This window comes from Triturus cristatus, chromosome 7, assembly GCF_964204655.1.
Source record: "Triturus cristatus chromosome 7, aTriCri1.1, whole genome shotgun sequence".
In the NCBI taxonomy this organism is placed as follows: Eukaryota; Metazoa; Chordata; class Amphibia; order Caudata; family Salamandridae; genus Triturus; species Triturus cristatus.
In genome coordinates, this window is record NC_140590.1 from 152,755,329 (window position 1) to 152,899,507 (window position 144,179).

At 44.2% G+C, this 144,179-nt stretch overlaps 2 long non-coding RNA genes across 2 annotated transcripts; one reads left to right on the top strand and one right to left on the bottom strand.

Annotated features, from left to right (window-relative positions):
* The first annotated feature begins 6,560 nt into the window (after positions 1–6,560).
* Positions 6,561–31,927, top strand: LOC146809080 (uncharacterized). The gene is made up of 2 exons (XR_014966321.1): positions 6,561–6,687; positions 24,208–31,927. It is a non-coding gene; the product is annotated as an uncharacterized LOC146809080 (long non-coding RNA).
* Positions 31,928–33,519: 1,592 nt separating this feature from the next.
* On the bottom strand, positions 33,520–71,562 carry LOC146809081 (uncharacterized). Its single transcript, XR_014965524.1, has 2 exons — positions 71,084–71,562; positions 33,520–33,880 (listed from the first exon to the last, which is right to left on the bottom strand). It is a non-coding gene; the product is annotated as an uncharacterized LOC146809081 (long non-coding RNA).
* Positions 71,563–144,179: the final 72,617 nt, after the last annotated feature.

Here is a 144,179-nt window from a genome sequence, read left to right on the forward strand (position 1 = left end):
CTGACTGTCATGGTGCTGGAGTAACCACCAGTAATAAACTCCTGCATGCAAAGTAGGATCAGAGGGTGTATGGCATCAACTGCATGGGGCAACTGAAAAGCTGTCTATGGCTCTCCGTGCCTCTACAGCACCTCAAACCCGGGGCTGTGGCGGCTTTCTGTGCTACTGATCCAAGCTCAGTCGCTGGGGGAAGGCTCCAGCTCCCCTTATTTGACCTGCAAATTCTGCGACAGCTCTGCAGAGCGAGATACTCTGATATCCAACAGTCCCATTGCTGGGTAGCTCGGACGGAGAAGCCGGTGAGCGCACTACACCCAAGCAGCAAAATATTCAGCGACTACGTGGAGCGCTCCCTCGGAACCGATAGTGTGGCCTAACAAGGAACTGGGGAAGACAGATACTAGACAAACCAAGCTTCCCTTCGAAAATAAAAGACATACCAGAACCGCGAAATCAGAGACTGAACCTGAAATTGAACATGGATCGGGTGCAGCGGGGGGAAGTGAAGATATGCGCTCTATCCTTCTTGAGGTGTGTTCCAGCCTCAAAACTATCAATACTAAAATTGATAAGCTCACGGATCGATTGGATCAAGTTAAGAAACAAGTGGATTTGCACAAACTCTGGATAGCTCAACTTGAGAACCGGGTCTCCAATGCACATGAGTTCTCCACGGAGTCCCGAGAACAATAATTGAATATGGGGAAAGTACTGGAAGTTATCAAGGCCACGAATGAGGACTTAGAGGATAGATCCCACCATAATAATGTTCACATAACTGGAATCCCTGAGACAACAGCCATGGGCAAGGTGCAGGACTTTGTTGAAAATCTCCTTTGCGATCTTTTTGTGACTTCTCTCTCACTGATGTTCGTAGTGGAAAAGGCCCATAGATCCCTGGCCCCCAAACTACCTGTGGGAGGTACGCCAAGACCTATCCTGGCCCGTATTTTGAACTACCGGGACAGAGACACCACATTGCGGGTGGCTAGAGTAATGGGCCAGATCACGCACCAGGGAAACCAGATCTCCATTTTCCCGGACTTCACTGAAGCAGTACAATCGGTGAGACGTGAATTCATCCCAGCCAAACGTCTTCTCAGATAGGCAGGTGTCACATATGCCCAGCTAAACCTGGCCAAGCTGAGAGTTAATCATGAAGGAAACCAGCATTTTTTCACAGACGCGAAATCAGCTTTAAAATTTGCCAAACACGCCGTGGGAAACAAACAGCAGACGAAAACCACAGAGCGCACGGAGGGAACACTTAGCTGATTAATTTGAGCTCACTCTGTATTGATCTGCATTTATTGTGCTGGGGGGGAAGGAATACCTCATTTCCACTGTACCTTATGTTAGACTCTGCTGTCTTGCTAGCCTTAGTCCTCCTGGACTGGATGGAGTGTTGGCACACTAAGGTCCTGTTCATTTGAGTCACGTTCTCATGGAGGCTCTCAGCCACCTGGTTTTTGACCAGAGTGTTAGCCGGCGACATCTCGCCCCAAGGGAGATCTCCCATTCTTATTCAGTATATACATGTTGTTGGTTTGTTTGAAGTTGGGGGGAGGGTGGGATAATGTGACACAACCTATTTGGGGGGTTGGTGTGGGCGAGGGGGTAGGGCAGGGGGTGCAACACAGTAATGTTTGATTTTCTTGTCACACATCACCTGCTTTGTTGGTAATGGGAGGAATGAGACACACCCAGCATGCACCGCAATGACGTAAAATGACATCCCCGAGGCTCTTAACCTGGAATATAAGAGGTCTGAATGACCACAGGAAGACTAGATTAATACACGCATACTTCATTCGCCACAAGATAGGCTGCTGCTTCTGGATGCTCCAAGTGCTAAGCTGCAGCATGGCCACTGGGGCAAGACGTACTCCACAGGCTATTCTAATTATTCACGTGGAGTAGTCATTTTGACGCGCAGGAGACTGAACTGGACGACAACATATACCCACATTGACATAGAAGACAGGTTTATTGTTCTCAAAGGCACCCTCTGCGAAATGGAGGTAGTATTTGTGGCGATATATGGGCCAAATACAGATGACCCTGATTTCTTTCACATGATTTGGGCCCTTATAGCTGGTTTGGACTGCGACACAGTCATTTGGGGGGCGATTTTAATGCTATATTGAACGACTCCTTGGACAGACTGGGTACTTCCCGCAGCTTACATACCAGGGCAAGTGCAGCACTGAACTCCTTGATCCAAACTAACAACCTAGTAGATATATGAAGACACCGACATCCGGATAAAATTGAAGGATCATGCGTAACCGTACAGCATAGCACATGGTACAGGCTAGACTTTTGGGTTGTATCCCGAGACATTGCGGCGTGGACCTCGGATGTCTCTCTTCTCCCCAGAACATTCTCAGACCACGCCCCATGCTTATTACTGCTAGATCTCCCCAAAGTACTGGCGGGTCCCTTTTCGTGGAGGTTTCCTAATACGGCGCTGCTAGACCAAGTATTCCGCGAGTAGACTCGACAAGATATAAGTAACTACTTCAGTGAGGATGAAGGCTCAGTTGAGACAGCGGGAGCACTGTGGGAGGCGTTCAAAGGGGTTATATGGGGCAGCTATATAACAGGCGGGGGTTCTAAAATCGATTAGACAGAGGCTCCGCATGCTTGAGAGCCAACTGAAGGATAATGCAAAGAGCTTCTTTACCTCTGACAATGTGACACATATGGCTGCAGCTAGAGAGCTGCTCTCTGAATATACGGAGGAGGCATACGTTTTTGGGGAAATATAGCGCAGCTAGAAGGTACGGGGAAGGCGATAGACCAGGGACCAGGCATGCTTAGGCCGTCGAGAACCACCAACATTATCACTGAAATCTACCAGAACAGGAGGGAACCCATCAGAGAGGCGCAAAAAATACTGAACCACTTAACTGATTTTTACGCAAACCTTTACACGACTACCATTCCTGATATGCAGGAGGAGCTATGCAAGTATTTTGACTCATTAGCGTTTCTGTGGCTTAGTAAAGCACATAGGGAGTACTTGGATCAACCTTATACCCTGGAAGATGTAACAAAAGTAATTAACAGTCTTCCTAATGACAAGGTCCCTGGTCTTAACGGCCTACCATCCTCCTTTTACAAAACGAATAGTGACATACTTGCCCCAAGACTCTTGGATGTCTACCAAGAATCGTTGGAAACCGGCTCCCTCCCTCCCTTGATGCGCGAAGCAGTCATACTTACTTTAACGAAGCCTGATAAGGACCCTACCTGCTGGGACTCCTATCGCCCGTTATCACTTATTAATCTGGATAATAAAATCTTGGCTAAGCTAATAGCTCAAAGATTACAGCCACTGCTTCCATTGATAGCAAGGCCAGACCAATCCGGTTTTATACCGGGCCGGTCGACGGCACATAACTTGCAAACTTTCTTTGCTCTGCTCCACTACCTACATCCCCAAACTCTGGCGGTGGCAATACAATTAGATGCTACCAAAGCATTTGACACCCTCTAATGGTCTTGTGTTTTTGCTGTATTGGTCAGGATGGGCCTCAGCCCCACCTTTATAGCCCAAATTAGGCTTTTGTACAAAGGTCCCACAGCCAGGTTGAGAGTTAACGGCCTTCTTTCGGAGAGTTTCCCTGTATCCAGAGGCACTATACAGGGGTGCCCTTTGTCCCCACTCCTCTTCCCTATAGCAATGGAACCCCTGGCCTCCAGGATTCGACAACATCACGCAAATAGGGGAGTGAGGATTTCGTCTAGGGGTCTGACCATATCGCTTTACGAAGATGAAATCACGCTCTATCTCACAGATCTAGGGACTAACTTACACCCCGTGTTGAGGTAACTAATCAAATTCGGTGGCCTATCTGGGATCCAGATTAATTGGAAAAAATCCACAATCCTTCCTTTTACCGATAGCACGATCCCATTCACAGTGGATTATCCACTAACACGGGCAGAGGGCCCAGTTAAGCACTTGGGGGTCTAGCTCAGAGGGTGATGTGCAGAAACTCTGGACGATGAATTTCGGTCGAGCAGTGAGTTCGTTTGAAAGTAAACTTGAGACATGGGCGCGCCATCCGCTCTTACTCGTGGGTAGGATAGCCATTGCAAAGATGGTCGTGCTGCCCACATTTTTGTATCTCTTCGTCAATCTTCCCATTATTCTCACTAAAGCCTTTTTACATAAACTCAGATCCCTGTTCATTACGCTTGTGTGGGCTGGAGGGCAGGCTTGAATTGCTTGGGAGCTTTTAACTCTCCCTCTGAACCAGGGTGGGCCGGGTGCGCCAGACATATCTCTATATGCCTACTGTGTGCAGGCTCAGTTTCTGCATGATTGGGTTTTCTCTGCCCCGTTCCAACCACATATTGCGATCGAATTATATAGGGCTGTGCCGGTTCCACTGAATGTGGCAAATCTTTTCACAATTTCAGAGACCAAGAAACAAAATAGATACAACAGAGACGCTTTGATGGGCTTTGCATCAACTGCTTTTAAGAGCTGGACATGGCGTGTTATTCCCCCATATACTCCGCTTGCATATAATCCCCTAATACAGGCAATGGCAAAGCGAGGAGAAGTGCTCAGGGCTGGGAGATTGGGCTGGTCGACCTCAGCTAATTTGCATCCAGCGATACCGACCGCTCCCCCCAGATGAGGCGGAGACAAGCACCATGCACTTTTCGGACCTGCTTTTATATTATAGAATCAGGGCCACCTGCCGCAAACTGCACTATTCCATTCCCTCCCCCCACCCACCTTGAATGCATTGGAGCAGTTGATATCGAATAGCGCCCAGCATAAGTTGATCACCTGCCTCTACACTACGATGCAGACCGACTTCCCGATAGCCAAACATACGTTGTTCGAGGGCTGGAATGAGGAACTACCCAAACCCCTGACTGAGGAACAGTGGAAGTTTTATTGTGGGCAGCTAGTGCTGCTCTCCCCGAGCTATAAACTATGCTTGATCCATTTTAAATTCCTGCAAAAGTACCATAGAACACTGTAGTAAATTACTTCTCTACTATTCTCCACTGAATTGCTTTGTAGAATGTATCATGACATCATGGAATGCCTGGGTGTCTCTCTGTGCTTACAGTGTCAGTTGGTCAACTCAGGCTGAGCTGCTAGGAGCCTGCTCCTGGTGGGGCTGTCTTTGTATCATCTATCTTCTCCTACTATTCTGTTCTCCTACACCAGAACCAAGCTACTAATAAAGAAGCATCCTACTTGTACAGATAGACTCTGTATCTTCTTTACAACAATTTTGGCGACGATCTTGAACCTACGCGTGGAATAAGGAGTAAGGACAACTAAGGAACTAAAGGACAAGGAACAAAGGACATTAAGGACTTTCAAAACGTCAATGGTAACTCAGAGAAACGCCCTGGACGGCCCCACCAGTGTCCTGTATCATCTGAACAGCCTATAGCTTGGGCGTTTGTCTTCCCATTACTGAGGAGCCTGCTGTCACCTAGAAGACTTCTACAGTGAACAGCCTCTCCAGCAACACGCCTCTCATAGGTGCAGCCGTTCCCTTGCTATATTTGAGCCCACAACCTGCCTGGAAGTGTCGTGGTCTGACAGCAAGTTTTGTCTGCATCCTCAGTGAATTACCAATCTACTTGGTGATGGAATCTGTTTCCAGCAGCGTCAGGCAATGTATTTAAACAGCGTTTTCATTAAAGTCTGACTGTACATTTCAACAGCTTCATTGGCTCAGAGCAGCGGTGTATTTAATAAAAAAGAAGAAATCTTCATGTGACTATCTTCACAGCGAACACCTTTTATATGTGAATTTAAGGTAGTGACCACTTCAAACGACCTTGAGGAACTGGCCGAGTGATTTGTTGCATGAGGAGCGGCATCTTGGGTGAGACCGTGTGTTGTCTGTTTCCAGAAACAAGATAAACTAGAGGAACACAAAAAAAAAAAGAAAACAATTGCATTTACCAGTCACAAATACACTGCTGCCAGGAAACATAAACAAACTTCTGACGCAATTCGTCTGAATCGTGAGTCAGTTACCTGTAAAAGCTTATTTATTCCTGCATGCATCATTTAAATTGTTCGCCACTAGATGGCGCATTTACACTTTGAATTGTCAAATTAGAGCAAAATTATAACTCCCACGGCAATAAATCCTGTTTGATGGTGACTATTAAAAGAGTTTATTGGTGGCATAGATCGGCCCTGGTGTGAACGTCAAGAGATGAGGCCCTGGTGTGTACGTCAGGCACTCTAAAGACTAACTCCTGAGACGAGTTGATCGGGGGCAAGCATCGAGCCCCGGTTCTCTTTGAACGTGTTTGGCATTATACAAAATGTAAAGGATCAGTAATTGCCTACGACGTCACTTTAAACTGTGAGTCAGTTACTTGTCCACGTGTATTCCTCCCCTCCAAGCGTTGCTAGGAAACGGAGTTGTCGTGGAGCAATGTCTCTCGTCACATTAGAATCAATAAAAAAAAAAAACGCAAGTCAGCAGTGCAGAGATTGTCCCACGTCATTGCGCAACGTCCATCGGCCATCTTGGGGTGAGCAATTTCAGCAGAGGAATGTTCGTTAATGTAACGCGATCCAAGCAAGACCATTATCAGGCATCTTCGTGTTTAGTCGCACGCATCGGTGTTATCAGCCGCTAAAGTCATATGGAGTATACACATTTCAAGGAAGTTAAATCTCAGGTATTTGTTGATTTTTTCTTTTTTTAACAGGGCCTCCTCGCTCCAAGTTTGAACATTGATTGAGTGTTATTATTTTTTTTTTTAATGGCGCAGAAAAGCCTCCAGGGTATGAGGTATTGAAAAGGAGACTGCTGTAGTGCTGGTGGTGTATTGCGTGTTCAGTCAAGTCTACACATTTGATTTGGGTGCCGAACTTGAAGGGATCTCATTCAGTTCTGTCCGCATGATGAGATATTTCTCAATCACTGCCATGAGAATCGCAATTATACTGGCAGAATGCATGATTATTCTCCAAGACCTCCAATAACCAATAGAATCCAAGGAAAGTTGTGGCAAACATAGTTGTAGCTCTAAGGCTCTGGCACCAATTCTTGGTCAGTTTACAGCTACTGTGGAGCCACCAAGTAACTGATCCAGAACCAGGAGGGGACAAAGGTATCACAACCAGTATTGTGCGGGGACAAAGGTCCCAGAACCAGTAGCAGAGGGGTCAAAAGGTCCCAGAACCGGCAATGGACAATGGTCACATAACCAGTAACGGGGGGGGTCAAGGGTCTCGGAGCCGGCAATGGACAAAGTTCACAGAACTGGTACCAGGGTCATAGAACCAGTTCCAGAGAGGACGAAGGTCACAGAACCGACAACGGGGACAAAGATCCCAGTATCAGAGCCGAGAGGAGACAAAGGTCCCAGTAACAGTATTGCAACCAGGACTAAGTGTCCAACCTTTGAAGAAAAGAAACTTCAAGCTAGAATAAAAAACTCCTAACATCACATGTGGTACTGCGCTTAGAGATGTCGAAGAGTACCCAGGACTGTAGTACCTGTAAAGCATGCTGTAACGCGCCCTGAGCCACCCGGCACGGCGTCTAGAAGCGTGCCGCCATTTTGTGTTTGGTCCTGGCTCACGCTATGTGTTTATGCAAGCCCTCAGTACGCCAGCGTTGTTCGTTGCGCTGAATTACATCAACTGTATTTCAGCAAAAGGAGTTTGTGTCTGTCTTCTGGTCCAGTTTGGCCTGCATTGTGAGTTTCACAGTTTCTTCCTCGGGTGAGAGACCGCTCACCGGAGCTGAACAAACTCTCCTTGTTTATAATGCCTATACTGATAATGCATGTTCTGTATTCGTGTGTACCTTTCTTTTGTGGGGGCACTCAGTTTGTAACATAGCCTCTTCAGTGGCCAGTTAATGCTTAGGTGTTTCTAGGCGGTCAGTGCCTCAACTTGTTTTTTCCTTTCTTTAGGGTGACGTTTACTCGCTTACCCTCTGTGTACTCTAATTAGGGGAGGTTGTGTGGTTTTCCAGGGCGAATACTCTGTGGTGTACCCTACTTAGAGGAGGTTGTGTGGGTAGTCAATGGCTCTAATTTAGTTTGCAGTTTTCCAGGGTTAGCACCCTGTGGTGTACTCTATTTAGGGGAGGTTGTGGGGTAGTCAATGCCTCTAATTTAGTTTGCAGTTTTCCAGGGTTAGCACCCTGTGGTGTACCCTATTTGGGGGAGGTTGTGAAACTTTCAAAGGTGAGTATCCTGTGGTGTATCCTATTTAGGGGAGGTTCTATTGTTTGTGGGTAGTCTATGCACCATATCAGTCCCCAGGGTGAGCACCCTGTGGTGTACCCGTCTAGGTTTACCCTATTTAGGGCAGGCTGTGTTGTTTGTGGGTAGTCAGTTGTCTGTGCTTCGATTCAGTTTTCTAAAGTGTTGTTAGACAGTGAGCGTTACATACAGCTCACAAGTGTGGTGTACCTTTGGGCGGTGTGTGTCCCGATTTAGTCTTCGCACGTAGAGTGTACCCATTTCCTTGGGGAGGTTGTGGGGGTAGTCAACGCCTCTAATTTTTGTTTTCATCTTTCCATAGTGTTTTTTTTTTAGGAGGTTGTGCAATTTTTCCAGGGCAATATTATTTTATTTTTTTCCCCTGTAGTGTACCCTTGTTAGGGGAGGTTATGTTTTTTTCCAGGGTATTTCTTTGGGGAGGTTGTGGGGGTAGTTATTGCCTCTAATTTAGTATGCAGTTTTCCAGGGTTAGTACCCTGTGTTGTACCCTATTTAGAGGAGGTTGTGTTATTTTCCAGGGTTAGTACGCTGCGTTGTTCCTTATTTTTTTTTTTTTTTGGTGGAGGTTGTTTGGTCAGTTCCTAGGGTTACTGCCCATGGGGCATCTTTTCATGTTGACACTGTGCTCCGGTCGAAGTTCACCTGCTTGGAACTCGTGGTCAAGAGTTTCATGTTCGTAGGACTTTGAGTGAGAAGCTTCTCTATAATAGTTAGGTCTCTTTCATTACCCTTAACGGACTTTTATCCTAGTTTTCAGTATCAGCATGCCTTCTATCCTAGTCAGAGGAACTTTGTTTCTTTCCAGAGCGTTTTCTCTCTGGTGTATTGTTGTTTTTGTGGAGGTTGCACTCTTCTGGTTATCTGGAGTGTATCTTACCCCTGTTGTACCTTTTATTTGGGATGTTGTTTTCTCCCAAGGGTCAGTGCTTACACTCACCTTTGTTCACCAGGGTGCCTACCCTGTGGTGTACCCGTGTATGGGGAGGTTGTGGGGGTGACCACTCTTCTTTGTTGCATTGGTTTATATTCATCTAAGCCATACTTCCCTAAGGGAGGGGGATGGGGTGTGTAGTGGTAATGTTATTTGCAGTTTTAAGGTATTCAGTGTTTCTGCATCTTATTGCATATCTGCTCATGCTAGTGGTATTTCTGATACTTCATGCAATACACTATTAGATATGCGTATCTCATTGTTGTACTTTCATGTTAATGTTATATTTTAGGTATCTTACATATCTTTCTCTTTATTTCTGCTGTCATTCCCTAAGGAAGGAGGATGTGTAGTAAATTACTTCTCTACTATTCTCCACTGAATTGCTTTGTAGAATGTATCATGACATCATGGAATGCCTGGGTGTCTCTCTGTGCTTACAGTGTCAGTTGGTCAACTCAGGCTGAGCTGCTAGGAGCCTGCTCCTGGTGGGGCTGTCTTTGTATCATCTATCTTCTCCTACTATTCTGTTCTCCTACACCAGAACCAAGATACTAATAAAGAAGCATCCTACTTGTACAGATAGACTCTGTATCTTCTTTACAACAAACACCTACGCAACGCATTTGTATGGGTCTCCGGGGGGATGTCAGAAGCTGGAGATGTAACGCTTTGCAGGCTCCCTTTCTTCACTTGGCCTGGCATTGCCCCAAGATAGCGCAATTCTGAGTGTCAATTTTTGCCTTCTTAAATGTAAATCCGTATTTTTGTAAATCCGTATTTGGAAAGCGCAAACTACTCACCCTTACGGGTCTCAAGGCACTGGGGCCATTGTGGAAATTAAGTGAGCTACTGCCCAGAGTCACATGGTGCTGAGCCCGGGGATCGAACCGTGAGCCCTGTGCTCCGAAGTCAGCTGCCCAAGCCGCTGCACCACACCTCAATGAGATACTTGACCTAACACTGGAGCCATCGCCCTTGCTGGGTCCCTTGGGGTACATGAAAAACATACCAGTGGAGTCCAGACGCCTACTGGCCATGCTGTTAGTCTTGGCGAAGAGACGTGTAGCCATGCCCTGGGGGAGGGTCGGGGTCCCACAAATGAAATGCTGAGTAGCAGACGTCACACTCTGTCAGGAACAACTGAATACATTTTGGGAACTAATGCCAGCAGCGTCAAGACCCCGGGAAATCTGGGGCCCATTCTAAGATTGGGTTCGGGCCCGGGCCTTGACAGGGGATGGTGCGGAGGTGCCCTAGGGCCTCAACACTCAGATGGGCAAACAGTGACTGGTTGGGTATATGATACTGTTGTGCCTATGGTCACTGGGGGGTCGGTGCCGTGGGGTCACTGTATTGTTTTTCTTCTTATATATGCCCTCCATTTAATAAGTGTATCGCTGACAATAAATGTAAAGCTGTGACTTTCCATTTAACCACATTGTGATATAATGCGTTGCTGTTATTTGTTTACCCCCACTTAGTTGGGGTTTATTTATTTATTTAATTATTTTTTCTCTTGGTCAATGCTTTTCCTTTTGATTTTATGGTAATATTGATCTTTTCGTGTACATGCAAACCTCTATCCTTATATGACCGCTTCTGTTCTATGTATAATGTTACCAGTAGCTGTCCAAGGAATGATGTGGGATAGGACAATTGTTCTTAACATGTTTGCTGGACGATGCTTTCTATAATTTTCTGTGTATCAAAACTTCAATAAATAAAACAAAACAAAAAATGTAGGTTTCAACCGCTTTGCAAGGCGTACCATTACACTGTACTGACACTCATGAGAAGTAGTCAGCAAAGTTCTGATCTTTCCCTGGTCAGTGCGCCATAGTGTAGTCATATTCCTGTAGTCACAAGCCCCAATGTTCAATTCTAGGAGGCATCTTGGCTTTTGGATTGCCAAAGGTGGTGAGCAATGCTTGATGATCGAGTATAAGAGTGTAGGGTTTCCCATATAAGAATACGTGGAAATCTTCACAAGCCCACACCACTGCTAAACATTCTTTCTCAGGTTGTAAAGAGGCAGGTTCAGTTTGTGACAAACTTCTGCTTGCATATGCAACAATATGCCTTTGAGCATTTTGGTGTTCACTGTGTTGGGTACGGATCGCATCTAACCCGACCAGACATGTGCAGACAACAACCTCTCTATGAAGCTTCAGCTCAAAGGAGCCCATTTCAGTGACGTTCCCAATTTCATGCTTGATTTTATTAAAACTTTATTAACATTGTTGTGACCAGTAAAATAAAGCATTTCTTTTTGTTAAGCCTATTAAGAAACACTTACTCTGGCAAAGTCACTTATGTATCCGAGTCCCACAAAAAAGTAAAAAGTAATGAAAAGGGGGCAGGTAAGGAATACTCTGACCCCCCAGATATAGTGAGGGATCCCACAGGATCCATCTGGGAGTAAAAAAAAAAATTTATAAATGTAATTCTGCCACTAATTCTTGGCTGGAACCACAGATTAAAAAACATCTTTCTTTGGGTGAGCCAAATCCCAGGGTTATAATGAAGGAGGGGGACTCATGGGGCCCCCCTCCTAGGCTTTTGCTAGGGCACTCAACAATAGAAACGAGGGGTCCCACTTGCCCCCTCCACAGACCCAGGGACTGCCAGCCAGGGACCTCCTCCTCTCCTGTGCACTGAACAATATAAATGCGGGGTGGGGTCCGCTTGGCACCCTGCAGCCCTGGGAGCCACCACCTCCCCCAGGCAGTCATTGTAAATTACGGGAGCAGCTCCCACACTGTCCCGAAGACCCCCACCTTCCTGGGGCACAAACATTATTTTAAAAAGAATATGGGGGTGGCCCTGGGGAATGCCATCTCCCCGGGACAGATATAATATATTTGTGGGGGAGCCCCGGGGCACATACATTTTTTTTTTTAAATGCAGGGAAGGCCCTGGGAAACGCCACATTCCCGGGGCAGAAATAATATATTTGTGGGGGAGCCACATGGCTACCCTGCTACCCTGGGGACCACCACCTCCCTAGGGCACAAACAGAATAATTAAGGGGTTTGTTGCTGACCCCCAGAGACCAACCCTCTCTGGAGCTAAATACTTGAATGAGGGGGGCTGCGGGACCCCCCTCGTGGAGCTGTAGATGGTTCTGGGGACCGCCACCCCCCTAGGGCCAGCTCCAGCAATATCCCGGGGTGCCCATTCCCGGGACACTGCAGTCCCCAACAAAAATGAATAGGTGCCCTGGGTGGGACCAGGGCACCCAGTATAGAGGACTACAAATCCTTCAACAACATCGGACCCAAATGCCTCAACAAGAGAGTTTTCTTCCACGTACCCAAAAGGAACCTCCGCTCCGCTGACCTCGCCCTGGCAGAAGTCCCCCGCATCCGCAGAACTAGAACAGGTGGGAGAGCCTTCTCCTTCGTCACAGCCAAGACCTGTAACTAGCTCCCCGTGCACATCAGGCGCTCCCCACCCCTGCAATCCTTCAGGAAGGACATCAAGACCTGGCTCTTCGAATGATCCAAGGCAGCGACTGATCCGGAACTGCCCCCTCCCCTAGCGTCTTGAGACCCTCACGGGTGATAGTGCTCTTTACAAACCATTGATTGATTGATTGATTGATTGATTGAGAGGACAATCCCCAGGGGAAGACTGCGCGGACCCCCTCCCTTTTTAAAACAAAATTGTGTGGGACTTACTGGAGATAACAGGAGGGGTAGTTGGCCCTCATAGATGTCCTTGGGGGCCAACTACCTCTCCTGGTCTCTCCAGTAAGTAAGCTCCACATAGCAGGATTGCTAAGGGGTCTTTGGGGGCCATGCCCCCTTTCTTCACCACTCTGCAAATTAAGTTAATTTTACTCTTAAGGGAATTTGGGGGCCCGGAAGCCCTCCTGGTACCTTCTGTAAGTCCTACTCAGCAGGATTCCTGAGGGCTGGTCAGAGGCCAACACTCTGCAAACGGGACTACTACTTAAAAAACCATAGAAATTGATTGAAAAGACTAAAGGGTACAGGGACGGTATAGTTAGTAATTAGCATTCGAAAAACGTTCTATCTATTGAGGAGGTACCCTGCGCACGGATTCTTTGTCTTTGCAGACCCATGTGGTTCTGTTTTCCCTGCTCTGGTCCTCCAGGTGTTAGCCGCTCCCGACTGAGACCTTCTTTGGCGTGAGTATTCTAAAACGACCGTTAGGTCACTCAGAACTTGGCAGTGGTAGGCTGGAGATTTGTGCTTGGTAAGGTCGTTGACATTTGTTTGCATCTTTGGCCAAAAGTTTGACTTGTTTGCAAATATGCAAATTGCAATTTGAGTAGGCAGGTAATGAGAAACTTGGAAAACTTGAACAGCACACTTTGAGTTAAGTGCTACTTTGTGTATAATATTGTATATCTTACAATATTCTTGGCATGCCTGTTTCAAGTGCACTTTGTAGAATGTGCTGCTTTCTTGGAGGTACCAATGTGAATCTTTTTTTTTTTTTTTATTGAGCAGAGCAGAGCAATGACATAGCATCCATATACAGAATACAATTTATATTGACAAGGTATTACAAATACAAAATATTAAATAGCCTTTCCATCTATGTTCCTTCCTTCCTTCCTTTATGTTACTATAAGTAATAATCAGAGAACTTAGCCATGTTTAAGAAGGGACATAATATACTAAACAACAACAATAAAGTGCTATAGGGAAAGATATAATATCTGTAATAGTATGCAGCAATTACATAAAGAAAAGTGCTAGTGCTTCTCAAGTATAGTCATTTGAAAAAAAAGTGCTAGTGCGTCCATTTATAAAATATTGAATAACCTTCCCATCTATATTCCTTCCTTCCTTCCTTTGTGTTGCTAAAAGTAATAATCAAAGATCTCAACCATGTTTAAGAAGGAACTTAATATTCTAGACAACAGCGGTAAAGTGCTATAGGAAAAGATATGACATCTATCGTAGTGAGCAGCGATTTACATTAAGGAAAGTGCTAGTGCTTTTCAAGTATAGTCATTTAGAAAAAAGTGCTAGTATATCAATCTACAGAGACTACTATAATTTACAAAATTCAATTTCCTATGCTTTACCCCTAAAAATGCCAGAGCAATATTTATAAATTCTGTTGAAAATGTGCAAAAATCGCAAAGAAAAACACTTGATTGTAAAAACTACTACAGTTTTAACAACATAACCAAGACACTGTTCAATTTCCTTTATCTTTTTCTAAATCTCTAAAATACTTCCAGTTTTTCTCAACTTTCTTAATGGCACCCACCCGGCTTGCATATGCTTTTTCAAAATTACAGGTTCTTCTCATTTTCATCCACCACTTCAAGTGAGAGGGAGCATCGGTGGACTTCCAATTCTGTAGGATTAAGGAACGGGCAACCATACAAGAAATAAATATAAAGTTCTCTTCGGCCCTACTGAATATCGTTCTATTTTTAGAAATGCCAAACAAAGCCAATTCGGCCTCGGGCTGTATACTCTTACCAATTACCAATTGCCCTTCCCAAATCCACAAAAATTGTATTCCAAAATAGTTCTAGTTTCGGGCAAGAGAAGAAAATATGGTGCCAGCCACCCTGTCCATTAGCACGACATCTAAAACACTTATTTTCGACTTCCATGTATCTTTTCCCCAAGGCCTCCGGAGTCAACGTGATAGAAAGGCCATCCTTTTAAAGTTAGCCGCTCGTAGTGCTTTATTGCCTAGACGACAAATCGTTTCCCAGTCCTTAAATAGAAGACTGCATTGTGTCACGTGGTCTATTTTTCTTAGGTGGCTTACAACCAATGGCATTTGTTTCTGTTGATGTAGCAGCCTATACCAATTCCCTATGCCCATTATTTTGGCCCCGTATAGGGCTACCGCTAGTTCGGATGGAGAATTAAAAATGCCATGTATTTTCCTTATAAAATATACAATTTGTGTATATTCAAAAAAAGTGGGTTTATTCGGGCTGTTTGCTCTAGTCATCACCTCTTGCCACGAAATCATTCGATTCAGGATAAAGAAGTGTCTTAATTCTTTTAGCCCACACTTTTCCCATTTAATTAAATGATTTTTGTTCAATTGGAGCCCGAGATCGAAACATTCCCTCAAACTCAAAAATTGCATGCCGGAGGAGTCTGTTTTTTTTTAAAAACACTGAAGTCTGAGATAATATTCCCTTAAGGTCTTATATCGTTTTTTTTTTGGATATTTGGTAGTCTTTAGGAACACTTGTAAGTTGGAACCATTTTCCTGTAGCATTTTATCCAAAAAGAAGCTATCTCGCTTAAGTGTCGAACCCATCAGTCCCGCCACTATGTCTAAAAAGGCGGCCTCATAATATATTTTCACATTTGGTAGGGCCAAACCGCCCTGTGCAGTGGATAGTTGTACTATTGGCAATTTAACCCTGGAATTTTTTTTCCCCCATACGAAACTTCTGAACATCGTCTCTATTTCTTTAAAAAAGGAGAGCTTGATTTTTATAGGGATATTACTAAATAAAAATATGAGCAGCGGGAGTATTGACATTTTGATTAGGGATACCCTGCCCACAATTGAGAGTGGTAATAAAAGCCATTGATCGAAAAGCTTCTTGATTTTATCTTTCATCCTGATGTAATTTAATTTAACAGCTGGTGGTAATGAGAGTTGATGTAAATTCCTAAATACCTAATCGGATCTTTTAGATCAGTGTTTAATGCAAGTATTTCTGTTTTATTAGAATTTATTTTATAACCACCAATTTGTTCAAATTCTCTAAATTCTCTTAACACACTCTCTATATTTTCTTTATTGAGCATCAAATATAAAATAATGTCATCAGCAAACTATTTTATTTTAGACATACGGGAAACCGGAGATCGAATAGCAGCATTGTTTCTGATCTTAATTACTTAGGGTTCAATAAAAAAAGTAAAAAGCAACGGTGAAAGAGGACATCCCTGCCTGGTCCCTCTATTAATTTTTATCGAGCCAGCTGTTTTTGTATTAATAAAAACCCGGGCCGAGGCGTCTTGATAAATGTTACGTAACATATCAACAATCTGGGCTGGAAATCCAAATTTTCCTAGGGTAAAAAACAGGGTACTCCAATTAACTAAGTCGAAAGCTTTTTCGGCATCTACCATAACAATACATGCCGGAGTTGAGTTGGTATTAAAATAGTCTAAAGCTTGTATTAGGAATTCGGTGTTTGCTGCCATGGATCTACCGGCTATGAATCCGGTCTGGTCGCTATTGATCACCTCTTGAGCCGCAAATGTTAAACATTTGGCCCATATTTTCATTAAAATTTTATAATCGGAATTTAAAAGACTTATGGGCTAGTAGGAATTAATGTTTTCGGGATTTTTGTCTTTCTTTACGAATGACACGATTACCGCCTCCTTAAATGTTGCCGGTATATGACCTTCCTCTTTAATGTTATTAAATAATTGTTTCAGAGGAATCAGCAGTTCTTTTAAGAATAGTTTATAAAATTCGATGGGGAATCCATCTGGCCCACATGCTTTTCCCCCGGCTGTTTCTTTTACAGAAGTTGATATTTCTGCAGTTTCAATCTCTGATTCAAGTTGGGAAAATCGACTCTCAGAAAGTTTAGGAATTGCGACGTTAGAAAAATAGTTAAAAATCATATCATCGCCTGTTAAATACTCCGTTGAGTAAATACTATGATAATGTTTAACAAAAATCTGTGAGATCCTTTCCCTGTCAACTTCATCTCGACCGGTCTGAGGGTCTTGTATCTTTAAAATAAATGCTGACTCCTGTTTATTCCTTGTTGCATTTGCTAACAATTTACCTATTAACTGGTTTTCTTCATAAAACTTTTGCTGGTACATTTTGGAGCTACAGATCTCTTCTAAAATGAAAAAATCCCGCAAGATTATTTTTGCCTGTTCTAATTCATTGGGACATTTCCGGTCCCGAAGAATATGTTCTTTTTCAACCGTAGCCTGGAGTTGAGCTATTTTGAGCGATCTTGCTTTTGCCTGGGCTGCCGTATAGGCGATAATCTGACCACGGGCAGCAGCTTTAAACCCACCCCAGACAGAAAACACATCAGCGGTGTTGGAATTTAATTAAAAAAATTCCAAGATCCATTCCCTGAAATCCTTTACCCAGTCCTGATTTTGGAAGAGAGTACGGTCGAGCTGCCACCTCGGCCGCTCCCCTTTCCCACCATCTATTACAATCGTGAGTTCAATTCTGGCGTGATCAGAAAAAGGATTGCACCCACTATCGATTTTTAAAATTTGAAGAGATCTTGATATAAGATAAAAATTGATTCAAGATGCAGTAGCAAAGCGATGTGAATAGCAAGTAAATTTTGTTTCTTCAGGATTCCTAAGTCGCCAGGGATCTACCAGTTGATATTCTATTTTGAGGGCCTCCAAAACTCTTAAAGTATTTGGTTTTAGTTGGTTTTTATTTTTATTTGATGTATCTTTCTTCAGGTTTTGTATACAATTAAAATCCCCTCCTACTATGTTCTGTCCTGGAGCTCCCCTCAAAGACTCATGAATTTTGATCAGGCTTTCGGTCTCATCAATAACAGGACCGTAATAATTGACAAGATTAAAAAAATGTCCCTGCAATTTGACCGTTACCCGTATCCATCTCCCCTGTGTGTCTCTCTGAACTCGTAGGATTTCCCAAGGTATTTTTCTAGAAAGATAAATTGCAACTCCCCTCTGAGCCAAACCAGCTGATGCAAAAAAAGCATGGGAGAAAAATCTGGGTAAAAAAAGTTTTGGAGAATCTGATTTTAGATGAGTCTCTTGAAAATATACTATTTGGGGGTCGGATGAAATTAACCATTTTATGAGAGCGCCATACTTTTGCTTATTTAATATACCATTGGCATTGACTGATAAGATTTTGCAATTGCTAAAATTCATTTTAGATTTCTCATTACAGTTAAACTTAAGTTTCTAATAATGTAATTTCTATGTCGTTTACTCCTGCTCCTTTTCTTTTTTGCTCCGAATTCCCCCCTCCCTCCCCACCCTCCCTTCCACCCCTTAGAATGTGGATACCCCAACCACGCTAACCACATTTCACCCTTCCCCTCTTTATTCATGGGTGTCATGGTACTACACCCTGGTGACCCTTCTACCCCTATGACCCCCCCCACAAAGCCTCAAAACCATAAAGAGAAAAAAACAAAGAAGACAGATTCATACAAAGCCATAGTGCCGTTCTTTTTACCCTCTTTTCTTGTCTCCCCCTACCAATTTCAACCCCTTCCCTATTTTCCTTTTTAACGGAAAGTTCTTCTTTGAATTATTAACCCTGCGAAATTTCCTTTAGTAGCGCCTGAGCCTCCTCCAGATCTGAAAAAATAAAGAATTTACCCTTAACTAGCACTCTGAGTTTTGATTGCTGAGCTATTGAGGCTTGGGCTCCATGAGATTTAAATAACTGGAGGAGTTTTACAAATTCCTTCCTTCTTCGCGCTGCTGAGGCAGTCATGTCTGCAAATATACGACATTTTGAAGTTGCGTTGATGGAAAACTGTCTCTGCTGAATAGCTTTCATCAATATTCTCTCCTTGATTCGAAAATCAGCAAAGTTCAGGAGGATTGTTCGCGGCATAGTAGAGTTCGGGAAGGGATGTGCAGGGACCCGATATGCCCTGGTAATTGTGAGGTCCCCTTCAAATTCAGGAAGCATGGTCTTTTTAATGAATGTATTAACCCATTGTAGCGTCTGTGAATCTTCAATGCCTTCCGGAACTCCCACTATTCTTAAATTAGATCTCCGTGAATGGCCCTCAATGTCCTCCAGTCTATTTTCCATATATTTCCTCTTTTTTGTCGCTTCCTTCACTTCACACATAACCATATTGACTTGGTCCTCCAACACTGAAATCCGGGCTTCTGCCTCCTGAAGTTTGACAGGGAATCCGGACATTACCTCCTCGATCTTCCCCAAACGTTCATGTAAAGCTGCGATTTCCAGTTTCTGGATCCTTTTAATTTCGCAAACTTCATCCAATATTAAATTCAGCATGTCCCTGACATCCAGTTGATGCGTACTAGTAGTATCAATCGTCTGATCAGTCTGAACAGGATAACTCTGCCTTTCAGCTGTGATGTTAGTTGTCCCCCTAGTTATGGCTTCTCCCTGGGGGTTAGGCAAGGTTGCATTCTGTAACACTGACTCCGGGTCTAAAAGGTCTGCTGCTGCCGGTGATGTATTACATTCATGATTTTGATAGCTTGCCTGGCTTTGATCTTGAGCCTTTGCAGCTTCTGGGATAACTTGATGGACAATATCCTTTTCGATTTGAGTTCTTTCTGCATTAGGGGAGACTTGGACTACTGAGAGAGGTACTGGTTCGACTGGCCCAGTTTTAGATAAGTCTAGGATTGACTCTATCAAGGGTAATGGGGGATAGCTTTTTTGAAAAATAATGGAAACTGTTTAGCCCCACTGGAGTTGGCCCTTGGGCAGTCCGCGACCATATTGTCTGGATCAGCCCCTATCACCTCGGTTTCCGGAGATACGGTAGAAGATTGTTATTCACTTATTTTTTTAAACAGTCTCACCCCCTGTACACCTACGTTTCTTCAGCAAGGCACACCATCACGGGGGGGTTTCTTTACGGTAATTGGACGTAATAGGAGGTGAAGAAAGTTAGGACGGGGGTAAAGTTGCTCAGTATTCCTTCCCCTTGTACAGTTCACAGGAAAAACGAGCGCGGTACCTCCCAGCTTGGTTCACCCGCTTACCGAGATGCTGAATTCCTCCACTTCTGGCCGTTTCCTTAACTCTCCAGATTCCAGTCTCAACACCCCCTCGATGTCAGCGGCGTGAATGCGGAAGTTGAGACACCTGAGAGGCTCCCAATTCAGTTCACCCGCTTACCGGCTCGCTCGCCGGACTCCTCCACACCAAGCCGTTCCCTTATTTCCTCCTTCAGTCTCCGCTATCCTCCCAACGCTTCAGCACAAGCAGCAGCAAGATTTCCCTACAACTCCCCTCCTTAGCGTGAACAGCAAAACACCGATTCCGCCATTACAATGGGCGGGTCAACGGAGCAGCGGTCACCTGTGGTTACACGGAGGCGTGATCCTCCGTAGCCATCCCCCTACCAATGTGAATCTTGAATGATCTCAGCCGGTTCCCCTAGAGGGGATACCTAAATAGGTTTAGGTATAAAAAGGTATTTCTTCCTTGGTGACTTAGTACTCTATGGAACTAAATATGTACATAAAAAAGGATCCTGATCTGTGCACTTAGTAACATTCAAAAGTGGTGATATGCAGAGCGCTTTTTGAGTGTTCTGCCAGCCAAACTGGCAAGTTTGGTGTATTTTGGCTTCATGAACATGGAACAGTCTTTTGGGGTGTTTTCGTGCAGTCTTTTGGACTTCTTTTAAGAGCTTTTTTTGTAAATATGACTTACAATTAGTATTTACAAGGTTTGGTTTAAGTACAGTCTGTGGGCTGTCTTTTGTTTCTGTCCTAAGTGTTGATTTGTGGGTTGATTGTGTGTTTGAACGTCTATGTGGTTTGACATTGGCGGTACTTGTGTGAGTGAGTAGTGATTGCGCTGTTTGTGTGAGAATGGCTAGCCTTAAGCTCGCTGTATTGTGTGTTCTGAGTGTATGACCCCCTTCTGAAAATGTTTGGAATGAGCTTAATGTGTTTTTTTGTCATCATTTTATTATGCAAATATCATTGAAAGAATTACATTAGAAATTCCAGAAATGAATTATGTAACATATGCTGAATAGCTGCACGCTATCCTTAAAATTGAAAGAGTAAGAAACTATATATGTGTGCAAATTGCCACACTGGTAAAGATAAATTCGAATTCACATTCAATAGAAATAAAATAGGCCTCATAGAAAGGAAGAAAAAACTAAATTGTGTGCTTTGCACTAACTAGGACTAAAATACAAAATGCTACAGCATTCTCCTTAGGTACATTGCATTAGATATTAAAAGGCATTCACATCATCTGAGCGAATTGGTTGTTGCTGAAATAAACACGACATTACAAAACAATAGATTTTGACTGGCTTGAAATGCCTGACTTTTAAATAGACTGTGACCGTGCTTACTTTCAACACTAGAAAAAAAGCTTTCATACAGCTGTGTTTAAGCTGTCTCACTGAGAAGAAGCTGTCTGACTCAACAAACGGAGATTAAACCTTGTCAGGACATTACAAATACAGAAAAAGGATTTTTTTCTCCCGAGAGAGGCGTGGAAATTGACGCCTGCTGGTCAAGAGCACAGCTGAGTCAATAATACATTGCATATGGCCATGTCTGAACTGGGGTGGCAGAGTGGGCTAAAGAACGGTGATGGATTAAACCCAGATCAGATCAGTTGAATGGGGGTGAGTGCTTGCAATGTTCAACACTCCATCCATCATTTCCTTTGGTTTTGCTTTGTTCGCCATAAGTTGGCAGGGTATGCTCAGACGTGAGTCCCTTGCTCACTTTGCCACTGGATTCAAGCAAGCTTGGCTGAAGACTGCTGAAATGCCAGAAACCGGTCCTAGGAAGCTTGTCTCCGGTCCAGGGAAGACATGGCTTGGCAGTTCGGGAGGGACTGTTCCCATGAGGCACAGGGTCAGACTGATTTGCATATGGCCATGTCTGAACTGGGGTGGCAGAGTGGGCTAAAGAACGGTGATGGATTAAACCCAGATCAGTTGACTGGGGGTGAGTGCTTGCAATGTTCAACACTCCGTCCATCATTTCCTTTGGTTTTGCTTTATTCTTGGTCCCAAGACACAAGGATCAACTAGATTTTAAGTTAGTGCAAACATGGTATAAAGGCGTGTATTACAGACTGCTGATTTTAAAAGTTAGAAAGACAGTTTTTATTACTTTGGATAACAGAGACAAAGATTAAAAGTAGGGATTTCCTTTCTTAATGTCTTTATACATAAGTACATCCATGGTTCTGATGTTAAATAATAACTGTGCTTTAAAAGTGGCGCAGACTTTTCATGTTTCAAGTAAGGCTTCTGTGCTTAGTGTTATAAATGAATGCATTTAAAGGTGATAGGAAAGGAATGAGGCTTGGTTTTCATATGTGGAACCATCAAAAGGGTTGGTGATCATTATAAAAAAAAAGGGAATTTTGACTATATGAAAAAAATGTTTATTAAAAATAAGTGCACTAAAATCGTTTTTTGATCTCTATAGTGCCTAAATATCATATTGTGAACTCCTAGCATCAAAGTTGAATTTAAGCAGCGCTTTATCGCAATGGGGGGTACTAAAATGTGAAATGTCACTTTACCCAGGCGTACAAAACTCATTTTCTAAGGGTGTACCTTATACATTTCTGATTCCCCATTCCTGGGATATCTCGGGGAGACCATGGGGTCCCTAACATGCAAAAACATTGTGGGTTATTAATTTTTAGGTGCCCCTAATACCAAAGTCGAATTTCTGCAAAATTTACATTTTAAAAGCAGTTCTGCCACTCAGGACAAGTTTTCAAACTGATCTCAGGCTTCGGTAATGCACACATGCAAGTATAGAACAAGCAGCTGACCTCTATACTGCTAGAAAAGCACACCACACACTGCACATGAATACAAATAAGTATAAAAAACAAGCAGAAGTTATTATCCTACCTTTCAATTATTGGCAAACAGGAACGGAACAGGACTGCTTTTCAGCTGTGAGTCTCCATAAGTTGCTTTGATAGGAAAGACCACAAGGATTAGCCTTACTGACAGGGGACAGCAGGTTTAAGGGTCAAAGGCCAAGGTCTGTTTTTAGAAACTTACCAGCCCTACTGAACGTGAAATTTCTACGCAGGGAGCCACTGTGACAGTCCTGATTCTCACATTGTAGGGTAAAGCACTACAGATCTGTCTTTTTGGTAACATTAGCTACAGGAAATATTGAATATTCTGTTAGGAGCACATGGGGATATCACTGTTTTCTTGAGACATAATACAAGTGTAGGAGAGATGCAGGTGGGGTTTATCCTATTGAATAACATCATCAAGGGATAGCAGCGTTTATAGGTCATATGCAGAGAATAGCTCTGCCATGTATATAGCACTAATGCTTTTAGTTTAAAGATTACTGTGCAAGGGCTACAATAAGGAGGCAATGGGATTCAGTTTGCATTCATGCGCCCTCATGTTACACTAGTACAATTGCTAAAGGAATTGGTAGTTGGTTATTAATGTTTTCTAGCTAGCTCAATGTGCGATTTTCCTCCTACAAGTTTTTTTTGTGCTCAGCTGCCAAAAATAGGGATAGATAGTGTCAACAGAAGTTAACCTGTTTCAGGTTTCCTACTGTCGAAATGGGGGAAGGAGGTTAGATCCTGGGCAAATTAAGGGTAAGCAAATGTATGTTTTCTCTCTCTTTTTCTCACTCTCTTTTGAGCCTGTCTAACCTGTCTAGGAAATGGCCATGAGACATTTAATTGGCTATTCAGTAATACTGTTTTAAAATTGTTAGAATTAATAAAAATGAATAACAAATACGTCATGTTACTGCCCATCCTGTCTGATGGAATTATGAAAGGATGAGTAGTCTAGATTGCTGTTCCCTTATTTGATCTTTAAGGGGAAACTATATGTTATTCTCATGCTACATACAGTTTTGCAAGGGCATTGCTAGTCTTTTATTAGTTAGTCTGTGTAAATAAGCTGATTAGAGCTGATGTTGCATAGTTTGGGTCGTGAAAAGTAGAATGCAGGAAAGACGCCTATGTGATCCTCAACAAACATTTTTGAAAAGAAAATATTGTTTTACAGGAGTTTGTCTGTCACAACATGTGTTGCTGGAGAAATGTATGTACCCACTATGTTGATTTTTATAGTTCTTTATGTAAAAAGAATCCCTGTTAAAATTAAAATAGTAGTTTTAGATGTTCCTGCTGTGCCTATAACATGAGAGCATGGTCCTAAGCGTACAATGTTAGATAGAGGAAGTGGTTCTTGGGTGCCTTGCTAATTTATGATGTGCCCCAAGACTGAGAAGGTATTCTGAGACTATCTTCTCTGTTGATAGATTAATTGTATGCCTTGTCTAAAGACCTTTTGTTCTGTCCACCAATAGATATTTGCTGCCTTACAACCATTGCCAGAGGGGCCCGGACATCAGATCCAGCCTGAGGAGTGAGCACCAGTCCAGCTTGAAGCCAAGGTGAAGGGAACCAGCACAGGCATTGCTGGCAACTAGGACCTCAGTGAAGGTAGAAGGCCAGAACCACTGAGATATGAAGTGTGTACCCCCGCCACTGTCTTGGGCGAAAGACAGGGTCACAAATCAGAATGGAGAATTAATCCTTTATGGATCCAGTTTTTGGTGCCCAGCTGAGAGTCACAGACCGACCAGAATGGCAAGGAGGCTTTTGCTTGAGGTGACCCCCTTTGAAACAATGGTTGCTTCAGGTACTTCAGCATCACGCCCCTGAATCCTGGCTGTGAAGTAAATGAAAGTTTACAACTTTGTTTGTTGCTCAAGAGATACCTGGGCATACTGGGTACAATCTGTGGCCCCAAGGAAAGAGCAGTGTGCTAGAGGAGCAATACAGGAGTTAGGGAAGGACTTGAGTTTAGAGTACAGGTGCTGTGTCTCTGGTGCCTTTTAGATTGAAGTGAAGAAAACTGGTGCACTGCCTGAGACACTGGACAGGGTCAGTGAGGGTACTTACCCCGGAGGGTGATGATCATATCCTGAAAGAAAGACTTTTTCTTTTCAAACTGGGCCTTGACTGTTTTTCTTGAATTGCGAGTTGTGCAGCTCCACCGTGGGAACAACAAGATTCTGCCCGTGAGGCTCAAACAGACACAGGGAGAAGACTCCTCTCTGGCTGGTTGTACAGCGGCTTCAATTTCCCAAGGACTTCTTTTTGTTAGCAATGTACTACTTTGGCCATCCTATTTTTGAGGAGGAGCAGCTCCTCGTCCTAATGCCTATGGCCCCGTTTGATCCTCCTGGTCCCCTGCAGCCAGGATTGTTTTTGTAATAATAAGCCTGACTGCTTTAATATTTGCATTAGGAATAATGTTTATTCTGCAAGAAAAACGTTCTTCTGAGCAATTAAGAAATGTTACTGTGCCCTTTCCTTGAGTATATTAATTGATACTCTAGCCACATGAAAAGAACACTGAAAAAGTCTATTGAAAATGTTTTTATTAGATATGTGCTGTTGGCCATTCTGAAATTGAAATAGATTGTCACTTTAATACATAGGAGCCCTGAAACATAGAACTGGACTAGATGGTTTTGGGATTTGATTTCTGCTTAGGGTAGAAAAAATATTGATAGTTCTGTTTGTGATAATAGTCATTACTCTCTCCTGCTATCTGTATGACCCAATGCTCTGTTACCTTTGTGCTTCTGTCTATACATTATATATGCCCGCTTAACAATATTTAGAATGAGAAAAGCCCACCTAGCAATGGATTACAATATTGATGAATGTATGAGAATAAATGTGCAAAATATTTTCTATGTTCCTTCTAGATCACAGGAATGTCTTTAGCTCATGCTAAAAGGACCGTCTGTTAAAGATTGCAGGAAACGCTGTTAGCATGAGCTAAAAGCCATTTTGTTCTTGGCAGCCATTTTAGTTAGTCATGTACTCACCATGTGCTTTCTCCCTCTTCCAGAGCCTTGCACATGCTCAGAAAGACCTGTAGCTACCAGAATGCACCTGCCTTAGACTGTAAGGCTGTTCTAACTGATGTCAGTAACTCATTACTCCTCCTACTTGTTGCATTTTCTGTATGACCATCTATGTGTGTAACTCTTCTCATGTGTACTTGTACCACCTCCCTTTGAGCCCCTGCGTGGGTATATAAGGCCCTTGTTCTCTGAACTCCTTAGACTGTCTCCTACAGTGGCCTGAGGGTACTGTGTGACGCAGTCTCCCTCGTGTGAGATTAATTAATATTTTGCATTGATATTACAGCTTCCGTGCCAATCTCTTCTTTGTTGGTTTAAAGGACCAGGTGTATCAGTGAACCCCTAAAAAGGTTTTTATTTCTACATCCCAAGGAGCCAAAGAGCTGGGATAGCACTTTTTTGCCTTCTTTGCAAGATAGCAGAGAAACATGCTAACCACATTCTCTCTGAGTTTCTCGAAACCAACCGTGTTCTCCACCCCTCTCGAACGGGCTTCCGCCCGTGTCAAGGGATGTAAACCGCCATACTATCAGTGGTGGAAGAAACTAGAAAAATTCTTGATGCTGGAGGGGCAGTAGCCATAATCGTCCTCGACCTGAGCGCAGCCTTCGATACGGTGAACCGCCGTGTCTTGGTTCACTGCCTCAGGAGCGCAGGAGTGGCTGGAACAGCTCTATTATGGCTACAATCCTTCCTAGAAGAAAGATTTTTCCAGGTCTTTGAAGGCGGCGCCAACTTACAGCCCATCCCCCTACAGTGCGGAGTCCTGCCGGGCCCTTCGTTGAGCCCCACTCTTTTTAATGTTTACATGGCCCCGCTGGCGGATGTTGTATCCCCCTTTGGGATTCATATGGTGACATACGCCGATGACACACAGCTGGTCGTAGCTCTGTGTCACTCCAACCAGCAGACTAATGACTTCCTTTCCTGCCTTGAGGAAGTTGCCAAGTGGATGAGTCTTTCCCACTTGAAACTTAATGATGAAATGACCGAGCTCATGATCCTCGGCAATTCTCGAAGTTCTCCATCAAGCACAATGTGGCCTTCCTCTATGGGTCCGGTGCCGGTTCCCAAGACAGATTAAAAGTCTGGGAATCTGGCTAGACCAAGACCTTACTTTTATAGTACAGGCTAGGAAGACTGCTGTTTTATGCCATGGTCTGCTGAGAATGATCTGCAAAATCCTCCCCCTCCTACCTTTCCAAGCAAAATAATTACTGATCCAGGCTTTAATTTTGTCTAGGATGGATTACGGAAATGCCCTCTACTTAAGTTCCCCGAATTCAGTGATCACGAAATTGCAGGTCGTACAAAATTGTGCAGCAAGGCTGCTTACTGAGGCCCCCAATCGATGCTCAGCAAGGCCCGTGCTATGCTCTCGGTACAAAAAGGGGTGGTGATGGACGGAGCATCAGAACCAATCAAACACTCACACCCAGTCAACAGATCTGGGTTTAATTCATCACCGCTCTTTAGCCCACTCTGTCACCCCAGTTCAGACATGGCCATATGCAAATCAGTCTGACCCTGTGCCTCATGGGAACAGTCCATCCCGAACTGCCAAGCAATGCCTTCCCTGGACCGGAAACAAGCTTCCTAGGACTGGTTTCTGGCATTTCAGCTGTCTTCAGCCAGGCTTGCTTGAATCCAGTGGCAAAGTGAGGAAGGGACTCACGTCTGAGCATACCCTGCCAACTTATGGCGAACAAAGCAGTACAAAAAGGGGTGGTGATGGATGGAGCATCAGAACCAATCAAACACTCACACCCAGTCAACAGATCTGGGTTTGATCCATCACCGTTCTTTAGCCCAATCTGCCACCCCAGTTGAGACATGGCCATATGCGAATCAGTCTGACCCTGTGCCTCATGGGAACAGTCCAGCCCGAACTGCCAAGCCATGCCTTTCCTGGACCGGAAACAAGCTTCCTAGGACTGGTTTCTGGCATTTCAGCCGTCTTCAGCCAGGCTTGCTTGAATCCAGTGGCAAAGTGAGCAAGGAACTCACGTCTGAGCATACCCTGCCAACTTATGGCCAACAAAGCGGTACAAAAAGGGGTGGTGATGGACGGAGCATCAGAACCAATCAAACACTCACACCCAGTCAAAAGATCTGGGTTTGATCCATCACCGTTCTTTAGCCCACTCTGCCACCCCAGTTCAGACATGGCCATATGCAAATCAGTCTTACCCTGTGCCTCATGGGAACAGTCCAGCCCGAACTGCCAAGCCATTCCTTTCCTGGACCGGAAACAAGCTTCCTAGGACCGGTTTCTGGCATTTCAGCCGTCTTCAGCCAGGCTTGCTTGAATCCAGTGGCAAAGTGAGCAAGGGACTCACGTCTGAGCATACCCAGCCAACTTATGGCCAACAAAGCGCTATAAAAAGGGGTGGTGATGGATGGAGCATCAGAACCAATCAAACACTCACACCCAGTCAAAAGATCTGGGTTTGTTCCATCACCGTTCTTTAGCCCACTCTGCCACCCCAGTTCAGACATGGCCATATGCAAATCAGTCTTACCCTGTGCCTCATGGGAACAGTCCAGCCCGAACTGCCAAGCCATGCCTTCCCTGGACCGGAAACAAGCTTCCTAGGACCGGTTTCTGGCATTTCAGCCGTCTTCAGCCAGGCTTGCTTGAATCCAGTGGCAAAGTGAGCAAGGGACTCACGTTTGAGCATACCCTGCCAACTTATGGCGAACAAAGCGGTACAAAAAGGGGTGGGATGGACGGAGCATCAGAACCAATCAAACACTCACACCCAGTCAACAGATCTGGGTTTGATCCATCACCGTTCTTTAGCTCACTCTGCCACCCCAGTTCAGACATGGCCATATGCAAATCAGTCTGACCCTGTGCCTCATGGGAACAGTCCAGCCCGAACTGCCAAGCCATGCCTTCCCTGGACCGGAAACCCTCATGGGAACAGTCCGCTCTCTCCACTGGCTCCCGGGGCAAGAGAGAATCAACTTTAAGGCCCTCTGCATAGCCCACAAGTCGCTGGATGGGCGTGGACCTCCCATCAACAAAGCCATGATTCGCCCCTACAAGGAAAACAGAAAACTCAGCACAGATGAACTTCACCTTGCTGTGGTCCCTAGGATTAGGAAGGTCAGAAGTGGCGGACGGCTTTTCTCATTCATTGCCTCCAGACTCTGGAATACCCTTCCGCTGAACCTCCGTAGGGAACCAAATCACCTAACGTTCCGGAAACAACTGAAGACCTAGCTTTTCCCCTAGGATATCTGTCCTCTAGTTACGGCATCAGCGCTGGGATGCCCCTGTGTAGCCATGCGCTATATAAATGCCAATTCATTAATGTATTCATTCACTAGAGTATAAATATGGGTGCAACACCACAGAAAAGGGTGAGATGCGCTTGTGGGGATGTGAGACTGGAAATCATGGAACTACGTGGTGCACCCTGTAGAGAAATCAGTTGTGCATAAGGAGGATTACTTCTGTTGAAAGGACCATGTGTCCTTCCTGAGTAGTGGCTGACCTGGGCCAGCCACCTGCTGCTGAGTGGCATCCTGAAGTGTGCTCTCCAAAGGTTTATCAAGCTTGCCTCCTGTTCTTTAGAGGTGTCAGGGACATCAAAGTTCTTCTATGAAGATCATTGTGCACTGGACATGGCGCCTCCTTTCCAGAGAGGCACTGACTTTGCAACTGTTCATTGTTTGTGACCCAAACGGACTGGTGCAACCCGTATCATTGCACACCAGCCATTGTGTCTGGATTGCCTAGGTGCAACTCTGATCAATGTGTACCTGCTGGTGTGCCTCTTCCTTCCTTTTGCCGACTGCCTCCTTATTGACTGTTAGAACTGGCACCTTGGCGTGGGTCTCCCTTCCATTTTTGTTGTTGCCTCATGTGTTTTTGCTGGTGTTAGTTGCTCAGGGCACTGTGCCACTGCTATCCAGTGCCACAGTGCAAGTGCTCCCTATTGTAAATTAATGTATGAATTTGTGATTCCATGATTGGTTGGTTTGGTTTACCTGTCAGACCCTAGTACACTGCACCAGGAGTGCCCAGGGCTTGTAAATCCAAATACTGCTGGTGGGCTTGAAGCACTGGTTGTGCCACCCACAGAAACAGCCTGTAAAAGTGTTTCTAAGGTCTGCCATTGCAGAGCCTGTGTGCAGTCTGGTACTGTCATTCTGATTGGGGAAGTGCACCCACTTGCCAGTCCCTAAACCTTCCCTTTTCTTCATATCAGATACCCCTATGGTAGGCCCAAGGGCAGGGTGCATTGTAAGGATGGCCTGCAGGGGTTGCCTACTGCCAAAGAGAGGAGAAAGGAACTTTTTGTGTACTTTTGCTCAACTTGTGAAGGATCTCCAAGGGCTTGGAAAAGATCTTGCCCCCTGCTGAAGTCTCAGGAACAACAGACTTCAACCACCAGCTCCCCAGAGTTCTTTGGAAGTGCCTGCTGCTGTTTTGGGGCCTTCTGAGGGACTGCGTGTCGCAAGGAGCTGTAAGCGCGACTCAAGAAGGAGAAGCGTGCCGCCATCGGAGCTGTTGTCGTCACATCGCGTAAAGGGGTGTCGCTGCTGCAGTTGTCGCATCTCGCATCATCGAAGAAGTGTCTCGCAACGCCGAAGAAGCATTTCGCCATCGCAGCCATCGTATCTGACGCATTGCACCGCATCAAGAGAAGAGTCTCGCATCGAGGAAGAAGCGTGTCACCATCACAGCCGCTGCCGTCGCATCTTGGATGACGCCGCTGTAGCTGTTGCACTGCACCGCATGAAGAAAAGCGTCTCGTATCCACGGAGAAGCGTGCCGCCGTCGGAGCTGTTGTCGTCGCATCGCATAAAGGGTGTCGCCGCTGCAGTTGTCGCATCGAGCGGAAGCGTCTCGCAACATCGGAGAAGAGTGTCGCCGCCAAGGCCGCTGTCGTCGCATCGCGTTAAGGGGTGTCGCCGCTGCAGCTGACGCATCGACTCGAGCCTTCTCGCAACATCGGAGAAGCGTGCCGCATCTGGAAAATCTTCACATCTTTATTTCTTTGCACCAAACATTCATCGCATCAACATCGTTGCAACACTTTTGTTGCCCTGCGTGTCACATCTAAAAGGTACATTGACTTAAAGTGTCGCATTTAAGAACTAAAGAGAACTAAGCTAAATTCTACAGTAACAGTATTGTGGATTTTTGTCATTTATGGTCTTGTGGTAAATCTATATACAGAATACTTATTTTTGATATAAAACCTGTGTGGTGTCCATCTGTAGTGTTTTCACTTGGTTCCTGTATGTGTTCACAAATGCTTTACACGCTGCCTCTGAGATAAGCCTTTCTGCTCGTGCCAAGCTACCATGGGGGTGAGCAGGGGTTATTTTAGGAGTGTACCTCTTTACCCTGGCTAGAGGTGAGGGTCCCTATTTGTCAAAAGTTCATACCTGTGCCAACTAGAGACCCCCAAGTCTAACATTGACCTTGCCGCCTATCCCCCACCTGCTTTCCTTGGATCCTGACTAAGAGTGACTTTAGCTGCATGCAGCCTAGTTCCTAGCGGGAGGAAGGGGTTTCTCCAATCTGTGGGGTCATAGGATAGTCTGGCTGAGTTGGAGGGTAGAGGGAGACTTGGGGTCATGGGGGTTTGCAGCGTGTTACCAAATTGACCTGCAGGCTTTTAGTAGCACCACATTAGGTTGCTGGGTGCTTATGTGTGTGAGTTTGTGCTATACAAACCTGCCTGATAGCCATGGCATCACGCAGCGATGTGGAGTGAGTGTTTTTGGAGGAGTGACAGCTGATAAACCGCCTGTGATTCACGACACTGGCTGGGGGATTGCCGAATGAGTGATTTATTGCTAGAAAATAATTAACGTGGACATTGGTTTTACCTGCGCAGCCTTGATCTGCGACACTGCTAAAAAAGTTGTTTAACTCAGTTTATGTACATATTTTTGATATAGCTTTGACCCGGGGTGTACCTTTTAACTGTGTGGTGTTGACTTACAATAATTGTTGGGGTGTACTTGGGGTGGACAACGTATTGCAACATATTGCACCACATAAGGGTGCTGGGGGGATGTTGGATCGAATCTTTCCAAAGTGTGCATATTGCACTTTATATGCCTGTACACCAATGCTTTTATGATATAATTTTATCGAAATAAAGTTTTTTTTTACTTTGACGCATATTCCTGATGTCATTAGAACATGGCTGGGCCTAGCAATGCTAGAAATAATTTAGAATCTGATTAATGCCCAGAAGTGCAAGCTGTTCATGTTATGTTGATTATTGCCTGTGTGTTGAATATAAATGTTATTTACATACATCACATGTGAAGCCTCTTTTGTGATGTTACAGTTATTTATTGTGAGTGAGTGCTGTGCTAATGTTTATAAAATGCCTCTGTGGTAAGCCTGACTGCTCAGTGCCCAGCTATCCAAGGGTGAGCGCAGCTTATACAGTGTGCGTAATCCCCCGCCCCTAATGGTAGTGGTAGAATCTGGCTCAGACAACCAGAAAGGGCCGGATTCAACAACCTCTCACTACTATTAATATGTTTGCAGAGCTCATGACTTAAAGGTAAAGATATTTTGGTTCACATTCCAGTCTGTCGTTTTTGTTCACTATCCCACTTTAGAGAGAACGCAGCCATATTCAAATAAAATGGGTTGTGCTCTAATCGGAACAGTCCAGCCTGGTCTGCCAGGCTGTAATCCCTTGAAACTGGGAAACGAAGCACACCAGACCACTTTTAGCCCACTTTTAGCTTGTCAGTGAGAGAGTAGGTACGATTAAGGAATAGTAAAACATACCTTCCGCATGCAAGGTGTCATCTGCAACAAGCTACAAAGTGAAAGTAGAAATTCTTGAATTCATCTCATGTACCGGTCATTGCTCACAGTCTTGGTCCTGCTCCAACAGCAGCAGTCCAATCTGAAGGGCCTAGCCAGGTACATTGGAAGCAAGCCAATACAAGACCGATTTTGCCCTATTTAGGCGTTCTCAGTGAGCTAAAGCTATAGATCAAAGGCACAGTGAGTACAGGACTCAAATCTGGGCAGACCTGCCATGCTTGTTGTGGGGTGCAGTGAAGGGTACTGTGTGATGCGGGATAGGACACCATGGGGTGTGGCAGAGGATATAGTGTGAGGTGAGTTAGGATAGTCCGTGGTGCAGGGTAGGATCTCAAGTGACGTGAGACAGGATCTTGTGCAGCAAAAGGTAGGATACTGAGTGATGCGGGCTAGGATGCTGTGGGGTGCGGTGCAGGTTACTGTGGTATGCACATAGGGTATTGTGAGATACTGTGCACGATACAGTGCATGCAGGTTGGGAGGCTGTGGTGTGTGGGGCAGGATAGAGTGTGATATAAAGATGGCTGCTGGTGGATATGTGACAGGGCACTCAGTAGTGAGGGATAGGCCACTCTCCTAGACACTGTGGGAGGCGAGGTGTTTTAGGGCAGGATTCCGAGTTATGCGGATTAGGCAGCGCGCGGGAGGGACGGATAGTGAGAGACGAGAGGTAGGATTCTGTCTGGTAATCGGAAGGATACTGAGTGAGGAGGACTAGGTAGAGAATGATGGGGTGTGTGATAGCATAATGTGTGGTGCCGGCACACCTTCGCGCTTCACCAAATCTGTGCCTTTGCACAGCATGCTCAGCTTTCACGCACTGCTTGGGCTACACATACTATGAGCTAGTCATTTTGGAGCATTTTAACCAACATTCGGGCATCTTTGACAGAAAAACATACTACAGGACCTCGATGGGTTCTCCCTTTCTTTTAATCGGGCATTGCAAATAAAAACTGAGCATTCTCATCACGCAGAGCCGTGTCTTCCAGTCTTCCTCGAGATGGAATGTGCGATCTGAACCTTCTGCCGTGACGCCAGCTCCTAGCCTGACTTATAGTAGTAGTAGTAGTAGTCGTAATAACCACTGTCGTAGGAGCTGCTGCTGCTGCTGCTGTAGGTAGATTTGATTATCACCGTGTAGTAAACCACAAGAACGATGATCCAAGTCAGGGTAATCACAATCCCAACGCCGAGCGCGATGTTGTTCAGGATGAAGGCGGTCCTCGAGTTCTCCCGGGCACCAGCCGCATCCCCACGTTGGTTGCAGTTTTGGGTCTGTAGGGGGAGAGAAGAGCCTGTTCAGCACCGCCATTAGAAACTGCAAACGTGTGGCATGAAGAGCAATAGAAAGACAAGCCACAGGTGATAATGTAAATATGAACACAATAATAATAGTAATAACAACAACATTAACCCCTTCCCCGCCCATGACGGAACCGCTCCGTCATGAGCCACGGTTGCGCTGTGCTCATGACGGAGTGGTTCCGTCATGCTGCGGCCGTTGGCCGCCGCTCCGCCCACGCGGCGCTAATTCCCCGCCTGTGCGGGCGATTAGCGCAGTGGGCGGTGACGTGACGTAACCACTCCGTCATGAGCACAGCTCAACCTTGGCTCGTGACGGAGCGGTTCCGTCACGAGCACAGCGCCACCGAGCTGCCCCCAAATCCCCCCCAGTGCCGCGGCGGAATTCCTGCTGCGGCGAAGGGGTTAACAATAGCAATAACAACACCAACAATAATAATAATAGCAATAACAATAACAAGAATAAATATAACAATAATAATAATAATAATAATGACCATAATAACAATAAATTATAATAATGATGGTAATAATAATAATGACAATAACAATAATAATAACAATATTATTCGTATTATTGTTACTATTATCATTCTAGCTATATACAATGATAAAAATAATAATAATATTAATAATGAAGGTGATATTGTGAGGACATTGCGATATTCAGCTCTAAATAGAAAACACGCACGTGACTCCGGGCTAATAATGGCTGGTATACAACTTCTGCTCCAACATTCCGACGATTGTTTTTCCGATTCTCTCTATTTATTTTAGAACAGCCCATCCTTAGTGAGCATAATATTATAATAGCATTATAACCCTTCGGCCTCTGGCCATTACTGTTCTTGAAGGTCCTCTCCCTTGTTTTAGCCCCTCACCTGTGTCTTGGATCTATAAGGTGCCAATAGGGCCTTTAACAACTGTTATAGCCCTCGGCTGCAGGCTACAATGCTAAATTATTATGATTATTAATTGTTGCCGCCTTTTTTATCTGTAAAAAGTTTTTTAAAATCTAGAAAATGTGCCACGTCATGTGCTTGCTCATCCCTCCACTGGTAGTCATGGTGACCATTTACTTGAGATTCTTCTGTATCAATCTCTGTCCTAAGCTGCACACTCCATTTATTCCTGTGTTGTGGGATGTGGTGATTTTATTAATTTTATGGTTTATTATTGAGCTTTTCGATGTTTGCTCCGTGGCTGGTGCATTTTATTTGTTATTGGATTTCGGGGTAGAACCCCTTGAAATGTCTCTTCTGCCATAGTACCTCAAAATTAACACAAAGAGGTTCTGCTGCTAGGTTGAAGCAAAGAGGTCTTGTTTTTATTCATATAGGTAGTTAGTGTTTGTACCACGAATGCAACTCATGATCCCATGACATCCTACACTGTATTTTCTATTAAAAAATGATGCAGTATTGTTATACTAGGTTCCCCAGGTGCTGTCTTTCCTTTGCAAAGCATTGTAAAAATGTGAACAACATTGAATGCTAAGAGTACACGTGTGACGTGTTCTAGCTTTTTCCTGGCCCTTCCGTTTGGCAGAGAAATATATTAACCAATTGAAATGTGAGGCTGCAGCAAATAAAGACGTTTAATGTTAGGACTTCATTTCCATAAACCTTTTATCTCCTGTGTTGCAACCAAGTTTTCCTTAACATTCCTCGAAATTGCCCAAACTTGGGTATTTCCATATGTTGAGACACGGTCAATTGACCATTTACTTGAACTCACATTCATTTCTTCAGTTAAAAAATGCATAGTGCGCACCAGTTATCAAATAGTGCGATTTACATCAAGGTTATGGCATTCAATGCTCAACTAAGAACTAAGCCTTTAGCTTCTTTTATCATGTGTGTCCAGATCAACTGTGGAAGGAGACTGTCTTCACTTACAGAAGCGTCAGTGAAATGTGTACTCAAAGATGCACTTTGATGTCAATTTCAGACTTTTTATTTTAGGATTTTAATATTAGACTGGAAGAGAGGGTAGCACACATTTACAATCATTTACAACTGTGTGGATTTGGCCACATTCATTGGAGACCTATACACAGCAAGGGACTGCTCTTGATACCGGTTTAGTAATCAGTTTTGCAATTTCGAAACCTCTTTTTATCCCAAACACATGGATTGACTTGTAAGTGCATCAGGCGTCTCTGACGTTAAGGGTTTTCTAGTATGAGGATCCCTTATCCTACGGTTATGTTGTATGAGGGTACTCCAAAGTACATCATATCCACATTAAAGGAGGGCTTTAAGGCTAATTAGATAAGATGCTTCCAATAAAATCAATGTTAGATTCTCCCAGGAACCAAACAACCTAAAATGGCAAACCAAGCAGAAAAGCAAGCACGACACAAGCTAAATTCAAATGAAACTAACACAAACTTCACAGGCTGGTAATAGATGTACGCTAAAGCAATCAATGATGAGGAATAGGAATGTATTCAAAACATGCTTTATTTAATATTTCTGCAGATTTCTAAGGCCCTCTTGGCCCCAGTAGGTATGCTCCACCAACACTTTACAGCCCTTCTGAAATATAACTACTTCAGGGAGAAAACCGAGATAAAAGGGTCTTCCAGTTCTCTTCAGCAACATTTGGTAAAAATAGAAGTGGGTGAAATTGTGTTATTTGTTTCCACGCATAATGTGCTTCATCGTGGTAAGAGTAGAGGTTTAACAAGAAATGTATGTGACTGATTCTCAGTGTGCAATTGTATGGAGGTTTGCCTTTGTGTACAAGGGGCGTGCAAGATCCAACCCAATATATTGACCATACAATAAATGTTGCTGTAGGAGCAGATGTGCTGTGATGCACATCCATTTTCAAAGTTCCCACATGTTAGTTTTCCCTAATATGTATCAAAAATAAAACTTCACCATTAAATTGGGCTTTTGATAAATGTTACAAGGAGTTGGCGAATAATGCTTCTTGCTGGTTCTTACCCTGAGATGGTAAAATTAATATTTACTATTTCTTGCAGTGTCTCTCTATGGGCCAGCCAACCTTCGTGCAGTGAAAATAGCTTTTAGGTGCTATAACTGTAAGGACATTTTAAAATACATTTTTACATGTTTTACTTTTAAATACCATGCAACCTGCCATGTGGGCATCAAGACATGACAATTTGAGACGAAGGTTTAGATGTGTCAAAAGGACTTGTTGTGACCTGTTGAATTGCTGTTTTTACACTGCATAAGTCAGGACACGATGGTAGGCCTAAATCCCTGTTTGCACTGACATGGTATTGGATGGCAGTATAGTACTGCAGTCTACAACTGGAATTAGACATCAAGACCCAGGGTACACCCTGGACCACATAATTTCAGCTTATAGGCAAGTTAAATATGCCACTGAGGAATGTATCAATTTAATCATGTTAAAAGGGGAAGCACTGGGATTTCACTACTGGTTAGCAGGGGTAAAGTGCACAGAGTTCCACCGCCGGCAAAAACAGGTAGGGCAAACATCTGCAGCTACACCACTCAAAAGACGGTCATTTCCTACACCCTTGTCCTACAATCACTCTACCCACAAATGCTTAAAGTCTTGTAGCCCTGCTCTTCAATGCAAAAGAGATAGTAAGTTTGCAGACATTAAGAATAAATATATAATCTGTAGTCTAAAATGATATACTTCAAGAAGAAAAGATAATACTACATTCGGATTAATGCAACGCTCAAGCTCAAAATATGTAAAAACATGCAGAGATTCTTCGTTGTATTTATTATTGCATTTAAACATTTTATAGAGCTCAATACCCCGATACAGATCACCTGGTGCTGAAGCTTCATTCAGGCAAAGGACGTACTGCTGTTGAGAAGAGCCAGATCAGTAAATGCTTATAACACATAAGAGATAGGCCAGCTGTAGGGCCATTGTCTGTCATCTGGTGAATATTTCCAATATCCTCTAGAATCATTTTAATCTTGTTCTCAAAAAATTCAGGTTTGCTTGTAAAGGTTTAACTACTTGCCTCATGCACTTCTGATTTGATAATTCACACATAATGTCAAATACTTTCTTTGCGCTGTTTGGTGCATCTAGAATTGCGTTCGCATAATGATTAGCTTTTGCTTCACAGACTTCTTTCTTATATTTATCTAATTTGATCTTTAATCGTTGTTTGTTCTACGCCAAGTTTTAATATTCTTAATGGGTATTTTTGTATCTAGCGTCCCCTGAAATGATTTTCTCTTAGGCTTCATAGTTGTCATCCACTGTCCATGTAGAATCAAATGATAAGGTAAAATCAAATATCTTACTAAGTATTGGCCTGTTTAATTTGTGTAAGGCTCTACCTTGTCTCATCCTGGCTGATTCCAAATTCAAAGTATTTACTTCCTTTCTCTTGATGTGGAAAGCTACTAAAATGTTGTTGGTCCAACACATGGGTATAATGTCTTCAATTACAATTAACTCTTCTAGTGGGAAAATAAGGTCCAAGGTGTGTCCATCTTGGAATTGTCATAGCCCCAAGATTTCACAGGAACCTTGCAGTTCCTAAAAAGGAGAGTGATAAATTCCCCTCTGCCGACACAGTGAAATCTCCCAGGATTAAAACATTTGAGTGTGAAAGGACCATATTTGAAATTATTTCTATAAGTGATTAAAGATTAGGGATTGTTGGACCCGGTGGTCAGAGCAAAGAATTTCTGAAAAAATCCAGCAACCTGATTTTAGTGTAAAGCCCATTAATTCAGGATTTGCCAGTTCATCTATAGCTAGGAAGTTGCAATTCCATCTCTCTTTAAAAATTATTCCCACTTATCCTCTTTTTTTATTTTCTTGGGGCTTGTGCTAGATTTTGAAACTCAGTGAACACACCATGCTAAAATCTATCGCCGAGTCTTGTGAGGTCCATGTTTCCATATAAAGATTGCATTTCAATTATTAGTCTCTATCATCAAATTAATCTCTAGGAAATTACCTCTCATTAATGAGACCACATCTCATTGTATCAGATGATTCCCTAACAATGACCGAGGGGTGTCTTCCCTTGTCCCGGGTGTGGTTTCCATTAAAGTAGTAATTGATCTTTCGTGTAGCATATTCTAACATTTGTGCTACCAGTAGATGACGCTCGTGCCTCAGTATGGCAATCAGCAGCATGGCTGGCACGGTGTGTGGTTGGTGCGAGACTGGGCGCAGACAAGCATGCCTTTGGTATGCCTTGGTGTGCACATAAGAGTCCTCATCAAATAGCCCATTACCTTAAGAGAATAGACCGAAAACTAAAATGGTGGTCATTAATGTCTCTATTAATATGACTGCCTGGCAATGCCCCAACACAGTTCAGATTTACTCAAGACAGTACAAAAATAGGAAGCACTCTAAAAACACTTAAAAGATCAGTTCCCCCTACTTTGAGAAATGTGGGGGGGGGTGATAGCTTTAAAAAAAAATACACATGTTGATTTTTACTCCTTTCTGCTGATCACTGTTCATTATATAAAGCCAGACGGGAAGAAAGAAATGCCAATTTTATGTCAAGATCGTAGGTTATCATTAGGCAAGAGTCTTTTATTTGCAACACCTCTGCAGCTATTAAAAGTAAGACACCAACAAGACTCAATACACTAGGAATGGATTTAACCAATCCATATAATCCCAATGACATTAGATCCCTTCTTCTTTTCTTTGCTGTTCTTCAACAGTTCAGTAGCCAGTCAGTTAGTCATAAAGTCTTTATTCGGTTTAAGTGCAAACCATAAAAGCATACTACAATAAATACATATTAAAAAGACAAAGTTCATTTTGGTAGATTACCATACCTTAAAAAAAAACACGTTGACACAGATAAATTTAACAGGGCAACGTGTCCAATTAAAAACATTAAAAGGGTACAGTTCATTTCTTCAAGGAGCGAATTACCACAGTTAAAAAATTCGCAATATTAAAAGTTTCCCATATATTGTTTAACAACTGAAGATACAAGAAAGCAGGTCTCACTTGAACAAAGCCTTTGTCTCTTAATATAGGGATTAAAACACGTTTCCTAATATCAATAAAGTGCTCACAGAAGAAGAAAAAGTGTATCATGTCCTGGGGGGAAAAATTATCACATGAACAAGGGCCAAGGTCCAACGCCCTTTTCCATCCTTTCTTTGCTCCAATCAGTAGATGTAATTGATTCAATCTAAATCTGGTTAAAGGAAAACGGTGATTTGCATTTGTAACAAAACCAAGATAAGGTTCCATGGAGGATGTTGTTTTACAGAGCTGGTGGGCCCTAACGGTGCCCTTAACCAGCTCCTTCTCTTCCCTTACCGAGGTAGATATGTACATATGAGTTTCTTTACACCATTTAATGTCACCTTTTACCAGGGTCTCAGGAGAATGAAACAATTCTGGTCTACCAAGCTTAATAGCCAGGTTCCGAATATATTTCAACCAGGGTATATGTAGCCCATGATCAAGCGACATACAGTCTCTCAAAATTATGTGATTCAGGTGTAAATCCGGGTTAAGCCAAATGCTGATCCATTTCAGCATCGGGGCCAGGGCAATACTGTCTTCTAGAGAACCGATACCAAGTTCCTGATGAACAATATAGTTAGCAGTTGAGATCGGGACTGAGAGGAGGTTTTTTAAAAATCTATCCTCAACAATCTGAATGCTTTTGGCATTATTAATGCCCCAAATCTCAGCTCCGTACAAAGCTATGGAGAGACACTTAGCTTTATAAACCTGGATAAGGGCCTTCATTGGTCTGGCACCTAGTTTTTTGGCGAAGCCCAGAACACCCACAGTTGCTCTTGAAAACACAATCTTTTTTGCCGTAATTTGGGTTACCCAAGAATCTTGATCATCAAAAAGAACACCCAAATAAGGAAAAGAAGAAACCCTGGATAATTGATGACCCCCACATAAAAAGGTTTTAGATTTAGCGGATTTAGGGCCGATAACCATGACATGTGATTTAACAAAGTTAACAGATAAGTCCAAAGCCTTCATAAAATCAGCAAATGAATTAAGCAGTAACTGAAGGCCCACTCCTGTTCTAGCAATTAGGGCGGCGTCGTCAGCATATAAAAGATCAGGAATTAAACATTTCCCTGCACGGGGGATATCATTACATGAGGCGATTAGGGTATTGTCTAATTCATTTATATACAGTGTGAAAAGGAGAGGTGCCAAAATGCACCCCTGCCTAACCCCATATGATATGGGTATATCTTTTGTGCAATTACCCCTTTGATCGTAACGAACTGTTGCTATTAACTCTCTATGTAGATCCGCTAAGAAGTGGACGATGTCTTTGTCTACACCAAGTGCTAGGAGCAGGGGCCACAGTTTTGATCTATTTACACGGTCGAAGGCCGATGACAAATCCATGAAGGCAACCAACAAGGTTCCCTTCTTGGCCACCGTGTATTTACCAATTAACAGTTATAGATTTAAACATTGGTCTGTGGTACCCATCCCTTTTCTAAATCCATACTGGACCTTAGAGAGTTTTCCTGATTCCTCTAACCAACCATTTAGTTGGGCGAGGACCACCCTCCCCAAAACTTTCACAGAAGAATCTATGAGGGAGATTGGGCGGTAGCAGCTCGGATCGCCTCTATCCCCCTTTTTAAAAATAGGAATGATGACAGATTTCGCCCACGTCGATGGAAGGCCCAGTTGACAAGCATTTGTGAAAACATTAAAAAGGATTTTGGACCAGAGTTTTATATCTGATTTAAAAAGATCAGCCGGGACTCCATCAGGTCCCGGCGCCTTATTACTTGTCATTTGCAAGATTGCATTTGTGACCTCTAGTTCTGTGAAAGACAAGGTATAACTCTCAGGGTTAAATGAGGACCCCACCCTTGGACCATCTCCATCATACACCTGTTTAAAATGGGTATACCATTTGTCCTCTTGGATACCGCATTCAAGCTCATTATTACTTTTACCGTTAAAAAAAGGCTTGTTTACGATACACCAAAATTTAGCACTGTTTTTGATAACATCAATGGACAGGAGTTCATTCCATGCCTCATCCCTAATTTCATTTTTGCGTTTATTCTGAGCCATTTTATAGGCCTTCCTACAAATGGCAATTTCTGCTCTATCTAGTGGGACCGCTTTCAGAGCTGTCATTAGCTTCCGTTGGGCGGATGAGCAGCTGTGATCAAACCATTTCTCCCCAATTATGGGTTTAACCTTACATACTTTTTTAAGATCACTATTAACCTGACAGCAAATTTTATCATAAGCTGTCAGAACTGCATCACTACAGATCCCGTCTTGTAAACACAAATGTATTTCATCCCCAACCGTTCCCCACAAGTTTTCAATAAAGTCCTTTGGGACCACCTGACACCATTTCAGGCGGCGTGTTTGGTCAGTTGGCCTTATGTCCAGTGTTCTGACAGTTGGATTATCAGATTCTCTTTTTTTAAGATCATCAGTGAGAATTAACTGGACAGGGTTATGATCACTATAAACAGACCATTTTACCTTGTATTGACTTACATTATCGGCTAAATTAGATGTGACAAAAATGTAGTCAATGGTGGAACCTAAACCACTTCCTTTGTAGGTCGGGATGTCATTAGTGTAATTGACGGGATGGACCATGGAATTCCCAACAAGGAGCTCATCTAGAAACATCCCCTGTGGTGTGTGATCAAAATGTATATTTCCTTGATTAGGTGGACCTAAACTGTCCCATATAAAACAATTGTTAAAACAACAATGAACATTAAAATCACCAAGCACAATAACCGAATAAGGATTTTTGCAAGATTCATTATACATTTGCAGAAAATCATATAGACTGAGTAAGTGTTCATTTGGCGTGCTCTTAATAAATGAATTATAAAAATTTACGATGAGCCAAATCCCATTAGAGTTGGATTGGATTTCTACTGCTAGACAATAAGGCGAGCCTGTCTCCACTTTACTGTATTTACCCTCAATAGTCAATGAGATAAGGGTTAGAAGTCCGCCTTTAGCCCTCCCCCTACAGGAGGCCACCGCTGGTGACCAAAGGCAGAAAACCCATCCAGCAAAAAAGTATTTTCAGTGTCCCAGGTTTCTTGTAAACCAATAATTTCGTGGCCTAGTAAACAGTCCCTCTATGTGGGATCATGAGCTTTGCTGTTTAGGCCAGCTATATTCCAGCTAAGGACACTTGTACCTGAGGGCATTCGAGGGGCAACGACAATATCATCCACTCTTTCATCAATGACATTCCCCATCGCAATTATGGCATTTTGAGTGCCCTCTATACTTGTACCTGGCACAGAACCACTAGAAACCATGTCCTCTTCCCCTGTAGAGGATAAACTTTCCCTAATAAGACTAGAAGTAGCCCCAGCATGGTGCAGTCAGTCATTAGAATCTAAGTTACTCAAAGCCTGAAAGCGATTGGAAATAACAAGACTTTGAGGAAACTGACCTTCTGGATAACGTACTCTGCCCTCCATCGGAGCACTACGGGGTAAATTTACCTGTTGTTTGTAGAAATAACCCAGTGAGTGAAGGGTAATACCCTCATCAGTGTGAGGGAGCAAAGTAGCTTTAGATAAGATGTAATTCACTATGAAGGGATTTCTAAAATGTATTACAACACAGTCCCCCTTTATGGTCTTACGAGAGCGCCCAACCCAGGAAACTCTTCTCGTTGTTAATATCAGGTGGGCTAAATGTACTGGAAAACCATAATGCTTATTTAGCCACGAAACTGATTTATTTTTAAGGGATTCGTGGGTTTCTGGGTTAATTTTCTGGGCAACATCCTTCAAGGGGGGTACGTTTGTTAACACTACAACAAATGGGGCACAATCAGGGGGTAGATCTGGTTTTGCTCCTCCTGAATGTGTGCTTGCCGTTGCATTATTACTACTTGAACAACTTTCGGGAGGTAAGATGTTGTTCACATTTGTCGTAGGTTCGACAACCAGTGGATCTGCACAGATTGAAGTATCCTTTGGGGACTTAGAGGTATCAGCTGATACAGATAGACCCTCAGCTACTCTGCACAGATTCCCAGAGGAATTATTGTTACGTGCCAAAAGATTACGTAAGCCTTCGATCTCAGCAGGTAGTTCGTCAATCTTGGTTACTAAGGGTTCAACAATTTTCAAGATTTTGGACTCTAAAAGACCTACCAAGGAATCAAATTGATGAGAATCTATCTTGGCCATAGGGTTATTATGAATGGCTAAGTCCTTGGTAACCCGATTTAATGAAACAGGACCCGTCTTTTTGTGAGTACTTCGTGCGCAACCCTGTTTCAATTGAGTGCGTTTACGAGATCTTAGCACTCTCTGAGTTGACAGGTCCGGAGAGTCATCTACGGTCTCATTAACATCAGTTATTAAATCCCTAATAACTTCAGGCGATTCTTGTTCAATAGAAAGTTGATCATCCAAGGTTACCAAATCATTATTCTCATTTAAACAGTTCATAGCATGAGATGGGGGAGAGGATATGGTGACTGTGTTATTTAACAGAGGGCTAGTAGTCGTTGAGTTTGAACCCTGTCCTAAGGATTTACGCCTATCGCTGTTAATTTTAGTGACTACTTTGACTAAGTAGTTATCTAACGTTGATGTAGTCGAGGATTTACTGCTTGCTAAAGCTTTGGCCATATTTGGCAAACCCCTGGGAAAACCTAAAACTTGAATTAAACTATCGCACAATGTGGCAACACCAACACATATGATGATACCTAATGGCCAAAAATGAACAAGTTAAAACCAATACAACACGAACGATATACCATGAGAAGGACAGATCACCCCCACCGTGTGATTACTTATATAGTCTTGTAAAGTCTTCAACGTTAGTGAGGTGGCCGTCCCGGCCTCAATCGGTCCTCTGAGGGCCACAGAGGGCCCGCCCTTTGCCCGGGCTTAGCCCGGCGCCGCCCGCGCGCGTCCCGCGACGCGGAGGGAGCCTCTCAGCTTTAAGCGCCTCCGGGCACGCAGGAAAGCGGAAGCAGGAGGTGCCGCTAGGGACTCTGGGGGCTGTAGTCCTCCTTCGTGGCGTCCAGCAAGTGCGAGGGAGACCGCAGCGTCTCCTACCCCCTGGAGATGCAGAAATGCGCAGCGGAGCGTCCGGGCGTCAGGTGAGTGCCTCTGTTGCCCACACAATGCCCCCGCTCCACCGAGGGAGCATCTCAGCTTTAAGCGCCTCCGGGCGCGCAGGAAAGCGGAAGCAGGAGGTGCCGCTAGGGACTCTGGGGGCTGTAGTCCTCCTTCGTGGCGTCCAGCAAGTGCGAGGGAGACCGCAGCGTCTCCTACCCCCTGGAGATGCAGAAATGCGCAGCGGAGCGTCCGGGCGTCAGGTGAGTGCCTCTGTTGCCCACACAATGCCCCCGCTCCACCGAGGGAGCCTCTCAGCTTTAAGCGCCTCCGGGCGCGCAGGAAAGCGGAAGCAGGAGGTGCCGCTAGGGACTCTGGGGGCTGTAGTACTCCTTCGTGGCGTCCAGCAAGTGCGAGGGAGACCGCAGCGTCTCCTACCCCCTGGAGATGCAGAAATGCGCAGCGGAGCGTCCGGGCGTCAGGTGAGTGCCTCTGTTGCCCACACAATGTCTCCATCATTAGGCAAGAGTCTTTTATTTGCAACACCTCTGCAGCAAAAGTAAGACACCAACAAGACTCAATACACTAGGAATGGAACTCTTAACCAATCCATATAATCCCAATGACATTAGATCCATTCTTCTTTTCTTTGCTGTTCTTCAACAGTTCAGTAGCCACTTTTTTCTTGTGGGTTTGAATGTGTGGCCTGTTTTTTTTCTACATGTTTGTGTATTTATTGATTGGATACTTTGATTTTAAAGGGAGATAGACTCCCAGTTTATGGAAGTTCCTTACTTTCAGCTTAGTTTAGCTGTTTATTAGTGTTTTAGATTTTCTTCAAAAAAACTTAGTGAGAACTTTAAAGAGTAGCTCTTGACAATTGTTTGTTCTTCCTGGCAGTGGGTAGGTGGAACGCCTTGAACTTACTTTGTTTTGTTATGAGGTCTAACAGTATTGCCTCATGCACCTGTTTGTGCTTGTGTTGGGGCCTGTGTGGACCATGGTGCTGGTCTTGCGCTCCTCAGCTGTCTGCATGATCAGCACATGACGAACTGTTGCTGCAGCTCAGGGCTGACCAGTTACAAATCAGGCACATATGTACTGATGTGCCTGAAGACGCGCTGGCAGCAATTTTGGATTGGGCAAAACCTGCTGAATAGGGTTTGAAGTGCAAATGTGTTCCTCGATTCCAGAGATTGAAGGGAGGCCTGAGAGTCTTTTATAAAGAATCAATGGATTATGCAGGTAGTAAGTAGTTACATGATAGAGTTCAGGCAGGAACCTATTTAGAGAGAAGAGAAAGGATCTTGTTTTGTCAGAATAACAGAGAGCTATGGTGGATGTGGAATTGCAAAAGATGTAGAAGAAGCAGTGGTGTGAGTGCCAAAGAGTTTCAGGACTTAAGATCAGTTTTCTGCAATAGAAACATTACAAAGATTGGCATTCAGTACTACACTTGGAGAATCTCTACTTGTTTGTTGAATACAGACATTACAAGATGGAGGAAATCCATCCTCTGAGACATATTTTGCAGGAATGAGATTTCATGTTTCCAATTGAGTAGGAAAGTCAAAAATGCCTTGAGTTCTGGTGGTCAGGTGCGCTTTACCAGTTTGTTTGCCTCCCTTTTGATTTTGCATTAGTGCCTTGGTATTTTACAAATATTTTTAAGCTAGTGTCTGTGTTTCAAAGAGACAGAGGTGTTCGATTGATATTGTAGCTGGTATAGTTTCTGTTTATTTCAGAAGATCAGGCAAAGCTGAAGAGCCACTTTCAGATGGTGATTGGTTTGGTGGAAAATGTGGGGTTCATTGCGAATCAAGAAAAGTCTATTAAGGAGTTGAGTTGGCAATTGGAATTCCTAGGCATTCAGGAAGGCACAGTGATTGCAGTCTTGAGGATTCATTTCAAGAAAGTGAGGAAAATAAAGGCAGAATTGAGAAACATTTCGAACAGGAATATAGTCTCTTTAAGAACATTGACGTGTTTACCTTTGATCCAGGCTGTTTTTTCAGGACTCTTTATTACAGGTCTTTACAGTTCCTAAAAGTGGATAGTTTGTGGAAAGGAGTATGGTAAGAGGGTCAGGTTCCTCTGATGGAGGAGGTGAAGGAAAAGTTGCCTTGGTGGCTAGGGAATTTGGAGACCTTGAATGGTGAATTGATATATTATTGGTCTCTTTGGATTTTTTGTTGGGATCGGATGCCAGTCTGTGTGGATCGGATGCGAGTCATTAGGAGATTAAAGTAAAAAGGAATTTAGAGACGACAGGGATACATACCCATTGTTTGCAGCTGATAGCCAGCTTGTTTACCATAAAATGTTATATGGAGACTTGAGTCAGGGGCAGTGTAGAGTTAGAGATGAAGAATGTGTGAGTCATGAGATATCAGCCAGGAGGCAGCAGCCCTTGCAATCCCACAGACTGGTGAATGAATTATGGTATTGAAGAACAAATCAAGGTTGAAGGCCTGGACAGAGCAACTTTGTGGAAGGCTGGAATTTCATGTATCCTGAAAGATTATAGTGATTGAAAACTCAAATTGGCAGTATGTTTCAGCCTACAATAGGCTTGGTGGCCTTTGGAGGCAGATCTCTTAGCTTCTCTTCCAACGAGTCAGGTGAGCATTAATTTTCAGTGGAAGCCCGATTTGTGGGCAGAAGCAGTGGATACTTGTGGACAGGATTGAAGGGGGTAAGAGGTTATACCTCATTGGCGATTACAGAGGACATTGTTCTTGGTGCTCCGGATGAGGTGTTGGATTGCATTGATTGCAGCGTTTTGGGTTCAACAGTCTTGATTCCGGGGTGCTGGAGTTGGCTTGCGTAGGAACCTTGGTTGAGCCTGACTTTTCCAGGTTTGCTTGCTGGACCAGAAGGAGAAGATCATACTTTGGTGGGCAGTGGGACCTTGAACTCTATTGCTTGAAGTATACAAGGGGTGGAGGAATGTTAGAAGGCCTTTGTTTATTTATTTATTTATTTTGTCAATTTATAGGGCGCAACAGCTACCCAAAAAGGGTTTCCCGGCGCCTAGACACAGCTAGAAAGAGACAGAAACGGAGGGAGATTTGAGGTGGTTATTGTTCGTACAGCCAGGTCTTTACAAGCTTTCTAAAACTATGGTAGTTATCTTCCTTCCGAATGCCTGGTGGAAGCGTGTTCCACAGGGAGGGTCCAAGATAGGCAAAAGATCTGCCCCCTGATTTTGCACGTTTAAACCTTGGTATACAGAAGCATGCTGCTGTCTGGGACCGGAGGTTTCTCTTTGGCGTGTAGAGGCAAGCAAGGGATTGGAGGTATTTTGGGGCTCCTCCTGTTTTTATTTTGAACATATAGTTCAAGGCCTTGAAACGAACTCTGCTCTCTATCCTGAGCCAATGAAGGTCCCGGCGATGGTTCGAGACTCTAGCGTTCCTAGGAATCTTACACAGGAGTCTGACCGCAGCGTTTTGCGCTACTTGTAGTCGTCCAATGACAGATTTATTTGCGCCTAAATATAGGATGTTGCCGTAGTCAAGCCTTGATGTGATAAGGGCATTGACTACGGTCTTCTGTGTTGACATAGGCAACATCCACAGGATTTTCCTCAACCATCTAGCTATGGTGAGACACAATCCAGTAACTTTACTGGCCTGCTTGTCCATGGATAAGGCGTTGTCTAGTACAAAGCCCAGATTTCGAGCATGGGACACCGAGGTAGGAAGAATGCCCATCTGTTCTGGCCAATGCGCGGGGTTCCAGAGATCTTTGTCTTTTCCCAAAATCAGAATTTCCGTCTTGTCGCCGTTCAGTTTTAACTGGTTTGCTGTCATCCAGTTCAATATTTTTAGTAATCATTCCTTGAGTAACGACGGGGAGTGGGGACAAGAATTCGACAGGGAAAAAATGATTTGGGTGTCATCGGCGTAGTTCATGAGCGTTAGCCCAAGCTTTTCAACAAGTTCTACCAGTGGTTTGAGATATATATTAAAAAACAGAGGGCTCAGGATGGATGTTGAGGCTTCTGAACTTCTCAATAAATCCTGGGGGTCATGCAACAGGAAGAAGTTTACGGGAGCATGGAAGGCCTGGGAATTTTGGTGCATGATAAGGATTTGGAAGGGTATTAGATTGTGTAGGCCACCAAAATTGCAATTTAAATTTGTTGTGGGTGTGGTTGGTCTTTGCTTGTTTGCACAATGACCAGGGACATCTTTCTTGTAATTGCTTCATTTCTTTTAGGATAGTTCGGGGTATAAAAGCACTTCAGGTACTTAACAGATTTTGTAATCATGAAGGAGTTCTTTTCCATGTGACTGAACGTATAAAGTCTATCTCATTGTCATTTGTTTTATCGTATGTTTGATTATGATTTAGAAATTTAAGTTGAGCGATGCTTGAAGGAATGTGAGTATATAATTTGTGAGTTTGCTGATGATGTGGTTCCTCAGTTGTCATATGTGAAAACGTATGGTCCGGTTGCATCAGTAACTATTGTGAGGTGGATGAAGAGGGTTGTGAGTAAAGCTTATGTTGATCTGAGCTTCTAAGGTACAATTACAAATAAGGTATTTCAAACTCAAGGGGTTTAGAGGAAATACTAAAAGAAGCTGAGTGGTCAAATGCAGGGGTGTTTGTGAGGTTTTGTTTCAAGCCTGTGAAGCATGTTTCCAGACTCGCTCCTAGGGGCTTGCTTTGAACATGCACAATGCAAGCTTTCCTCTGGTCTTGACTTGACATGAGAGTGGACTGAGAATCTTTATGCAATTAAAGACATAGAGGTTAGCGTAATCCCACACGTCCTCCCTTTTGATGTGGTTGGGGGGTTTATGCTGTTTACTTACAAATATGCACATTTGATTTTTACTTTGACACACTCAGAGTCCTGTTCTTTAATAGCCTCATATTTATGTTGACAGATTTTCTGGGATTCTGTTAATTCTACTTGGACAAGTAGATTTAAGTACAAAGAATCTCAAGGGGTTTTCCCATAGGATGAGATAGATGGAGCAGGAGATAGAGGAAGGGTTCTGACGTCATTAGGAATATATAGATTGGTGAATGGTTCCGTTTCTGGAATATTAATAATAATAATAATAATACTGGGTTTTGTAAAGCGCGACAGCTACCTCGCGAGGAGGTGTCCCGGCGCTAGTAGAACACAGAAGACATGGGAAGTAGTTAAAATTAGCAATTAAAATTAAAAAGCTAGCGTGGTTGGTTAAAAAGCCAGGTTTTTAGCAGTGTCTTAAAACAGGATTCGGAAGGGGCCTGTTGAATTTCTTGTGGCAGGGTATTCCACAGAGCGGAGACGTTAGCCGAAAAAGTCCGACCCCCGAGTCGAACCTTTTTCGTGCGTGGGACTGTCAGTTGAACACGGCAGTTAGACCGCAATGCGCGGGTTTGGGAGTATCTGGGAAGACGGTTTTTCAGGTATACTGGACAGGAGCCATGCAAAGATCTAAAAGCCAGCGTTAGTGCTTTAAACTTTATTCTGCTGGCAACTGGCAACCAGTGCAGAGATCGAAGATGCGGAGAGACTGACTGCTTGAGTGGAATTCGCAGTAACAGTCTCGCAGCCGCATTTTGAACTACCTGAAGCTTTTGTGTCAGGTATTTTGGTAGGCCTAGGTAGAGTCCATTGGCATAATCCAGCCTTGAGGTCACAGTAGCGTGGATAACCGTTTTTCGGCAGTCTTCTGGTAGGAGTCTGAGGATTTTACGAAGATTTCTCAGTTTGCTCGTACAACATCCGGCAACTTGTTGGATATGGGAGGTAAAGGACATGCAATCATCCCATCTCACTCCAAGATTTTTTGCCGTGTGACTGGGTGATGGGGCAGGACCCATCTCAGACGGCCACCAAAGATCTGACGCGGGCGGGGAGCCCTTGCCAAAAAAGATAACCTCAGTCTTATTGGCATTAAGTTTTAATTTATTAGCGTTCATCCAGTGGGCTACATCTTGAAGACAGCCTTTGAAGTTAGAAAAGGACTCTTGCGTGATCTCGGAACACGGAAATACCAACTGTGTGTCATCGGCATATGAAATTGCCTTGACACCCCAGTTGGCAATTAGCGTAAAGAGAGGAGCAAGGTAGACATTGAACAAAAGGGGGCTTAAGGCCGACCCCTGCGGGACTCCACAGCCAAGGGGCTTGGGAGCCGACGAGATCGTTCCAAGTGCCACCTTCTGGGTTCTCTGGGATAGGTAGGAGTGTACCCAATCCAGCGCCTTATCCTGAATCCTATCTCGGCCAGCCGGCTGAGTAGTCTGGCGTGGTCCACCGTATCAAAGGCGGCCGACAGATCCAGGTGTACCAGCATTGCTGAGTTCCCTGCATCCATCGACCACCTAACTGACTCGGCTACCTCAATAAGCGCTGTTTCCGTGCTAAAGCCGGGCCGGAAGCCAGACTGTGTTTCATGGAGAATTTTGTTTACTTCTACAAATTTACTTAGCTGGCGCTGTATGACTTTTTCCAACATTTTTCCCGGGGCGGCTAATAGGGATATCGGGCGGAGATTAGTGAGATCTTCCGGGTCCCCGTTAGGCTTTTTCTTTAAGGGCAGGAGGGTAGCATGTTTCCATGCATCCGGAAATATGCCCGAAGCAATGGAGGAGTTCCAGATATGATGAAGTGTAGGAGCTACGAAGTCGGCTATAGAGCTCCATAATTTTGCAGGGCAGGGGTCGTTGGGTGAACCAGATTTGCATCAGAGCAGTTCTTGCCGTACCTCACTCACGGGGATATTGAGGAACTGGGTGAAAGTCTCACTTAGCTCGCTCTTATTCGCGAGGTCCTGTTTCACTGTTTTTATTTCTGGTCCAAAAGAGTCGTAGACCTTTTTAATTTTTTGATCAAAGAACTCAGAAATTTGCTCACAAAGCATAACTGTTGGAGCAACCTCCCTCTCAATGCACTTTGGTTTAAAAAAAGACTGTACTATTTTGAAAATCTGTTTGCTAGACTGTTCTGCCTGTAGAATCGAGTCTGCATAAAAACGTTTTTTATTTTTCCTAATAGCTTTCCGTAGATTTTTAGAAGCTTCTTTGTACCTAATCTTTTCCTCCAGACCATAGTTTGCTCTCCAGAGTCTCTCCAGCTTTTTACAAGCTGATTTCTCTATTCTTAGCTCCTGCGAAAACCAGGGTGCTGAGGGAGAGTCTCTTTTCGATAGTGCACGGGAAGCTGGCGCAATGGAGGAAACCATCTTTCCAACCCACTCGTTGAGGAGTTGAGCATCAATATTGGCGTTGTTTGTCAGGGATGGGGTAGTGTTTTCCAGGACAGGGCTCATAGTCTCGGGGATCAGCTTCTTCCATTGTCTTTTTAGGAAGTAACATTTACTGGACGCAGAAATGTCGTGCGCCAAGTTCAGTGTAAAAGGGACAAGTGAGTGATCTGACCAGGTCAGAGGGAGTGGATCCTCGGACAGCACATTTTTGATATTAGAGAAGATGAGATCAATAGTATGGCCCCCCCTATGTGTAGGGCCCTCATTGATCAGTCTAAGACTGGCCGTGCTTAAAGTAGCTCTAAGTAGCTCTGCCATGGCACAGTCGGATTTATCCATGTGGATGTTAAAGTCACCCACCACAATAAAATGGGGGTGGAGGAGCGAGCTCTGAACAATCATGTCCAGTAGGATAAATAAGTTAGAATCTGCGCCGCCCGGTGGGCGATAAATCACCAGTCCTGCTAATGAGAGCTGAGGACTTGCCTGCAAGCAGAAGTGGAGGCCTTCAATTCCTTGAATAGTCGTAGGTGCTGACGAAGTACTGGGTATTCTAGACCCAGCGGTGCAGGGGCACACACCCTATGACTTCGGGGTTTCACCCTGTTCCGGACCTACAGAAACACAGAGTCTTCTGGGTGAAGTCAAAGAATCGTTTATTGGCTGCAGACCAATGACAGGTATCCTAGAAGTACAACAGCGTGTATGTTCTCAGGAGACTGCTGAAAATCATGGAAACGGACTTCGCTTTAAATAGGCCTTTTCCGGCCTCAAGCATACATTCCTGAGTTTTATGAAATGGCAATATACAGGGATATGTTACAAAGAAAAGGCAGAGTCATGATGACCATCCCACATTCCAGTTCGGCCAACTCACAATGATTTACACAATAAGGTTGCGATCCCGCGTTAGATGTCAGCAGACCCCCCAATAAACATGAGCATCTCCTGTTTTGGGAAACAAGTCATAAAGCAGGAACAAGCAGGTGTGGAAGAGATTAGCCGGGGGTTTGTGTAGGATGAGAAGGGTTTTATGATGGGTCGAGCCCTGATGCTAATCACAGGTGGACGGAGGAAGGGGAGCTCGTGAGACCAGTTTGACCCGGGGGAGCAGAGCCAGCTGCCCAGGTCACAGAGAAGTCACGGGAAAGCACATGTACTGAGAGGCCCGTATTTGCTCCATTATAGCCTATGTGAGGGCAATGACAAGATGGCCACTGCTTCAAAAATGGAACCCGCGTAGTACAGCAGAATAACGTGTACGCAGTGCATTCAGGGCTAGAACGACGAGTAAAGCACTCGTACATGCCGCATTTACCATTTGCGGGTCGCTAATACCAAGATAGACAGGGGTAGGGCCTTGTCCCCTACGCGGTTCCGAAGATTGAAGTACGACAGACCCTCCTTTTGCCCTTACATAGGCAATCACTATACTCATCTCAATCCGAGTCTAGGTCAATGTCCGCAAAGTCATGGAGATGTTGCTGTAGCATCATCCTATTACTTAGCTCGTCTCTCGATACAGGCTTCCTTACACATAAGGTAGCACAAAGGCCACACATCGCAGGAGCACACTGTATACACAGACAGAACAGGAAAAGAATGGCTAAGATCATTCCAATGACCATCAGGACTTTCCAACCCCAGGCAGATATCAGTTCCCAGAACCATCCCATTAGGTACCAATCTCCCTTATCCACGTGTATGGCTTCAGATATTTTATGGAGTTTGGAGATGGCTTGATACACCGTTGGAGCGTTGTCTGGTATGAAAATACAGCAACTGGATTGGATAACCTTGCATACTCCACCGCGGTCTGCAAGAATAACGTCTAGAACCATGCGGTTCTGTAAAGTCATAAGGCGATCCGCTTGGAGCTCAGCTGTCAGATTACTAAGGGCACCAGCCGTTACATTTATAGTGGATTCAACCACACGTGTCAGCTGTCTCAGGTTCCTACTATTGACCATAGGTCCCCAAAACGGCAGGAAACCCAAGAAGAAGTCTCCCGCTTCCTGACCGGCAGTGTCATCCTTACTAATCACACCTCTCACAACTCTCGTCTTGTGATAATCAGAGGCAGCAGTGAATGTAGGCGGTAGCAGATTCGCAATATAACATGTGCCCGAGAAATCAGGGGGCAACCATGTATATGGTCGGTCATTACAGATGAAATAGGTGCCCTTGGCAGCTAGAAACGCAGGGGAAAACTGTGACGGGAAAGTGTACGTTTCGGTACAGTCACTTCTAGCCAGTTGAGCCCTAGGGTTCTGACCATTACCCTGTAAGCAGAACCGACCCATGTGGGGTACGACCCAGATTGGAGATGAGATTTGCCGCTGTCTTTCACCCAGACTAATACTATACCCCGTCGCGTTCCATCCTACATAAGGTCTCAGCTCTTCTTTGGGAATGGATGAGTATGCGTCAATATCTCTACTCATATCGGCAACTCCTTTCATCAAAGCAATATTATTGGTGATGGGTCTGATGGAACGCGGTTGGCGAGGGGAGTACGTCTCCAGAGCATAGAGAAACATGGTCTGGAATGCCCATGACGATCCATTTGAACTATACGGCAGCACCAGGTAGGGAATACCCTTGTTAATGGTATGTGGCATTAACCCACAGACCCAGCAATTGGTCGTATTCACTACTAGCTGGTGCTGGTGCAAGAGCTGGATAAACGAGTTATTTACGAACTCCGATCGTCTGGTCTGTTCGTGCTCAGGCAGGGGGTGAAAAGAGTGAGAGGAGGCAGTAGAAAGAGGGGTAGGCTGTTGAGTGGGTGCAATAGGCTTTTGAGCGGAGAAAAACACAAGTCCTACAATAAACATCATGATACTACACAGTGTAAAAAGGCACAAAAAGACAAAACATTTACTTTTTACAATTCCACACATCCTGGCTTTAAAGCTCATTTCCTCGATCGGTCTCTCCATCTTAAAAAACTCCATCCTCTACTCGGGCCGCTCGAGGCGGGTGAGTTTCTTCTGCTGAGGAGTACGCCTGTCAGTCCAGGGAAACGCCCTAGACCAACCAGAACCGTCGACCTAACGTCTTCGGCCTGTACCCCAAAGTCTTGACACCGCGACCCTGCGGCAGAACCCGGATGGTGGTTCGAAAAACAAAAAATCAAGAAAGTCTTTCAGATGGGAGAGTAAAAAATGTCAAAAAGGGAAATAGTAAGGAAATCTTTATTTGTCCATGGGCCTAGGTCTCAAATTATAACGTAGACGGCCAGGTGCCGTTTGGTCTCGAAACAAAAGTTCAGGCTGAGTGGTGTCCAGTCGATTCGACGGTGGCACAGCTTCCTGTAGAATATCGTCACTCTCTTGGTCTGAAACTGTGTCTCTTAGGCGTGCATCACTGAATGGTGTGAAACGAAGTACAGTGTCTGTCTCAGAATCGGCGATACCCTCCTTGACCCACTGGTCATATGGCAAAGGCAAGGGGACTACCTTGCAGTGGGTACCATGAACCCAGTGCTTCTTCCCTTTCACTCGCACTGCTGACCTTGTCGATAGTAAAACAAGATGAGGGCCAAGCCAGCGGGGCTCGTCGTTGCTCTTGCGCTGGAAATTCCGGACCAGGACCCACGTACCAGGGTTGATAGGGTGTCCAGGAGTTTCAGAGGCTTGGGGGAGAGTATCATGTACCTGTTGGTGCAAAACACGCAGCTTAACAGTCAAATCATACAGGTAATCGAGCAGCACTGGATGCTCTATCTCACTAAATTTCGTGGGCCTTGGCACACCCCATACGTTAGCCGGGCGGCCAAAGACCACCTCGTAGGGACTAAGTCCCACTCGTGAGTGTATCGTCATTCTGGTGGACAGGAGTGCTAGAGGCAGAGCGTCAGGCCATTTAAGACCAGTGCTCGCCTGAATTTTGGCCAACTTGAGCTTTAAGGCTCCATTGTAGCGCTCTACCAATCCAGCTGATTGGGGGTGATTTGCAGCATGGAATTTCTGCTGGATGCCTAGTCCTTCACATAAATTCTTCATCACTTTACCCACGAACTCACTCCCATTATCACACCATACCACTCTCGGCATTCCAAACCTGGGGAAGAACTCTTTCACAAGGGCTTTGGCTGTGGACAGGGCAGTGTTATCTTTTAGAGGATAAGCCTCTAACCATTTTGAGAAAGCACAAACAACCACTAGTACATATTTCAGGTTGTTGCATCTTTCCATGTGAATAAAGTCCAGCTGCAAAACTTCGAATGGACATGATGGGGGCGCAAAGTGACCGGCTGGAGTTGGGGTTCCCCTACCAGGGTTGTACTTCAAACATACCATACAATTCTTGACCACATTCTCTGCACACCTGGGAATCCCAGCATTCTGCCATACTGGAGCCAACAACTTGCATATACCTTTCGTACTGATGTGTGCCATTCCATGCGCCATAGTAACTACTGGAAGCACATACGCGTCAGGCAACAACCATCGCCTATGTTCTGTCAGATCAGTCCAGCAACCATTCTCATCCAACTTACCCATACTATCTCTCCACTTGCTTAACTCTTCCTCCGTGGCTTCAGCCTGAAGCGACTTCACACTCTCTATGGTGTTCTCACACATTCCTACATCATTAACCCATCTTGCGGGGCCTGCAACATACATCCTAGTCTTCACATTCTGTGCCGTTTCTCTCGCGGTCTCATCAGCAAACGCATTCCCACGACCAACATCATCTGTAACTTTCCTGTGCGCACTGCATTTCATGATCGCAACTTGCAACGGTAGGGTCAGTGACTCAAGGAGATCATTTACCAACTTGCCATTCTGAATTTTAGCTCCATGCGACGTCAGGAACCCACGCTCTTTCCACAGTCGCCCAAAATTATGAGCCACGCCAAAGGCGTACTGGCTATCTGTATATATATTCACTCTCATTCCTTCAGACAACACGCATGCTCTCGTGAGGGCGATTAATTCTGCAGTTTGGGCCGAATTATGTGGCACTCGTGCAGTTTCCACAACCGTATGTAAAGTCGTGATAGCATATGCAGCAGTAGTGTCACCATTAGGGAGCTTAAAGCATGAACCATCCACCCATAAGGTACCATCACACTCAGTCAGGGGAGTATCTTTCAGATCCACTCTTCCTTTCGTCTCTTCTTCCGTTCTGAACAGACAGTCATGTTGCTCAATCTCATCTGAGTCTGCTGGAATTGGCAACAACGTAGCTGGATTCAGCGTATTGCATCGTTTTATGTGTATGTGATTCGCTAACAGTGTGAGCTCGTAACCCGATAGGCGTGCACTAGTCAAGTGTTGTGTCTTGGTTCTATTAAATAATGTGTCTACAGCATGTGGAACCATAACGATCAATGTGTTGTCCATTACCAGACCAGCAGATTGTCGGATAGACATCGCTGCAGCAGCTGTCGCTCTCAGACAGCTTGGCAATGCCCTCGCTACAGGGTCCAAAGTGGATGAAAAATACGCGCATGGGCGCGGTCTGTCGCCAAAAGGCTGTGTTAACACTGACAACGCACATCCATCTTTCTTGTGAACATACAATGTAAAAGGTTTACTGTAGTCAGGAGTACCTAACACAGGAGCCGAACACAATGCATTACGCAGTTCCACAAAACTTTTCTGGCACTCTTCAGACCATGGGATAGGATTCGGTGTGTCTTTACATGTTAATGCTAACAAAGGTTTCGCCAGCAAGGAAAAGCTAGGGATCCAATGCCTACAGTATGAAGTAATGCCCAAGAAAGCACGTACGTCTCTCTGTGTTTTTGGCACACTCAACTGTGTAATGGCTTGAATTCTCTCTGGGGTCAGTCTCCTTCCCTCCTTCGATAAGAGATGACCTAAATAGGTCACTTCTTGTCGACAATATTGCAGCTTAGATAAAGACACCTTGTGATGAAAAGCAGATAAGTGACGCAACAGGGACAATGTGGCCTCTTTGCAGATCTTTTCAGTATCCGCAGCGATTAGTAAATCGTCCACGTACTGAATCAGGATAGCGCCACCAGGCAAAACAAGTGCATCAAGCTGTGCTTTCAAAGCTTGACTGTATATGAATGGACTCTCACAGTAGCCCTGGGGAGCGCGTTTGAAGCGGAAGCTTCGGCCTCCCAGACTAAACCCAAAAATGTCTCTGCTCTCCTCTGCAATTGGGATGCTAAAGAAAGCATTCTTCAAGTCGATCACTGAAAACCATTCAGCAGAGGCTGGAATCATCGTTAACAAGGCAGTTATATCAGGGACAACTGGAAACTGTGGCACAACAATCTTATTAACCTCTCTAAGATCAATCACAAATCTGTAAACAGGTGGCTGTGAAGGGTCAGTTCGTTTTAAGACAGGTAAAATCGGGCTATTGCAAACGTTGCCTCTTGTTTCTTCAATCACACCCTTATTAATGAAGTCGTGGACAATGTCCAACAATGCCTTCTGGCCTTCATTAGAGATCTTGTACTGGGGAATACGTGGCAGTCTGACATTAGCCTTTAAAGTCACCACGTATGGCGGTATCTCCAAGAGACCCACATCATTGGGACCAGTAGCCCAAAGGGCATCCGGAAGGGATGACAGTTCAGGCGGCATTGTATTTTTGGACAAGTACATTGGGGAAATTACTTTCTCGCCTAATGTAAGTTGTACTCCCGAAGGAGAACAATACAATGTAGCATGCAATCTTTTCAACAGATCCAGTCCCAGCAAATTCTCACCACAACCTGTCGTCAGAATCAGAGGTGCTTTCAGCTCGCAAGGTCCAACAGAAAGTGACATGGGACTAGAAATCGGATTCCTAACCGGGGCGCCAGAAAAACCTACGGAAACATTTATATCGCCAGACAAAGGTGCGCCAGGGAGTTTGGAATGCATGATTGAACTCTTTGCAGCACCAGTGTCTAGCAGAAAAGGCTCCGTTACATTTGCTGTAGTCACCTCAACATATGGTCCACTCTGATCCACTGGCACTGAAACAACTCCCTCTCTCTGTCTATGGCTGTCCTAGTAATCAGTATGTTCTGCATCACCGTCCTCTGCGTAATAATCATTATTATAATACTGGGCCGTATTACTAGTCGCGTTAGCTTGCTGATCAAAGCTATTAATGGTATTTTGAGGCGGCAGAGGACGCGCGTTCTGGGGAACACTTCCACGCCCTCTGCCTCTAGGAGCTTGCTGACCACCTCTACCTCTTGCGCCATACATATTACCGTTCCGCTGCATTAATTTAGGGCAACTATATTTAAAATGACCTTCCTCTTTGCAGTATGAACATTGGTTGGGACCTACCGGGACACGCGGTTGATAATACCCATTCATTTGCTGGTTGTTCTGAAATTGTTGGGGTTGGTGATAGACACCTTGGGGTTGCCTATAATTATTCTGACCTCCACGTGGCGGATAGGCCTGCTGCAAAAGGACCTTTGTCTTTAATTCCTTCGTTTTCTTTTCTGTTCTATCTTTCTCATCTTTATCTCTGTTTTCATAATACTGTGCAGTAGCCAGTATTTGCGCTGAAGAGGAAACAGCCCAAGAGCTCTCCGAGTCTTTCAACTTTTTACACAGGTCAGGGAGTAAATTCTGCACAAACTTATCCACAAACAATCGTTGGCCACCCTCAGTACTCATATCCTGCCCACTGTGATCAATGAACGTTTCCTCAAACCTAGTAAAGAAGTCTGACACTGTCTCATCCTTTTTCTGCTTGCATGCAGATAACTTGTCCCAATTTACGCGCATCGCAGGCATTAGTGTCTTCATATACGTGATGATTCTACCAGGGAGTTCAGCTACTAAAGGCTCAGGTTTCGCGCCACCAGTTTGTCTTGCATCAGCAGCAATAATGTTAGCCCATGTATCCCCTAGCTCTACATCATGGTCCGCATTACGAATTGATCCCCATAGAGGCTGTGGAACAACATTACCAAACAACATGTCTATGTCGGCCAAATTCATAATGCATGATCCTGCCATCTGCGACAACTCTTTATAATAACCTGCTGGGTTTTTACGGGGATCAGGTAAGGACTGCTTGAGCGCTAACACCTCAGAACGCTTCCATGGAACATGCACCCAAACGCGCTGGAAATGTGCTGCCACAGCGGGGTTACCACCGGCAGCTGCAACCGCTTCCTTCCATACCGGGGGAACTTCTCTCATGGGGTATTGTCGCGCTTTTTCCTTTTTCCCCACAGGGACATCCTGTTCGAACAATGACTGTTGACAATCATCATTCCTGAAGGACAGTACAACCGCAACTGCTTTATCTATATCACGGTCCACAATCATACCAGCTCCAAAATCAAACCTCACTCTACACAATTCTCGTGGCCTCGGATTTCTACCACTATCCTCCAATTCCTCACAGAGAATTTCGCACATCTTCTCAAACACATATCTCTGCTTCGGGGCATCCCACTGATGGAAGACATTAACAACCGATTCCACATCATACAATGAAGGGAAAACAACCCATCTGCGCGCCATGCTATCTATTACGTTCTTCTCATCAGGGGTAGGCAACTGACTATGCAATTGCTTACGCTGCAAACCAGGAGTCGCACCAGACAACTCAAAGAGAGGCGACATTAATGAAGTAACCACATTAGCTAAACGCTGTCGCGCTGAAGGAGAAGCTGAGGCAGAAACAGGGGGGAAAACAGAGGGAAGAAAAGAGGACGTAGAAACAGGTACCGAGGTGGTGCAAGGAAAAGTGTTGGGGGAGGCAGCTGCTAAATTAGGCGAAGTTGTAGGAAGTGCGGGGGCAGTTGGACGCACAACTGGCGGCCCTTGAGAGGGTTGCGTTACATTCATAAAAGCCGGCTGTGCGGCAGCTGGTGGTTGCGGCAAAGCCTGCAATACATTAACTGGAGGTGGCATATTCACAAGCTGAGGAGGCGCCGTAGCATTTTGCGCATATGGGGGTGGCGAACTCAACAAGTGTGACATTAGGGGATCTTTCTCCTTCTCTTCGGACTCATTTTGCTTAGAGTGTGGTAAAGCCGGGTAACATTTGTCAATCCCTAACTTGCGCTGCCTGTGCAATTGCTCGCTCATCTGCTCCTCCTCATTGTCTCTAAATTGTACAGCTGCTTGCATTACTGACATACCTCTCTCTCTTTTATTCTTTTTCGCTAGCTTAATTTCCTTCTGTTTGGCTTCCTTTCGCCATAAGCGGAAAGAGTCAAACATCGCCGGCCGGGCTTTCTTCTTAAACAATTTAATTTCCAGATTATCTAAAATATCGGTATCGAAACTACCATTTTGGGGCCATTTTAAAACACCGTCTTTCCTAGTGTAGTGGATCCACACTTCGTTATATGCAATAGGGCCTACGCCATGTTTTACATAGAGCTCATAAGTTGGAGTTCCAACCGGAGGAACCGGACATGATTCCTCTAGCTGGAAATCTTTTCCACAACCCAAACAGAATAATCTACCAAATATTCCAGAACCAGGCATCGTCGCTCACTAGTCTAGATCCAAACGTCAAAGGATTATCGATTACGATAGTCTCGTGAATACACGAGTCCTCTGGCTTTGGGGTTTGCAAACACCAAATCACCAATTACCAAATCAAACCAAACGATCCCGAGGGATACCAAAACAAATGGGAGACGCTCCACTTATACTTAACTGAATATTGCTGATCGATGACGTCACCAGAAGACTCTCTCGATTGTTTCGCTCTCTCAAACTCGTCAAGGGTCCAAAACAGGTCGATTAATCAGGGCAGCAGTCCTTCGTAGCCGTCGGGACGCGGAGAACCTCGCAGAAAAGACTTTCGGACCACGTCGACATGCAGGGGTCGATGAAGTGGCGGCCTTCCTCCGGAATTTCCACACGAAGCTCCTCACGAACCTCTAGCTTGGACTGGTACCGCTGAAATCGGCCCGAGTTGGGCGCCAAACTGAAGTACTGGGTATTCTAGACCCAGCGGTGCAGGGGCACACATCCTATGACTTCGGGGTTTCACCCTGTTCCGGACCTACAGAAACACAGAGTCTTCTGGGTGAAGTCAAAGAATCGTTTATTGGCTGCAGACCAATGACAGGTATCCTAGAAGTACAACAGCGTGTATGTTCTCAGGAGACTGCTGAAAATCATGGAAACGGACTTCGCTTTAAATAGGCCTTTTCCGGCCTCAAGCATACATTCCTGAGTTTTATGAAACGGCAATATACAGGGATATGTTACAAAGAAAAGGCAGAGTCATGATGACCATCCCACATTCCAGTTCGGCCAACTCACAATGATTTACACAATAAGGTTGCGATCCCGCGTTAGATGTCAGCAGACCCCCCAATAAACATGAGCATCTCCTGTTTTGGGAAACAAGTCATAAAGCAGGAACAAGCAGGTGTGGAAGAGATTAGCCGGGGGTTTGTGTAGGATGAGAAGGGTTTTATGATGGGTCGAGCCCTGATGCTAATCACAGGTGGACGGAGGAAGGGGAGCTCGTGAGACCAGTTTGACCCGGGGGAGCAGAGCCAGCTGCCCAGGTCACAGAGAAGTCACGGGAAAGCACATGTACTGAGAGGCCCGTATTTGTTCCATTATAGCCTATGTGAGGGCAATGACAAGATGGCCACTGCTTCAAAAATGGAACCCGCGTAGTACAGCAGAATAACGTGTACGCAGTGCATTCAGGGCTAGAACGACGAGTAAAGCACTCGTACATGCCGCATTTACCATTTGCGGTTCGCTAATACCAAGATAGACAGGGGTAGGGCCTTGTCCCCTACGCGGTTCCGAAGATTGAAGTACGACACTGAGGAGGTTAGTCTTAAGTGCTCTTTAAAAATGATAGCTACGCCACCGCCTCTTTTTGTCCCAGAACGGTTGGCGAGGCATATTTTAAATCCCAGAGGGACTGCCAATGCAATGGAGGTCAAGTTGTCTTCCTTCATCCATGTTTCTGTTAAAAACAGGATATCCCATTCCTGTTCTTCAAGTAACAGCCAGACATCATCAGCATGTTTGGTCAGGGATCTACAATTCAGTAGTCCGGCTCTAATGCCTATCTGAAGTGGAGATTTGGGATTAGGAGGCCTCACAGAATTTACGTTGCCAAAGACTATCTCACAAGTGTTACAAATCTGAGGAGGGGCGAAGGTCAGAGGGTCTGTAGAGTGCGGACAGCATTTAAAGGGGGGAGCCAGAGTCTTTTCCAGGACAGGGCTCATAGTCTCGGGGATCAGCTTCTTCCATTGTCTTTTTAGGAAGTAACATTTACTGGACGCAGAAATGTTGTGCGCCAAGTTCAGTGTAAAAGGGACAAGTGAGTGATCTGACCAGGTCAGAGGGAGTGGATCCTCGGACAGCACATTTTTGATATTAGAGAAGATGAGATCAATAGTATGGCCCCCCCTATGTGTAGGGCCCTCATTGATCAGTCTAAGACTGGCCGTGCTTAAAGTAGCTCTAAGTAGCTCTGCCATGGCACAGTCGGATTTATCCATGTGGATGTTAAAGTCACCCACCACAATAAAATGGGGGTGGAGGAGCGAGCTCTGAACAATCATGTCCAGTAGGATAGATAAGTTAGAATCTGCGCCGCCCGGTGGGCGATAAATCACCAGTCCTGCTAATGAGAGCTGAGGACTTGCCTGAAAGCAGAAATGGAGGCCTTCAATTCCTTGAATAGTCGTAGGTGCTGAGGAGGTTAGTCTTAAGTGCTCTTTAAAAATGATAGCTACGCCACCGCCTCTTTTTGTCCCAGAACGGTTGGCGAGGCATATTTTAAATCCCAGAGGGACTGCCAATGCAATGGAAGTCAAGTTGTCTTCCTTCATCCATGTTTCTGTTAAAAACAGGATATCCCATTCCTGTTCTTCAAGTAACAGCCAGACATCATCAGCATGTTTGGCCAGGGATCTACAATTCAGTAGTCCGGCTCTAATGCCTATCTGAAGTGGAGATTTGGGATTAGGAGGCCTCACAGAATTTACGTTGCCAAAGACTATCTCACAAGTGTTACAAATCTGAGGAGGGGCGAAGGTCAGAGGGTCTGTAGAGAGCGGACAGCATTTAAAGGGGGGAGCCAGAGCCTTTAGGTCCTCACCTGACCACACTATCCTTTCACCCTGAGATCCCTCGCCAGCAGCATGTCTGGCCCCGGCCGCGGTCTGGTCGCGGACGGGCGCAGACGGGCTTGCCTTAGGCGCGCCTTCGGCGCGCAAACGGCGCCCCCGCTGCGCCCGTCCGCTGCGCTTCCGGTGGAAACACATGATAAATAGTGGCGGAGGTAGGGGTGTGGCCTGTCAGGTGGTGGGCGTGGCCTGCGTGTCCCAGGGCAGGGCGTCCACTCGAGAAAGTATCCCGTGGCAGAGGGGGATCGAGGTAGGAAAGTTGTCAATCACCTTAAATACACACTCGAAGTAGTAACATAAAGTCTAAAATCACTTCAGTTTACACAGTAATACAATTTTAAAAACGCTAGCTAGACTCTCCCGGCTTCCGCCTCAGGAGGTCAAAGTGTTCTGCCTCGCGCTAGGAGTGGCGCGCTATTTGAGCGTTCGTTCGTCTAAAAAGGGGCGTGGCCTGTCAGGTGGTGGGCGTGGCCTGCGTGTCCCAGGGCAGGGCGTCCACTCGAGAAAGTATCCCGTGGCAGAGGGGGATCGAGGTAGGAAAGTTGTCAATCACCTTAAATACACACTCGAAGTAGTAAAATAAAGTCTAAAATCACTTCAGTTTACACAGTAATACAATTTTAAAAACGCTAGCTAGACTCTCCCGGCTTCCGCCTCAGGAGGTCAAAGTGTTATTCTTGCTAGCGTTTTCCTTAACTGCTGAGGTGTACCAAAAACATCTTAATCACAATACTATTCTCGAAGACTAATTCAATCCAAATACTTCATTCCAACACACTTGGAGACACTACATTCACTTTTTTCCATTGTTTAAACAGCTGCTGTAAATATGTTCTGTGGCCTGCCTTTCACCCTGGCAGCAGACTTTGTGAAGTCATAATTCAAGTGTAATAAGTAACTTATTAATGTTGAGCAATTACAAGTGTCTGGAGATACCACAACTCAACTGTAATAAGGAAATTGTTTTGTAAAGGTATTGCCACCTCCCACGAATATAATACATTTGTTACTTTTATTTTTCCGTAAGTAGAATCAAAAACATGGTATTGCCAAAATAGAAAAGTTGAATGAAAACAGTGATTGAAATACTGAATTATTTTTAGTAAAGGAAAGAGACCAGCACTTATATCTGTAAATACGCCTCTTAGGACATATCATGCACAGTTATGCTGGCATTATCAAAAGTACAAACATGTAAAACAGCAAGACATGCTGACACCACAAATTGAAGACAGTGAGCTGTGATTGCCTCTCTCTAGGGCATAGTCACAAGGGGATTGCGCCGCCGGAAGTCACTTTGACCGACGTTCCGGTGGTGCAGTGCTCTGCTTCATATTTACAAAGTGGCGTTAAGCTACTTTTTGTGGCTTATCGCCGCTTTGTAAATATGGTACTCTTTCATGCAGTTTTATGCATCAAAGGGGTGTGCAATGGCTGTTGCTGTAGGCGTTCCACCACATCATTCATTGCTTTTTGAAGCTGCCCCAGATTTACAAGGATGTGTAAATCAGAGGCAGCGCTAAAAAGGAACAGCATGAAGAAGCTGGCATTTGATATTTTAGATAAAATAATTTTATCTCCCCTCGTTTTTGCTTTTTCTATGTGTGCTGCATTCTTCAGCACACATGAAAAGAGCTAAATGCCATTAATGATTGTGTTTTTAGCAGGAAGGTATTCCTTCCTACACAAAAGCAATCATTAAGTAATGGCGACTTGCTACTTCTACCTGCAATGCAGGCACTCTTGCACTATGGCGAAAGGTGTCTGTGTTGGGGCTAGGCAGCTATTGTTAGCGCCAGCACGAGGGAAGACACAGCGGTGCAACATATTCTTGTAAGTGCGCCACATCCCTGCGTTAAATGATACTACGCAAGGCTGCAGAATTTTCCGCAGCGCTGCGTCTGAAGTTTATGTATTAACACTGTCTGAAGTTTATGCATTAACGCTGATGAATATAAAGGTATGCGCTTGACACAGCATTAACTGTAAACGCAGGCTCTCAGATCTACTCTGAGCCAGCGCAACTCCTCATGATGCAGAGTCCTGGGGTCTCATTTACAGTGATTTGGTGTAAGGCAGCGCCCAAGCCTTTTTGCTTCGCTGCCCTATGCCAAATTGAAAGGGCAGGAATGCACGGTATTTACGAAATACAGTATATTCATGTCCTTTCAGCCAGTGCACGCGCACAATTTGGTGCCTGGCACCAATGCAGGCACCCTTGCACCATGGTACAAGGGTGTCTGCATTGTTGGCAGGATTGTTTTTGTGCAGCATGGGACATGTGGCAAGGGGACACATGTACGTACCTTTTTTCAGGTTGCAAATTTGACCAATTCACTGAATCTGGCTGTCTGCAACTAGAAGAATGTGTTTTACTATGTGCCAAACCCTATTTTGCGATTCAGTAAACTATTACTGAATTGCAAAATGGGTTAGCGATTTGATTTTAGGAAGGGGCGTGTTAAGGGTGTCCCTGCCTAATAGCGACTCACAGTGGTATGTACGAATGTTTTGCGACTTAAAAGTGGTTGCAGAACATTCACTTTTTACCTCTAAATACAATTTGGCGGTAACCCATTGTCAAATGGGAACGGGTCCCCAAGGACTCCTTCCCATGTGTGATAATATACGAAAATATTTTTTAAGAGCAGGCAGTGGTTCCATGGACAACTGCCTACCCTTAAAAAATGAAACTGAAAAATTTCATTTTTCTTTTTTAAATGTATCCCGTTTTCCTTTGAAGAACACTGGCTATATTTAAAAAATGAAAAAAAAACCTAACATGGTCGTCTTCTGCCCCCAGCGGGACCCCATCCCTGTGTTTTTAGCAATTCCTATTGGGCCACAAATTGTGACCTACCTCATGAATATATTAATGAGGTAGGTCTTTTGCGACCCGATCAGGAATCGCAAAACGTGTCACAGGCACATTAGTGCATATGTGTTTGCAATTTCCCAGTAGCGAATTGCAAAAAATCACTGTTTGCAACTCGCAAAATGAAACCTAAGTACATGTGGCCCACGGTTATCTAATATATGGCAGAAACCTCAAACTATGAGATACATTCTCTGGAAATTAACCTGACATTCCTGATCTCACTTTAAGCTTCTAAGTACTTGACCTTGAAAGATTTCATGCAGATGGATTAGACTTCACCAATTTCTTGGCACATGAAATTATTTTTGTGCCCTCATTTGGCTTAGCCAGACCTTTATGGATCTGCACGAAATTTAACATACCATCAGAAATCTGCCTAATTTCATGTGGATCCATTAAATACAGGTAGTTATTGCCCTTTTGATGTATCTGCGTGATTTAAAAAAAGAAAGTGTAATCTTAAAGTGCCAAGCTTTTTCCTAATTTTATGTAAATTTGTCAGAAGATTCTAAAAATGCAGCCAAGTCAATAATACATGCTTTCAAGAGTCAAGATAGCTCTGCATGAAGGCTTCCATGCCTGGCTGACACATTATTCAAATGCAAATATTTTGCAGAGTCCTGAATAGATTTACGCCAAATCAAGCAAAGTAAAGGCACTCCAACAAGTAAAGCTTTACTTGTATGCTATAAGTTGCTGTAAGTCACTTCAGAGGTTTTTGCTACAGGAGAGAGCACATTTTTACTCTGAGAGCTAAAATAGGAAATACGAAAATCAGTTGATACAATGACAGTTGATTAATGACCCAGTCTGGAGCTTCCAGGTCATGGCAAAAATGTGAAGTGCCTGTGAAACTCAGTGGGGGGCAGTCTCAGAGGTTGACCTTGCTAGATGTAATTTATAATTTTATGGACCACTAAGCTTAGTTTGTGTAGCAAACCGTAGTGCAGAAGCATACTCAGAAAGGAACTATATCTTGAGGTAACCACCAGTTTAGTGGCACTGCAGCCAACCCTACGCTGTGCATGGCCTTTGGGTTGGCTTTACCTATGCACCATAGTGCAGGGGAAGATTGTTTATGTGCAGGAAGGTGTCCTTCTTTAAATGGCATTCTGTAACTTCTATGTGTGCTGCTTAATGCAGCACACATAAAAGTTACAAAACGTCATAAAGACTGTTTCTGTGCAGGAATGGACACCTACCACCACATAAACAATCAATGGCATTTTGCTGTTTCCATGTGTTTTGCACAACGCAGCACAAACGGAAACAGCAAAAACTAGGAGAAATTAAACATTTCTCCTTGTTGCGCCCTGTTGAGACCAAGTTTTCCCTGTTGTTAATTTTGTCGCTGCCCCATATTTAGGCCACCCTTGTAAATATGGGGCAGCATCAAATTCAATGGGTGTTGCAGTGAAACGCCGACGGCAACACCCATTGCCCTCCCCTTTCACTCTAAGTATAGTGTGAAAGGAGGCTTTATGTACAAGGCAGCGTTAACCCACATTAAGCAGCTTAACGCTGCCTTGTAAATAAGGCATAGCCCTTATCACCACAGCAACGTCGTGAAAAGGGACATTGTGGTGGCAATAGGGGCTTGTAGTAATGCCCTTTAGTCCTGCATTAAGTTTACAAACATAAACCCTAATGGCTTTTCCAATGCTTGTTCTTTGTGAAACAGACAAGCTGGTATGAAAGCAGTTAAGCTGCAATGAAATGGTTCCCTTGTATGAAAGGATTTTGCTGCACCGTATGTCTTGCTACTCCAGGCAACAGTTATTGGACAGGTTCTGTGGCAGAAAGCCTCAACTTTAACACAACATCATACTCAGATGAAATTATTTTTCATGCATATCAGTAATATTTGTATTCAGTCCAGTGCACTTGAACTGATATTCCATTTTCAAATGCACCTGTGCAATCTTGTCTACAAATCAGTTATATCTAATTTAATACCGCTGTACTCTTTTACGTTTGAAAGTCTCCTCTGTACACATTCAGTCGCAGAAAGTGTTGGTCCTGATATGAAACAGTGTTCATTGAGTATGCTTGAGGAGTTTTGTTTGTCTAGTATGTATGAGTGATTGTTATATGTAAGTGAGGGTGTCGTAAAAACCAGTATATGTTAATGTGGATATTTATGTTGTATTGTTTTTTCTATTTGGATATTTGATAAAACCGTGCAAATCAAAAAACAAATGTATTGTATGAAAATATTGTGGATTAAACGGAAAAAGTGGTTAAGAGTGAAACTGTTTCATTCAGTTCACGGTCCAATTCTCTCCTAGAGTTAAGTGCAGCATTGGCACCGTTCTTGTTTTGTGGATTATATGTGGCTTGGCCTTGCTGCTATATAGCCAAAACCCGAGTTTGTTCTTCAGGATAAATGCTAGCGGCATAAAATAGAGTGCCTGAAGTGTCATAGATTGGAGTGGAGTGTCGTAGAGGGGGGTGGAATGTTGTGGAGTGACGTAGAGAAGAGTGGAGAGGAGACGAGTAGAGTGGAATGGAGTGGAGTAGAGTGTTGTAAATTGGTGTGGCATAGAGTCGCATACAGTCGAGTGGTGTTGCATGAAGGAGTGGAATAAAGTGGGGAAATATGTTGTAAAGTAGAGTAGAGTGGAACAGCATAGAATGGAGTAAAGTTGTGTAGAGTGACTTGTTCAGAGTGGATTAGGGTGGAGAGTCATAGAGTGGAGTAGAGTGGCCTAAAGTCAAGTGGCATAGAGTGTCTTAGAGTGGCATAAAATAGAGTAGAGTGTTATAAAGTGGAGTGTCGTAGAGCAAAGTAGAGCAGAGTGGCATAGAGTAGAGTGGCATAGGATGGAGAGGCGTAGAGTGGGGTGTCATAGAGTGGTATAAGGTAGAGTAATGTGTCGTAGAGTGTCATGCAATAGAGTGGCTTAGCGTAGAGTGGAGTAAAGTGTCATAAAGTGTAGTGGCATAGAGGTGAGTATAGTGGCATGGACTATCATACAGTGAAGTGTCATGGGGTGTCGTAGAGTGGAGTGTCATAGAGTGGATTGTCATGGCCTAGAGTGAAGTGGTATAGAGTGTTGTCGAGTGGATTGTCATAGAATGGAATGTCGTAGAGTTAAGTTGAGTGTCACAGAGTGGAGTAGAGTGTTTTTGAGTGGAGTTGTGTAGAGTGGTACCTCACTGCCATTACAAACAACACATTTTCAATTGAAATGACTATTACATTTGCACATACAGTCTTGATGATAAAACTATACAGTGCACAAATGAAAATTTGTGGAAATGGCATCACCTAGTGTATGCTTCATTTGTGCTTTCCTAATTCTGATTTATTTTGAAATATTTGTCCATTAATTTACAGACATTTCGATTTCGTTGCATGCTAGAAAAAAGACTTTCTTTTCCTGTACCCAGCAAGATTTTCAAATAAATCCTCTCACATTGAAGTAAGAGAAAGAGAAGTAAACACCAAGCTTCCTCGGTAGACAGAGCCTGACATTTTACCTCTGTCTTTGAGTGCACAGCAAATGTGACAAGAAAAGTAGACAATGTATAGGCTTGTTTATAGAAAGCAAGAACTAGTGTAAGAATGCAGTAAACAGTCTATGCTCTATGGGATGGACTAACTTAAGCTGGACAGCCTGAAAGAAATAGAGCCAGAAAATAGAAAGCAAGCAAATGTGAGTTACCGATTATTAAGTCAATGGTAAACAATGGGTAGATTGTATTCCCCAGGAAGCCTGTCTGTGCTGCGCTGTCTGGTAGGCATTGACCAAAACACTGAATCTACGTTAGTAGTACCTTAATTGGCCATTTTCACATTATAGGAATAACATGGATCCTGTATGCCATCTGCCTATAATAGTAGGTGACCTATACGTAAGGTGCGGGGGAGGCCGGTGGGGATATTCTTTCATGATGATTCATCCTTAAACGAAACAGCTTCTCTAGAGACCCAGAGAGTGGCCAGGCCAAGACCAATAAGGTTACCTTGCAGGAGAAGATGAGAGCAGCAAGCCCCAAAGGGAAGCAGCACCAAATCATGTTGAAGATGGAGTAGCCCACATAACTTGGCACGTAGTTAGGCAGAGACATTGTCACCACGGTTGTCTGTGTGGTCACCACAGGCACAGCCTCCTGAACGAACACCGTATTGTTTTGTGGGTATTGATAGGTTGGATAGGTTGGGTAACCAGGAACCGTATTCACAATAGGTAGCTGCTGCACTTGCATCTTTGGAGGATTGGGGCTGTAGGCTGGAGGGTTGTATGCTGGCAGATCCTGGCGGTTTCCTGTTGGGTACATTCTTCTGATCTGTATCTCTTTTCTTCTTATCCTAAGTTAATGTATAGATTTCTTGTCTGAAATTCTGCCAGTTTTCAGACAAGTTTTCTCCAGTTTTCTATGTAGCCAGTTTTGAGCCTAGTCGGATAACTGGCTCCCAGCACTGCTTCACGTCCCACACACTCTGTCTGTTTGCCTTGCCTAGAAGTCTCTCCAACAGAAACAAAAGGAAGTATTCTGTTTTCTGTGTTCACAACGGTTGCCTGTGGTGCAAAATGCACAGCGAACCACCTGAAAGCAATTGTTTGACAATTGCTTGACAGTATAATTGTAATCTCCAGCTTGTAAAGCTGACATTACTTCTATTGTTCAATGTAGCCATGCAGACTCTTTTCTGTCTTGTTCCTGTGCACGTTGCACTGGTTGATTTTCTTTGGAGGATGATTTCAGACATTTTCCTTCTTATGTTCTCTAGATACAACTCAAAGGTCTCATCTCAAGTTTAGGTGTGGTCCTGGCCTGATATCTACTCTCTGGACCCCTGTCCTTCTTTTCCATTGACCTCTGCCTCGTAACTTTACTGTGCGTCAAGCATGTCAGCTGTCCATAATAAAAATCACTTTACTTTCCTATGTTATTGTTCTCTCACTGGACAGCAGTGCATGGTACACATGGTACTTATTTGCCTTCAGTTCCTACCAGCTCAATTTGGTCTTGTTCAGATATTAATTTTCTTCCCACTGAGTGAAATTAGAAATAGAGAGCTGAATTAATCAAAAACACATTGGGGCTCTTAACAAAGGAATTTTGGAGGAAATAAGGCAGTACTGTTGTAGGTAATGTTACTTGCCTTTGGGGCCCAAAGCATCGTAAATGGGAAAAAATGGCAATATTCAAATTCAAAACCCTGCCGTAGCAATAATTTCTTGGGTGGTACTATGTCGTGTGACGACCGCAGATCCTGTCAGACGAGCAAAGATTGCACAATTGTGTAGGCTGCATGAAGAGAACAGCTACTTTTTGGAGGGTACGTTGTTTAGTTATGAGCAGTAGTAATACAGGCACGACTAGCCCCTCGCCCAAGCAGCCACTACCAGGACTGGTAAAATGGACACTCAAATGCCTACACATTCCAACAAGCAATGCTGTCAGACATTAGCACTAGACTAGGGGCAGTCTCTCATGGGGGTTCTGAACCTTCTTTTACCATCATTGTATTAAAGCAAATGAGCCCTTTTATGGCCTGACCATCCAATGCAGATCAAAGACAATCCATCCTCAAGGTCACTATCTGTAACTTTCAAAGGTTAAGAGCAATGCTATGAGAGTGCACTTGCTTTAGCCAGAAAATAAAAAAATAAAAATCAAGAGCAAGTTGGTAAATTTATTAATACAACTCAAGACATTCAAAAACATTTCATTTCAGGGTAATATAAAATGATAACACTAGAGAGTGGTTTAACCCCAAGCTGCATTTTTGAGTGTTTTAAAAAGGCAGCAGGACCTCCAATTTGAGTACAGCAACAATATATTTTCTTCCCAAGAATCATGAGGGCATTATAGTTTGATTACATGTGTTGCAACACGTTATGCAATTACAAACAGACAAGTTAGGTGACCATATCTATTTTCTCTGAATAGCATAATTCTGCATTGCAACTCAAGGGTTAATTATGAGTGGCGTGTAAAATGTTGTCCTGTGCGAAAATTCCTACTTACGCACATGTAGCGTCCTCCCCAGCCTGGGTGCTCATAAATAAATATGCCACACACTGAGCCTGGTCTTACACCTCTTTATTGCTGTGTGTGTAAATGTGGGACTCAACATTATAAGCATGAACTCTATTCACCACACCTGAATGCTTAACTTCACAGTTCTAAGGAGTCTTTCAGGAACCAAAAGGGTCCCGTCATCGTTAACTCACAAGACACTTAATATCTATCCTTGTTAAATAAAAAATGCTATATTTTCGGAGATATATATATATATATACACATTACAACTCCTCCATACGTCGTCATGGCTCACTGACTAAATGCCCAGATCGTGTCTTCTGAGGCTGTGAAGTGAGAAGAGAGGTGTCCATGACTGTCACTAGTGATGTAGGGACAGATGCAGTCAGGGGGCTCTCAATCGAACCAGTCTCATTTCTAACATCAGGAACTGGCGAATGATGAGGCAGGTACCTTAAGTGCAAAGAATCTCATGTAATGGGCTTTCCGGAACGGTAAGTAGTCACTATGTGTCCTATACTAGTCACAACTTTGAAGGATTCAGCATCAACTGGGGCATCAGACTTGCGATTTCTTTGCTGTTGCACCAATACTCGATCTCCTGCATTGAAAGTAGTGTTCTTCACACATCAATGCTTGTCAGCATATACTTTCTTCTTGTGCTTGAGGCACAAGGTTGTTTGATGAAGTTCATCGTCTGTTATAGATCTTCTGTTGGTCTTATGTGGAATCTTGGTCATGATGGCTCTTCCGAACACCAGGGTAGCAGGACTTTAACCGGTTGTTGAGTGCGGAGTCGATAGATAAGCTCAAAGAGCAGCATGGAGAGCTGACTTCAGATAAGTCTTCTCCAACGTAGCAGGCTGAATGGTCTTTTTAAGTGTGCTCCAAAAGCATTTGACGGTGCCATCTCCTTGTGGCCAAAGAAGGGTGCTTTTCTGATGGTTCACATTGAGATGATTAAGAAAGTCTCTGAATTCTCGACTGTTAAAAGGTGGTCCACTGTCAGACTTTAGAACTGAAGGAACACCTCTAGATGACTCTTTCTGAGTAATCGATGAGAGAGCTTCTACAAATTGAAAATGGGAATATTCATCGATAAACACCATTATGTGATGTTGATTGCCAAGAGGACCAAATAACTCCACAGCAATTCTCTCCCATACATATTTTAGTAAATCTGACATGTTCAAGGTATGTTGAGTGATTTGGGAGATAAGCAATTGCACAAATGACAGGCCTTCAGCTCTCTTTCAACTCTCTCATCAAAATGAGGAAACCAAACTCGGTCTTGTAGAGCTTGTTTAGTGTCAACAATTCCACAAAGTCCTTCATGGGCCACTTCAATTACTTGTTGTTGCAGGCTCTCCTGAATGACGATTATCGACCCTCATAAGACAATACCTTCTTGAGTAACAGACAGTTAATTTTGCACATTTTAGAACTTCTGATATTTACTGTCACATGTGAGAAGAAGAGTGTGCTGTTTCCTGGATTGATGTGCAATATTATCTTTTAGTATCAACATGTCACTATCTTTGCTCATTGCAGTAATAATCTGCTCCAATGAAATAGTGGCAGGTGTACTGGACTTTACGATGAAGTTAATGTAGGTTGGGGCGTGATCTAGCCAAGCAGCAAAATTGCCGCTCCTTGAGAGGGCTCTGCAGGCTGGGTCAATATCCGTGTATAATCCGCCTGCATCTGTGAACGTGACAGCTGTAACTTACCAGTAAACGATTCTCCCGTCCACTGGGGAGTCGGTTGAGCCCGGTCCGGAGGCTGTGCCAGGTGCCATTGGACTGTTACAGGCTGCTCCGCGCCATGCTTGGGTTTGCGTGTGCGATCTGCGGACCCGGAGCGCATCGGCGTGTACATCAACACGTGGCATCGGTGGAGACCCCGGAGCTTGGTGTTTGCGGCCTGCCTGTACCCGGACGAATTACGTGACATTGAGCCCCTAGACCGGACCGGGACTACGTTGCCAGCTCGTGAACATGGAGGGCGCGCCGATCTACAGGTGAGAGGTGGGGGGGCTTCGCAGGGTGGTTCTGGCTACGCTGGCTGGGCTGGTACAATCCCGGCGCTGGGAGTGGCACTGCAAGATGGCGCCCCCTTGCCAGCAGATACTGCGCTGTGGGCTCTAGTGGCAGTATCGGTTGGATTGACGGCCTCCAAGACCCGCTGCGCGCCATAGCATTGGGCGTGTGTGGTGGTCCTCACCGAGTAGAGTGGGAAAGGTCCGGGCGGCCAGGAGAGTTGGAGGCCCAATCGCGCATAAGGAGAATCCAAGGCATATGGCCAAGGGAGTCTGCTGAGGCCAATGAATCACCACTGAACACACCACAAAAGCCTCTGACTGTCATGGTGCTGGAGTGACCACCAGTAATACACTCCTGCATGCAAAGCAGGATCAGAGGGTGTATGGCATCAACTGCATGGGGCAACTGAAAAGGTATCTACGGCTCCCCGTGCCTCTACAGCACCTCAAACCCGGGGCTGTGGCAGCTTTCTGTGCTGCTGATTCAAGCTCAGTCGTTGGGGGAAGGCTCCGGCTCCCCTTATTTGACCTGCAAAATCTACAACAGCTCTGCAAGCAAGACACTCTGATATCCAACAGTCCCATTGCTGGGTCGCTTGGACGGTGAGCGCACTACACCCAAGCAGCAAAATATTCAGCGACTACGTGGACCGCACCCTCGAGAATCGGTAGTGTGGCCTAACAAGGAACTGGGGAAGACAGATACTAGACAAACTAAGCTTCCCTTCGAAAATAAAAGACATACCAGAACCGCAGAATCAGAGACTGAACCCGAAAATTAGCATGGATCGGATGCAGTGGGGGGAAGTGACGACATGCGCTCTATCCTTCTTGAGGTGCGTTCCAGCCTCAAAACTATCAATACTAAAATTGATAAGCACACGGATCGATTGGATCAAGTTAAGAAACAAGTGGGTTTGCACGAACTCCGGATAAATCAACTTGAGAACCGGGTCTCCAACGCACATGAGTTCTACATGGAGTCCCGAGAACAATAATTGAATATGGTGAAAGTGCTGGAAGTTATCAAGGCCAATAATGAGGACTTAGAGGCTAGATCCCGCCATAATAATGTTCATATAATTGGAATCCCTGAGACAACAGCCATGGCCAAGGTTGAGGACTTTGTTGAAAATCTCCTTCGCGATCTTTTTGTGACTTCTCTCTCACCGATGTTCGTAGTGGAAAAGGCCCATAGATCGCTGGCCCCCAAACTACCTGTGGGAGGTACGCCAAGACCTATCCTGGCCCGTATTTTGAACTACCGGGACAGAGGCACCTTCTTGCGGGTGGCTAGAGAAATGGGCCAGATCACGCACCAGGGAAACCAGATCTCCATTTTCCTGGACTTCAATCCAGCAGTACAATCGACGAGACGTGAATTTGTCCCAGCCAAACGTCTTCTAAGACAGGCAGGTGTCACATATGCCCTGCTAAACCCAGCCAAGCTGAGAGTTAATCATGAAGGAAACCAGTATTTTTTCACGGATGCGAAATCAGCTTTAACATTTGCCAAAAACGCCATGGGAAACAAACAGCAGACGAAAAACACAGAGCGCATGGAGGGAACACTTAGCGACAACGATTAACTTAAGCTCACTCTGTATTGATCTGCATTTATTGTTCTGGGGGGGAAAGGAATACCTAATTTCCGCTGTACCTTATGTTAGACTCTGCTGTCTTACTAGCCTTAGTCCCCCTGGACTGGATGGATTGTCGGAACACTACGGTCCTGTTCATTTGAGTCACGTTCTCATGGAGGCTCTCAGCCACCTGGTTTTTGACCAGGGTGTTAGACGGCGACATCTCACCCCAAGGGAGATCTCCCATTCCTATTCAGTATATACATGTTGTTGGTTTGTTTGAAGTTGGGGGGAGGGTGGGATAATGTGACTCAACCTATTTGGGGGGTTGGTGTGGGCGAGGGGTAGGGCAGGGGGTGCAACACAGCAATGCTTGATTTTCTTGTCACACATCACCTGCTTTGTTGGTAATGGGAGGAATGAGACACACCCAGCATGCACCGCAATGATGTAAAATGACATCCCTGAGGCTCTTAACCTGGAATATAAGAGTTCTGAATGTCCACAGGAAGACTAGGTTAATACACGCATACTTGATCCACCACAAGTTAGGCTGCTGCTGCTGCAGGAGACACATCTCCTGGATGCTTCAAGTGCTAACCTGCAGCATGGCCACTGGGGCAAGACACACTCCACAGGCTATTCTAATTATTCATGTGGTGTAGTCATATTGACGCGCAGGAGACTGAACAGGACGTCAACACATACCCACATTGACATAGAAGGCAGGTTTATTGTTCTCAAAGGCTCCCTCTGCGAAATGGAGGTAGTATTTGTTGCGATATATGAGACAAATACTGACGACCTTGATTTCTTTCACTTGATTTGGGCCCTTATAGCTGGCTTGGACTGTGACACTGTAATTTGGGGGGGGGGTGATTTTAATGCTATATTGAACGACTCCTTGGACAGACTGGGTACTTCCCGCAGCTTACATCCCAGGGCAAGTGCAGCACTGAACTCCTTGATTCAAACTAATGACCTAGTACATATATGAAGACACCGACATCTGGATAAAATTGAAGGATCATGCGTAACCGTACAGCATAGCACATGGTCCAGGCTAGACTTTTGGGTTGTATCCCGAGACATTGCGGCGTGGACCTTGGATGTCTCTCTTCTCCCCAGAATTTTCTCAGACCACACCCTATGCTTATTACAGCTAGATCTCCCCAAAGTACTGACGGGTCCCTTCTCGTGGAGACTTCCTAATACGGAGCTGCTAGACCAAGTATTCCGCGAGTAGACTCGACAAGATATAAGTAACTACTTCAGTGAGGATGAAGGCTCAGTTGAGACAGAGGGTGCACTGTGGGAGGCGTTCAAAGTGGTTATACGGGCAGCTATATAACAGGCGGGGGTTCTAAAATCGATTAGTCAAAGGCTCTGCATGCTTGAGAGTCCGCTGAAGGATAATGAGAAGAGCTTATTTACCTCTGACAATGGGACACATATGGCTGCAGCTAGAGAGCTGCTCTCTGAATATACGGAGGAGGCATACGTTTTTGGGGAAATATAGCGCAGCTAGAAGGTACGGGGAAGGCGATAGACCAGTGACCAGGCATGCTTAGGCCGTCGAGAACCACCAACATTATCACTGAAATCCACCAGAACGGGAGGGACCCCATCAGAGAGGTGCAACAAATACTGAACCACATAACTGATTTTTACGCAAACCTTTACACGTCTACCATTCCTGATATGCAGGAGGAGCTATGCAAGTATTTTGACTCATTAGCGTTTCTTTGGCTTAGTAAAGTGCATAGGGAGTACTTGAATGAACCTTATACCCTGGAAGATGTAACAAAAGTAATCAACAGTCTTCCTAATGACAAGGCCCCTGCTCTTGACGGCCTACCAACCTCCTTTTACAAAACGAATAGTGACATACTTGCCCCAAGACTCTTGGATGTCTACCAAGAATCATTGGAAACCGGCTCCCTCCCTCCCTTGATGCGCGAAGCAGTCATACTTACATTATTGAAGCCTGATAAGGACCCTACCGGCTGGGACACCTATCGCCCGTTATCACTTATTAATCTGGATAATAAAATCTTGGCTAAGCTAATAGCTCAAAGATTACAGCCACTGCTTCCATTGATAGCAAGGCCAGACCAATCCGGTCTCATACCGGGCCGGTCGATGGCACATAACTTGCAAACTTTCTTTGCTCTGTTCCACTACCTACATCCCCAAACTCTGGCGGTGGCAATACTATTAGATGCTACCAAAGCATTTGACACCCTCGAATGGTCTTGTCTTTTTGCTGTATTGGTCAGGATGGGCCTTAGGCCCACCTTTATAGCCCAAATTAGGCTTTTGTACACAGGTCCCACAGCCAGGTTGAGAGTTAACGGCCTTCTTTCGGAGAGTTTCCCTGTATCCAGAGGCACTATACAGGGGTGCCCTTTGTCCCCACTCCTCTTCTCTATAGCAATGGAACCCTTGGCCGCCAGGATTCGACAACATCACGCGAATAGGGGAGTGGGGTTTTCATCTAGGGGTCTGACCATATCGCTTTACGCGGTTGAAATCACGCTCTATCTCACAGATCCAGGGACTAACTTATACCCCGTGCTAAGGTAACTAATCAAATTTGGCAGCCTATCCGGGATCCAGATTAATTGGAAAAAATCCACAATCCTTCCTTTTACCGATAGCACGATCCCATTCACACTGGATTATCCACTAACATGGGCAGAGGGCCCAGTTAAGTACTTGGGGGTCTAGCTCAGAGGGTGATGTGCAGGAACTCTGGACGATGAATTTCGGTCGAGCAGTGAGTTGGTTTGAAAGTAAACTTGAGACATGGGCGCGCCTTCCGCTCTCACTCATAGGTAGTATAGCCATCGCAAAGATGGTCGTGCTGCCCACATTTTTGTATCTCTTCGTCAATCTTCCCATTATTCTCACTAAAGCCTTGTTACATAAACTCAGATCCCTGTTCATTACGCTCGTGTGGGCTGGAGGGCAGGCTCATGTTGCTTGGGAGCTTTTAACTCTCCCTTTGGACCAGGGTGGGCTGGGTGCGCCAGACATATCTCTATATGCCTACTGTGTGCAGGCTCAGTTTCTGCATGATTGGGTTTTCTCTGCCCCGCTCCAACCACATATTGCGATCGAATTAGATAGGGTTGCGCCAATTCCGCTGAATGTGGCAATCTTTTCACAATTTCAGAGAACGAGAAACAAAATAGATACAACAGAGACGCTTTGATGGGCTTGGCATCAACTGCGTTTAAGAGCTGGACATGGTGTGTTATTCCCCACATATGCTCCGCTTGCATATTATCCCCTTATACCGGCAATGGCGGAGCGAGGAGAAGTGCTCAGGGCTGGGAGATTGGGCTGGTCGACCTTAGCTAATTTGCATCCAGCGGACACCTACCGCTACCCCCAGATGAAGCGGAGACAAGCACCACGCACTTTTCAGACCTGCTTTTATATTATAGAATCAGGGCCACCTGCCGCAAACTGCACAATTCCTTTCCCTCCCCCCACCCACCTTGAATGCATTGGAGCAGTTGATATCGAATAGCGCCCAGCATAAGTTGATCACCCGCCTCTACACTACGATGCAGACCGACTTCCCGATAGCCAAACATATGTTGTTTGAGGGCTGGAATGAAGAACTACCCAAACCCCTGACTGAGGAACAGTGGAAGTTTTACTGTGGGCAGCTAGAGCTGCTCTCCCCGAGCTATAAACTATGCTTGATCCATTTTAAATTCCTGCAAAAGTACCTTAGAACACCTGCGTGTGGGTCTCCAGGGGGATGCCAGATGCTGGAGATGTAACGCTTTGCAGGCTCCCTTTCTTCACTTGGCCTGGCATTGCCCCAAGATAGCGCAATTCTGAGTGTCGATTTTTTACTTCATAAATGTAAATCCGTATTTGTAAAGCGCGAAATACTCACCCTTACAGGTCTCAAGGCGCTGGGGGCCATTGTGGAAATTAAGTGAGCTACTGCCCAGAGTCACATGGTGCTGAGCTGAGCTTCCGCCAAAGCCGGGGATTGAACCGTGAGCCCTGTGCTCCGAAGTCAGCTGCCCAGGCCGCTACACCACACCTAAGACTGGAGCCATCGCCCTTGCTGGGTCACTTGGGGTACACAAAAGACATACCAGTGGAGTCCAGAAGCCTACTGGCCATGCTGTTAATCTTGGCGAATAGACATGTAGCCATGCCCTGGGGGAGGGCCGGGGTCCCACAAATGAAATGCTGGGTAGCAGACGTCACACTCTGTCAGGAACAACTGAATACATTTTGGGAACTAATGCCTGCAGCGTCCAGACCACAGAAAATCTGGGGCCCATTCTAAGATTGGGTTCGGGCCCGGGCCATGACAGGGGATGGTGCGGAGGTGCCCTAGGGCCTCGACACTCAGATGGGCAAACCGTGACTGGTTGGGTATATGATACTGTTGTGCCTATGGTCACTGGGTGGTCAGTGCCGTGGGGTCACTGTATTGTGTTTCTTCTTTAATATGCCCTCCCTTTAATAAGTGTATCGCTGACAATGAATATGAATCTGTGACTTTCCATTTAACCAGATTGTGATATAATGCGTTGCTGTTATTTGTTTACTCCCACTTAGTTGGGGCTTATTTATTTATTTTTTCTCTTGGTCAATGCTTTTCCTTTTGATTTTATGGTAATCTTGATCTTTTCGTGTACATGCAAACCTCGATCCTTATATGACCTCTTCTGTTCTATGTATAATGTTACCAGTAGATGTCCAAGGAATGATATGGGATAGGACAATTGGTCTTAACATGTTTGCTGGACGATGCATTCTGTTTTTCTGTGTATCAAAACTTCAATAAATAAAAATAATTTAAAAAATGTAGGTTTCAACCGCTTTGGAAGGCGTACCATTACACTGTACTGACACTCATGAGAAGTAGTCAGCAACATTCTGATCTTTCCCTGGTCAGTGCACCATAGTGTAGTCATATTCCTGTAGTCACAAACCCCAATGTTCAATTCTAGGAGGCATCTTGGCTTTTGGATTGCCAAAGGTGGTGAGCAATGATTGATGATCGAGTATAAGAGTGTAGGGTTTTCCATATAAGAATACGTGGAAATCTTCACAAGCCCACACCACTGCTAAACATTCTTTCTCAGGTTGTGAAGAGGCAGGTTCAGTTTGTGACAAACTTCTGCTTGCATATGCAACAATATGCCTTTGAGCATTTTGGTGTTCACTGTGTTGGGTAAGGATCGAGGCTCACCCGACCAGACATGTGCAGACATCAACCTCTCTATGAAGCTTCAGATCAAAGGAGGCCATTACAGTGACATTCCCAATTTCATGCTTGATTTTATTAAAACTTTATTAACATTGCTGTGAACAGTAAAATAAAGCATTTATTTTTGATAAGCCTCTTAAGAGAGCACTTACTCTGGCAAAGTAACTTATGTATCTGAGTCCCACAAAAAAGTAAAAAGTAATGAAAAGGGGGCAGATAAGGAATACCCTGACCCCCCAGATATGGTGGGGGGTCCCACAGGATCCATCTGGGAGTAAAAACAATTTTTAAAAATGTAATTCTGCCACTAATTCTTGGCTGGAACCACAGATAAAAAAAACATCATTCTTTGGGTGAGTCAAATCCCAGGGGCATGCAAGGGTATAATGAAGGAGGGGGACTCATGGAGCCCCCCCTCCTAGGCTTTTGCTGGAGAACTGAACAATAGAAATGAGGGGTCCCACTTGCCCTCCCCACAGACCCAGGGACTGCTAGCCTGTTGCTACCAGACAGGGTCGGTGCCTTCCTTTATCTGAAACGAGATACGGAATCGGGTATCTCAGTACAGAATATTCTTGTCCTTATCATTGGATGAGTTACCATATAGATCCACCGTCACATTAATATACAACACTGATGTCTCTTGATACCGAACCTTCCTACATTGAAACATATGCTTTGAAGAAATAAGGACTTGGATTACCATCCTGAGTTATACTACTAATTGACGTAGTGAGGGATTTGAAGAACACAAAAGAGAGCCTAAAGACGATGACATTCATCCCACTTTTTTTGCCCTGAAGAAGTCCAAAGGTGGACGAAACGCGTCGGCTGCTTTGGCTGTTTTTGGAAGTTTTTAAAGATTGCATGACAAACTGCACAATAAAGAAGAAGTTTTTGAAAAAGAACAACTTTAAGAATTTGAACTTATTTGATATAAGCTGAGTGCTGCATTTGATGCTGTTTGCGTATATGTATATTCCGGTAATTGGAACGGCATTGTGCTAGCGGGTGCTAACCAAAATTGCACACTCATGGTGGATGAAACCTCCCACCAGTAGATATATTGAGTCACTCTTAAATCCGGTGCTGTCCTAGTGGGATACCGCTAGCTTTGTGTGTTGCATTCACTGCCAGACAGGGACCTCCTCCTCTCCTGTGCACTGAACAATATAAATGTGGGGTGGGGCCCGCTTGGCACCCTGCTGCCCTGGGAGCCACCACCTCCCCCGGGCAGTCATTTTAAATTACGGGAGCAGCTCCCACACTGGCCCGAAGACCTCCACCTACCTGGGGCACAAACATTATTTTAAAAAGAATATGGGGAGGCCCTGGGGAATGCCATCTCCCCGGGGCAGATATAATATACTTGTGAGGGAGCCCCGGAGCACATACATTATTTTTTTTTAAATGCAGGGAAGGCCTTGGAAAACGCCACATTCCCGGGGCAGAAATAATATATTTGTGGGGGAGCCACGCGGCTCCCCTGCTACCCTGGAGACCACCACCTCCCTAGGGCACAAACAGAATAATTAAGGTTTTTTTTGCTGACCCCCGGACACCAACCCTCTCTGGAGCTAAATACTTGAATGAGGGGGGCTGTGGGATGCCCCTCATGGAGCTGTAGATGGTTCTGGGGACCGCCACCCCCCTAGGGCCAGCTCCATCAATGTCCTGGGGTGCCCATCCCTGGGACACTGCAGTCCCCAACAAAAATGAATAGGTGCCCTGGGTGTGACCAGGGCACCCAGTATAGAGGAATACAAATCCCTCAACAACATTGGACCCAAATGCCTCAACAAGAGAGTTTCCTTCCACGTACCCAAACGGAACCTCCACTCCGCTGACCTCGCCCTGGCAGAAGTCCCCCGCATCTGCAGAACTAGTACAGGCAGGAGAGCCTTCTCCTAGATCGCAGCGAAGACCTGGAACGAGCTCCACGTGCACATCAGGCACTCCCTAACCCTGTAAACCTTCAGGAAGGACCTCAAGACCTTGCTCTTCGAATGATCCAAGGCGGTGACTGATCCGGAACTGCCCCCTCCACTAGCTTCTTGAGACCCTCACGGGTGATAGTGCTCTTTACAAACCCTTGATTGATTCATTGATTGAGAGGACAATCCCCAGGGTATGGGGCCCCAAAGGCAAAACCAGCCCCAAGGGGAAGGCTGAAAGGACCCCCTCCCTTTTTAAAACAAAATTGTGTGGCACTTACTTGAGATAACATGAGGGGTAGCCGGCCCTCATGGATGTCCTTGGGGGCCAACTACATCTCCTGCTACCTCCAGTAAGTAAGCTCCACATAGCAGGGTTGCTAAGGGGTCTTTGGGGGCCATGCTCCCTTTCTTCACCGCTCTGCAAATTAAGTTCACTTTAATCCTAAGGGACTTGGGGGGCCGGGAAGCCCTCCTGATACCTAAGTCCTACTCAGCGGGATTCCTGAGGGCTGGTCAGAGACCTCGCCCCCTTTCTCCAACACTCTGCAAACGGGACTACTACTTAAAAAACCATAGAAATTGATTGAAAAAACCAAAGGTTACAGGGACAGTATAGTTAGTAATTAGCATTCGAAAAACGTTTGAAATTTACTGAAAAAACAAAAGGTAACAGGGACGTTATAGTTAGGCTCAGGTTTCACTTGTACAAAAACGAGTGAAATTCAGCCATATAGTTAATGAGCTAACTATAACTTGTGCCCCCGTAATGCACTGCTTCTGACCTCACATATTCACAGTCACAGGGCAGCCAGGGTCAAGGAACATGGCGGCTGCACACTAGATGGCATGAGCCCCTGGAAGGACGGATCTACAGTGATGCTAGAAGGATTGTTTGAGTCCCCCCAATGCTTTGCCAGCTAGTGCTTGTTGAGGGCAGAGGAAATGTGTCTGGATGCTGAAGGAGCTGTCTTCCGATGTAATATCCAGGGCAAGGTTTTTGCATTGGAGAATGGCTGCACATGAGCTCGGACGGGGAAGGACAGCCTTTGCCAGGGTTCCTAGAGGCTGTGTCAGCACAAGCCCCGAGATATGGAGGAGCATTTGGTTTCTCTTTTTTCAGCATTGTACACAGAGGAGGTCCATCTCGATCTCCATAGACTTAGGGATTGGTTGAAAGAAAGGGATCTGTCTGGGTTAATGGAGGTAGGTAGAATCACAGATTACAGAGACAGAAATTGTTGATCATTTAAAACATATCAAGGTCAGGAAGACAGGAGGGCCAGATGCTATTCTAGCGGAGCTGTATTGGCTCTTGAGGGAAGATGTCATGCCTATCTGGGGAAATTTTTTAATTCCATCTATTTAAAAAAAATCCCCAAATTCCAGATTCATGGAGTGAAGCAACATTTGCATTGACTTTAAAACTAACCAAGGACCCTAGAAAGCCAGATTTATAGTGACTAATTTCATAATTGAATGCAGATTGCAAAGTCTTCACAAGCATATTGGCTGGTAGATTGGCCAAAGTAGACCCGCAGCTAATCCACCCAGATCAAAAGGGCTTTAATTCAAAACGTCAGATTCACAAGCTTATTCAATGATTAATAGCGTCAAAAGACCTTGTCATGGCACACTCTATTTTGTTCGCAGTTGCTACAATCAACGCTGCTAAGGCGTTTGATAGAGTGTGCTGGGCTTATCTCTGGGCTGCTTGGCTATAATTGGTTTTAGTCCTTGTTTCATCTCAACTCTCCTGATATTATACACAAATACATCCGCCAAAATTGTATTCAATGGTTCTTTGACAAAGAGCTTCGGAATTGGCAGAGGCATGAGGCAGGGTTGTCCCCTCTCCCCCCTACTTTTTGATATATACATTAAGCCATTTGCCCAATTGCTTAGAAGTAATTCCTTTTCCCTGGCAGCAATATAAAAATAAGATAGCGTTGTATACAGATGAGCTCATTCTTTATACTTTGGACACCGCTCAGACCATCCCAAGAATAGAGAATTTGGCAAAGGAGTTTGAGGCTTTATCAGGATACTTTGTGAATGCGCTAAAGTCAGAGATTATTTGTTGAAACATCTTTAATTGGGATGGAGTGGTTAAATTGGAGATTAAATACTTAGGTATTTCTAAAGTACAGTCGCCGGAGGCTCTGCTGGCATCCAATTTATAGAGAGAGGCAAAGGAGGCTGAGGTACTGCTCTTAAGATGGAGCAACTTGCCATTAACCGTATAGGGATGAGTGAATTTGACAGAAATGTCAATACTCACTAAGCTGACATCCCTTTCACCGTATTAAACTCACGTTTCCTAGAGTGGCTTTGGCAAATTACAGTGCAAGAGTATAAGTTTTGTTTGGGGCTTGGGGGGCAGGCTTTCTTGGAAGAAATTGAGGTGAAGGTTAAAGTAAGGAAGCTTGGCACTTCCAGATCTGAATTTGTATTGTATGGCATTTTAATTTAGAAATTGCAGAATGCTTCTCTGGACTACTGATAGCTCTTTATGGGGGGGGGGGATGTTTGCAGAAATGACTGAAGAACGGGGAGTCACTGTTTTTTTTATAAGTTTGGCGCATCAAAATGTAAAAAAAAGTTTGATTAAAGGTTTTAAAGGCTGCACTTACTCTTTGTGTCAGCATCAGATTAATATTGGGGATAGGTTATTATTCTGATTTTTCACTAATTTGGGACTTCCCTGGAACCCCAGAATGTAAGTTGGTCTGGGGAGAGTTACTTACAGAACAGGGGGTTAATATCTTGGAAAGTACTTAAAGTTAGGACAGGGGGTTCCCTATCAAGATTCAAATATATTTGACTCTCTTTTTGGTACGCAAGAGCCGATAGAGAGCAGAATAATTCTTGGGATGATGATTTATCTATGCAGGATGTGAGACCTAAGCACAAAGAAGTCGTTATGTGTTATTAAAAGCTATTAGATGGCGAAGTTAGGAGGTTGGCGGTGCCACTGAAGATATGGGAGGGAACGATCCCAGGGACACAACTGTCGTATTTGTGGCATACATTCTTAAAATGTCTATACTTTATGGTTAAACTGGCGAACTTAAAGAGAAATAATTTTTTTACCCTCAATAGATTATATTGGATGCCTCAAAGGGTAGCCAGATTTGTAATGGACCTGACCCCTAATTGTAGAAAATGAGGACATCTTGAAGCAAACTATGAACATGTATTTTTTACTTGCCCAAAGCTCAAAACATTCTGGGAGACTGTGAGCAACATCATGTCGGAAATGCTGGTGTCAAACATCAAGATGACCCCTGTGCTAGTTCTATTAGGGGTTGCTATCACAACAGGATGTCTCCTCAGCAGATCACAGAGGTCCCTGTTGTTCTACCTAGTATTGCTAGCTAGAAGGGAGATTTGTGTACATCGATGAACTCAAGTCCTTCCTCACCGGAGACCTGGTGAAAAGTAGTACCCTGGAATTGTAGATTACATATAGGAAGCAACCCAGTAGGAAAATCCCGTGCGATGGCGGAAGGACCACCGGCTGGGCCGGCGGTCCTTCTGCCATTCCAATCGACCCCTCAACCTCTCTCCTTGTTAAATGAAAAATTCCATCTTTTCTGAGATATATATATATATATATATATATATATATATATATATATATATATATATATATATATATATATTCAGTGAAAAAACCATAGGTTTCACACACGTTATAGTTAGCGGACATTTCACTCATAAAAAAACCATTGAAATTCCCCCGTTATAGTTAGTTAAGCTAACTATAACTCGCGCACCCGCAATCCACTGCTGATGACGTAACATATTACATCACTCATGACATGGTCAGTGACATCACTCATGACATCACTGATGACATCTCAAATGACATCACTGATGACATCATCCAGTGAATCTGTGTTTTTCTGAAAATTCAATATGTTTTATATATGTATATCTCAAGGTCGATGGAAGAATAAATGGGTATATAAGTGTCTAAAAGGATGATTTGTTTTTGAAAAATTGATTGTGTATCTGACTGATTAAGTGTATCTTAGTGAATACATGGCTTAATGAGTAATGTTTAAATATTTAATTTTCTGTATCTGTCTCTCACTTTGTGTATAAGTGTCTGCATGGGTTGGTGAGTAGCTATATGGGTGTTTATATTGGATTTTAGGTTGTTGTTTGAGTATCAGTCTGAGTGTCTGCATGGTTCGGTGGGGGGTTTAACGTAGTGCATAGGTGCATGAATGATTGTCTGTCTGGTTGTATGTTTTGAAGACAGCATGTGTGCATGACTGTATGGTTGGATGAGTGTGTGTATGGGTGTGTTAGTGAGTGAATGACTGTCTCAATAGTGTCTTTATGAGTTACTAAATATGTTTTAAAGAAGTATATTTGACTATTGGTGTACATAAGTGAGTATATGTGAGAGTGAGAGATTGAAATAGTTCCTGTATGAATAAGTATGTGTTTTTATTAGTGATTATTTAAAAGAGTAAGTATGTGTAAGTTTCTGTAGAAGTACGTGTTGAGGTGTGTGTATAACTGAATATGCAAGTAAATGGGTGTTTGATTGTTTATTAGCATGAGTGACTATGTGTGTGAGTAACTCTAAGGATGAGTGACAATGTGTAACAGGATGTATAGGTGTATGAGTACATATGATGAGTGAGTACATGTATGAGTGACTGTACAGGACTGTTGGTGAATGAGTGGATGTGTATGTGGATCTAAGAATTAATGAATAGGTTGTTGTAACTGGTATTGGTATGTCCATTGTTTTGAAAATTGTAGTCTCTATTTTTGAATGTGTGTATCAAAGGTTATATTAGGGTGAGAGGAGGTCTACCACTCTGTCACAAGGATGATGTTATCAGTGATGTCATTTAAGATGTCATCAGTGATGTCATGAGTGATGTCACTGACCATGTCATGAGTGATGTAATATGTTACGTCATCAGCAGTGGATTGCGGGTGCGCGAGTTATAGTTAGCTTAACTAACTATAACGGGGGAATTTCAATGGTTTTTTATGAGTGAAATGTCCGCTAACTATAACGTGTGTGAAACCTATGGTTTTTTCACAGAATTTGCAAGGTTTTTTAAATGCTAAATCCTAACTATAACGTGTGTGAAACCTATGGTTTTTTCAGTGAATTTGCAAGGTTTTTTAAATGCTAATTCCTAACTATAACATGTGTGAAACCTATGGTTTTTTCAGTGAATTTGCAAGGTTTTTTAAATGCTAATTTCTAACTATAACGTGTGTGAAACCCATGGTTTTTTCAGTGAATTTGTATGATTTTTTAAATGCTAATTCTTACCTATAACATATGTGATTCCCATGGTTTTTTTATTGATTTTGTATGATTTTTTTATTATAAATTCTTATTTTAAATGTTTTTTTTTAAAAAAGCAAGGTTTTTTTTTTTTTGAACTTTATATTCTCTTAAAACACTATGATTTTTTTAAAAAAAATCTGCAATATATTAATTTTTCTCTTTTTTTTTTTTACCAAACAGGTAAGATATATTAGTATAACATAGAAAATCTTTTTTTTTTTTTTTTATTTTTTTTTTTTTAAGTGCGCGTACGGTAAGCGTACGGTTTACGTAATGTTCGTAATTTATCTACTCTTTTTGCGTATAGTTATGCAATTTGCGTAGCCGTGCGTACTGCGTATGGGGCGCGTAAGCGTGTACGCTACACGCGTACGTTACGCGGAAGTGTTGGGGGGTGACTGTTATGCGCATGCGCGTGTGCGCTTGTCTTTTATACGCGCATGCGCACTTTTACCGTAAGCGCTCCGTAAGCGCACCGTAAGCGTAACGTACGCGCACGGTGGGTCATGTGATCATGAAATACAACTTTTGATTGGTTGAAACTACTTTCAGTTCTAGAACTCTCCTACACCACACCCATTCCCCTCATTTCTGCTTGTGATCCCTTAGGAGAAGGAGCTGACTTGTCTTTGTGATACGATGGCAGACCAGCACTCTTCTACTGAGAGTGAGGCTAGCAGCACCACCATCAGGCAGAGAAGGAGGAAACAGAAGAGCTCTTTTATATGGGAGTATTTTACTTTTCCTGAGGGTGAGAAAAAAGTCAATGCTGCCTTGGTGACTTGCAAGCTGTGCCAGCGTGTACTTTCGCGAGGTAATCCCAACAAGAAGTATTCCTTCGGGAATCACACTATGTTGAGACACCTTCACGATGTACACCCTAGGACACATGCTCGACATACTGGAGGAAACCCTTCAGTAAGTCAACCAAGCACATCCACAGCAGCTCAGCCGAGTCCTTCTTTGGAAGCTCAGCAGAGCCCTTCATCTGTGGGGGCAGATTCACCTTTTTCTGATCCTGTGGAAACGAACCATCGGTTTGCGAGGGTTACTATGCGGTGTTCATTTTGCCATGGTCTAATTGTTCATAGGGAGACCAGTGTTCCCCTCATTAACAACAAAATAGACCAGCACATTTGTCCTACCAGCTAATGTTCCCATTCTTCCTTTCCTCTGTCCCTGCATGAACACAACGGCTCTTTTAAGAGCCAACCTTACCTCTCAACTTTGTTTTATTTTTTCTTTAAAACTTTTTTTTTTTTTTTTTTACCGTACGCGTACGGTAAGCGTAATTATTATTATTTTTTTTTTAAAAAACACTAAAAATCAATTACCACATCTCAAGATCCTTGAGGAATTAATAACTAAATACTAAAAATCTGTTTGAGATAAAGTGGAAGAAAGGGACCATCTAATTTCTGACTTACCTGACCCACCCAACAATTTAATTTTTATTTAAAATGTAATTGAAATAACTTGAAAAAATGGTTGGTTTTTTTCGAAAATTTTCTTTCACAATCTGAAAAAAAAGAAAAAAGTATTAATATTTAATAAATCATTATATAACACAGTACACGTATTTACATATTTTCCCCCAATAATTTTTTTGGCTTTTTTTTGCTGTTTTCAGAATATATTGCATTTCACTATAAATTGTGAAAGCAATTTCATTCATCACTTAACAGCGGGCAAAAAAAAATAACGATCTCAAAGATTGTTTTAAAAAAGCCCAGAATCTCTTTTTACTTAAACATAACATTATACAAATGCATAATATTCTATAAAAATATCATCTAATAACAATAATTATTTCTTTAAAATACCGTCTGACAATTTTGTTTCAGAAGCATAATCACAAAAATATTATATCTCAAATAACTCCACAATACATCTGGTTCCATTTCCTTTAGGCCAAATAGTAATTTTAAAATTCTTTTTTGATTAAATTTCCAATGGTAATCTAATAAAATTCCAAAATTTAAATTGTACAGATGTTACCGATTCTCTCTAACATTTTGGTTTCCGAAAGATTAATTAATAATTAAATAAGTCCACAATACAATTGGTTACCTTTCCTTATGGCCAAATAGTAATTTTAAAAATCTTTTTTGAATAAATTTCCAATGGTAATCCAATAAAATTCCAAAATTTAAATTGTGCAGATGTTACCGATTTTCTCTAAATTTTTGGTTTCCAAAAGATTCATTAAAAATTAAATAAGTCCACATTACAATTGGTTACCTTTCCATTAGGCCAAATGGTAATTTGAAAAATCTTTTTTTTTTTAAATTCCAATGGTAATCCAATAAAATGGTAAAATTGTTTTGTACAGATCTTGCCAAGTCTCTCTAAAATTTTGGTTTCAGGAAGATTAGATAGGAATTTGCTAAATCAAAAGGCAAACGTTGCTTGAAAATCAATTGGGAATCATTACACAGTGTCCAGCCTTTTTCACATTTAAGGTAAACTGTGTAATGTCCAGAAGTAACAGTAGGTCCTTCATGGAAAATTATTGCAACTGTTTTTCCTGAAATTGATAATTGCTGTCCTATAAACTTCTTTATTAAAGTATCCAATTTTGAACCATCAGCTTTACATCGTTGCATCATTAAAATTACATACTGTCCGTATTCCTTTAAAATTAACGTTGAAAACATGTCAGATTTACACTCACCACATTCCATGCTATGATTAGCATCTTTAATTAATTTAGCAAAAGTGACTGTTTTAATGTCTGGCAATGTTAAATAAATAAACCTTTCAGAATCAACATTAGAGCCACATGTATTGTAACAGTTTTCACAACTATGTTCCCATTTATAAGAGACACCAAATATATTTTCAATGGGAACCCCTTCTTCTTCCAGTACCTGAAGAAAATACATCAAGAATTCCTGTGCGTCTTGCTGTACATTTTGAGAAAACTGTGTTCGTCCTGAACATACATCTAAAGGTTTTCTAATTTCAGTAGCACTTTCTATTTGAGTTTTATCATTACTCAGCTTTTGAAAAAGGAGACTCAACTCAGAACAGCTCTCCTCCCATACACTCACGGGAGTTCCTTTTGCTTTCTTCATCTGAAACAGATCAATATTGTCTCCCATAACTTCTTTTGAATGAAGAGGATGTATGCTAAAATGTTCATAAATTTCTTCTTCCTTTGACTTGTCCACTTTTTCAATTTGTCCAGTTGGTGTTTCTGTGTCTTCTTGTAAATCTTCTTCTTCTTCTTCTATATAAATTGATTCATACCATTTGTTATTCCTTTTCAAATACAAATTTGCTCTTTGTACTTTCCGTACATCTACCAGCTCCTGCCAAATCTTCTTATTCTTTGTAGGTACACCATTAACCAGAATAACTAATGGTTCAGTTTCCAAAGTATCTGCATCAATAGTTTCCATATTTTTTTTCAAATCCAAGGGCAAATACACCACTCTTCCTTTTAAACCTCTCAGTAAATCTGAAGGAGGTAATTTACCAGTTTTGGGCTCCATACGTACTATGGTCTGGAACGGATGAACACATTGAATAAGTATAGACTCATAAGTATTTAATTCAGAAAGTTCGGCAGGAATAACATCCAATTCTAAATTATTATGTACAGCTCTGGTCGGCATTCTATTTTCCTCTAACTTGTTGTAACAGTATTTACAAATACGCTGATCTTCACCCAATTCAAAACAATTTTCAAGAAATATATATGTGGCAAAATCCTTCCACTTATAATGAAATTCCCCCGTTATAGTTAGTTCAGCTAACTATAACTCGCGCGCCCGCAATCCACTGCTGATGATATCACATATTACATCACTCATGACATGGTCAGTGACATCATTCATGACATCACTGATGACATCTCAAATGACATCACTGATGACGTCATCTAGTGAGTATGTGTTTCTCAAGAATTTCAATATGTTTATATATATAGGGAAAGTCCTGTTGAAGAATGAGTGGGTGTACAAGTGTGTAAATGGATGATTTTCTGTGGTGCATAACATTATTCTTGTATCTTACTGCAGACTAGTGACTAAACTGTGTAAATGTGTGTATGTGTCTGTATGTTGGTGTATAAGTGGCTGCATGATTTTGAGAACAGCTATATGAGTCTCTATATGGGTAATTGATTGGTTGTCTGAATATCAGTATGGGTTTGTGAGTGTTTGTGTGGGTAGGGTGTGTGTCACTCCATGCATAGATGTGTGAGTTGGTGATTCTATGGGTGAATGGTTTTAGGAGTGCATCTGTGATGGACTGTATGGTTGAGCGAGTGTATGTATGGGTGTGTTAGGGATTGAATATATATTTCAGTAGTACATTTGTGACTAACTACATATGTGAAAGGCAGTATATGTGCGTGTAAGAGTATATAAGTGAGTAGATATGAGAGTGTATGATTGTGAAAGTGACTGTATGGATGAGTGTGTGCTTGTATCAATGATTCTATAAGAGCGTAAGAATGTGATACTATTTTTATGAGTAAGTGAACTTGAGTGTGTTTTACTGCATAGGTGAGAAAATGGGAGTGTGATTATTTGCATGACTGAGTTGCTGTAACAGTAGCTCTATGGATACTTGTTAGTGTGTGAGTGTCTATATAAGTGTTTAAATGTATATTATAGTTTTGTATGGAGTGACTGTAAGTATGAGTGACTTTACAGGTGAGCAAGTGGAGGTAAATGAAGACCAAAGAGTTAATAAGTGGGTATGTAATGATTGGTATTGCAGTATATATGGTTTTGAGAATGGAACTCTTAAATTTTTACTCGGTGTATCAAAGGTTATATTATGGTGTGAGAAGATGTGGTAATTTTTCTCATGGATGACGTCATCAGTGATGTCATCGGTGATGTCATTTGAGATGTCATCAGTGATGTCATGAGTGATGTCACTGACCATGTCATGAGTGATGTAATATGCAACGTCATCAGCAGTGGATTGCGGTCGCGCGAGTTATAGTTATCTGAACTAACTATAACGGGGGAATTTCAAATGTTTTTTACGAGTGAAATGTCCAGCTAACTATAACATGTGTGAAACCTATGGTTTTTTCAGTGAATTTGCAAGGTTTTTTAAATGCTAATTCCTAACTATAACGTGTGTGAAACCTATGGTTTTTTTAGTGAATTTGTAAGGTTTTTTAAATGCTAATTTATGTATGTATTAATATATATTTTATATATTTTTTTTACAATAAACTACCTATATATATAGTTATAGATTGACTGTATCCTTTAATATGGAATGGCTCAGCACTTTTATTTTGAATTTGGATAAAGTTGAACAGCATAGTTAATATCTTCTATAAACTTATAAACAGTTTAAAATTTTTTTTTTTTTAAGGGTTTTTCACCGTGCGCACACCCCGCGATTTTTTGAAAAAAAATATAATGTTTTTTTCACCCTTCGGGGTCCTTCAGGGACCCCCTGACAAAGGCTAGGGGGTCAGGAACTCTCTACCCTGCCCCCTTTTCATGTTCTCCACCTTTCTTTTTCACTGCCACACACAAAATGGTGTCCAGCACTTCCTGATTTCGACCGATTCGAATGTTGACTGACATCTAACCACCAATCAGAATTACACTTGCGCACATTTGGTGCGCGCACCGTGCTCGCACCGTGCGCGCATATAGATATTTATGTACTTTTAATTGCAATTTTCTCAGGAACTACTGAACAGATTGACACCATATATGCAAAAAGCACATGCCTGACCTGAGGACTACCTCTTTGCCAAATTTCAAGTAATTCTGTTTAGCCGTTCGGGCTGTACCTTCGACTAAAGGTCCTATGGGAAAATGCATGGGGAAAACGCGTTTTGGGACCCCCCTTTTTTCTCAGCCCTCGCTTGACGAATCACCCTGAGACTTTCAGGGTAGGAGCTGAGCGGAGCGCCCCATTAGTTTTGAAAATTTGGCGAGGATTCGTCAACCAGCGCCAAAGTTATTCAAAATAGAATTTTCAGATTTCCAATGGGAACTCGGTCCTAACTATAACTATCTACTGGCGACCGCCAGTAGATAATATATATAGTATACTATGTAAACATGTGAAAATGTGTCGGTCCACCTGTTTACTTCGGTGGCACGGAAAAAATGGGTGGAACTGACGTCAGCATGCCAACGACATCCTCTTAGGGCTCCTATGACGTCATACAGTGTCGCGAGCGGAGCCGTGCTATTATGAATTTCTGCGGAATGCTGGTGCAGGGGATATTCACCTAAGAGTTCAGGCTAGTCCTTTGGGAGCAACAGTTTATGTTGCCACTCCAGAAACCGAAACCAGTGTCCGAAGGCAGAGGCCCTGCAGATGGCACCCGAGGTGGGGAGCCCAGTCGTGTGCACCGGTGAGACAGCGAGGGGACAAGCACCACTGCCCACAGAAAAGGTAACGAGGGCACTGAATAACACAGGATCTTCTCTTTGTATCTGGCAGGAACAACAAGGTTAAAATGCCCTAGTTCCAAAATGTAGAATTAGTGCTACAACGGTCTTGAAGAGGACCTGCGATGGATGTCGCTTCTGCCTTACGTACACTGGAGGCGTCACATGGGTCACGCGGTACGGTCATACTGCGGTGGAACGCACACTCGTTGACCTCTCATGGCACTGCTCCACACTTCGGGGACAACGCTTTCCATTAGCTGTGTTTTCTGATGACGTGTCTCGCCGGCCCCGTCCAACAGCAGAACCCCTTTAGATCCAAACAGACTCTCCCACTCTCTCACCAAAAGTGAAATCAGGCCACGCGGACACTTTCACAATACAACTGCCGGAAATGCACTTTCAGTAAAATAAACTCATTCCTTCCTCCTAATTTATCAAATAAATGTCTCACTAAAGAACAGGGGCCAGCTTTGATCGGGAAGCTGCTGTTACAACAACTTTTTTAGTTCGCGATACCATTACAACGCATGCATTACCATGCATGCGTTGTACATCGCAAAGTCATTACTACACATTTTTTTAGAACGCATGGTCATTTACCACGCATGCCTTTCAACGAATTTTGTTGTAAAGGTATGTATGGTAAATGACAATGAGTTCTAAAAAAATTTAGACGATCCACGTCATTGTAAGGAAACAGAGGCTGTTCCATTTCCTCACAACGACGTGCACCGCCACTCAGAGACGACATGAAGCAGGAACCACGAGGAGAGGGAACCATGAGGAGTGAAAGGTAAGGGGGATTGGGCATGGGGTGATGGTTACTTTTATAGGGTTTAGGGTAGTGCAGTGGTGTTTGGGTCATGTAGGGGGTCGTGCTGAGGGTAGTGTTTTAGGGTTTAGGGGAGTGCAGTGGTGTTTATGTAGTGTAGGGGGTCATACTGGGGGTAGTGTTTTAGGGTTTAGGGTAGTGCAGTGGTGTTTGTTTAGTGTAGGGGGTCATGCTGATGGTAGTGTTTTAGGGTTTAGGGTAGTGCAGTGATGTTTCTGTAGTGTAGGGGGTCATGCTTGGGGTAGATTTAGGGTTTATGGTAGTGCAGTGGTGTTTGTGTAGTGTAGGGGGTCATGCTGGGGATAGTGTGGTAGGGTTTAGGGTAGTGCAGTGGTGTTTGGGTAGTGTAGGGGTCGTGCTGGGGGTAGTGTTTTAGGGTTAAGGGTAGTGCAGTGGTGTTGGTGTAGTGTAGGGGGTTGTGCTGGGGGTAGTTTTTTAGGGTTAGGGTAGTGCAGTGGTGTTTTGGTAGTGTAGGGGGTCATGCTGAGGGTAGATTTAGGGTTTAGGGTAGTGCAGTGGTGTTTGGGTAGTGTAGAGGGTCGTGCTGGGGGTAGTGTTTTAGGATTTAGGGTAAGGATGGGCGACAAATTCCGTTCCAGTCGCGGAACTGGCGAAATTTCGGCATTTTCGCATTCCGCGCGAAACGTGAAAATGTCGAAACTTCTGCGATCTGCGGCGGAACAGAATTCGGGGGCATGAGGCGGGTAGAGGTATTGCACAAAACGGTGGCATCTTCCTGGATAAATATGCAGGGCAGGATTCATTCTCGTTTCTCGCACGATGCTCCTGTCACAAAAATTCAACCTCAACAGGAAGCACTTACAGATATAAATAAAGCAGGTGCCTGAGTTGAAGCTCAAATTTGGTTAAACTTTTTGGGTGGCAATGGGCAGCTGGTCCCGCTGCTGCGGCATTATGATGATAAGTGTGGCCAAACAGACTGCTCACGGGCTCAGGTTAATTTCTCCTGTGAGCAATGAGAGATCGTCAGGCGACCTATTTCAGCTTGAAATAGATGAGGTGAAGCAACATCCTCTGCACTGTGCAGGGCTGCAGAAGAGTACTACTATCAAATCCACTGGAACCCGTGATGTACCTTGTAAAGAATGAATGCCAGCACAAATTAGCCAGCATGGCTTTTCCTCATTGAAGGAAGGGGTCCATGTTTACAATGGGAATAATGCTGTAGAGGCGTGTATGTGAACATGCTAGCATTGCCCGAATTATGTGAAAGCAGGCGTAAAAATATTTCCAAGAGACTAGAAATGGCACAATGTGGCTTGTACTCATTGGAAGGAAGGTGCAGAAATATACAAATATAGTGCTGCCTGAAGAATGTTGCAAGTGACTGAGTTAGCACTACCTGAATGATGTAGAAAAATGCGTAAAAACAATCTGCACCCCTATAACAGACCTAGCGTGGCTTTACTCAATGAGAGAGAACACATCTAGTGCTTCTGTGGAGGCGTGCTCGAGGACCATAAGCACTAGCTAACTTATGTAGTACCATGTATCTAAAAAATTTGCACAGCCATAAAAATTACCTAGAGAGACATATGCCTATTGGGAGGATGAAGTGACTATTCATAAAAGATACTGCTATTGAAGGTGCTAGCATGGGGGATACGTTAGCTTTGATTGAATGATGTAAAGAATGCTGCGCTGTTGCAAGGTAGCACACACATGGTCACGGGAAACTCTTCTGGCCCTTTACGCAGCTGTAGTGTAGGAAAGGCACTATACATTTACCCAATGAGGTAGCACACACATGGTCACGGAGACAACTCTTCTGGCCCTTTACGCAGCTGTAGTGTAGGAAAATCACTATACATTTACCCAAGGAGGTAGCACTTACTGATTAGCCAGTAGAAAGTACTCCAGATGAGTAGAGGTACTGTACAAAATGGTGGCATCTGCATGGATCAGGATTCATTCTGGCACGATGCTCCTGTCACAAAAACTAAACCTCAATAGGAAGCACTTACAGATATAAATAAAGCAGGTGCCCGAGTTGAAGCTCAAATTCAGTAATGCAGTAATCAGCCCAAAATCTCCGCGAGCACGCGAAATTCCGTGTGTTCATGGAGATTTTTTGCTGTTTCGCGAAATTTTGCGAAAGGCTACTTCGCAAATTCCGCACACCCCTAGAGCAGGGTAGTGCAGTGATGTTCTTGTAGTGTAGGGCGTCATCCTTAGGGTAGATTTAGGGTTTAGAGTAGTGCAGTGGTGTTTGTGTAGTGTAGGGGGACTACTGGGAGTAGTGTTTTAGGGTATAGGGTAGTGCAGTAGTGTTTGGGTAGTGTAGGGGGTCGTGCTGGTGTAGTGTTTTAGGGTTTAGGGTAGTGCAGTGGTGTTGGTGTAGTGTAGGTGGACTACTGGGAGTAGTGTTTTAGGGTATAGGGTAGTGCAGTAGTGTTTGGGTAGTGTAGGGGGGTGTGCTGGGGTAGATTTAGGGTTTAGGGTAGTGAAATGGTGTTTGGGTAGTGTAGGGGGTCGTACTGGAGGTAGATTTAGGGTTTAGGGTAGTGCAGTGGTGTTTGGGTAGTTTAGGAAGTCGTGCTGGGAGAAGTGTTTTAGGGTTTAGGGTAGTGCAGTGGAGTTTGGGTAGTGCAGGGGGTCGTGCTGGGGGTAGTGTTTTAGGGTTTAGGGTAGTGCAGTGGTGTTTGGGTAGTGTAGGGGGTCATGCTGGGGGTAGTGGTTTAGGGTTTAGGGGAGTGCAGTGGTGTTTGGGTAGTGAAGGGGGTACTACTGGGGGTAGTGTTTAAGGGTTTAGGGTAGTGCAATGGTGTTTGGGTAGTGTAGGGGGTACTGCTGGGGGTAGTGTTTTAGGTTTTAGGGTAGTGCAGTGGTGTTTGAGTAGTGTAGAGGGTACTGCTGGGGGTAGTGTTTTGGGTATTAGGGTAGTGCAGTGGTGTTTGGGTAGTGTAGGGGGATGTGCTGGGGGTAGTGTTTTAGGTTTAGGGTACTGCAGTCGTGTTTGTGTAGTATAGGGGGTGGTGTTTTAGGGTTTAGGCTAGTGCAGTGGTATTTGGGTAGTGTAGGGGGTCATGCTGGGGTAGTGTTTTAGGGTTTAGGGTAGTGCAGCGGTGTTTGTGTAGTGTAGGGGGTCGTGTTTTAGGGTTTAGGGTAGTGCAGTAGTCTTTGGGTAGTGTAGGGGGTCATGCGGGGGTAGTGTTTTAGGGTTTATGGTAGCGCAGTGGTGTTTGGGTAGTGTAGGGGGTTGTGCTGGGGGTAGAGTTTTAGGGTTTAGGGTAGTGCAGTGGTCTTTGGGTAGTGTAGGGGGTCGTGCTGGGGGTTAGTGTTTTAGTGTTTAGGGTGGTGCAGTGGTGTTTGGGTAGTGTAGGGGGTTGTGCTGGGGGTGGTGTTTTAGGGTTTATGGCAGTGCAGTGGTGTTCGGACAGTGTAGGGGGTCATGCTGGGGGTGGTGTTTTAGGGTTTAGGGCAGTGCAGTGGTGTTCGGGCAGCATAGGGGGTTGTGCTAGGGGTGGTGTTTCAGGGTTTAGGGCAGTGCAGTGGTGTTCGGGCAGTGTAGGGGGTCGTGCTGTGGGTGGTGTTTCAGGGTTTAGGGCAGTGCAGTGGTGTTCGGGCAGTGTAGGGGGTCGTGCTGTGAGGGGTGTTTCAGGGTTTAGGGCAGTGCAGTGGTGTTCGGGCAATGTAGGGAGTCATGCGGGGGGTGGTGTTTCAGGGTTTAGGGCAGTGCAGTGGTGTTTGGGCATTGTATGGGGTCATGCGGGGGTGGTGTTTAAGGGTTTAGGGCAGTACAGTTTTGTTCAGGCAGTGTAGGCGGTCATGCTGGGGGTGGTGTTTCAGGGTTTAGGCCAGTGCAGTGGAGTTCGGGCAGTGGAGGGGGTTGTGCTGGGGGTGGTGATTCAGGGTGTAGGGCAGTACACTTTTGTTCAGGCAGTGTAGGGGGTCATGCTGGGGGTGCTGTTTCAGTGTTTAGGGCAGTGCAGTGGAGTTAGGGCAGTGGACAGGGTTGTGCTGGGGGTGGTGATTCAGGGTGTAGGGCAGTGCACTGGTGTTCGGGCAGTGGAGGTGGTCGTGCTGTGGTGGTATTTCAGGGTTTAGGGCGTGGTGTTTGGGAAGTGTAGGGGGTGTTGCTGGGGCTGGTGTTTCAGGGTTTAGGGCAGTGCAGTGGTGTTCAGGCAGTGTAGGGGGTGTTGCTGGGGCTGGTGTTTCAGGGTTTAGGGCAGTGCAGTGGTGTTCGGGCAGTGTAGGGGGTGTTGCTGGGGCTGGTGTTTCAGGGTTTAGGGTAGTGCAGTGGTGTTCGGGCAGTGTAGGGGGTCTTGCTGGGGCTGGTGTTTCAGGGTTTAGGGCAGTGCAGTGGTGTTCAGGCAGTGTAGGGGGTCATGCCGGGGGTGTTGTTTCAGTGTTTAGGGCAGTGCAGTGGAGTTCGGGCAGTGGAGGGGGTTGTGCTGGGGGTGGTGATTCAGGGTGTAGGGCAGTGCACTGGTGTTCGGTCAGTGGAGGTGGTCATGCTATGGTGGTATTTCAGGTTTTAGGGCGTGGTGTTCGGGAAGTGTAGGGGGTGTTGCTGGGGCTGGTGTTTCAGGGTTTAGGGCAGTGCAGTGGTGTTCGGGCAGTGTAGGGGGTCATGCTGGGGCTGGTGTTTCAGGGTTTAGCGCAGTGCAGTGGTGTTCGGGCAGTGTAGGGGGTCGTGCTGGGGCTGGTATTTCAGGGTTTAGCGCAGTGCAGTGTTGTTCGGGCCGTGTAGGGGGTCATGCTGGGGCTGGTATTTCAGGGTTTAGGATAGTGCAGTGGTGTTCGGGCAGTGTAGGGGTTCATGCTGGGAGGTGGTGTTTTATAGTTTAGGGCAGAGCAGTGGTGTTTGGGCAGAGTAGGGGGTTGTGCTGCAGGTGGTGTTTCAGGGTTTAGGGCAGTGCAGTGGTGTTCAGGCAGTGCAGGGGGTAGTGCAGGGGGGGTGTTTCAGGGTTTAGGGCAGTAGAGTGGTGCTCGGGCAGTGTAGGGGTCTTGCAGGGGGTGGTGTTTCAGGGTTTAGGGCACTGGTTTTTGAGCAGTGTAGGGGGTCTTGCTGGGGGTGGTGTTTCAGGGTTTAGGGCACTGTTTTTTGAACAGTGTAGGTGGTCTTGCTGGGCATGGTGTTTCAGGGTTTAGGGTAGTGCAGTGGTGTTCAGACAGTGTAGGGGGTCGTGCAGGGGGTGGTGTTTCAGGGTTTAGGGCAGCTCAGTGGTGTTCGGGCATTATAGGGGGTCTTGCTGGGGGTGGTGTTTCAGGGTTTAGGGCCGTGATGTTCGGGCAGTGTAGGGGGTCTTGCTGGGGGTGGTGTTTCAGGGTTTAGGGCAGTGGTGTTCGGGCAGTGTAGGGGGTCTTGCTGGGGGTGGTGTTTCAGGGTTTAGGGCAGTGCAGTGGTATTCGAGCAGTGTAGGGGGTCATGCTGGGGGTGGTGTTTCAGGGTCTAGGACAGTGCAGTGGTGTTCGGGCAGTGTAGGGGGTCGTCCTGAGGAGCAGCGCTTCCAACTTCAGCTGCAGCACAAAGCTGCACCGTTTGGGGGTTCCCCCACTGTTTGCCCTGATTTCAAGCAGGTGCCCACCCCGCACGTCTACTGGCTGATATTCCGGAATTAAGATCCCTAGCAGGTGCCCACCCCGCCAGGGACCGTGCCGTTTTTCGTTATTGTAGCAGGTGCCCACCCCGCGCTATATTGTTAATCTGGAGAGGGAGCCTACCCCTCATTTCAATCCCCCGAAGAAGCGCTCGCGATCCACGGCCCGCCTGGTTGGGGGCAGGGCCTCGCGGACAGAAGCAGAAGGGCCGTGCGGCAGGAAGCGCCGCGTTGGGGAGACCCCGGTAGTGCAGGACGTCCAGAGCCTCACAGGCTCCTTACTGATGTCCCGGTCCCAGGAAAGGGACCGGGTGAAGAGCCGAGACACCCGCAGTGCTAGCACGAGGCAGGGAAGGTGCTCCGTCGAGAGAAAAACAGGGAGCCTACCCCGCCTCCGGGTGGAGTCTGCCCGCAAGCCGGTGAGTGAGGATCGGCTGCTGGGTGGCTGGGGGTGTGGCGGGGCATGTTGTTTGGTGCCGCCCCGTAACGAAGTCGGTCACGGCGGGCACCGTGCTCCTTCCTCCTTCCCGCTGCCCCGCCTGACAGTGGGCAGCGGCAGCGCGTGAGGGGGGGAGACATTTGTTCAGGAGCCTGTAAGGCTCCAACGTCGGGGGTGATTTTTTCGGTTGCAAGGGCCCCAGAGAGGGGGCCACCACCTCCCTGTGCCAGCGCTTGAGCGGCCCCGCCTGCCATAGGGCCGCTCCGACGACGGGGGCATTTGATCGTGTCCAGTCCCTGAGCAGGACGTTCCAACGAAGGGGCAGTGTTTGTTCAGAGCCTAGAAGGCTCCAACGTCTGACATATTTGTGTTCAAGAGCCTAGAAGGCTCCCCCTCCGTTTTGGGGGCATTGTTTTCTCAGAGCGCCAGTGCGCTCCAACGTGGGTCATATGTGTTTAATGGCACAGTGGTGCCCAAGCTCATTTTCCCAGCTGCCCAGCACTTAGTGGGCAGCTGCAACATTTAGGCTGTGCCCTTTACGCTCTGGCTTGCGCAGCCTGCTCAGTCTAGCCCTGACTGCTGGATATTGGGCATTTCTGCAACCGTGAGAGGCCAGTTGGCATGGGGACCGTTACCCTGTGTTGTGCCCTCCCCTAGGGTACCTGGTGATTTTTATATATGTACTTTTGCGCCTGCGCAATGCCTTTATGCTGTGTTTATTTCTAGCTGTACCTACGCGTAGGAGAGGGTTTTTCCTAGTATAGGTTATGCTGATGTGTTCATGATTCCCTGCGTAATATTTTCCTAAGGTGGTTAGGGTTGCGTAGGTGGTACTTACCTGTTACCAGTGGTTACTGGTTGTGCGCTACATTCATTATTTGTTCTACATTTCTACATTTTATAATTGGTGCTACAGTGATTGTATGTGCTATGTTCTAAAGTGTTATTCCTACCAAGTGCTATGTTCTAAAGTGTTATTCCTACCAAGTGCTAGTTCTAAAAGTGCTTATTCCTGACAGTTGTCCATGAGGCCCTGTCCCTTGTAGATAATTCCCCTGTAAATTCTGCCCGTGCCAGTTGGCACAGTGTAATGTGTGTGATTATTATCTAATGTGTTTGGTATAATACAAAGGCTATTTTTATATAATACCTTGTGTGGAGTTTCTTTTGTGGTGGGCCTTGGGTGTTGTTGCTGGGTGCGCGCGCAAACGCTTTACACATTGCCTCCGGGATAAGCCTGACTGCTCGTGCCAAGCTACCAAGGGGGTGAGCAGGGGTTATCTCTGGCGTGTAACTCCCCAGCCCTGACTAGAGTGGTGGTTTCTGCCTGGCTTTGGCGCAAGCCCTAGCCAACCAGAAGTTCCATTTCTAACATTGGTGATCAGCGGTGGGATAGGACTTGCGTTTGCGCTGTACCGCAGCAGCAACTGGCTTCACTACAAAACTCTGCATTTAGATAATCACATTTTGGGTATTATTGTTTTTGAAGTTCCATTATTTCTTCTCCTGAAGGTATCATTGTGTAATTGTGTCCAGTACATTTGTCCCCCGCCCTGCGCCCAGAGTTTGGTACCTGTGTCACGTGTGGTCAGGTTGAGGAATCAGGGGTGGTAGAAACTGCCTTACCAGTCCGAGGGGGGGGTTGTGTGTGGATTAATGGTGTGTGGCACTAGACAGTGAGTGTGAGTTCTCTGGGATAGAGAGCTTGCTGAATCCTTTGTGAATTGTGTACTCCTGTGTTAAGCTCAGACCCCTAGGTTCCTTGTGTTAAACTTTTCTCAAGAACGTCCGCCAAAATGGAGCCAGCTTTTAATTTCCATGGTCTGTTTAGATACAGTATGTTAGAGTTGGTCAGATTCTGTGAAGAGAGAGACATAGAGGTGGGTGAGTCAGACACCCAGTCCAAACTGAGGGACAACCTGATCCTATGGCAAAAGCATGAATGGGAACGTGAGTGCAGTGAGGAAGATAGGGCCCGGGCCGCACGCCAGGAGGGTGGTGGGTCTGAGGGGAGCCCTGAGGAGTCTGAAGAGGAGGAAGAAAGTGACCTGACAGGGACACCAGTAGATAGTGAAGACCCCATACATAGGGAGTCCCTTGCTGGGTCCAGTGTCAGGAGCAGCACCCCATCCCTTTCCCTGTCCCCAGAGGAGTGGGTAGATAGGAGGGACGAAAGGGAGCATCAGCTGGCCATGGAGAAGCTCAGGTTAGAGCATGCCAAAGAGATGGCGGAGCTGAATGTGGAGGAGAAAAAGTTTGAGACCGAGAGGGTCTTAGCTCAGAAACAGATGGCGGAGGCTGAGAGGGCCTTTGCCAGAGAGAAACTAGCTCTGGAGGGTAAGTTGTCCCCTGAGCGCAGTTGTGGTTTTCTGGATTCACCAGTGAGGGTAGAGTCCAGTGGTGGCAGCGATATAGAGTCCAGTGCAGGGCGTCCCATTCCCAGTTCCCAGAGTATGGCACCTGTTTCCCAAGAAGAGGAGTATAGGTTGAAATTCAGGGGCAGTAGGAAGCTGTCTCACCAGTCTTGGGAGGAGTTTGTGGATGGATGTGATGATGCACTGACAGATTGGGTGGTTTTTAATACGGAATGTAGTTATTCCGGCATGTATAGGCTGGTTCTCAAAGAGCACCTGCTCAGTAATTGTGGGCCGGAGTTGCGCCAACACCTGTTGGGGTTGAAGGCCTGTGATCCTTTGGACCTTGCAGAGGAAGCAGACCGTTGGGAAAGGGCCCAAGGTTCTGATGAGGAATGGGAGAGTACTTCTAACAGTAGTGGCTCAAGTAGCTTCCAGTCCAGTATTGGGGAAGAGACTCAGAGTAGCCCAGCTAGGTCCCAGAGTAGTGAGGGGGGTGTAGGGGCTCACGTCCTATCTCAGTGGAGTAGGAGTGAGTGGGTGACTTGGAGTCCCCAGAGGCCCGAAACCCAGTCTCAGAGCCTGGATGGTTTCTTCAGGGAACACCAGTTTGGGGGCCTAGGCTGTCCTGTTAGTCCCTTTGAGGAGGATCATCGAGGATATGGAGAACCTGGAGCATCTGTAAGTAGAGCTCCAGTGGTTCTGATGTCTGGCAGCGCCGCTCCAGTAGGGAGGGTACAGAAGTCCAGCGAGAGGAGTGGCATGGGGTTGTGTTCCCCAGTGGAGGAGCCAGTGGGTCAGGGACCAGCCGGGAGGGCTGAGTCTCCTAGAGGTGACCATGGTGACCACACGTCTGTCCTGGGGGGTCTTCGCGCACTGTCAGGTGGACAGGGGACGGGAGATCTGCGCCAGGCAGACTGTCACGCAACATATGAGGCATATGTTCCTCTCGGGGGGATGGTGTGTAAGTCCCCAGAAGTCCTGGAGTGCCAGGCAAGTACTCAGCCAAAGGGTTTAGACCCCTGGTTGGTGAGCCAGGTTCAGGATCAGCCTGACCTGAAGGGTAGGACGACTGTAACAAGTGTCCTGACCGGTTCGTCTTCCAGAGGTACTGCCCCAGTTGGTAGGGAGCAGGACTCTGGAAGGGGGTGCAGAGGGAGGGAGTCCTCGCCTCTGACCCCGGTGCAACCTGAGGGGTTAAATCCTAGGTTGGGAGACCAGTTCTCAGGAAGAGGTCCTGAGCTGGTGGGTGAATTGCGTTATGAGAGTGCCTCTCAGAGGAAGAGAGGACGGAACCCTAGAAGAAGAGGTAGGGGGAGGAGAGCCTCGCCCGTGACTTTTGGTCAGCTTGAGGGTACAGACCCTAGGCTGGAGGATCAGTGGCAGTTTAGAACTGCCCTGATTAAGGGTAGAGTGGAGAATGGTTGCTATGTGCCAGGGGTTACTACCCCCCACTCTGTGGATAGGCAAGGACCAGTGGCACCTGGATGGCCTAGGGCCTGGTCCTGGCCGCGGACAGCTGAGGAGTACCAGTGGGGTAGCCCAGTTAGCCCGCCGAGTTTTTTCAGAGGGAACCACGTGGGTTCAGAGTGGCATAAAACCGGAGAGTGTCCCTGCCATTGCGGGCCTGCGTCCGTGTTTTATCGCTCCAAGCAGGGAAGTCCATCATGGTGGTGATTGGTCTACCCTGCGTTTTGGCTGGAAGGGGGTTGTGTTGGACTTGGCCCTTCTGGCAGGTTCACCCCTGAAACTTTTTGCTTTTTATTGTGACCTGGTATAGTGATTTCTGGCTTCTGCGCACTTTACCACTGTGTCCCAGGGTAAAGTGCGTGCGTGTATTGAGGTTGGCCTGCCCTCCCATAGGAATGCATGGGGGAATGTATGTGTCCCTGGTAGTTCCTGATGCGTGGGGAGTGCAGGTGCGAGTTTGGTATGTGCAGACTCGTGTGATGAAATGCTGCGCGATGATGTGTGCGGCGTCAATGTACCTAGTGTGGAAGTGCCACTTCTAGAAGTGGGCACTTCTGTGTGCAGTGTGAAATGAGTGCCTTATCTGGCGATTGGCTGGCTGAGGTCATGTGACGGGCTAGGGAATCCCCAGAGTCAGGAGGAGTCACCCAGTGGTGAATGGGGAGATCAGCAGCCAGATGGGTGGGAGGAGTACACCTAGGACCGGAATAGGGCTGGGCTTTCCCCACACAATGCTGGCTCCGCCCCCTGTGGTGCGACTGATGACCCTGGCCTGTTCTCTGAATAGGGAGAGGGGCTGAGCAAAACAAAGTGCTCAGGAACCAGTTGTAACTGGTTCGCCCCTCCCCTGCACCTTGAAACAAAGGTAAACCTGTGTATAAGAAGGGGCTGTGACCCCATGTAAAATGTTCTTCTGATCCTAACTAGGGGGGCTGCTGCTGCTGCTGCTGCTGGGCGCCAGGAGAGACCGCCACTGGGGACTGCCTCCCTGCCTGGAGGGCCCTGTGAGCTGGCCCCTGGGCCCAGCCCTTGCCCCCCTGCCTTCCTAAGAACTTTTGTGCTCCTGGACCTTGCCTTCAAGCGCCTGGAAAGCGCTAGCTCTTTACCTTGCCTGAGGAGCGCCTGTCCGTCCTGAGGAGCAGCGCTTCCAACTTCAGCTGCAGCACAAAGCTGCACCGTGTGGGGGTTCCCCCGCTGTTTGCCCTGATTTCAAGCAGGTGCCCACCCTGCATCTCAGAGCGGCGGAAAACGAGCGGGAGCCCACCCCGCACATCTACTGGCTGATATTCCGGAATTAAGATCCCTAGCGGGTGCCCACCCCGCCAGGGACCGTGGCGTTTTTCGTTATTGTTGGCGGGTGCCCACCCCGCACTTTTGCGTCCTTCGTAGCAAGTGCCCACCCCGCGCTATATTGTTAATCTGGAGAGGGAGCCTACCCCTCATTTCAATCCCCCGAAGAAGCGCTTGCGATCCGCGGCCCGCCTGGTTGGGGCGGGGCCTCGCGGATGGAAGCGGAAGGGCCGTGCGGCAGGAAGCGCCGCGTTGGGGAGACCCCGGTAGTCCAGGACGTCCAGAGCCTCGCAGGCTCCTTACTGAAGTCCCGGTCCCAGGAAAGGGACCGGGTGAAGAGCCGAGACACCCGCAGTGCTGGCATGAGGCAGGGAAGGTGCTCCGTCGAGAGAAGAACCGGGAGCCTACCCCGCCTCCGTGTGGAGTCTGCACGCAAGCCGGTGAGTGAAGATCGGCTGCTAGGTGGCTGGGGGTGTGGCGGGGCACGTTGTACTTACCGGGTTCGCAGGGACATAAGGGTTGCTCTTGTAATTTTGAATATAACAAAGTCGGTCACGGCGGGCGCCGTGCTCCTTCCTCCTTTCCGCTGCCCCGCCTGACAGTGGGCAGCGGCAGCGCGTGAGGGGGGGAGACATTTGTTCAAGAGCCTGTAAGGCTCCAACGTCGGGGGTGATTTTTTCGGTTGCAAGGGCCCCAGAGAGGGGGCCACCACCTCCCTGTGCCAGCGCTTGAGCGGCCCCGCCTTCCAGAGGGCCGCTCCGACGACGGGGGCATTTGATCGTGTCCAGTCCCTGAGCAGGTTGCTCCAACGAAGGGGCAGTGTTTGTTCAGAGCCTAGAAGGCTCCAACGTCTGACATATTTGTGTTCAAGAGCCTAGAATGCTCCCACTCCGTTTTGGGGGCATTGTTTTCTCAGAGCGCCAGTGCGCTCCAACGTGGGTCATATGTGTTTAATGGCACAGTGGTGCCCAAGCTCATTTTCCCAGTTGCCCAGCACTTAGTGGGCAGCTGCAACATTTAGGCTGTGCCCTTTACGCTCTGGCTTGTGCAGCCTGCGCAGTCTAGCCCTGACTTTGCTGGATATTGGGCATTTCTGCACCTGTGAGAGGCCAATTGGCCTGGGGACCGTTTCCCTGTGTTGTGCCCTCCCCTAGGGTACCTGGTGATTTTTATATATGTACTTTTGCACCAGCGCAATGCCTTTATGCTGTGTTTATTTCTAGCTGTACCTATGCGTAGGAGAGGGTTTTTCCTAGTATAGGTTATGCTGATGTGTTCATGATTCCCTGCGTAATATTTTCCTAAGGTGGTTAGGGTTGCGTAGGTGGTACTTACCTGTTACCAGTGGTTACTGGTTGTGCGCTACATTCATTATTTGTTCTACATTTCTACATTTTATAATTGGTGCTACAGTGATTGTATGTGCTATGTTCTAAAGTGTTATTCCTACCAAGTGCTATGTTCTAAAGTGTTATTCCTACCAAGTGCTAGTTCTAAAAGTGCTTATTCCTGACAGTTGTCCATGAGGCCCTGTCCCTTGTAGATAATTCCCCTGTAAATTCTGCCCGTGCCAGTTGGCACAGTGTAATGTGTGTGATTATTATCTAATGTGTTTGGTATAATACAAAGGCTATTTTTATATAATACCTTGTGTGGAGTTTCTTTTGTGGTGGGCCTTGGGTGTTGTTGCTGGGTGCGCACGCAAACGCTTTACACATTGCCTCCGGGATAAGCCTGACTGCTCGTGCCAAGCTACCAAGGGGGTGAGCAGGGGTTATCTTTGGCGTGTAACTCCCCAGCCCTGACTAGAGTGGTGGTTTCTGCCTGGCTTTGGCGCATGCCCTAGCCAACCAGAAGTCCCATTTCTAACAAGGACCCTATCTAAATTTGAGACAACACCGTTGAGTTGTATCTAGAGAACATAAAAAGACAAATGTCTGAAATTGCCCTCCAAAGGAAATCAATCAGTGCAACATGCACGGGAACAAGACAGAAAAGAGTCTGCATGGATGCATTGAACAATAGATGTAATGTCAGCTTCACAAGCTGGAGATTACAATTATACTGTCAAGGAAGTGTCAAACAATTACATTTAGGTGCTTCACTGTGCATTTGCACCATGGGCAACCGTTGTGAACACAGAAAGCAGAATACTTCCTTTCGATTCAGTTGCAGAGATTCCCAGAAAGGCGACCAGGCAGAGTGTGGGATGTGAGGCAGAATTAGAAGCCAAACATCTGACGAGGCTCAAAACTGTCGACATAGAAAACTGGAGGAAACGAAGAGAGGACTTTGTGACAGAATCTCGTACAAGAGATCTATACATTGACTTAGGTCAAGAAGAAAAGAGATACAAATCAGAAGAATGTACACAATAGGAAACTGCCAGGATCTGCCAGCGTACAGCCACAATTCTTGAATGATACCAGGACAGCTGCCAGTGTATGCGAATGTGGATCCTGGTCACCCACCCGTGTGGCCCACATCCGGGCCGTTTCGGCCCAGGGGACCTCTCCCCCATTGCCTCACTTCTAGTCTGCTTAAGCTGGTCCCACCCAGGGCACCCACTCACTTTTGTCGTAAACCGTGGGTGGAGCCTGAGGGCCCCCGCGGTCCATTTCAACTCCCTTCCTTCTGCAGGAGCCGGCATTGATTTTAGACATAGGGAGATGCTGAAAAGGCAGCCCCCCGTGTATTAAAGCAGTCCTGCTCCACTTCCAGTAAAAAATAACATTTTTTATGCTCACGTTTGCTGGAAGCTGACCTTTTGCTGTGACTTGGTGGGAGTGGTAAAGCTCCTGCCAATCCACAGCAAACAGCTATGTCCGGACAGTGGGCACCCCGGGACATAGCTGTAGCTAGCCCTGGGGGAGTGACGGTCCCCAGGGCAATCTACTGCTCCAGGAAGGGGGCCGTGCAGCCCCCCTTCTTTGTTGATGGTGGGCCTGCCCCAGTGGGGTGGCAGTCCCCGGGGCCGAGAATGGCCTGGGAGGAGGGCCATGTGGCCCCCCCTCCCATCTTTCGAAAATTAATTAGTTAGACAACCATCTCCCATGAATATTGGGGGGTCCCAGATGCCTCTCCTTCACAAATTGATCATGGTCCCGGGGAGGTGGTGGTCCCCGGGGTGAGGGGCAGTCTGAGAGCCCCCCAATAACAGAGAATTAGTCCCAGGAAGGTTGTGGCCCCCGGGGAGCCCAAGAGGCCGGCCATTTTGTTTTTGACATGTGACTCTGAGGAGGTGGTTGTACCTGGGGCTGAGGGGGGGTGCTAGAGGCCCCCATTTTTAGCACAAATAAACCCCAGGGAGGTGATGGCCCCTGGGGTATTAATAAACACCAGGGGGCCTATGTGCCCTCTCCCTTATCATCAAAATGCCCCCGGGACCTGCCCACCCAGGGGCAAATTACTAATGAAGTGTGTAGCACGTGAATCTTTTTTTGAAAACATTTCAAAAAATGATCCTACCAAAACCTTTAAAAAAATGTTTTTTTTGTCCCTGGAGGGTCCCTGCGGGAACACTCCACAAGAGGCTTAGGGGGGTAAGGTTATTTCTACCCTACCCCCTTTTCTTTTTTTGAAATGTTTTTATGGGACTTGTCTGAAGCCGAGTCCCAAGATTGTTGCAGACACTTCCTGGTTTGAAGTGTTGGCAGCCAATCAGATCTAAGTTCGAGATTGGGAGCAGTTACGGATCTTCTGGGTCTATACATATACAAATTTGAATCTCTTTAAATAACTCTGCAACTACTGAATGGACTTTCACCAAATCACAAAAAGGCACTTCCCTGAACCAACATCAACCTTTTTGCCAAATTTGGGGTCATTCCTTTCAGCAGTTCAGGCTGTAGCCATGTCTAAAGTTCCTATAGAAATCAACATAGGGAACACATATTTTGGGACCCCATTTTTCTCAGCCTCGCTTGATGGATCACCCCAAAAATTTCAAGATAGCAGCTGAAGTGAATGGCAAACTAGTTTTGACAATTTTGCGATGATTCATTAAATGACGCCAAAGTTATTGGCAAAAGAAAAAACGATTTTCCTATGTAAACTAGGTCCTGACTTTTACTACCTACTGACAGGTGCTAACTATAGCTACCTACTGCCAGTGCATTATAGTTAGGCTCAGATAGTACCTGTATGAGAAATGAATGAGTGTGTGTAACTGTATGAGTGAGTAAGTGGCTGTGTGATTGACTGTATGGGTGAGTGAGTAGTTCTATGGATGACTGACTCATTGTGTCAGTGGCTGTACGGGTGTATGAATGGATATGTCTGTGGCTGTATTAGTGAGTGATTGGGTGTATGAGTGGCTGTATAGGTGAGTGAATGGATGTGTGTGTTTATCTATGAATCAGTGAGTTGCTCTGTAAGTACTGGTATGGGTGTGTGAATGGGTTTGAGAATCGTAGTGTGAAAGTTGGAGTAGTTGTAATGAAAGGTTATGTGGGGGTATGAGGGGTGCATCAGAGATTCTGTTATCAGTGATGTCATGTTAGATGTCATCAGTGATGTCATCAGTGATGTCACTGACCATGTCATAAGTGATGTAATATGTGAGATCATAAGCAGTGCATTGCAGGGGCACAAGTTTATGATTAGCTCTTTAACAACAACAGCTGAATTTCACGGGTTTTGTACTAGTGAAACCTGAGCCAAACTATAACGCCCCTGTAAAAAAAAAATTTCTGGTGGGGCCTCTGACCAGCTCTCAGGAACTCCGCTGTGTAGGACTTACAAGAGGTACCAGGAGGGTTATTGGCCTCCAAGGTCCCTCAGGAGCAAAATTAACTTCATCCCCCAACCAGTAGTGCACAAGGAGCCACATTTGCAGAGTAATGGAGAAAGGGGGCATGGCCTCCAAAGACCTCTCAGCAATATTGGCATAGAACTCTGTAGGAGTGTTGTCATTTATAATGCCTACATGGGACCTGCTTACGAGTTGAGGTGTTATGAGCTTATGGAAATACCATCTGTCTTTTGGTGTTCAATGCACCAAATCTGCATACTATTGTAAATATCATATGTTTCCCCCGCTAAATCTTTCGGGTTTGACCTGCCAAAAGTTAACGAATGTTGGGTTGGCATACTGTAAATATCTAATTCATTAAATAAAACCAAACTTGAAATTCTGTCCCTGGCTGTAGTGTCTTGTGAGTTAGCAATGACTGGAACCTTTTGGTTCCTGATAAACTCCGTCCAACTGTAACATTAGTATTTGGGTATGGTGAATAGAGTTCAATTTACCCGACCCACTATTTGGCAGTGGGTATCTGGGGCCGCTCCCGAAGAGAGCTACACTGTGCTAAGATGTGCTCAGAAACGAGAGAGTGAGAAAGAAAAGTCTGTTGTAAGTGCGAGTGAAAGTGCAAGCGCGGCCGCCAGTTACTGGCGGCTGCAGTGAGAGTGAGCCCTCGGTAGCGCTGCGGAGGCAGCCTGACTAGGTCCGGTGCAGCCTGCAGCTCAGCCTTGTGTGCCCCGCTTGTCCCCGCTGCGCTTTTCTTTCCACCTTAGTCACACACTATATGCTACAGCCACAGACCTCGATAGCGCACAACAGCCTAGAAATACTCTAGAGCCCAGAGTTCAGAGACTAGAGACTAGAGCGGCCAGGAGGGGCCAGGATCATTAGACGTCGCTCTACCCATTCAGGGAGGAAAGAGGGAAGGAAAGAGAGGAAAGAGAAAAAATAGGGCAAGAAATAATGGAAAAGGATTAGTGGGGCGCCCCCGATCTCCTGCCTCCTACAATCAGTACATTACAGCAACAGCGACTTGCTCTGGCAGAAACCGTTAGTAAAGTCCAAAAACATCACTTGGGAGTCAGAACAAATTCTAGATCCCCTGCGTTTCAACTTGTATCAGCACCCGCGCAACAAGATCAGGAAAGATCAGCGGCGCTGTAGGAAAGCCACAAGGGAAGCCTAAAAGGGAAAAAGGGGACCAAAAAAGTCACGGACAGCCCCCAGGACTCGGAATCAGGGATCAATCAAAACAAGGACATGGATACCGATACGGACAATGCCAAAGAAGGAGACTTGAGCCCCACTATTACCACCAGCCCAATCACCAGAATTAGTGCCAAATCTAGTTAGCAGGCCCTTATTACAGATTTTTTAATAGTTTGCCGCAAACTATCCCCGGAGTAAAATAATGCCAATAAGGAAGCCAAGGAAGCTGAAGGAGCCAAGCAAGGCATTTTCAATGATGCCACCAATGACACTGATGACACACTCCGAGAAGGCAATAGCGACAGTCATAATAAAATAGCAAAAGATGAAAGAAAGGGACAAGAGGATCTTATGCCCTCCACAAGAGACTATAAAAGCCAAGACAGTCCTACACATTATCGTCTGAATTCATCAACTAACCGCCAGGGACACCATCTTCAGGCCATAGAGGCATTATTCCATATAGAGACAAGCACAAATTAGGAAATTATACGCAGTCAATGGGTCAGCCCGGTCCAATTAAGCCAACCAAGTCAAGATCAACAACGGCAACAACAAAAAGCGTTACAATGCCTCAATGAAGATCTTGTGAGCTGGAATGACAGTTTCTCAAGCCCTTGTGTACCATCTAGCTTATCAGCAGTTCTACAAACGCCAACAGACCAACCCGAGGCGTAAATAGTCTGCGGTCAAAAACAGATTCCCGGCACGCCTGAGACACCACTCAGCTCATCCCAGCCCGCTCAGCAGATGGAACGGGGACCATCACAACAAGAGTTAAAGGGGGTTGTGCCCCTTGAGTCCATTGAGGCCACGTTGGCTCCCCCTTAGAACCATAGGATTCACGTGAAAATGCTCAAATAAGAAACGTTGAGGAAAAAGGAGACAAATCCTTGATGGATGCACAAATGTATTCACCAACCAGTTCTGTTTGGACACTTCTACTAGGCACCATGGAAACCATCGGATCTGCCATGACATACCATGCTGACAAGCTAGACACCCAAGTTGAGCTGTTAAATGTCTTAGAAATATACGTCCAGGGGATAGAACAGAAGTTGCAAGATTTAAACACTATGATAACGAAGGTCCAACAAGAAAAGGATATTACATATCATACCTGCTACTGCCCCCAAATAATTGATAAACTCTCAAGGGTTCCTACCATTCTGTCAGAACTGCTGGGGGCAGTCAGGGAAACACAAATAAACCCTACATCATCATCTAAGGAAAGAATCCTCAAGGAAATGGATAGAGTTGGCGGGGAGAGCCCAAGTGGCAATAATTTAAGAGTGAAAGCGACAACTAAGTTTCAAGACCACAAATGTAGAATCTCACCTGATGCCGAGAATGAGTCTGAACTACTGAATGATCAATTACATCCAGAAGGGTCTGCCTCAATTCCTAATCAGGATTACTCACAAAAGGAAGCAGTGGGAACTAAGGAACAAACAAGTTTCAGAGCCTCTCTTACAAAGAGGGTACGAAAACGCTTGAGGAAAGCAAAGAAAAGCAAATTTAATAAGACCTGCTCACAAACATCGCTGACATCTATCCAGAATGGCCACGAAAATGGAGCAGAAGGCAAATCGGATGCAGACAGTATATTGGAGCACAACATTTTAACAAAAAAAGAAGCCGCTGTCTCAAGAAATCCCAAACTACAAAGCACTGAAACTTTGCAGCGAACCAGAATTTACAATATATTTAAGTTATTCCAAATAGAATGTTGCGGATTTCCTATGGAAACACGGTCCTAACTATATATATATTCACTGAAAAAACCATAGGTTTCAAACATGTTATAGTTAGCTGTACATTTCACTCGTAAAAAACCAATGAAATTCCCCTGTTATAGTTAGTGCAGGCAACTATAACTCACGCAACCGCAATCCTCTGCTGATGCTAATACTGTATTTAGACACTTATTTGCCCATGTCTTCTTCCATTAAATTTTAGCTATACATATATTACAAATATTTTTTTTTCATAAAGACACATATGTCATCAGCAGAAGATTGCGGTCGCGTGAGTTATAGTTGCCTGCACTAACTATAACGGGGGAATTTCATTGTTTTTTTACGAGTGAAATGTACAGCTAACTATAACATGTGTGAAACCTATGGTTTTTTCAGTGAATTTGCAAGGTTTTTTAAATGCTAATTCCTAACTATAACGTGTGTGAAACCTATGGTTTTTTCAGTGAATTTGTACGGTTTTTTAAATGCTAAGTTACTTTACGCCATTCGTGGCGTGCGCGCCCAGTTAACGCAGTTCGTTGCGTGCGCGCACGGTGAGCACGCGGTGCACTTCGCGCACCGCGCGCCCACTTTACGCAGTAAGTGCCGTGCACGCACGGTGGTCACGCGGTGCGCTGCGCGCACCGCGTGCCCACGTTATGCGGGATGGGCCATGCGGGCCATGCGGGATGGGCCATGCGGGATGGGCCATGCGGGCCATGCGGGATGGGCCATGTACGCACGATGCGCTTCGCGCACCGTGCGCACATGGGGGACATATTATGCGCATCTTTGAGAAATGTTTTCTTATTAATTTCATATCGGTGATAAACCATGAACAAATGGTGCCCTTCGGGCACCATCGGGCACCATTTGCACACGGGGTGGGGAGACTACAGATCCCAGCATGCACCTCTCACAGCATGCCGGGTGGAGTTCTCCTCTCGTTTTCCCTATGTCAAATTGTTGGGTCCAGGACGTCATTAAGAACGTGGAGCTGGAGCAGTGGCAAACTCGGCTGTAGATTCAAAACCACCCGCTGGGTCCCCAAGACACAACTAAAGCATTTTGTGTGACTCTGATCCACCCTACCAGGACAACCACCAATGGTAGAACGAATGGGAGTATTTGCAGAGCATTGGCGGGAAACTCTGTTTGTTAGCAGGCATTTGAAAAAGTCATTGTAGACGAACGCGTCATGCCGATGCTATTTTGAGAATAAATCACCTATCTGGATCCCCGCTGTGTCCCTCTGATTCTTTCTTCGGTCTGGATCGTTTGTGGCATATATATATATATATATATATATATATATATATATATATATATATTCACTTAAAAAACCATAGGTTTCACACACGTTATAGTTAGCTGGACATTTCTCTCGTAAAAAACCATTGAAATTCCCCCGTTATAGTTAGTACAGCTAACTATAACTTGCGCGACCGCAATCCACTGCTGATGACGTCACATATTACATCACTCATGACATGGTCAGTGACATCACTCATGACATCACTGATGACATCTCAAATGACATCACTGATGACGTCACTGATGATGTCATCCAGTGAATGTTTAATTTGCACATTTTTTTATAAATATAGGGAAAGGCCTGTTAAAGAATGAGTGGGTGTACAAGTGTGTAAAGTTATGATTTTCTGTGTTGCGTAACTGACTCGACAAGTGAGTCCTTTAACTGCATCTTACTTCAGACTAGTGCATAAACTGTATAAATGTTTTGTATGTGTCTGTGTGTTGGTGTATAAGTGGTGGCATGGTTTTGTGAATAGCTATATAAGTGTCTATATGGGTTATTGATTGCTTGTCTCAGTATCTGTATGAGTTCCTGCGTGTTTGTGTGGGTAAAGTGTGTGTGAGTGTGCATAGATGAGTGAGTGTGTGATTCTATGACTGGATGTTATTAAAAGTGCATCTCTGAAGGACTGTATGGTTGAGTGAGTGTATGTATGGCTGTGTTATAGTTTGAATGTATATCTCAGTGGTACATTTGTGACTAACTAAATATGTAAAAGGCATTATATATGTGTGTAAGAGTATATAAGTGGCTAGATGTGAGAGTGTGTGATTGTGACAGTGACTGTATGGATGAATGTGTGCTTGTGTCAATGATTCTAATAGAGCATAAGAATATGATACTATTTTTGTGAGTGAGTGAACTTGAGTGTGTATTACTGCATAAGTGAGTAAATGGCAGTGTGATTATTTGTATGAATGACTAGGTGTGAGAGTACCTCTATGGATGATTGTTAGTGTGTGAGTGTCTATATAGATGTATGTATAAATTCATATGATACTTTTTTATGTACTGAATGTAACTATGAGTGACTGTACAGGTGAGTGTGTGGAGGTGAATGAAGACCTAAAAGTTATTTTTTGGGTATGCAGTTATTAGTATTGCATTATTTATGGATTTGAGAATGGAACTGTGTAATTTTCAGTTCGTATATCAAAGGTTTTATAAGGGTGTGAGAAGATGTGGTAATTTATCACATTGATGTCTTCAACAGTGACATCATCAGTGATGTCATTTGAGATGTCATCAGTGATGTCATGAGTGATGTCACTGACCATGCCATGAGTGATGTAATATGTGACGTCATCAGCAGTGGATTGCGGTCGCGCAAGTTATAGTTAGCTGTACTAACTATAACGGGGGAATTTCAAAGGTTTTTTACGAGAGAAATGTCCAGCTAACTATAACGTGTGTGAAACCTATGGTTTTTTAAGTGAATTTGCAAGGTTTTTTAAATGCTAATTCCTAACTATAATGTGTGTGAAACCTATGGTTTTTTCAGTGAATTTGTATGGTTTTTTAAATGCTAATTTTTGAATTATTAAATTATATATATATATATATTTTTTTTTTTTTAAATCCCATGTATTCATTTATATATTATCTGTATCCTTTTATTTGTTTTGGCTCTTTTTTTTTAACTTTCAATTAGGATAAAGTTGAACAGTATATTTATTCTTTCTATTAATTTTTCTCCACTTTTTTTTTTTATATAAATTCTTGGGGTGCGCGCTCAGAGCGCGCACCTAGTACGTTTTCGTAAATTTTTTATGAATACCGTCGTACGTTATTTACGTACGCATACATACGTTTTAGTGCGCGCTGGGAGCGCGCACTCAGTACGCATGCGTACGTACGTATGCGTACGTACGCATGCGTGCGTGCGTCGTACGTGCTCCACGCGGTTCACTTCCGCATACGCTTAAATTACGCGCGTTTACGTTCACGTATACGCGTGTGCTACGTATGCACGTTACGTACGCGCATATGACTTATGCGCATGCGCTCCTACGCGTTCGCGCATGCATAATCACAAGGTGCGCGCTCGGAGCTTGCTCAGTGCGCGCACCTCGGGTTATGTGCTTAATAAAACAACACTTCTTATTGGTTTTCATTACTTTCAGTTTCTGATTGTTTCAACACCACACCCAATCCCCTCATGGCAAGTCATTTCATCAAGAATCATCACTTTTGATTGGTTTGAAGTACTTTCAGTTCCAGATTCTTCCCAAACCACACCTAATCCTCTCATTATTAGTTCTGATTCCCTTGGAGAAGGAGCTATTCTGTTGTTGAGAGACCATGGCTGAACAGCAACCATCTTCAGACAGTGACCAGGACACTCTTGAGAGACAGAGGAACAGGAAGCAGAAAGACACCTTTTATGGCAGTTTTTTACTTTCCCAGAGGGACAAAAAAAGGTGAATGCACCGAAAGTTACATTGTGTCAAAAAGTCTTATCATGTGGGAATGCTAACAAGAAGTATTCTTTTAGTATTCATACTATGATGAGGCATGTTGAGGCAATGCATCCAGTGACTTTTCGTCGAGCTTCTGGAGCAAACCCTCCACCTGCTCAGCCGACGACATCTGCAGCAGCTCAGCCGAGCACATCTTCGGCAGCTCAGGCGAGCACTTCTTCTGCGATGGTGCCTTCGCCTTCTTCCACACCTCTTGTTGGACCACCTTGTTTGGCGAGGTTGTCCACACGCTGCACTGATTGCGGTCAACTTATTTCTGTGGGTGAGACCAGTCTTGATCTCATTCAGAGAAAATGTGATGCGCATGAGTGCAGTAGGCCATAGATGTTTTTTCTTTTTTTTCGTTGTTCTCTTCCTGTTTCCCTACATTAACTCAAGGGCTCTTTTAAGAGCCACTTAAAAGCTAAACCCCCAAAGTTTTGGGGGGATTTATTTATTTATTTATTTTTTTGGGGATGTTTTAAAAAATGTTTTTTTTTTTTCAAATTTAATGTACAAAGAGAGGTGAAGAAATGGAAGCATGAAAAGGGAGGATTGAGAAATACAAATATTTTTCACTTATTTTTTTTAAAAAATAGCTTATTTTGAAAAAAAAAAAATTTAGTACTTTGCAAGGGAACAGAATTTCAGTTTTTAATTTTTCTTTCTAGTTCTGCAAAAAAAGAAAAAAAGTAATAATATTCAATCATACATTTTAAAAAGCATTACATGTTTTTACATATTTAACAAAGCAATTTTTTGCCCTTTTTTTGCTGTTTTCAGAATTTTTAAATTTTCACTTAAAATAGTGAAAACAATTGTATTCATCATTTAACAGCGGGCAAAAAAAAAAACAATCTGAAAGATTGTTTAAAAAAAGCCCCAAAACTATCCTCACTAAAATATACCTTGTTAGAAATATTACATATATATTACAAATACTTTTCTAGATGAATAAACATTTTCTAGATAAACCGTCTTTAAACCTTGTTGCAAAAGCACACATGCCAAAATAATTTCTGTCAAATGAGTCCACAATTTTTTTTATTACTTTTCCTTTAGGCCAAATAGTAATTTCAAAATCCTTTTTAAGTGATATCTTCAATTATAATCCTTTAAAATTACAAAAAATGCTTTCTTCAGATGCAGTTTTTAGTTTTCAAAATTTAGGTTTCAGAAAAATTAAGTAAGAATTGGGTAAATCATAAGGCAAACGTTGCTTGAAAATCAATTGGGAATCATTACACAGTGTCCAGCCTTTTTCACATTTAAGATAAACTGTGTAATGTCCAGAAGTTACAGTAGGTCCTTCATGAAAAATTATTGCAACTGTAACAAAAGTTTTTCCAGAAATTGATAATTGTTGTCCTATAAACTTCTTTATTAAAGTATCCAATTTTGAACCATCAGCTCTACAACGTTGCATCATTAAAATTACATACTGACCATATTTCTGTAAAAATAACGTGGAAAACATGTCAGATTTACATTCAGAACATTCCATGTTGTGATTGGCATCTTTAACTAATTTACTAAAAGTCACTGATTTACTTTGTGGTAATGGTAAAAATATGAACCTTTCTGAATCAACATTACTACTGCATGTGTTCATACAGTTTTCACAGCAATGTTCCCATTTGTAAGAGACACCAAATAAGTTTTCTACTTCTACTCCTTCATCTTCAAGTACGCTCAGTATATATATTAAGAATTCCTGTGCATCTTGCTGGACATTTTCTTTAAACTGTGTAGATCCAGAACATACATCTAAAAGATTTCTAACATCAGAAGCACTTTCTATTTTAGTTTTATCATTACTTAGCTTCTCATAAAGGAGACTCAGCAGAGAACACAATCTTTTTCCATGATTTACTATTATCTGTTCTTGCAACTTTTCAAGATAAAATACAACATTCAGCACTACATTTACATAGCAGTTGACACCAGAGCTATTTTCAAAATGGCAACCAACAACCTCTTCAACACTGTCCTTTTTCTTTTTCCTTGCTATCATATCACTGTCCTTTTTTTTTTGTTCTGTTCATCGACATTACAGATATTTTCAATTCTCCTTTTCCGAGAAACAACATGTTTTTCAATCACAGGATACTGACCTAAATGAGGAGCATAGGTTCTTCTTAATCTATTATACTCCTTTACACAGTTTGTATCAGCACTAACTTTTGAGTCATCAAAGTCTATCATAAATAAACCAGATAATGTTTTTACTCGTGACAGAGCAACATATGCCATACCTTCTTTGAACACAGTAGAACCAATGTTTACAAAAGCACTATCTACAGTCAATCCTTGAGACTTGTGAATAGTTACAGCATATGCTAGAGAAAATGGAAACTGCTTTCTACGCACATATAAGTCTTTCACAAGCATGAAACGAACTGAACAACGACAAATGTCTTTAACTTCTTCTATCTGATCAAATTTTATTTTTAAACATTCAATTCCAACTTTTTTCTGGTAATTAATAAAACCCACAACTCTTCCCATAGCTCCATTCACTAAACCTTTTTCTACATCCAAATTTCTCCTTAAAATCACTCGACAATTCATGCAAACATATAGATTTTTTTCTAATCCAGCTGTTTTGGAAATGTTCTTCTCTAGTGAATCCAATTTATTTTTCAGTTTGCCTGTTAATGTAATAGTAATTCTTTCATGCTGAATTTTGTCCTCTGCTTCCATTTTCTTAATCTCTTCCTTTTCCAATTTCAAAAGTTCCTCATTGAATATTGAGCACTCACGTAGTGTTGGCATTAAGCAGATTACAGTATTTTTTTCAGCAATGTTCTTGTATATTTTCTCTGCAACTATTTCTTCATTTGGAAATAAATTATGTAGCATCCTACTCTGTAATGCTTTTTCCCAACTTCTGTGAGTAGTCCAATTCTGATATCTTTCAGAATACTTGCATAATCTTCATCGTTTGCTTGCCTCATATTGGTAGTGAGTTCTTTGTACTCAAAGAACGACCAAATATTCGCATTACCAATGCTTCCTAATGACTTCTTCGTGTCTTCATGTGTGACAGTATTAAACACGGGTTGTCCTTTAACTGGAGTGAGCTGTAAAAGATCCCCAAAAACTATGACGTGTTTTCCTCCAAATAACACGTCATAGTCTCTCTTAAGAATTTGTTGCATTCTTAAATGCACAAAGGCAAGCATTAAGTTTGATACCATGCTCACCTCATCAATAATGAGAACTTGCATCTTCTTCAACACTCTTGATACTTCGAAGCATGCTTCTCCAGTTAGATTGTGGTATTCTATTTTGTTCTCATGCTCCACTGGTAACATTAGCAAGCGATGTAAGGTAATTCCTTTTATGTTATAGGCTGCTAACCCAGTTGGAGCAGTTACCACACAAGACAAATTTGAAGCTGTTTTTTGCTGTAGGTAGCTTCTGATGACTTTTATTAAGAAACTTTTACCAGTTCCAGCTTGTCCACTCACATACATCCTGATTGGTTCAAATGATGTGCATGAGCACTGTTTTTTTCATGTAGTAATCCATGATCAATTTTTTTGGTGACTTCTTCATAAATTTGTTTTTGTTCTTCATTCAGTTGTTGTTCCAGATTTAGTAAGTCTATTGAATCTTCCTGTGCTTGATTCATAGCCATTTCTACTTCAGTCATGGCTACTGCAGCTTCATTTTCTACGATTGGTTGTCCTTGGGGATCTTGACTGAGTGTTCCAGAACTTTGGCTGTCTTGAGAACTGTCTCTAGCTACTTCAGCTGCAATTTTTGCTTCCTGTTCATTTTCTTCATTTAACATTTGGACATAAGTTGTGAAAGTTCTGCATTCTATGCTGTCTTTGCTAGCATTAAAAGAATCTTCATAGCTTTGAAATTCTCCCAGTAGTTCGTCCTCTGAACGCCATGGTTTAAAAAGCTGTAAAAGTGCCAAGTAGTAAAATTCCTTTTTGTCAGTAGTGTCGCAACTCAGCTTCCTGTGATTTATCAAACTTCCTTTTGTTTGCTTCACCAAACATCCTTCCTCACCAATGACTTTATATTTTCCATTGTTGATGTCTTCTGTGGCTTTCCGTGAAAAAATGTAGTTCTGCAGCACTTCATAGAGACACATGTTCTCAAGATGATGACTTCTTTTTGGGTAATATGTGTCCAACATGTTTGTTTTCAAAATATCTGTACTTTCTGGGTCATTCTCGGCCAAATATTTAATTTCTCCAACAGATTTCAGTACCCGATTTCGCATTCCTGCAAGGCCTAAACTGACCCAAATTATTCTTCTTGATTTCGAGTACAGACTTGCAGATGATAACCTATCTGAACATTCGTAGGATCCAATTTCACGATGCGATAACATCTTTAAACTGAAACTGTACAGCTTCTTACTGACAGTCTTCTCGTGAGAAATCTCTTCCCACATTTCCTTCAATTCTGTTTTCTCAGATATAGTAATGTAAGATGTGACATACCGAGCAACAGCAATAGAATTGTCTGCCACATACTGAATATCCATGTTAGCATTCCACATGGTTAAAATGACTGGGTTGTAGTCATTTATAAATTTTGACTCTTCTTTTCTTCTTAGGTTGTATGTATTTTTGGGAGATTTTCTTGTTATAGTATGTCGCACAGCTGACATAAAACTGTTGACTCTTCCTTTTGAAAGAACAGGTCTAGGAAATCCAAATCGACACTTTGTGTAGTATTTATCTTTGGTCTTGTACTTCCGTCGACAGTATTTTCCACACCGATTACTTTGGAAACGTAAAACTTGCTCTTTTAACTTTTTCTCTTCTTTGCTTTTAGGTATAGCACATGTTGCATATTCTTCAATAAAAGATAACACTGCTTCATCAGCATCTGTTCCAAATTTTGGAGCATCCTTGATCCACAACAGCATATGAATATGAGGAGCACCTCTTGCCTGGTACTCTTTTCTCCAAAAGAAATCCACAACTTCTCCAAGAGGTGGATTTTTTTTATTGCAGATAAAGGACATCATAGCCTCAAATCTATGATTGAAATATCTGCAAACATTAACCGGATCCAATGAACACAGTTCTCCTGCTGTCTTGTATTCAATGTTTTTAATGTTTGAATTTGCCTCTCGTAGAAAATCCAATAAATCATCCCAAGCGTACTCGGCACAGCTTAGGGTTACAAACCATGTAGGAGTTCCTAAATTCCGTAACATACATTTGAATTCTCCATGGCGTCGGTACCAATATTCATTCGTCCCACTCTGACAAGCCATGAGATTGATCAATTGTGTTTCCAAATGATCATCTCGATGTTGCACTTTGTCCATAAAATCCTTAGCAGACACATTATGTAGATGTACTCCACTTTTTAAAATGTGATTTACTGCATAAGATAGTGCAGACAAGTCGCTTTCAAATAAAAGATGGAACAAATAAGGAATACTTTGACGAAATCTCGGATCTTCTGCATATAGTCTTGTAGTCCGATACTCAGAAGCTGGAATCTGTTCTGGGCGATCATCGTATCGTCCTCCTTTCCCTGTAGGAAACAGCTGGGGAAAACATCGAGCTTCCAAGCTCTCCTCCCATACACTCACGGGAGTTCCTTTTGCTTTCTTCATCTGAAACAGATCAATAGCGTTTCCCATAACTTCTTTTGAATGAAGAGGATGTATGCTAAAATGTTCATAAATTTCTTCTTCTTTTGACTTGTCCACTTTTTCAATTTGCCCAGTTGGTGTTTCTGTGTCTTCTTGTAAATCTTCTTCTTCTTCATCTATATAAATTGATTCATACCATTTATTATTCCTTTTCAAATATAAATGTGCTCTTTGTACTTTCCGTACATCTACCAGCTCCTGCCAAATCTTCTTATTCTTTGTAGGTACACCATTAACCAGAATAACTAATGGTTCAGTTTCCAAATTATCTACATCAATAGTTTCCATATTTTTTTCAAAGCCAATGGCAAATACACCACTCTTCCTTTTAAACCTCTCAGTAAATCTGAAGGAGGTAATTTACCAGTTTTGGGCTCCATACGTACTATGGTCTGGAACGGATGAACACATTGAATGAGTATAGACTCATATGTATTTAAATCAGAAAGTTCGGCAGGAATAGCATCCAATTCTAAATTATTATGTACAGCTCTGGTCTGCATTCTATTTTCTTCTAACTTATTATAACAGTATTTACAAATATGCTGATCTTCACCCAATTCATAACAATTTTCCAGAAATATATATGTTGCAAAATCCTTCCACTTATAATTATCTTCATTTTCACTTTTTTTATACAGATCAACATTCCTTGTTTGAATTTTGTAATGGCTTCTCCAGCAACAAATACAAGTAATATTTGGTCTTTCATTGGAGATGATTGTAAATTTTGTCATTTCATCTTCAAAATTTTTAGTAACAGTGAGTTCTACATTCTCTTCCACATTTTCCTCATTAACTGTGTCCTTTTCTGCACTTTCTTTTTCTGGACCGAAGTAACAAAACTGAATCTCATCAGTAACCTTCACTACATCTGATACAGATCCACGGAACAGAGAATTATTTAACTCATTTAACTTTACTGCTGGACTTTTAGCAAAATACAATGTTCTCACAAACTTTCTCATTTCAGTATGATGAACAGCCAGCATCCTAAAATGGTGAAAAACACTTTGACACACTTTCCTAGATAGACAAGCCAGAGAATGTCCTTGCAAACCAGTATTCTCTCTCACTCTGCATGGATCTAGTCTTTGAAGCACCTTAATCTTCTGTTTAACACTTTTTTTTACTATATTCTCTTATAAATTCACGTAATTTATCAATAGATTCCTGACGCACAGTACAAATACTACTACAATTCCAAGTGTACACTGGGGCTTTTGGACGTCTCCCCATAGCCTCAGCAGCCATCACTTCTTCCTCATTTCTTGAAACCATTTTCTCCTTTTCCATCACACAACCAACTCTAACTTCATATGCTCTACCATTGGTGTCAACTGCATGCAACAAGCTATTACTTTGAAGATAACTCTCTTCATTAAAAAACTGGTTCAGTACTTGATCTGTGCTTCCATTCTCCCAAGAACACTTTACAAAAGTTACTTTTTTTCACTTCTCTTTTCCTTTTGCTTTGTGACTTCATTGCATTGACTAATTTATCTAATCTACGCATCCTATTCAAAAATAAAATAAAAAGTTTTCTTTTTATTTCCAAAGCCTTACTTACAATATTTTCTATAATTTTTTTTTCTTAATAAATTTTGTTTTTTTCTTATATTTTTTCACATCCTTTAGCAAATTTAACATCACTCTTCTCTGAAACATTTTTTGACGAATGTTTTTAAAATCTAATTTTCGTGTTAAATCACTTTTACTTACTTCTGATTGTACATTAGCTTTTGTTTTTTTCTGTTGACTCTGTTGTTGCTTAGTATCTAAAACACTGTTTGTTTTACATTTATTTTTTCAATTTTTAGTTTTTTGAAGATCTTTTTTAAGAAATCTCTACTCTGCTTAGACTTTTTCTTTTTGCCATCACCAGCTTTTCCTCCTATTTTTTTTTCCAGTTTTGTCCAGATATAGTTGTTGTTGCTTTTCTTTCCTCTTTCTTGTCCTTAAAGGCATTTTTTTATTTTTTCACTGTTGCTCAGCAATACCTGCAAGAAACTGTAAAAAAAATACCTTTTTGTAATTATAATTCATTTAAATTTTTTTTTAGCTTTTCAATAATTTAAATTTTTTTAGCTTTTGCCTCTCATTTGCGTTTTAGTGTTTTCTGCTGAGTGCTAACCACCACATTTGAAGAAAACAAGCTGTCCCTTTCCTGCAAGTGCATGTTTTACAGAACAACTGCAACACAAATTACATCCCTGGCCACAATTCCTGTGCGCACACAGCCTTATGGTGTGATTCTAAGCAGAAAACAGAATTTGATTGGCAATTTCAAAGCACATTTACTACTGTGGTAGAGCAAGTGATAATTACTGTTATAGCCTGACACATTTTCATTGTAGATTACAGAGGCAGAAAAGAGCACATGTCCTTACTGCTTTTTCATACCATGAGCATGTGCAACCTGGGTGAGTGACTACACTAGAGCAAAGGAAATGAGCTTTGGTGACGTTGAATGTGTTTGCGTTACACAGTGCTATCTGAAACAGCACACAGAGCTGAGTACTACGCATGGGAGTGTTGGAGAAGCTGCTGCGTGTGTGCCAAGAGTGTGTTTCTGGAGACTGTGTATTATCTGGTGCAAGACAGATGAGCAAACAGACTTCCAAAACTGCATGAAGACTGCTGGGATGTATGTAACAGTGCATGTGTGCTAAGGGTTATTTTCAGTTTTGAACATATAGCAACTACCTGTGCCTTTGCTATTTTGAAAGGGAAATCTACCCTGTTGGTTTCAAATGTTTTAGCTTTTGCCTCTCATTTGCGTTTTAGTGTTTTCTGCTGAGTGCTAACCACCACATTTGAAGAAAACAAGCTGTCCCTTTCCTGCAAGTGCATGTTTTACAGAACAACTGCAACACAAATTACATCTCTGGCCACAATTCCTGTGCGCACACAGCCTTATGGTGTGATTCTAAGCAGAAAACAGAATTTGATTGGCAATTTCAAAGCACATTTACTACTGTGGTAGAGCAAGTGATAATTACTGTTACAGCCTGACACATTTTCCTTGTAGATTACAGAGGCAGAAAAGAGCACATGTCCTTACTGCTTTTTCATACCATGAGCATGTGCAACCTGGGTGAGTGACTACACTAGAGCAAAGGAAATGAGCCTTGGTGACGTTGAATGTGTTTGCGTTACACAGTGCTATCTGAAACAGCACACAGAGCTGAGTACTACGCATGGCAGTGTTGGAGAAGCTGCTGCATGTGTGCCAAGATTGTGTTTCTGGAGACTTTGTATTGTCTGGTGCAAGACAGATGAGCAAAGAGACTTCCAAAACTGCATGAAGACTGCTGGGATGTATGTAACAGTGTATGTGTGCTAACGGTTATTTTCACTTTTGAACATATGGCAACTACCTGTGCCTTTGCTATTTTGAAAGGGAAATCTACCCTGTTGGTTTCAAATGTTTTAGCTTTTGCCTCTCATTTGCGTTTTAGTGTTTTCTGCTGAGTGCTAACCACCACATTTGAAGAAAACAAGCTGTCCCTTTCCTGCAAGTGCATGTTTTACAGAACAACTGCAACACAAACTACATCTCTGGCCACAATTCCTGTGCGCACACAGCCTTATGGTGTGATTCTAAGCAGAAAACAGAATTTGATTTGCAATTTCAAAGCACATTTTCTACTGTGGTAGAGCATGTGATAATTACTGTTACAGCCTGACACATTTTCCTTGTAGAATACAGAGGCAGAAAAGAGCACATGTCCTTAGTGCTTTTTCATACCATGAGCATGTGCAACCTGGGTGAGTGACTACACTAGAGCAAAGGAAATGAGCCTTGGTGACGTTGAATGTGTTTGCGTTACACAGTGCTATCTGAAACAGCACACAGAGCTGAGTACTACGCATGGGAGTTTTGGAGAAGCTGCTGCGTGTGTGCCAAGAGTGTGTTTGTGGAGACTGTGTATTGTCTGGTGCAAGACAGATGAGCAAAGAGACTTCCAAAACTGCATGAAGACTGCTGGGATGTATGTAACAGTGCATGTGTGCTAAGGGTTATTTTCAGTTTTGAACATATGGCAACTAGCTGTGCCTTTGCTATTTTGAAAGGGAAATCTACCCTGTTGGTTTCAAATGTTTTAGCTTTTGCCTCTCATTTGCGTTTTAGTGTTTTCTGCTGAGTGCTAACCACCACATTTGAAGAAAACAAGCTGTCCCTTTCCTGCAAGTGCATGTTTTACAGAACAACTGCAACACAAATTATATCTCTGGCCACAATTCCTGTGCGCACACAGCCTTATGGTGTGATTCTAAGCAGAAAACAGAATTTGATTGGCAATTTCAAAGCACATTTACTACTGTGGTAGAGCAAGTGATAATTACTGTTACAGCCTGACACATTTTCCTTGTAGATTACAGAGGCAGAAAAGAGCACATGTCCTTACTGCTTTTTCATACCATGAGCATGTGCAACCTGGGTGAGTGACTACACTAGAGCAAAGGAAATGAGCCTTGGTGACGTTGAATGTGTTTGCGTTACACAGTGCTATCTGAAACAGCACACAGAGCTGAGTACTACGCATGGCAGTGTTGGAGAAGCTGCTGCATGTGTGCCAAGATTGTGTTTCTGGAGACTGTGTATTGTCTGGTGCAAGACAGATGAGCAAAGAGACTTCCAAAACTGCATGAAGACTGCTGGGATGTATGTAACAGTGTATGTGTGCTAAGGGTTATTTTCACTTTTGAACATATGGCAACTACCTGTGCCTTTGCTATTTTGAAAGGGAAATCTACCCTGTTGGTTTCAAATGTTTTAGCTTTTGCCTCTCATTTGCGTTTTAGTGTTTTCTGCTGAGTGCTAACCACCACATTTGAAGAAAACAAGCTGTCCCTTTCCTGCAAGTGCATGTTTTACAGAACAACTGCAACACAAACTACATCTCTGGCCACAATTCCTGTGCGCACACAGCCTTATGGTGTGATTCTAAGCAGAAAACAGAATGTGATTTGCAATTTCAAAGCACATTTTCTACTGTGGTAGAGCATGTGATAATTACTGTTACAGCCTGACACATTTTCCTTGTAGAATACAGAGGCAGAAAAGAGCACATGTCCTTAGTGCTTTTTCATACCATGAGCATGTGCAACCTGGGTGAGTGACTACACTAGAGCAAAGGAAATGAGCCTTGGTGACGTTGAATGTGTTTGCGTTACACAGTGCTATCTGAAACAGCACACAGAGCTGAGTACTACGCATGGGAGTGTTGGAGAAGCTGCTGCGTGTGTGCCAAGAGTGTGTTTGTGGAGACTGTGTATTGTCTGGTGCAAGACAGATGAGCAAAGAGACTTCCAAAACTGCATGAAGACTGCTGGGATGTATGTAACAGTGCATGTGTGCTAAGGGTTATTTTCAGTTTTGAACATATGGCAACTACCTGTGCCTTTGCTATTTTGAAAGGGAAATCTACCCTGTTGGTTTCAAATGTTTTAGCTTTTGCCTCTCATTTGCGTTTTAGTGTTTTCTGCTGAGTGCTAACCACCACATTTGAAGAAAACAAGCTGTCCCTTTCCTGCAAGTGCATGTTTTACAGAACAACTGCAACACAAATTATATCTCTGGCCACAATTCCTGTGCGCACACAGCCTTATGGTGTGATTCTAAGCAGAAAACAGAATTTGATTGGCAATTTCAAAGCACATTTACTACTGTTGTAGAGCAAGTGATAATTACTGTTACAGCCTGACACATTTTCCTTGTAGATTACAGAGGCAGAAAAGAGCACATGTCCTTACTGCTTTTTCATACCATGAGCATGTGCAACCTGGGTGAGTGACTACACTAGAGCAAAGGAAATGAGCCTTGGTGACGTTGAATGTGTTTGCGTTACACAGTGCTATCTGAAACAGCACACAGAGCTGAGTACTACGCATGGCAGTGTTGGAGAAGCTGCTGCATTTGTGCCAAGATTGTGTTTCTGGAGACTGTGTATTGTCTGGTGCAAGACAGATGAGCAAAGAGACTTCCAAAACTGCATGAAGACTGCTGGGATGTATGTAACAGTGTATGTGTGCTAAGGGTTATTTTCACTTTTGAACATATGGCAACTACCTGTGCCTTTGCTATTTTGAAAGGGAAATCTACCCTGTTGGTTTCAAATGTTTTAGCTTTTGCCTCTCATTTGCGTTTTAGTGTTTTCTGCTGAGTGCTAACCACCACATTTGAAGAAAACAAGCTGTCCCTTTCCTGCAAGTGCATGTTTTACAGAACAACTGCAACACAAACTACATCTCTGGCCACAATTCCTGTGCGCACACAGCCTTATGGTGTGATTCTAAGCAGAAAACAGAATTTGATTGGCAATTTCAAAGCACATTTAGTACTGTGGTAGAGCGAGTGATAATTACTGTTACAGCCTGACACATTTTCCTTGTAGATTACAGAGGCAGAAAAGAGCACATGTCCTTACTGCTTTTTCATACCATGAGCATGTGCAACCTGGGTGAGTGACTACACTAGAGCAAAGGAAATGAGCCTTGGTGACGTTGAATGTGTTTGCATTACACAGTGCTATCTGAAACAGCACACAGAGCTGAGTACTATGCATGGGAGTGTTGGAGAAGCTGCTGCGTGTGTGCCAAGAGTGTGTTTGTGGAGACTGTGTATTGTCTGGTGCAAGACAGATGAGCAAAGAGACTTCCAAAACTGCATGAAGACTGCTGGGATGTATGTAACAGTGCATGTGTGCTAAGGGTTATTTTCAGTTTTGAGCATATGGCAACTACCTGTGCCTTTGCTATTTTGAAAGGGAAATCTACCCTGTTGGTTTCAAATGTTTTAGCTTTTGCCTCTCATTTGCTTGTTAGTGTTTTCTGCTGAGTGCTAACCACCACATTTGAAGAAAACAAGCTGTCCCTTTCCTGCAAGTGCATGTTTTACAGAACAACTGCAACACAAATTACATCTCTGGCCACAATTCCTGTGCGCACACAGCCTTATGGTGTGATTCTAAGCAGAAAACAGAATTTGATTGGCAATTTCAAAGCACATTTACTACTGTGGTAGAGCAAGTGATAATTACTGCTACAGCCTGACACATTTTCCTTGTAGATTACAGAGGCAGAAAAGAGCACATGTCCTTACTGCTTTTTCATACCATGAGCATGTGCAACTTGGGTGAGTGACTACACTAGAGCAAAGGAAATGAGCCTTGGTGACGTTGAATGTGTTTGCGTTACACAGTGCTATCTGAAACAGCACACAGAGCTGAGTACTACGCATGGGAGTGTTGGAGAAGCTGCTGCGTGTGTGCCAAGAGTGTGTTTGTGGAGACTGTGTATTGTCTGGTGCAAGAGAGATGAGCAAAGAGACTTCCAAAACTGCATGAAGACTGCTGGGATGTATGAAACAGTGCATGTGTGCTAAGGGTTATTTTCACTTTTGAACATATGGCAACTACCTGTGCCTTTGCTATTTTGAAAGGGAAATCTACCCTGTTGGTTTCAAATGTTTTAGCTTTTGCCTCTCATTTGCGTTTTAGTGTTTTCTGCTGAGTGCTAACCACCACATTTGAAGAAAACAAGCTGTCCCTTTCCTGCAAGTGCATGTTTTACAGAACAACTGCAACACAAACTACATCTCTGGCCACAATTCCTGTGCGCACACAGCCTTATGGTGTGATTCTAAGCAGAAAACAGAATTTGATTGGCAATTTCAAAGCACATTTACTACTGTGGTAGAGCGAGTGATAATTACTGTTACAGCCTGACACATTTTCCTTGTAGATTACAGAGGCAGAAAAGAGCACATGTCCTTACTGCTTTTTCATACCATGAGCATGTGCAACCTGGGTGAGTGACTACACTAGAGCAAAGGAAATGAGCCTTGGTGACGTTGAATGTGTTTGCGTTACACAGTGCTATCTGAAACAGCACACAGAGCTGAGTACTACGCATGGGAGTGTTGGAGAAGCTGCTGCGTGTGTGCCAAGAGTGTGTTTGTGGAGACTGTGTATTGTCTGGTGCAAGACAGATGAGCAAAGAGACTTCCAAAACTGCATGAAGACTGCTGGGATGTATGTAACAGTGCATGTGTGCTAAGGGTTATTTTCACTTTTGAACATATGGCAACTACCTGTGCCTTTGCTATTTTGAAAGGGAAATCTACCCTGTTGGTTTCAAATGTTTTAGCTTTTGCCTCTCATTTGCGTTTTAGTATTTTCTGCTGAGTGCTAACCACCACATTTGAAGAAAACAAGCTGTCCCTTTCCTGCAAGTGCATGTTTTACAGAACAACTGCAACACAAATTACATCTCAGACAACAACTCCTATATGCACACAGACTCATGCTGTGTTGGTAGGCACAAAACACAGGCTGCCCCTTTCCTGGGTCTGCAATTCTTACAGAACAACTTCACAAATTAAATCTCAGACAACAATTCCTATATGCACACAGACTCATGCTGTGTTGGTAGGCACAAAACACAGGCTGCCCCTTTCCTGGGACTGCTATTCTTACAGAACTAATGCTAATTTCAAATGTGTTGCCATTTTCCTCTCTTTTCTTTCAAATTGATTTCTGCTAAATCCTAACCATCACAATTAAAAAGAAGCTGTCCTTTTCTTTCAACTGCAAGTCTTACTTTTCAACAGCAACACAAATTAAATCTCTGTCAACAATTCTTCTCTGCACACAGACTCATGGTTTGATGGTAGGCACAAAACAGTATTCCTCATTGTTACCAGTACACATTAACTTATGGTGAAAACATACTCCATAATATCTTACAAGTTCAAAACAGTTAAATATCTCCCAAACCTCAAAATGTAAAACATAACTTTTGAAGAAGATTCACAATTCTAATATTTATCTCAAAAATCACCACATACTTTCCCTCTCAAACTCATAACTCACCTTTAAAATTAGTTAGTTGTTTAAGAAATGTGCCACTCAAACAGCAGACTATCAGAGTCAGAATATCAGAGCTCTACACCTCTCTCCTCTCTCCAGAACCACTAAATGGCAATGTTTCCCTCTCTTTTTTCACACATATACATGTTAATTTCAAATCTCAGTGCTTCCCACTTTTTTTCAAATGAAATCACACATTTCTATTGGTTGAAAACTTCCTTCCCTTTCCAAATGTACCCTTCCCCCAACTTGACTTCTGCCTGCTTCCATAGCAACAGCTCATGGAACACTGCTGTGAGGAGAGAGGTCAGAAGTTCAGCACACAATGTTAATAATCCAAAGAGCAAGAGTGTTTGACTTTTCAAACCTAACAGCAAATCCATAGTAATGTTCTGTGGGAACACATTTTTCTGAACCAATACAAAACATGCTTTTAAAAATTTAAACATACAGCCTAGTTTTAACTGTAAAATGGTTTGAATCTGCCAATGAGTTCTTTTTATAAAAAAAGTATGTGTGCCTCCATTTTTCAACTGTCTTTCATTTCATATTGCCTTTCTACTGAAAGACACCTCTTGAGTGCATCCAGATCTCCTTGGAAGATGTTCACAGTGTGGATTGTAGGTCACAGCTATGTCTTCTGGAGTGAAAAGTTTGCAGAAAAAAGAGGTATGGTGAGAGACCTTGCTTTGCCAAATGTAGACATTAAATGGATTGGTCAGAGAGAGTTAAAGTGGCACCAATTAATGCCTTTGGTGAAAACCTTTCTACATCTCCCACAGCCTAACCTTTTTATTGTGCACTGTGGTGGTAATGACCTAGGCACTCTAACTGGGGTAGGTCTGGAAATGCTTATTAAGGACACCTTTGTGCAATTGATGTCGCTTTTTCCACAAACTGCCTTTGTATATTCTAATATATGCCAAAGGCAAAAGTGGAACTGGTCCAACCAATTTTGTCCACAGATTGACAAAGCTCAGAAGTGGACAAGCGTGGTCTCTGCGCTGCACCTACCAGGCTCTTGGGGGCCATTGCAACCTTTCTCCAGCATCGTGTGGACGCCCGGTTCCCCTGCCGCTGCCGCCTTGCGTCACCTGAGACTGCCGCAGGGTAGAAATACAAGCCCCAGCATTCCCCTTTGCCCCGCCCACTCACGCAGGACGACGCGCCCGGAGGCGCTACTTGTTCAGAGGCTCCCACCGCGTCGCGGGACCGCGCGCGGGTCGGCGCCGGGAGAAGCCCGGGACAAGGGCGGGACCGTCTGTGGCCGTCCGGGGCCGGAGGAGGCCGGGCCGGGCCAATACTCTTGGTCTTCGAGTCAACTTCTGGACACCTCCATATTTGCCAGAGGACAGTGGAGATAAGTTACGGGGGCGTTTGTGGGTTATTCACTGTTATCGGACAACACCCACTGTTTTGTGCTTGTTATTGGCTAGTCACAAGTGGTTGACTAAGGGTTAAAGCTTCTCTGTTGTTCAAGTGGTTGTAATACGACATTAAAAACCCATTAGGCCAAAGTTGCACCATGGGTAAAACTAAAAAACCCCACAGTAGAATAGGGGGAGGAGTAAAGGGAACCCTAGATGCATTCATCACACGGGCAGAATCCCTGCTAACACACGAAATACTACTGACGGAGCGTAGGTTATCTCTTGATTCCCTCCTGGCACACAAACGATCTTCGTTGGGGACAATTGCTGAGTGTGTCACACCCGGGGTGAGCATCCCTGTAGGTCAGGGCACTTCTGCCCATAGTAATACCCAGCATGTCGCCACAGTACAAGTTCACACATCAACGTTAGTAGACGGGGAACAAGAGGTAATAATACTGGAGGGGTCCTTAACTCCCTCCTGCCAACATCATACTTCTTCCCCAAGATCGAATGTAACTGTGTCAGGAGTTTCCGAGCCACCTACCCCGGGTATCAGGGAAATCAGAGATGAAGAACAAAACGGGATCGCCACTGGGGGGGAGAGGGAACCTGACATCCCACTAGGGAGGGAAAGTGAAGTGATTACCCGCTCTAAAAAGATGTTATTGGGGACAAACTCCACCCCTGCTTCCGGCCTTAGTGTGAATGTAAGGTCCCCGCCTAACGCACATCGTAAAGGGACCGAAAAAACTAGAAACGTTAATAAATCGAAAAAAGGAACACTCAGGAAAGAACTGACAGCTACTGAGGGTATAAAAACCCGGCCAACTTGTACACAATGCGAAACCTGTTCCCCGGTAAATAGGAAGGAATGGTCACAGGAGATCATGAAAGTATTAGAGTCCAACATAGAAGCTCTTCTCCTTAAACATTTGGCTCCCTTAGTAGAACATATTAAGAAAATAGAGGGGAAAATAGTTAGGTTGTTAGATGCACAAAACAGGGAACACCCGGTGGCCCAAATAATTACCACCCAGGAAGGGTTGGGGAGCGCTTCGCATCCTGCCAGCGCCGATTCAAATAACAGCAGGCTGGTAGGGAGCAACTTGAGAGCTGCCCCTATAGCGAGCAAGGACAGAGGTATGCCTCCCAACATTGTAACCCCTAGACTACAGCAGAAGGGTAAGAATATAGGGACGGTAATAGCTCACAGTCTCCCAGAAGCACAGGCCCAGAGTACCCTGGGTCTTCAGACATTGGACCTGCCTCCAGCCTCTTGCCCATATACAATAGTCCTGGCGGGAGTCCCAGCCCAAAACCCCGATAGAGAAGAATCTACAAACTCCCTGATCAAATAAACTAACCATTGGTTATATAATAATGTGAAGGGAGTTAAGTTGAGGAATACCCAAATCCTTATGGCAAGAAGGGTAGCTTGGGTTGGACCATCAGAGATGGTTATTGTTATTGCGTTATTGTTAACCTCAGAGACCCGCAAATGGTAAAAGAATTACTCGCTTCTAGTTGTGGGTTCTTTGATAGTGGGTCGACAATAAAAATGCTTCCACTTAATTTTTTCTACAGGGACCACTCAACTGAGCAACGACAAACGACCTGGAGAAGAAGGGCAATACACACTATAAGAAACAATAGTCCGTGGTCTGGCCCAAACCGCTTCACCCCACTATGTGAGGCAGCAGTGATGGACGAACTGGATTGACTGGTCCATGAAGAGCTCTTAGAGCCCTTACCTCCATCAGCTAAGTCAATGCACAAGGAGTTTATGGATATTACGGGAAATATTCCCGTACTTTCCACCAGGCAAAATGAAATTACACCAAATCCTGTAGTCAAAAGCGTGGTTTTGGGAGGGACTTGGCCTGTAGGATCCCTTGACCAAAAACAGTCCACCCTAGCGAGGAGGTCAATAAATTATGAGGCGGAGGAACTGAGGGTGGTTTCATGGAATATTGCAGGAATCTCATCCAAGCTAAAAAACAAGGAATGGTTGGATTTCAGTCAGAAATTCCATATTATTTGTCTACAAGAAACGTGGGAGACGGATAGTAATGCTGCACACTTAGAGGGATATAAAATGTTTTTTGTACCTGCCCGGAAATCTAGTATGGGAAGAGCGAAAGGAGGACTATTAACATATGTGTCACTCAAATTACATGGGACCTGGGAGGTCTTGGGCTGGAGTTCGGATAATTTACAGGGTATCAGCTATTGCAGGAAGGGCTTAAGATTTGTTTTAATAAATTTTTATAATGCAGCTCAGCCAACGCAGAGGCTGAATGAGCTTGAGGATAGATTGTCAGATCTACACTCCAGGGGAAATAACCCCCCAACCCTGATTTTGGTGGGCGATTTTAATTGCCATCAATGCCCACACTTAAAATGGGAAGGGGCTAAATGGGATTTTTGCCCCTCTACCAAGGATTGGCATCTAGAACATACACTGGAAGGTAGTAAACTTGGTAATATTCTGGGCACATATGATCTAATCCCTACGATGGACTTAATCAAGCCCATTAACCCTAATATTATTAACCCAACGTTCAAAGGCAGGGGCAGGGATACTATTATTGATTTCATTTTTGTTTCTAATTGTCTTAAATACAGGATCGTAGATTTTAGTATACAGATTAGCATTTTTAGCGACCACAACCCCTTGGTGTTATCATTGATGGTTGAGGATTCTCCCACTCAGGCAAGGGCCAGAATGACGAGGGGCAAATTGGAAGCTATCGACCAAGGCAGGCGCATACGTTGGTCTAACATAGATGGGGAAGCATTTTACCAAAAGCTTATTGCATCCCCCGATAGTGGGATCTGGATGTGTTTAGACCAGGATGTCAAAGGCAAAAAATTGATAAATGTCTTTGTAAATATGGCAAGGGACATTGATAAGTCACTCAGGGCCAAATCACTACCTACGTCCAACCGTCAACCAAAATGGTTTGACAAAGTATGCCCCAGTGCTCAAAAAGAATTAAAACGGGCACTTAAAAAGGTACCGAAAGACAGGAGTAGGATAATGGAATGTAGGGCCAAATATAAGTTGGCCATAAAAAGGAGGAAACAAACTATACAATCTGAGGCTTGGGAGAATCTAAAGGAGGCAGAGGAGTTGAGAGACATGGCTAAATTCTGGAAGGTGATAAATGACCCAACTTTCCAGACAATAAATAGCGAGAAGATGGTCTGTAACATCCTCCCAGAAGAATGGGTTTCTCATTTCAGTAAGTTGTATAACCATGTTAGTGCACCCGCCCAATTAGCCACAGATGTGGGGACTCTTCCAAACTCATGGGTGGAGTTCACAGTGGACGAGGTTAAAAATGGAATACGTGCCCTGACAAGAAACAAGGCCCCGTGGCCAGATGGGATTCCTCCAGATCTATTCCTATCACAGGTTGAGCTGTGGGCTCCTATACTAGTGAGAATTTTTAATACAGCCGTGGAAGAGGGACTGCCTAGGTCCTGGTCAACTGCCCATATTGTCCCCATATTTAAAAAGGGAAATAAGAGTAATCCACAATGTTACCGACCGATTTCTTTAATCGATGTGTCGGCAAAGGTGCTAGGGAAGGTGATTCTAAATCGTTTAATGGACTGGGCGGAGGAAAAGGAAATTATTACAGACACCCAGTACGGTTTTAGAATGGGCCGCTCAACAACTGACCAATGCCTCAATTTATATAATCTGGTCGCAAAATATACTGTGGCTGGCGAAGGTACAGTTTTTTTAGCATTTATGGACCTGACAGCAGCCTTCGACCGGGTCAACCGAGGAAAATTATGGGGGATTTTAGAGTTGCTAGGGGTAGATTTAAGCTTGATATTCATTTTAAAATCATTGCACATGAATACCACAGCCCAGGTTCGGTATAGTAACGAGGGGAATCTGACCGATCACTTTTCTTGCACAGGGGGCGTGAGACAAGGCTGTATTCTGGCGCCTTTTTTATTTACATTGTACATAAACGGTTTGGACAATGTTCTGAGAACATTGGGAGTGGATTGCCCGAGAGTAGCAAATAGAAGCATTCCTGTCTTACTGTATGTGGATGACGCAGTACTCCTCTCGCGTACAGGAAGGGGACCGCAGTCTCTTATTGATGGCTTCTGTGAGTTTATGGCAAACCTAGATTTATCCCCTAACCTAACAAAATCCTATATCATGGAAGTAGGAAAAAGACCAACTAAGAATTTTATCTTTAAAATTGGGGGACACAAATTAGAGAAGGTCGAGGTCTTCAATTACTTAGGGATCATCTTCGACAAACACCTCAATTTTAATGCATTAATCACTGAAAAACGCAAACAGCATGTGAGCATAATGGGCTCAATCATGAATCGTGCCACGAGATTAGGTCGTTGGTCAGTGTTGGAAATATTGAACTTATATAATTCAATCTGTTGTTCCAAAATCATGTATGGGAGTGAGGTTTGGGGATTTAGAAACATGTCCACTATACAATTAGAGGAAAACAAGTTTCTTAGGAGGATCTTGCAGGTTCCTCAAAGCATACCGGCCTATATTATTCATGAGGAGCTAGGGATTCCCTATATCTCCGACAGATTAAGTTTTAAGCCATTACTGTGTTGGATTAAAATCTGGACCAACCCTGAAGCAAGTCTAAGCAGAGAAATATTAATAGACTGTATTAACAGGGACAAAGGTCATAAGATACCATGGCTTAAATATGTTCAGGATAAACTGGAGTGGTTGGGTTTTGCAAAATACTTTAAGGAACCAACGTCCCTAACTCCGAAGCTAAAGGTCATGTTAAAAGCAGAATATATGAGGCGGATAGCCTGCGCCCGGGAAGACAGCGAAATTCTGAAAGGGTCAGTGAGATCTCATATATTAACAAAATCTGTTGTAGGACTAGAACCCTACCTGGCACTGATCTACAACAAAAACAATAGGTTTTTAATGACCAGATTCAGACTGGATCTCTTACATCATATTTTAGCAGTTCCCGCAGGGTACACGAAAGATATTGGTTCAAAGGGTCCCTGTGGCTGCGATCTGGGATCTCCACAGGACACCCTACATTTTGTATTCTTTTGTCCACTATATGAATATCCGCGGGCTCTTTTTTTAAAAACCATCCTAAGAGTGAATAAATTCACCCAAGTCAGAGTAGCTCTTCTATACTTAAAACTTTCTGCGGAACCCTTTTTCCTTGTTCTGTACTGTAAATTTTTTAAGATTAGCCGTGAAATTGAGGAATTATAGAAGGGAGGCGTAAGTTACTCTGTTTGCCGGATACTGTAGTTGAGGCATCCGGATTAAAGTCCACCCGTAAGATAGTTTTACATTGTACACAGAACAGGAGATAATCCATGGAGTTTTCACAATTGTTGTCTCGCAATGTTTAGAGTACTTGGGATGTTATAAGAAGTTCGTTTTACTTAGGCTACGGCTTATTTTATATTGATTGATCTTATGTGAACTACGATCTTGCATCTTAATCAATGTTAATGTGTTGGTATCCCCTATCTGTATAGCTGTTAGCACACTGCACTTTATAAAAACTATGAATTTGCAATTTAGCACAAATCTTAGGCCCAACTCTGCTATTGAGATCTTGGAATGGCCCATTAGATACATTTTATTTTAATGTTTTATGATGAACTGCTCATATTATTGTATATGAAATATGTAAATATATTGTTCTTTTCTGGATGTTTTAATATCCGAATAAAGATACTTTGATGATGATGACAAAGCAAAGAAGCACGTCAACAAATCTATTTCTGCTTTCCTCAGAGACTATGGTATGGGTTCTATACACCACAACAACTTGCGTTACAACATGCAAGACATTTATAGAGGAGATGGTGTACACTTCACTGATGAAGGCAACAGAGTCTTCCTCTTGAACTTTAGAGTCTGCATCGGTACTTACTTGTAGGTACCAAAAAACACACAATAAACACAAGGGCTCTTTTTAGAGCCACCTTATATCTAAACACTTAAATGCGATTTTTTATTCTTTTTTTAAAAAAGTTTTTTTTCGGGTGCGCGCTGGGTGCGCGCACTCGGCGATATTTTTTTTCAAAATATAAATCTTTTTTTTTGCCCTACAAGGTCCTACCGTGACCCCCTTACAATGCCTAGTGGGTCAATATCTCCCCACTCTGCCACCTTTTCACGTTCTCCCCCTTTGTTTCTCACCCCCTCTTTATGCGAGAGACAAAATGGCGGCCGCCGCTTCCTCATTTCCACCGATTCGAATGTTTACTGACATCTAACAACCAATCAGAAGTGCGCTCGCGCACGGCAGGGTGCGCGCACAGGGCTTGCTCAGTGCGCGCACGCTGCGCGCGTATAGATATATATATTGATTTAAATGCTATTTTCTCTGGAAATACTGAACAGATTTACACCAAACCTGCAAAAGGCACTTCATGGACCTTATGGCTACCTCTCTGCCAAATTTCACATAATTCTGTTCAGCCGTTCGGGCTGTAGCTGCGACTAAAGTCCATGGGGAAAACGTGTTTTGGGACCCCCCCTTTTTCTCAGCCCCCGCTTGACGAATCACCCCGAGACTTTCAGGGTAGGAGCGTAGCGGAGCGCCCCATTAATTTTGAAAATTTTGCGAGGATTCGTCAACCGGCGCCAAAGTTATTCAAAATAGAATTTTAAGATTTGCTATGGAAACACGGTCCTAACTATAACTACCTACTGGCGACCGCCAGTAGGTAATATATATATGTATATATAATTGAATACTATGCTTCTCCTCATAAAGAGAAGCAGATTGCTTTTGGACAAGGGGAGCTGTATGTTAGCAGCACCCCTTGTCCAAAAGCAATGCCGGCTCCTGCATTGGGGCTCCCCCGCGATCCTCAACTTAAGGTCAGGCCCCAGGGGTTGGTGTCCCCGGGTCCATAATTGGCCTCAGGAGAGGGGCAACAGGGCCCCTTCCTTTAAAAAGGAATGGCCTGGCCCCGGGGATGGGGTCACCAGGGCCCAAAATCAGCCTGAGGAGGGGGGCCGTGCAGCCCCTCTCCAAAAATAAATATAATAAATAAATGGCCAAGCCGAGGGGGATGGGGTCCCCTGGGCCAAAAATGACCTGGGGGAGGAGGGCCGCTCTGGGCTGCTCTGCCCCCCTTCCTATGTTTAATTATATAAACAAATGGCCGGGGCTAAAAATGGCCCAGAGAAGGTGGGGCCTCGTGGCCCCCTTCCTTAAATGAATAATTAAAAAAATGGCCCAGCCCTGGGGGATGGAGTCACCGGGGCAGAAATCAGCCTTGGGAGGGGGTCCGCGCGGTTCCCCTCCCTATTTATTTATTTAAAATTGACAAAAAATGGAACAGACCTTGGGGGATGGGATCCCCAGGGCCCAAAAAGGATAACGGGAAGGGGGGCCTAAAATCCCCCTTCTTAAAATATGGAAAGAAAAGGAGGCCGCAACTCCTGGTAGGCCCCGTCCCCTCTCTGCTTGACTGTGCAAATGCTCCTCTTGGAGAGATCTGGGTTGGAGGATGAAGTCCCCTTTGATGGTGAGGGTCCTTATGGGCCAAAAATGGGACAGGCCCTGGGGGATGGGATCCCCAGGGCCCAAAAAGGATCAAGGGAAGGAGGGGCACACAGCCCCCCTCCCTAAAATAGGGAAAGAAAAGGAGGCCGCAACTCCTGGTAGGCCCTGTCCCCTCCCTGCATGACTCTGCTCTGCAAATGCTCCTCTTGGCACGATCTGGGTTGGGGGATGAATTCCCCTTTGATGGTGAGGGACCTTAGGGGCCAACTGGTCCACCTGTTACCTCCAGTAAGCCCCACGCAGTGGGATTGCTGAGAGGTGGTACAAGGCCACGCCCCTTTTTACACCAGTCTGCAAACAGGCCTCTTGGGCACTGCTGGTGGGGCAATGAGGTTCCCTTGCATTCTGAAAGCCTCAGGAGTAAAGTAGACTTCCTCCCCCGAGCATCAGTGTGCCAGGTGCTGCATTTGCAGAGTAGTGCAAGGGGTGAGGATGTAGCCTTATGGCTAGAGCGGTCAACCTCGAAGCTGGGGAACCGGGTTTGAGTCTCGGCAATGACGCACAACATTGTGTGATTCTGGGCAAATCACTGAATCTCACCGTGCGTACCGAAACTGGTGCTCTTGTGAAGCTCTCTGATACCCGATGTATTGCCTCTTTCTGCATCCATTTTGCTTCTTTCTGCACTTCTTTTGCTTCTTTCTGCAACTCTCTTCATTCTTTCTGCATGCCTCTTGCTTTTTCTGCACCCCTTGTGCCTCTTTCACACCACTCTTCCCTCATCCTGCACCCCTCTTGCCTCTTTCTGCACCTTTGTTCCTTCTTTCTGCACTTCTTATATTTCTTTCTTCACCTCTCGTTTCTTTCTTTATCCCCATGCCTCTTTGTCCACCCCACTTCCCCCTTCCTGCATCTCTGTTGTTTTTTTATGAATTTATTTTGCTTCTTACTGTATCTCTCTTGCTTCTTTCTGCACCCCTTGTGCTTCTTTCTGCACCCCTCATCCCTCTTTCTGCACTCCTATTGCCTCTTTCTGCACCTCTGTTGCTTCCTTCTGCACTTCTTTTGTTTCTTTCTGCACCCCTCTTGCCTCTTTCTGCACCTCTGTTCTTCCTTTCTGCACTTCTTTTGTTTCTTTCTGCACCTCTCGCTTCTTTCTGCACTCCTTTTACCTCTTTTGGCACACATCTTGCCTCTTCCTGCACCTCTGTTCATTGTTCTGCACTTCTTTTGTTTCTTTCTGAAGCTGTCTTGCTTTTTTCTGCACCCTCTTCCCTCTTTCTTCACCTCTGTTGCTTCTTTTCGCACTACTCTTGCCTCTTTCTGCACCTCTTTGCTTCTCTCTGCACCACTCGTACTTCTTTCTGCACCCTTCTTCCCTCTTCCTGCACCTCTCTTTCCTCTTTCTGCACATCTGTTCCTTGTTTCTGCTCTTCTTTTATTTCTTTCTGCATCTCTCTTGCTTCTTTCTCCACTGCTCTTGCCACTTCCTCCAACCCTGTTCCCCCTTTTTGCATCTCTGTTATATCTGTCTGCACTTCTTTTGCCTCTTTCTCTACCCTCATCCGTCTTTCTAGACCTCTGGTGCTTCTTTCTGCAGTTCCCTTGCTTCTTTATGTACCTCTGTCAACTCTTTCTGAAACCCTTGTGCCTCCTTCTGCAACCCTTGTCCCTCTTTCTGCACCTCTCTTGCCTCTATCAGCACCTCGGTTCCTTCTTTCTTCA